Below are 144179 nucleotides of genomic sequence, written 5' to 3' on the forward strand. Positions count from 1 at the left end.
GAAGTACCCTTGTGCATGTGTGTATTACTAGTAACTATAAGCTAGTAATTATGTTGCTTCTACTGCTGTTTAAACTACTGTTATGTTGTTTAACTGCTGATAGTTTACCTTGTGAACAAAAAGGACAAATATATGTTTTAGCCAAAATTTGCCAAAGGGGGAGTTTGTTGATTCTTATTATTGGCAGCAATTTTGGTAAAACAAAGAGTGTTCACAAGATGTTATGTGTGATGTCTTAACATAAGATATCCTATGTACCTGCTGGAGTTCAAGAACATGTTCATGCAGGATTGTTTCAGAATGTCATACACAAGGTCAAGGCATCTGATATGGGATGTACCTGCTGGAGCTTAAATGAGAGACATGTTCATGCATGATTGTTTCAAGATGTCATACACAAGGTCATGGAATCTGATATGGTTGTACCTGCTGGAAGTTATAAAAGGAATTATTGAATTATGCAGGATTTTTCCAGGATGTCAGACCCGATGTCATGACATCCTGTACACAGATCATTCAGTGTGAATGTCAGGTGTTTTGTGATTGCACAATTAATGGCAATCTATGTTTGATTGAAGATCTGATTAGCTGGCGCATTCAATCATGGATTACAACCTGATTTACTTATTTTCCAAGGAGATCTAACCAGCTGTTATAAAAAGATTTGATCGGAAAATAGATTTAGGGTTTTCAAGATGTCCAAGCCCAGCTGAAAGCTTTTATAAAAAGGGACATAGAAAACCTGTTTGAACACACAAACAATACTGAGCGAAATATAATGAGAGAGCTAGGGTTTGTGTCTATATAGTCGTAAGACTTGTAAGCCATTCAAGTCATCTTTTGATGATTGAATTAGACTGATTTGTGGTTGTAATTTGTCACTCTAAAGCTGTTAAGCAAGAGTGTGTGTCTACTTGATCAAAGCTGTGAAGCAAGATCAAGTGTGTGTCTTCTTGATCAAAGCTGTGAAGCAAGATCAAGAGTGTGTCTTCTTGATTGAAACTGTGAAGTAAAATCAAGAGTGTGTTATTGAAAAGTGTTTTCTTTTCTCAAGTGATTGTTGTTTAAGATCACAGGTGTGATTGTAGGGAAGTGAGTGGGTTCTCATATCTAAGAGTGCTTAGGTAGAAATTGCACGGGTAGAGATTAGGTGAGAAAGACTGTAACTTGTTGAAGTGTACGGAGAGTCTTTGAACTGATTCTATTTTAGTGAATTTCCTTCCTGGCTTGGTAGCCCCCAGATGTAGGTGAGTTGGACCGAACTGGGTTAACAATTGCTTGTGTATCTTCTGCATTACTTTTCTATATCTTTCTTCTGTTAGTGTAATTCAGATATTAGTGTCGTGACATTACATTCGACATCTCATATCTGATACCAGAATTTCAGAAGTCATCTTTGGGAATTGTTCTGTTCAAATCTATGTAATCTATGCACATGCGTACTTTATCGTCCTTTTTGGGCACGATAACGATGTTGGCGATCCACTAAGGGTAATTGGAAACTGCTAGGAAACATACGATGAGTTATTTCTGTACTTCCTCCTTTATCTTCATAGCCATGTCAAGGCGGGTCCTTCTTAGCTTTTGCTTCATAGGAGGACAGTCTTCCTTGTGGGGTAGATGATGGACCATGATGTCGGTGTCGAGCCAGGGCATGTCTTGGTAAGAACATGCAAACACATCCATGTAGTCTTGCAGAAGTTTGACCAACTTTGTCTTTACTTCTTGTTGTAGAGTTGAGTCTACTCTAACCTCTTTAGCTTCTTCTTCCTTTCTGAGATTGACCAATTCTACTAACTCTTCGTGTGGTTGAATAACCTTAGGATCTTGCTTGAGTAGTCCTTATAACTCTTCTAGGAGCTCGCAATCTTCCTCACCGTCTTCGTCGGCATGATTGATTGGATTCTCAAAGTCATATGGGACCATAGTGCAGTCGTTATTGGTGGAATTCAGGGGGAATCGACATGATTCATGATTCATACTTTTTATTTTGTGAAGTAAAAATGAATGAAAATTTAAAAAGAAGAAAACATTTCCATTTTCATTTAAGTGAGAAAGTAAATAAATGAAAGACAATGAGAAGAATTTGAATGGAATGAGTGGTTTTTTCATTGATTTATAAAAATAGAAAATTTGAAGGGGGCTCTATAAATGGTTCCCCCATGCCTTGGGAATAACATGGGTTCTTTTGTTTATTAAAGGGAAAACATTAAACAGGGAAATTACTTTTCTAACATTGTAACCTCTAGTAATTCAAAAACAGTCCAATTCGTTAATTCTTGGTCTCAGCCTTCCGATAAACCAATCCTCCTTTCTCAGCTGCTATATCTTCCTCCATAACACAAATTTGGCCATCCACGAGGTGTCTATCACTTTAGAAGAATTCTGACAATGGGAATATTTTCCCTTTTACAGCATTGGGTGCTTTCTTCTTCAAGTTTTGAGAGTTGTATCCCAATCCAACACGATCCTTGTTGAGAGGTATCTCTAAGATCCTACCCTAAACTTCTGGGTGTCCATTCTTTATAACGGCCTGAGTGTATTTTAGATAGCCCATCAGAAATTCAACTAGTTTAACTTCCCCTATAGAGCCAACCATATCAACATTGACCACTTCAAATGATTGAAATGGGATTTCCTGTACCTCTCTTCCGCCTTAGACATACCGAAAGGATACTAGATGGCTAACTTTAATGTCTTCCTCTCCTTCGATCACCACAAGCTTATTGCTAACTAAACACTTCAAACTTTGATGGAGCATTAATGTGACAACTCTGGATGAATGTATCCACGATCGTCCAAGCAAACAACTGTAAGTGGGGTGTATATCCATCATAAAGGAAGTGATGAATAAAGTATGATGGCTGATCTTTATAAGGAGGTCCACTTCACCAATCACAGTTTGTATAGAACCATCAAACGCTCTCACCACTAGCTCACTAGGCTTCATAACGAGTCCCTCAATAGTCAATTTAGATAGAGAACTCTTTGGAAGTACATCGAGAGAGGAGCCTGTGTTCACTAAAACCCTTGACAAAATAGTGTCTACACATTCGATGGAGATGTGCAAGGCCTTATTATGGTTTCTCTATTCAGAGGGAAGCTCTTCATTATTGAAGCCCAGATTGATGCTAGCTGAAATATTGTTAACCACACCTTCAAACTAACAAACTGATATCTCTTGCGGTACATGAGCGGCCTTCAGGAACTTGACTAAGGCATCACAATGAGCCTCAGAGCACATAAGCAAAGACATCATTAAGATTTTGGACGGGGTTTGGTTGAGTTGGTCAACCACCCTATGAAAGGTTGCCTTTTTTGTTGGACGGGCGCTACGATAGCCACGTGTTGATAAGGGACACGGTATGTTAGGGCTCTTGCATTGACTACTACGGTTTCATTAGTCTCTCCTTCCCTTTTCTTTCCATACGCGACAAAGGGTTTCCTTTCAGCACCGAAGGTGCTTGCAGAACTCTGGATCTTCCCCAATTTTATCATATTTTCTATTCTCTCTCCAGCCAATACCAAGTCAGAGAAACCCGAGGATGTACTCCTGACCATCCTATCCAGATATGGACCTTGCCGATTGCCCATGAACATATCCACCAATTCACATTCTAGCAAAGGAGGTTTTACCCTAGCTACGAGCTCTCTCTATCTTTAAGTGTATTCCTTAAAAGTCTCCTCGGACTTTTACGCCAGCTTCTGAAGCTGCGTGTGATTGGGCACCATGTTTGTATTATACTGTTAATGCTTAAAGAACGCTTCTACCATTTCCATCCACATCCTAATGTGGGTACCTTCTAGTTGCATATACCAGTCCAAAGATGCTCTGCTCAGTGAATCTTGGAAGAAATGCATGAGGAGTCGGTCGTCATCAAAATAAGCATCCATTTTGCGACAGTAGGCCCGAACATGGGTTCTCGGATCACTAGCTCCTTTATATTTTTCAAAGTCAGATACTTTGAATTTTGCTATGATAACCACTTCGAGGACTAAGCACATCTCTGCATCATTAAGACCTAAGGCGTCAAATCCTTGCATTCCCCAACTTTTCCTCAATGGATTTAACCTTCTTCTCCACCTCGTTGGTCGGAGGACCAAAGGCATCATATGCGGAGGCAACTCTGGGACTGAAAAAAGCGTCTTGTTATTCGTCTATTTTAATAACAAGAGGATTGAGGATGACTGGAGAGACACCGTTTGGTGCACCTACTGGGATATGAACTGGAATATTACCCTGAGGAAGCATTGGATTTTCATGACATGAGGGTTGACATTAAGGATAGGAGTAGCGGCGTGAGCCCGTTGGTTCATCTCTTCATGCATTTTGGCCATCATTTCCTAACCTCGAGTGACTGCTTGGATCGTTTCCATTAACTATCGCATTTGGGGTCTTACTTGAGATACTTCCTCATGGAGGATGGCTTAATTCTGTTCCAGCTGGTCCATTACTGCTTGTTGATTGCGACGAGTATTACAATGGTGTCGGGATGTCAGCTTGTACCGTCGGTTTCTGATCAAGAAAGGGATGGATGATGAGTTTTTTGTTTTTTGTTTGAAAATGCAAATGATGCATGAATGTGTTTTCTTTTGTTTTAATAATTCAAAGCTCTTTTTTTATTTGCGTTTATTTTATTGCAAGAAATAATTAACGATTTATGGTTGCAATCAAGAATAAAGGAAAACACACATAATGAAATCAACAAAGCTTCATTCATCCTTTGAAGGGAAATATTACGAGTACAAGTACAAATGGAAATTGCAAAGATAAAAGTTGTTGAAACAAATAAAGCAAACTAAATGTCAACCCTAAAGGTGACCCCTTGAGACTTGCAGAGAGCCTCAATTTCGGTGATAAGATATGCCATTGTCTTCCTGAAGAATTTGATAAAATGGTATACTTATATGGAGGTGTTCTCCCGACATATGATCAAGTCAGCCTCTTTCAACTTATCAGGAAAGTATTTGAGGGCATAATTAGTTAGTACTGCCATGTTTACATATTTGTCTCTCCACTCGTTGTATAGAGTCTGGAGGTTATAGATGATTTCATCCCTTTGAGCTATTGCAGCTTTTGCCCCATGGCACCTTTCATTCCAGTATCTATAGTTGTTTTACAATTCCACGCATGTTTGGTCGTATATTACTATCTTCAGATTCTTGATTTGCTAGTAAGCTCTACCGAGGTTGAACTGGTTGCATAAGAGGCTCCGACAAATCTTCTCCCTCTCTAGTTATTCCTTAGCTAAGAGATCCTTGAAATCCTTGAGAGTGGTCCCAAGCTCTAGAATTTGGGCTTCATAGTCTTCCCTAGCTTATTTCTTTATTGCATTATACCTCTCAACGGTCTCCTCAAGGTCCCTGATGGTTCAGTATGCTTGATCCAAGTTCTCGTTGCAAGCATCTAGCTCGGAATTAGCTCCTAGTAGAGCACCACCAACCCAGATTCTTTGGCACTCTACTTCCTTCAACCTCTTCTTGTTGGTTGCGAACTCCTCATATACTTGCTTACCCTTGTCTTCCAAGGCATAATTGTGTTCCTTGGTGCGGCCGAGTTGGACTCGTGGTTTAGCACTTTCCAAATTAAGCTCTCGTATCTGGTCGGTAAGCTTGTCCATGTCTTCTTGCATAATGGGCTCAGGTTCGAGCTCCAATGATGAATAGTAAAAAAGGAAAGGCATCTTGGAAATCCTAGCCCTCTCTTTTACCCACACAAAGTAGGGTTCCTTAGCTAGGATGTTCTTCTTGCCCCACTCTTGGTTGATCCAGATTATGCTTGTCCAAGATCTTCTCACTCTCTTCACAACTGAATTGAATGGATCCATAGTGTTGATAACGAAAGGTATAAGGTACTGGTCTTCTGGAGGACTCGGCACGGCATACCCCGACTGTCTTTTGAGTGTTTGCGCCATCGGGGTTAACGGGTAATGAGTGAACTAGATGGACTAAACAAAAGATTAGTAGAGTCGCCACCGAATTTTATTTATATGCCTCCATCGGAGAGGCGGGGGGAAATAACCGATAAAACCCTCAAAAGATAAGCACATAGGAAGGGCTATAACCGAATTTTATTTATATGCCTGCCATTGTTTTATTTTTCAAAACAATGTGTGAAAGAGGGGGTGTTTTTGATATTATAGTGCTCGCCAAGGATTGTGGACCTTGTGCCTACGTATCACTCATTCGGGGATGAGGAATTAGAGTTCCATAGTTCGGAGTAGAAAATGTTTGTGTGTTGGATGATTTTACCTTTGAGAAAAAGGGTTTTCGGTGTGGTCCCTAAGGCACAAAAATAAGGTTTGATGGGTTGTGTTGATTTTACCTTATACATGGGTTTATGAAAAGACTTTGTGATTAGATTACACTGAAGTCTATTGATGGAGGTTATTATTCTAGATAACAAGCCAAGCGTCTTGCATCCAAAATAATCATAGTAAGGGTAAGAATGCTTCACTCTCATTCATTCTTCACCACTTAAGGCTCGTGGTGTACAACACTAATCGTAGTTATTAAGTATTTTAAGTCTTATTAAGAAAAAGCCGCTATTTGATTGATAATTGTAGCTTCTGCAACATGAATGCAAGGTAACTGACAAGGAAATAAAAGGGTCTCATTGTAAGGTAGCCCAAGAGAAATCCTTGTGTGTGCAAAAGTGTGACCTATGCTAAACAAAGAGTAATGGTCTTACAAACATGTCCCCCTGAGGTGGTTGTAGCGGTGTATTTGTCACTTTATGATTTATTGATTAACCAAAAGCAAAGCATACAAAGAATCGAGTCGCCACCGCACTTTTATTTATCCAAAGGATTGGCTAAAAAGCGAACAAAAGCCTAAGAAGTTTTACACATAGAAAACTAATGAAAAGATCAGAGAATCTGGGTAAGGGGTTAATTACGCAATGGGAAGGTGTTAGGCACCCAAAACATCCTAGGTACTCCTAGGGAGCCCTTTTCACACTTGTTGTATAAAAAAAGTTTATTTGTTTATGACATATTGTGCAAACATGGTTGGGAAGATGAGAAAAGAATATACAAGTTATTATTTTTGTGTTTGAACGGATGAACCCGTTGCCTACGTACCTTTCCATGGAAGGTAAGGATCAAAACGCCGTAGTTCGGCTAAAAAATTTCCAAAATATGAGTGGGTTCATTTTAAACAAAAGCCCTAAGGTCTTTCGTTATCCACGGGAGAAAACTCAACCTTATACAAACAACAGGTCCACCATGTGAGAAACAACTTCAACATGCTAGTGAGGGGTTAACCCTATAATAAGCAAGGAAGTCTTACAATTCAATCACTAAGGACAAGAAGGTGAGATTAATATCAATCAACTAGGATAAATCAAACCTATGACTAATGTAAGAAAACTTAACAAGAATGGACAAAGCCACAAAACAATTGAATGAGTTGGATTAACCAATTAAGATTTATTCATAAAAAGATGGTCAAAGTATGATTAGAATTCGATTCAAAGAAGTATTATGAAATGGAGTTTGAAAAATCAAAGGCCTAAGGCCTAGATTTCTAATTTGAAAAGACATGATAATGTTTGCACAATAGTTTTCAAGTTGGAGGTTAACATGCAAATGGAGGTTTAAGAAATAAAAGGATAGAGGGTGAGGGAGTGTAAAACTTCTCAGATGTTCACCTCTTGAAATCATATGGAGGATGATTCAAGTGTGTCCTTTGGAATAAGCAATGAGCAATAACAAATAAGCAAGACAAATGATACCGGCTGCCAATTGTTGGACTTACACCAATCTCACAAACAAAGGTGGATACCGGATACCAATCAATGGATTTACACCAATCTCCTAAAACAAACATGGATATCAGATGCCAATAAATGGACTTATACCAACCTCCTAAAGCAAAACAAAACATGGATATCAGATGCCAATCTATCTGGACTTATACTAATCTCCTAAAACAAAACAATGATACCAGATGCCAATCAATGGACTTATACTAGTCTCACAAACAAAGGTGGATACCGGATACCAGTCAATGGATTTACACCAATCTCCTAAAACAAACATGGATATCATATGCCAATAAATGGACTTATACTAGTCTCACACCATATCATTGGAACAACTGCCAAGTAATGGACTTATGCTTGTGTCCTCCATGGACAAAGCAAAAATGCTATAAAGCAAAGTTTATGAAATGATATACAAATGATGATGATAAATGCACTAAGGCACACTCAAGCAAATATGCACAGATGAATCAAGTAAGCAGACAACCAAGTCAGTTAGCACACACTATATACAAGCAATTAGGCTCAAGCAAGGTTAGACTTTACAGTCAACTGGAATGGGGTAAGTTGTGCTCTTAACCTTAACATTGAGAGTTAAGGTGAAGCAGATGAAAAGGAGATGAGGGGTGTGCCTCATAGCTCTTATCCCTGGCCTGGGAGAGCTTTGAATATTAGAAAGTGTGGGAGTTCAGAAAGTTGGAACTCTCTCCACAAGTGAATGACTCTATAGATCTTGGGTTAGTATCCACAATGCATCAACATGTAATGTGAGCAAAGGGATGACACACTGAATAGTAGGAGATGGACTACACATCTCTTTTATCTACCAATTGCCTTATCAAAGGACTTTTCCTGCTTGGCACAAAGAGTAAACAATCACAAGCATTGCCTCTTAAGAAGGACTTCAGACAGGTGCTTGACCACATAACAGGCCAGGTCTTCCAGACTACATGAAGAAGAGAGGTTATACCTAAGTGGTTAAGTAACCAAGCAAAAGCAAGTTCAAAGTGAACTTAAGCAGCTAATGTACCTGTTGAAACATCAAACAAATCAGTATACTATACAGACCAACAACCAACAGTTAATGCAACAGACAACCAATATAGGCAAAGGCATAAGCCACAAGTCAATCTCAATTGAGTCAACATCAACCTACAAAACACACATTAGTAATCAAAAGCAAATATCAAATGCTCTCAAGATGAGGCATCATCAATTGTGTAACTTGCATGTGTAACCTGAAACAAAGCTTCAAACATGAGCAACCAACCACTAGGTCAAAGATAAGGAAAAAATCCAAAACAGAAGCTCAAATTTGACATGAATCAACTTAAATCAATTAAGATCACAATCCAAAAGGTCTCATATCAATAGCATTTACCAAATTCATTTCACAAACCAATCATGGCAAGGCATGCAAGTTGAAAGCACATTGAAGCAACAGAATAAACAAATGCACATTAATTCAAAAATGGTTCAATAAATCTCAAGAAAAATCATGGCTAAACAGAACACATCACATGATCAACACACCAAAAATCAAGGCATTTGAACAAGTTTAAGCATGGTAATTAAATTCATCAAATCAAGGAAATCAAAAACAAGCTCAATTGAGACACAATTTGATACATCAACTTAGCACAAGCCTAAAACAGAATTGGCAAATGATAAAGACCTCAAACCAAAGCCACAATAAACTTCAAAGTGTCTAGAAACCATGTACAAAATTTTACATCCATAGGATAAACAACCATCATTTCAAATCAGAAATCAATCCAAACATTCCACAAAAATTCATGAGCAATCCTAACACCCAGAAGAAGCATCATGCAAAAAATCACATCATTTGGCATTTATTTGGCATGGCAAAGAAATTCATTAAATTGGACAAGCAATGGTGTGACACACATTGTCGCACCTACATTCAAAGGGTCATAACTCAGTAACCAAAAATGCTAAAAATGCAAACTCAACACCAAAATGTCCAGCAAGATGTCTAGTTTAAGCATACCAAATTTAACAAGCATTGGATTAAAATTCATCATTTCACAAAACATATAGCAAGCAAGGTACAAGATAGCACATGTATACACAAACCCTAAGCCAAAATATTTTTCAACCGTGCACAATTTCTGGAAAAATAGCCAAAAAATACTAGACATGATGAGGAGAATAATGCAAAAATTCCCAGGTCATTTGGATCATTATTTATGGAGTTATGAATTTTCAAAGTGAATGAAAAATTAAAAATCATGAAATAGCATACATGAACATGGATGAGTAAAATGAACTAAAATGCAAATGGCAATATTTGGAAATGTCTCAGCGGGGAATCGAAGTGAAGCCATATTTGAAAGCCAAGCGCGCCAACGACCAAAACACGGTCGTTTTGCCTCAAACCCTAGCCACATGCATGCACGCTGGGAAATGGCAAGGGAAATCCGCAGGAAACCACGAAGAACTCGTAGGAAAATTCGCAGCAAGGCTATGAAGGTGATAACAAATTCCGCAGGTAAAACGCAGCAAGTATGAACGCGATGAAGATCTTCATGATCTTCATCTACAATTTTTCCAGAAATTTCCAAACTCTCCAGAAATGAAAAACACGTATAGCATTGTGAAGATCCAACATCAAGCAACAAGAATCAACAGCAATTCCATCAAAAACACATCATATATGCATGGATCGAGTGAGACAAAAATCAACAACCAAACTTTGAACAACAACATCTCACTCAATTTGGCATGGATTCACACGATTTAAAGCTTAATCTACTCAGCAATCAAAGATCTATAACATTAGCATAATGAAAAGCAAGATTTCGAGAATTAATTTGTGACCTCTTGTAGCAACAAAACTGGATTCAGCTGGAATTATGCCTTGCAATGTTCAAAGTCTTCTTCTACAATGCTTATGAAGTGGATTGGAGGAGTTCTTGATGTCCAATTGAGCATGATTTAACAGATTGAAGAATCCACCATTGTTGATGTTCTTGCTTTGAGCAGCTTGAATTTGCACGAATCCACTTGAACCTTGCTTGAATAATGATCAGTGATGAGGCTAGATGATGAATTGAGCAAGGATTATGCAATTGCTTTGAAGAAATGAGAGAAAAATTTGAGAGAAATTTGAGAGAAAAATTCTAGATCTGAGTTTTGTGAATTGTGGTTACAGAATTCTGTTAAGCTTAGGGTTATATACTCCCTCTTAATCCAATCCTTAATCATGTTTAACCAAAATGCTAATGAATGCTTAACTTTGGAGGTGTTTTGCACATTTTGGTATTTTCACCTTTACATGAGCATGGCATGAACAGTGCACGTGGCTGAGCTTGATTTCACTTAAATTTATATTTTGGAGCTAAATGCATTGGTGTATCATTCAAATAATGTACCAAATTCAAATTATAGTTTTTCCCTCCAAAAATTCAAGTGAAATGCAAGTAATCATGTGATGAGAATTAATGAAATGTAATGCATGATTTGGATAGTAAAGTTCAAGAGAGGAATTTAGCAAAAAGAACCACTCCATTTGGCCATTTGGTTAAGAAGTTATGCACTTTTGAATCTCCATGTACATCTTGCCATGTTTTGATCATATCTCTTCAACCACAAATGAGAGATTCATGTTCTTTGACATTTTGGAAATGGGAGAGAAATATCTACAAGTTTCATGTTTAACAAAATTTCATTTGAAGCACTTTTGGTCATGTAATCTTGAGGAGAAAACCTTTCCATTTTTGGCAATTCCAAATTATAGGTCACTTACTATTTTTGGAAAGTTTTGACCTGACTTTATTTTCTTCAATGTTGATGTTTGAAATGTCAAATGAGACTTGTTTGAACATGAATGAAGTATTTCCCATCACTTCCCACCTCTAAATCCAACAGTTGACTGGCTAGGGTTTCAGTTGACTAAAGAATGCCTTGATGAGATTCAAGCCTCTACCACTTGGGATTCTGATTCAAAATGATACCATGGCTCATATAAGCTCTTATGAATGATCATGGTGCCCAAATTCTCAAGAATGACCACCATCTATTGCTCAATGGCTACCTTTGACTGTCTTTGACTGTTGATTGCTTCATCTGCAAGACAAAGGTTAGATGACATATTTTTGTACTTTTGGTTAGTGGTAAAAATGAAAAACAATGATATACAAATGCAAAACATGCTTGGTGATCAAGAACCACTCTCAAAAAGGTAACCCACCCACAAGGAGGCAAGCAAGGTGCACAATGATCCTTGAGGCAATGCAATGATATGATATGATGCCATGAGGGATCTTAGGGACAAAATTGGGGTCCTACAGATGCCCCTATTTAAGGCCATTCTAGCCGGAGAAGTGAAGTTTAGAAATCTTCATCTCGACGCGGTAGAATGGGCTTAAATAACAGTAATGAGACAAATTTTTGGTCCCTAAGAGACCTCATGATGCAGATGTATGCATGTAAAACAAACAAAACTCTGTGGGGAATATGGATCCACAAAGAAGAAAAGATGATCCGTCGGAGTGATACACTCACCAGGAACAGAGACTCTAACAAGACTCTCATGGGGATAAGAAAAAGAAAAAGAAATGCGCGAGCAGGACACGACTCTGAATTGGGGGACAAAACTGACACTGCATGAACAAAACACGACTGGACTAGAGACCTTACTGGGGAGAAAGGACTCAGACTGGGGAAAGAAAGAATTCCAAAGGAAGACACATCCATTGGAAAGACTCAAACTGACTCACAAAATGCGTGTACTGGGGAGAACGCCAATACAACAACACGAAGAGAAACACAACTCCGCTGGGGAAATCTAACAAAGATTTTCCAGGGGAAGCCAAAGGATGAGATGTTACCGGTTAGTGAGTAACATGCTCGGGAAGAAAGAATATCTAAGACCTGTGTACGGGTGAGAGATATCAATCGACCAAATCATCTGAGGAAAACCTGAAAAAGGTATACTTCAACTCAGGGAAATCTGACTCCACAAGGGACCAAGGTCATAATAGGGAGCAGACAGGAGGGAACACCAAGGATACCGGGTTGTAGGTATGTAACAGGTGACCGACCAAGCGTGATTTGGTGTGTGTTCCAAAACACTCATCATCCTGAAGAAAGCTAGAAAAACAGACTTGTTTATAGGATGGACATTTGATTCTGTAAAGAATACAAATCTTACTCAGTTGGGGGAAACAAACAAAGGATTCAACCAAAGAGTGCATGAGATATATTATCTATAGCCGTCAAAAACGTAGACAATATACTCGCATGGAAGATTATCCATAACCGGGTTGTAGGTTGTTTATAGGATAAAATCCGAAATCGTGAATTGGTTTGTGTTCCAAAACACTCATCACCCTGAAGAAAGCTAGAACAGCAGACTTGTTTATAGGATGGATATTCGATTCCACAAGGAATACGAATCTTACTCTGCGGAGAAAACAATCAAAAGATTGACCCAAGAGCGCATGAGATATAATATCCATTACCGTCAGAACGTGGATAGTATACTCGAAAAGGAAGAGACACCAGAGATACCGGTTACTGGGTATATAATAGGTGACTTACCAAAGCGTGAATTGGTATATATGCCAAAACACTCATCATCCGAAAGGAGGGCTTGAAAAAGCAAATCGACTTACAGGATGGACATTCGAATCCACAACGGGAAAAATAATCTTACTCAGCTGGGGACACAAACCCAAAGAGCGCATGAGATATAATATCCATTACCGTCAGAACGTGGATAGAATACTCGCATGAGATATATTATCTATTACCGTCAGAACGTAGATAATACACTCGCATGGAAGGAAACACCAGGGATACCAGGGTATATAATAGGTGACCTACCGAAAACGTGAATTGGTATATATGCCAAAACACTCATCATCCAAAACACAAACTTGTTAAAGGATGGATATTCGATTCTACAAAGAATACGAATCTTACTCCGCTGGGGGAAAATCATCAAAGGATTCCAACCAAAGAGCGAAAGAGATATATTATTCATTACCGTCAGAACGTGAATAATACACTCGAAAGGAAGAGACACCAGAGATACCGGTTACTGGGTATATAATAGGTGACCAACCAAAAAGAGAGACGATCGATACCACAACAACAGGGTAAACGAAAGACAACTCACAGGGGATAAATTGCAAGCATCCGACAATTATCCAAGAAACAAAGAATATTCGATTCCATAAAGGAATAACGAACCTTACTCGACTAGGGAAACGCAACAGGCTTCGACTGAAGAGTGCATGAGATATATTATCCATTACCGTCAGAACGTGGATAACATACTCGCATGGAAGATTATCCACAACCGGTTACTGGGTTAATAAAGGATAAATCGACCGAAGAGAAAGGCATCGGGATACCAAAACTAGGTATATAATGATGACCAATCAAAAGGGAGTAACAATCATTACAATGAAAGAAGACTCGCCGGGGATGAATTGCATAAACAATAATTATCCACAAGGACTTGCTGGCGACTTCAAAGGGGATAACATTGCAAGCATACGGCAATGATCCAGAAGACTGCTGGGGATACAATTGCTAGCAACCGACAATTATCCAGAAGCAAGGGAGGAATATCAACATCGAATATCGAATGAAGATAACCACAAAGAGTAACCATCATCGGTTAGGATGAACAACAAGGTTAACTCTGCAAAGGGGAGAAATTAGGGTTTACATCTATCGAATACGGGGTAGAATACCAAAACTCTGGCTGGGATAAAATTGCTAGCAACCGGCAATTATCCACAAGCAAGCACAGACTCCATTGGGGATAAAACCACAACAGCATAGGATTTACAACTACCGAATACTGGGTAGAAGACCACAAAATCCACCATCAACCAGAACGAACCACAAAGGTTACCTCTGCTAGGGGAAAAGAGATAGGACTTACGACTACCGAATACGGGGTAGTAGCCAAAAACTCTGATGAGGATAAAAGAATTAGGGTTTACATCTACCGAATACGGGGTAGAAGACCACAACTCCGCGTGGGAATGAAGGAAATCACAAATCCGCACGGGAACAAAATAGGGTTTACAACAAACCACCAACTGCTGAAGAGCAGAAAAATTAGGATTTACGACTACCGAATATTGGGTAGAAAACCAAATAACTCTTGTTGAGGAATAAAAGGTATATAACCACAAATTCCACCAAGAATAGGGAACGTAGCACTTACAACTACCGGTATGAGGGTAGAGGCCCAAAAAGATTCCGCTGGGGATAAAAAGAATTATTGCCGGTTACTGGGCAATTCATTCATTTATTCCACAGGGAAGCACAAGAAACAACTGACAAATAGCCAATTCGGGATCGATCCGAAAAGACAGACTGAATCAAAACTCGTCCTATGAGGATATAACTCGATAGGAACATCCATCCCAATATATGTGTTGGGAGGAAACGGAAGAAACCGTCATCCACGAGGATATATCTCGGTGGGGAACTGCAGAAGGAAAGACAGACACTTTCTGCTTATGGGGCTGACTCTATATGGAGAGATTTAAACGCCCGACATCTGCTTGGGGAGATCTATTAGAGAGATCTATATCACCATAGCAGGAGACGACAAAAAAGAGATATATGGCAAAAAATGCAACATGAATATCTAAATGTTTATGAATATGCATGAATATGCGTAATTTATGTTTGATGAATGCTGACAAAACAGACATATCTAACACAAACAGGGTCCAGGAATCAAACGCCCGGTACTACACTCCCAGGGGCAAAAATCCAACTGGAAAGCCAATCTGCTGGAGATCTTCAATGCTGAAAAGCAAAGATCTGCGAGGAGGCAAAACAACTCCAAAGATATCACAAAATCTCTGAGTAATGGATCAACAATCAACCCAACTGGGATGCAGAAAGTCACAACAGGAAACAACGGCCACAAAGACAAATCTGTTGGGGAAATGGAGAAATCCCAAAATATCTGCAGGGGAACAAGAGTTCACTGTACAGGCGAGAATTGCCACGAAAGCAACTCCAAATAACTCCACTAGGGAACAACCCACAAAGGGAGAACAGATCATCCATGTAGAATTTAACTGCACAAGCAAATCTACTGGGAATAATGTCAGCCATTCCATCGGGGATACACCCATTGAGGAAGGATAGATCACACAAGTAGATTCTGCAACAAGCCACTCTATTGGGGATCAAAAGCATCAGGGAATCAACCAAATCTTTGGATGATAGATCATCAACCAACCCTACTGGGGAAACAACTCATGGCGGGGATCCTGAGGGGATACCAACTCTTGGGGATTTTGTCAAATCATACAGATAAAATCCACCATACCACAAATCTACTGGCTGTTAGGGAATCCACTGAGGAATCCACTGGGGATATGGAGGAGAGCTGGGGATCAACCACTGAATGCTACACCTTCCAAAAACAACAACTTCTGAGGGGAAAATAATCACTGCCCTGCTGCAGGTAGAATGCTCTGATGGAGAGATATAGCATAAAAATGCATTATATCATATCAACAAACTCTGCAGGCGACTGCGCTGAGGAAAGCGGTAAAGTACCGGGATATCAATCCACCAATTACCGAACCTTCAAAAAGAAAGCAACCATGCTGAGGAGAGAAACAACAACTCCACTAGCAACTGCACTAGGGAGAGACGGGGTACCAGGGTCTCAAACCACCAACTACCGAATCTTCCAAAAGGAACACACCCATGCTGGGGAGAATACTGCTGGAGAAGAAAATGAAGTCTTCAACAAGCACTCTGCTTAGGGAACAACCCCAACAACAAATCTTCTTGGGGAACAACCCCTAACAACAAAGAAGGAGAAAGAGGATACAACCAAGCCAGGAATATGAACAAATGTCTTACCTGTCGGAAATCATGCCACCCTTGGGAGAGCACTGAGAGATTCTTAAGTATCCTTTCATCATTGTGAATGTTCACTTTGTTTAAAACAACAATTTGAAAAATTTTATTTGTTTAAAACAATGACATTTTATCAATTAAAACATGCAAAACATTTGTTGAATTGAAACAAATAAGAGTGCAAATAATTGGATAAAAGCTCAAATTGATTTGATGGGATGGTAGCCTGCAAATGGCAAGACTCCATAGATCTGTACAAATTTGAAATCAGTGATATATATTGGAAGAGGGCTACATTGAACATAATGATCCTTTCTCTACCAATTTGAATCTCGATGTATGCGAAGCTTCAGTCGACGACGAATCGAGAACTTCCAACGAAAAGACAGTTGCGGAACAGAAAGTCTTGTCAGGATGCAGTTACTTGCCAAAATCCCTAATTTTTTGCCTAGATTGCCCCAGGGTGAGGTACTCAATCTAGCGGGATGCAAATATACTTTTTTTTTTTAAGTCTCTAACTTTTGCCTGGATTACCCTTGCGGGTTCTCCACCGAGACGCTCATTTTTGCCTAAGTCGCCCTTTCGGGTTTTCAACTTAGCGAGCTATTCTGTTTTTCTTTTATATACCCCTTTTTTTAGGCAGAGTATTTCTTGACCGCATCTGAATTCACAGGACGAGTGAAATCCTCCCCATCCATTGTTGTAAGCATCAAAGCTCCGCCTGAAAAGGCTCTCTTAACAACATATGGACCTTCATAGTTTGGAGTCCACTTGCCCCTGGAATCGGGCGCGAAAGACAAAACTTTCTTGAGCACGAGGTCACCTTCTCGGAACACACGAGGCTTGACCTTCTTATCGAATGCTTTCTTCATTCTCTGCTGATATAACTGACCATGGCACATGGCAGTCAATCGCTTCTCTTCAATCAAATTCAACTGGTCATAACGACTCTGAATCCATTCAGCATCAGTCAACTAGGGATTTGAGGGTATACTTTTCTTTATTTTTTTTATAAAAAAATTCTGATTTTCTGACTTTTTTTTTTTGATTTTGTTTTTCACCCTCTTTTTTTTTTTTTTTTTGATTGCATTTGCAATGCCCTAGTTTGACTGTTTTGCTGATTCTTAAGATACAGCTGAATGATCTTCTTTTCTTGCTCAAGAAGTCGGGTAATCTCGTCAGGAATCCCCTTCAACATCATTTTCCTCTGCTTCGAATACAAGGAATTCAAAATTGGGAGATGGCGTTGGATCATTATGTTCAATGGGTTTAGAAATCCCTACATAATGATTTTGAATAATAAAAAACTTTAGAATTTAAACAAGCAAATCATTTATGCAGATGAAAAGATTGCTTTTATTCTTGTTTTCTTTTGGTTTTTTGTGATCACTGATTTCATGCAAAAGCAAAAAGTGAAAACAAATGGAAAAACAAATATCTAACAATGCATTAATTGAATGAAATATCATTGCATAAATGCTGCCAACAATGTCATCACTTCTCCTTTTGGCATGGGAGAAGGGTTTTGAACAAAGTGAACCATTACTCTGATCTATGAATGACTGTAGGAACATCTACAGCGACCCAATTGTGGCAGACACCACCAGGTATGATGAAGTTTCTCAAGTCCTCTGTATCCTCTTCCAAGATAGCAGCAGCCTCTTCAGTTTGATCAGCATGGATGAAACCTCCACTCCTGAACAAGCCTTGCTCGTTGAATGCCCAAGAAGAATAGCCAATGCCAGCCCGGGATTTATTGTCTTCAAGCTCAATCATCTTCCCCAAACCAGCAACTGCACCACATTCAATGGCCAGTTTCACATCACGATAGGAAGAAAATGAAGGAGACTTCTTCACAATCGGCTCAGCAATAGATAAAGCTTGGAAAGGCGTTCCAACTTCATCCTCAGCATCAATATATGAGAAAGAAGACAAGTGGCTAACCAGGAATAAATCCATCAAAAGCACCTAGTCTGGAAAATTCCTACTCGAGTTCACAGCTTTCTTGCTCAACATGATCCATCAATCTTGCAGAGATGGCTCTGGTGCAGTACCGGCGAGTCAGTGCATCTTCAAAATAAATGAAGAGCACGGGGATCAGACCACAAGACGGGAAGCTGAGAATAACACCCGCTTATGCAAATGATGCATGAAGTGTTTGTGCATATGCTTTGTTTTTATTTCAAAGGAACTCGAGGGTTTTATTTGCAAACTTTGAAAATATTAAGCACTTATTGCATCTGGAAATATCTCATTGGATAATTCTTTGTCTTTCCATATCTGAAAATTTTGCAAAGAAACCCCTTAAGTTCCTTGAAAAAAATTCTCATTTTTTGATGATATGGATGCAGATGAATGCATGAGTGCATGAATGCAACAATCACACTCAAGGATCAAGCAAATCACACCAGACAAAGGTCATGGGAAAGCTCATTGTATCCCTAATATCAATCATCCATTTTGGTGGACTATGGTTTTCACCTTATCAACACCCAAGTTCCATTGATATTAAGGATGTCTGAACGACTCAACCACGAATCACGGGTTTGCTGAGAGTCACGAGCATGGAGTCCTGGTTAAGAACCACCCAAAGGGAGTGTTCTAGGGTTTAAACCTGCCGAGCATGTTCTACCAGAGGTTCCCATAGTCATCATCCCATCTATCGGATATTATCGGAGGAACGAATACTCGTATTCCAAAAATATTCTCAAGAGAGACTCTTATGAGTGTAGTATCGCGTAACAATCGCATCAGATCTGACATCTGAACGACCTCCGCACTACGTCCTAAAAATAGGCCAAGATGGGCTTGGTAAACTAAGGTCCTTGGCTTCTAAGGCACATGATTGAAAGAATAATGCCTAACCACAAATAACCTGTGTGACATTATTAATCCAACATGACCTCCACCAAGTGAATGGACTCGCAAGTCAACTGGCTAAGGAATACTCCACACCAGTCAACAAGACTACGCCATTCTCCTATCCTAAGGTGCACTCGAGTTCGGGTATAGAACTCATCTCACAGAGATCACCAAAGCAGACAACAATTGTATATCAAGCAATTCAAACATTACAATCAATACAGTTATCCCAAATTGTACAAGAATATGTCAAATAACAAATAAACAATATCATACAACAAGGGTGAAAAGTAGGCAAAACCACCAAGGAAGGTCTAATGTTGTCCCCAGCAGAGTCGCCACTTTTCTGTAGCGGTGTATTCGTCACTTTATGATTTATTGATTAAACCAAAAGCAAAGCATACAAAGAATCGAGTCGCCACCGCACTTTTATTTATCCAAAGGATTGGCTAAAAAGCGAACAAAAGCCTAAGAAGTTTTACACATAGAAAACTAATGAAAAGATCAGAGAATCTGGGTAAGGGGTTAATTACACAGTGGGAAGGTGTTAGGCACCCAAAACGTCCTAGGTACTCCTAGGGAGCCCTTTTCACACTTGTTGTATAAAAAAAGTTTATTTGTTTATGACATATTGTGCAAACATGATTGGGAAGATGAGAAAAGAATATACAAGTTATTATTTTTGTGTTTGAACGGATGAACCCGTTGCCTACGTACCTTTCCATGGAAGGTAAGGATCAAAACGCCGTAGTTCGGCTAAAAAATTTCCAAAATATGAGTGGGTTCATTTTAAACAAAAGCCCTAAGGTCTTTCGTTATCCACGGGAGAAAACTCAACCTTATACAAACAACAGGTCCACCATGTGAGAAACAGCTTCAACATGCTAGTGAGGGGTTAACCCTATAATAAGCAAGGAAGTCTTACAATTCAATCACTAAGGACAAGAAGGTGAGGTTAATATCAACCAACTAGGATAAATCAAACCTATGACTAATGTAAGAAAACTTAACAAGAATGGACAAAGCCACAAAACAATTGAATGAGTTGGATTAACCAATTAAGATTTATTCATAAAAAGATGGTCAAAGTATGATTAGAATTCGATTCAAAGAAGTATTATGAAATGGAGTTTGAAAAATCAAAGGCCTAAGGCCTAGGTTTCTAATTTGAAAAGACATGAGAATGTTTGCACAATAGTTTTCAAGTTGGAGGTTAACATGCAAATGGAGGTTTAAGAAATAAAAGGATGGAGGGTGAGGGAGTGTAAAACTTCTCAGATGTTCACCTCTTGAAATCATATGGAAGATGATTCAAGTGTGTCCTTTGGAATAAGCAATGAGCAATAACAAATAAGCAAGACAAATGATATCGGCTGCCAATTGCTGGACTTACACCAATCTCACAAACAAAGGTGGATACCGGATACCAATCAATGGATTTACACCAATCTCCTAAAACAAACATGGATATCAGATGCCAATAAATGGACTTATACCAACCTCCTAAAGCAAAACAAAACATGGATATCAGATGCCAATTTATCTGGACTTATACCAATCTCCTAAAACAAAACAATGATACCAGATGCCAATCAATGGACTTATACTAGTCTCACAAACAAAGGTGGATACCGGATACCAGTCAATGGATTTACACCAATCTCCTAAAACAAACATGGATATCAAATGCCAATAAATGGACTTATACTAGTCTCACACCATATCATTGGAACAACTGCCAAGTAATGGACTTATGCTTGTCTCCTCCATGGACAAAGAAAAAATTCTATAAAGCAAAGTTTATGAAATGATATACAAATGATGATGATAAATGCACTAAGGCACACTCAAGCAAATATGCACAGATGAATCAAGTAAGCAGACAACCAAGTCAGTTAGCACACACTATATACAAGCAATTAGGCTCAAGCAAGGTTAGACTTTACAGTCAACTGGAATGGGGTAAGTTGTGCTCTTAACCTTAACATTGAGAGTTAAGGTGAAGCAGATGAAAAGGAGATGAGGGGTGTGCCTCATAGCTCTTATCCCTGGCCTGGGAGAGCTTTGAATATTAGAAAGTGTGGGAGTTCAGAAAGTTGGAACTCTCTCCACAAGTGAATGACTCTATAGATCTTGGGTTAGTATCCGCAATACATCAACATGTAATGTGAGCAAAGGGATGACACACTGAATAGTAGGAGATGAACTACACATCTCTTTTATCTACCAATTGCCTTATCAAAGGACTTTTCCTGCTTGGCACAAAGAGTAAACAATCACAAGCATTGCCTCTTAAGGAGGACTTCAGACAGGTGCCTGACCACATAACAGGCCAAGTCTTCCAGACTACATGAAGAAGAGAGGTTATACCTAAGTGGTTAAGCAACCATGTAAAAGCAAGTTCAAAGTGAACTTAAGCAGCTAATGTACCTGTTGAAACATCAAACAAATCAGTATACTATACAGACCAACAACCAACAGTTAATGCAACAGATAACCAATATAGGCAAAGGCATAAGCCACAAGTCAATCTCAATTGAGTCAACATCAACCTACAAAACACACATTAGTAATCAAAAGCAAATATCAAATGCTCTCAAGATGAGGCATCATCAATTGTGTAACTTGCATGTGTAACCTGAAACAAAGCTTCAAACATGAGCAACCAACCACTAGGTCAAAGATAAGGAAAAAATCCAAAACAGAAGCTCAAATTTGACAAGAATCAACTTAAATCAATTAAGATCACAATCCAAAAGGTCTCATATCAATATCATTTACCAAATTCATTTCACAAACCAATCATGGCAAGGCATGCAAGTTGAAAGCACATTGAAGCAACAAAATGAACAAATGCACATTAATTCAAAAATGGTTCAATAAATCTCAATAAAAATCATGGATAAACAGAACACATCATATGATCAACACACCAAAAATCAAGGCATTTGAACAAGTTTAAGCATGGTAATTAAATTCATCAAGTCAAGGAAAACAAAAACAAGCTCAATTGAGACACAATTTGATACATCAACTTAGCACAAGCCTAAAACAGAATTGGCAAATGATAAAGACCTCAAACCAAAGTCACAATAAACTTCAAAGTGTCTAGAAACCATGTACAAACTTTTACATCCATAGGATAAACAACCATCATTTCACAAATCATTGAAGTTCATGACTACTCAAAAGTTCACAAATGGAAATCCAGGAAGAAAAATATCAAACAAATCAGAAATCAATTCAAACATTCCACAAAAATTCATGAGCAATCCTAACATCCAGAAGAAGCATCATGCAAAAAATCACATCATTTGGCATTTATTTGGCATGGCAAAGAAATTCATTAAATTGGACAAGCAATGGTGTGACACACATTGTCGCACCTACATTCAAAGGGTCATAACTCAGCAACCAAAAATGCTAAAAATGCAAACTCAACACCAAAATGTCCAGCAAGATGTCTAGTTTAAGCATACCATATTTAACAAGCATTGGATTAAAATTCATCATTTCACAAAACATATAGCAAGCAAGGTACAAGATAGCACATGTATACACAAACCCTAAGCCAAAATATTTTTCAACCGTGCACAATTTCTGGAAAAATAGCCAAAAAATACTAGACATGATGAGGAGAACAATGCAAAAATTCCCAGGTCATTTGGATCATTATTTATGGAGTTATGAAATTTCAAAGTGAATGAAAAATTAAAAATCATGAAATAGCATACATGAACATGGATGAGTAAAATGAACTAAAATGCAAATGGCAATATTTGGAAATGTCTCAGCGGGGAATCGAAGTGAAGCCATATTTGAAAGCCAAGCGCGCCAACGACCAAAACACGGTTGTTTTGCCTCAAACCCTAGCCACATGCATGCACGCTGGGAAATGGCAAGGGAAATCCGCAGGAAACCACGAAGAACTCGTAGGAAAATTCGCAGCAAGGCTATGAAGGTGATAACAAATTCCGCAGGTAAAACGCAGCAAGTATGAACCCGATGAAGATCTTCATGATCTTCATCAACAATTTTTCCAGAAATTTCCAAACTCTCCAGAAATGAAAAACACGTATAGCATTGTGAAGATCCAACATCAAGCAACAAGAATCAACAGCAATTCCATCAAAAACACATCATATATGCATGGATCGAGTGAAACAAAAATCAACAACCAAACTTTGAACAACAACATCTCACTCAATTTGGCATGGATTCACACGATTTAAAGCTTAATCTACTCAGCAATCAAAGATCTATAACATTAGCATAATGAAAAGCAAGATTTCGAGAATTAATTTGTGACCTCTTGTAGCAACAGAACCGGATTCAGCTGGAATTATGCCTTGCAATGTTCAAAGTCTTCTTCTACAATGCTTATGAAGTGGATTGGAGGAGTTCTTGATGTCCAATTGAGCACGATTCAACAGATTGAAGAATCCACCATTGTTGATGTTCTTGCTTTGAGCAGCTTGAATTTGCACGAATCCACTTGAACCTTGCTTGAATAATGATCAGTGATGATGCTAGATGATGAATTGAGCAAGGATTATGCAATTGCTTTGAAGAAATGAGAGAAAAATTTGAGAGAAATTTGAGAGAAAAATTCTAGATCTGAGTTTTGTGAATTGTGGTTACAGAATTCTGTTATGCTTAGGGTTATATACTCCCTCTTAATCCAATCCTTAATCATGTTTAACCAAAATGCTAATGAATGCTTAACTTTGGAGGTGTTTTGCACATTTTGGTATTTTCACCTTTGCATGAGCAGGGCATGAACAGTGCACGTGGCTGAGCTTGATTTCACTTAAATTTTCATTTTGGAGCTAAATGCATTGGTGTATCATTCAAATAATGTACCAAATTCAAATTATAATTTTTCCCTCCAAAAATTCAAGTGAAATGCAAGTAATCATGTGATGAGAATTAATGAAATGTAATGCATGATTTGGATAGTAAAGTTCAAGAGAGGAATTTAGCAAAAAGAACCACTCCATTTGGCCATTTGGTTAAGAAGTTATGCACTTTTGAATCTCCATGTACATCTTGCCATGTTTTGATCATATCTCTTCAACCACAGATGAGAGATTCATGTTCTTTGACATTTTGGAAATGGGAGAGAAAGATCTACAAGTTTCATGTTCAACAAAATTTCATTTGAAGCATTTTTCGTCATGTAATCTTGAGGAGAAAACCTTTCCATTTTTGGCAATTCCAAATTATAGGTCACTTACTATTTTTGGAAAGTTTTGACCTGACTTTACTTTCTTCAATGTTGATGTTTGAAATGTCAAATGAGACTTGTTTGAACATGAATGAAGTATTTCCCATCACTTCCCACCTCCAAATCCAACAGTTGACTTGGCAGTTGACTGGCTAGGGTTTCAGTTGACTGAAGAATGCCTTGATGAGATTCAAGCCTCTACCACTTGGGATTCTGATTCAAAATGATACCATGGCTCATATAAGCTCTTACGAATGATCATGGTGCCCAAATTCTCAAGAATGGCCACCATCTATTGCTCAATGGTTGCCTTTGACTGTCTTTGGCTGTTGATTGCTTCATCTGCAAGACAAAGGTTAGATGACATATTTTTGTACTTTTGGTTAGTGGTAAAAATGAAAAACAATGATATACAAATGCAAAACATGCTTGGTGATCAAGAACCACTCTCAAAAAGGTAACCCACCCACAAGGAGGCAAGCAAGGTGCACAATGATCCTTGAGGCAATGCTATGATATGATATGATGCCATGAGGGATCTTAGGGACAAAATTGGGGTCCTACAGTGGTGTCATGATACCATTCTTACAACCGGAATGCAAGTTAGAGATGAAACCCAAGTGTTTACAAAGCTTCACAGAAAGAGTAAAGAAAGGCCTCAAAGCAAAGGTCCTAAATGGGATCCTCTAAGTCCAAGTGGTTAAGTGTTTTTGGTCTTTTAATTTTATCATGTTTTGGTTATTTTCAAGATGACAATAATACAGAACAATAGTAAGACGTGTATGATGAATTTGTACAATGATGATGATGAATACTTATATGTAAATGACATAATAAGTAAAGAGCAATAGTAACAATGATAATAAAAATAATAAAAGGTTAGTAATAATCAAAGTTAAAAAGTCAAATTTAGGGTTATGGACAACTTTTGGGGATTATCTATTTTTAGGTCAATAGATTCAAAATATGGCGCATCGAGGGGTAACTTATCACTGATGCAAAGTAAGGAAGATGATCAATGGGTCAACTTACCCTAGATTTGTGTAGCGGTAAATTCATGACCATCGAGCTATGGACAAGCTTGACATCAATTAAACCAAAGTCGCCACCGCACTTTTATTGTTTCCAAGGGAAAAGGGAAAAGTACGAACAAAACCCAAAGATAAGAAGTTTTCAAATCAAAACTAATAAAATGCCAGAGATTATAGGTAAGGGGGTTGGTTACATATAGGGAAGGTGTTAGCACCCAAAGTGTCTTAGGTACTCCTAGGGAGCCCTTATTTGTGTGTACATGTGTTTTGGTATAAAGATGTTTGCAATAAATAGAGTGTGGGGATGAGAAAAGAATTCATTAATTTATATTTTTTGTGTTTGACAAGACCTTCAGACTTGTGCATACGTACCAACATAGAAATGAGGGATAAAAACCTCGTAGTTCGTGGTATCAATTTCAAAGTGAATGAGTTTCTTTTAAACAAAATTTTAAGTTTAAAAGAGGCACAAAAGGCCTAAAAGAGTTTGAATGAGTGTTAGTTCTTTTTGTACTTTTAAATTTTAAGTCAAGTATGGTTAAGTTCATTTACAAGTTTGATTAAGAAAAAGAAGTTTAAAAATGCAATGGCATAAGGCCAAAGTTTCTAATTTGCAATAAAGTCTAAGTTTAAAAATCAAAAGCAAAGAAGATTTTAAAAGGAGGGAGAGATTTGAAATTAAAGAAGTGGGAGGAGATGAAGAGACTAACCCTAAGCAAAAATTAAAAGTTAAGAGTTGAAAAGATCTGACCAATGGGATGCAATCTAATAGACAAGAATGTCATATAGAAATCCAATTTTCCCTTTGGACTTTAGAATCAAGCAATATCAATACACACAATAGCAAGGTGAAGAACAGGGCATCAAATAAAGATAGCCACATCCAAGCTAGAAACTCCATAGTCCTCTTCAAAAGCTTCCCCATGTATCAGATGACATACTCCTTGAATGGCTCAAAATAAGGCATTGGACACAGCTTCAAAGTAACAATTGCATCAATACCATGTAGCAGATGAATTCAAAAGGGATCTCAATACTTGCTTTAGATGAAAGTTCAATTCACAATGACTGGCTTCAAGAAGAAAATTGGCATTGGCCAGGTCCTTTTTTCATAGGGAATGTTGCCTAATTCTAAGTCCAATGTCTCAGACCAAATCCAACAGTCCACACAAATCCTTTTTAGGGTTTTTGTTGTTATTATGTACATTAAGGTCAAAAAGACCACAGACACAAACAAAATACACAAACAAGTATATACAATCACAATATAATCACAAGATATGTCTCAAGTGAGCAAAGTGAAAATGGAATTAAAGTAAACAAGTTAGATGGTATGAATAATGGCAAAATGATAAAGACTTGAATTTAAAGTGCATAAAGTAAATGACTTGAAATTAACAGTTAGTCAAATGTTAGTTGATTAGAAGTTAGTATTGCTTTTGCTTTTCAATTGTTTAAGTCATTCTTTGGAGAACACTCAATCCTCTATTCACAAGCATGAATCCTTGAACCAAGACATCTTCCGAAGGAAGGAAAAAATGCCAAGTTTTCACATAATACCATGAAAGGGGGGAGACTTACAATCTCACTTACTAGAATGCTATGCTTTTGGGTCAAAATTTAATGCTATGTTAAGCAATCGTAATTGGACTTATGTAGAAGTCACAACTATTTGAAGTTGGGCAATAGAAATTTTAGTGTTAATGCATGTTAGAGATATGGTATTATGAACCATACTCCTAAAACATACTAGACTTAAAAGAAAATGGCAAAAGGGGGGACCTAATCTCATCCATACTTATGTTGATTTTGCAATCAACTAGCCTTAGGATGTAGAGATATCATAGGTCAAATGAAATGGATGAGATAGAATGGGATTGAAGATGAAGAGGGAGGGGAAATGAGACAAACACAAATTGGTCATGGGAGGACTTTTATCAAATTAGAATCATTCATTCACTTTGGGAGATGAAATGTACATTTCATGAATCCCTTAAATCCAATGGTTTCAATCCAACAAAGTCAAATCAACCTTGATCAAGGCCCAACAACAAAATTCAAACTCAATAAGTCAATAAAAATAGCTCAACACAATTTATTCACAATTAAACAACTAAAAATCAATTAAAAAATGCATTAAATTAAATTATGGTTGATCAAAATCCTAAAACCTCTTCAAAACACCAAACAAATGGCCAAGAGATCTATCATAGGTCAAACAAGGTCAAAGGACCTTGGAGGAAAAATTTCATAATTTTTAGAAACTTAAAAGTATTTTTAAACAATTAAAAATATGCACAAAAACAATTAAATCATGAAAAATATTAATATTGATCCAAAAAATAATTTAATTCAGAAAATGAAAGATAAATATATTTGAAACTTTTTGGTGAAAGTCCCATATGTTTTTTGATCAATATTAAAATTAATATAAATTAAGGAAAATAAAGAAATTAAAATGAAAATCAGAAAATACAAAAAACCGTGGACCACTTGACCTCCCTCATTAATTGAGTTGGTAGATCAAGTGGATCAAAGCGCGCTATCCATGGTGAACCTTAGTCAATGTTCCACACGCTTGGTAATCAATTTGGACGCTCAAGATTAAAACAAAATAGAAGGATCATGTGGTCTGGAGACATGTCAACACATCGTCGGAGCCAGAGCTCCGGTCTTCTTCCCTGGTGGACCTCACCGGACTGGTCCACCTTCAACCATCACCAAAATGAAAAAGGAGGACACGAATTTAAAGTAAAAATGCTCAGAAGCTCGAATTTGGCCTCAATTTCACCTAACTCCAAGAATATAGAAAGATATAGGGAGTTGAATTTTGAGGATCATGATATGAGTTGCCTCGATTTGACCTTTAAGCAACTCAATCTTGTTGCCTACATTGGTAAGACTTCAGACAACCAAAAATCAACAAGAATAGTGGAGAATTGAGTGAGAATCGAAGAGATGAAAAATTCAGAAATTCACCTTTATTGCAGGTTCAGATGGACACAATCTTGCTCTCAATTGTGCTTGGCCTTACTTCAGATGCTTAATGGAGTGGAAATGGATCAAGGAAGAAGAAGGACTCTTGGAGTTTGAATCTCAAAATAGTGGGAGATTTCAAACTCGATTTTCAATGAAAATCACCAAGCTAATCCTTTGAATGAGAGGGTTTAGGGTTGCTGAATCAAAGCTTGCATGCCAGGTTCCATAATTTTGAGTGAGAGGGCTTCTATTTATAGCCAAGGTCATTGATAATTGCACACCTCTTCAAAATTTTAAAAATAGAAAATCTCCTTTTCATGGATGCATGCGCGTGTGATAGGCCCAAGTAATGATGCATTCAGGTACAAAAATGAGTGTAAGCAATGCTGAACTCATGTGGAAAGGCCATGCAATCATGTGTGAGAAATGGAACTTAAAATCTTCCAAATGATCCTTCATCTTTAAGCCATGCGCAATTCATTCATTCATTTTCTAAATGAGATGAATTTGGAATTTTAGAAAGGTTAGATCAAGGGGAACAACTTTCGTGTTGAATACTTTTCTATTTGAAGCTTGGATCATGATGAATTTTGAGGTGGAAGTTTGGAAAATCAAACATATCAAAAAAAAATTCTAAGTACCAAGCCATATGTTCACTTCTTCCACCTTGGGTAACTTTTTTTATGGACTTCAAATGAGAAAAGTTCCTTTATCAAAGTTGTATCTATCTCAAAGTCCTTAAAATTGGTCACAAATTTGACCTCATTTGGATTTAGCATCAAGGAGTTATGCATTTTAGAAGTTGAGGAAAATCACTTGTTCAATGGTATTGGCCCAAAATGACCTATAATGTTTCCTCATATAACATGAATTTAAAAGTTGAATTTGCACTTCCTCCAAACATCAAAGTTGAAGTATACTTCTTGAATTTCATCATGAAACTTGAATAGTTTTCATCTCATAAAAATTGAGCAAGGTATGGTCTTGGGAAGGTGACCTCCAAATTAGGGTTTAGACAAAATGACATATAATCTTTCACCATAAAAAATGACTTTCCAAGCAAAACTAGCTCTAGACCTCAACAACAAAGTTGTTTGGAATGTCATTTAGAGTAACTTTTCGCTCATAATAATTTTCATATACCAAAAATTGTAGAAGATAGGGTCTAGGGAACCCCAGTTTTGACTAGTTGAATTCCTCTGGTCAACCACCATGAACCAACTTGCTAGCTTGATGTTCTCTGGACTTTTGGGACTCATGGAGGATCATATATGCATAAGATAATGTAATATGAAGTATCCCTTGAAGTATTTGATCAATTCATGAAGAAACTTGTTGAAGAAGTCACACAAGATACCCAGATGAATTAGGGTTTCCAAGGCAAACCAACTACAAACTCTTGTTGATTTCTTGATCAAAATAACATGTGAAGATCATGGGGATTCATATATGATACTTAGAGACATAGTAAACTAATTCTTGATTGAGCTTCTTGCGAGGAGGGTCTTAAACCCTATATGTGAGCTTGATAGAGCATAGGTGAGCATGTTCACTACCTATAAAAGAGTTAAACTATATAATGACATATTTTTGGTATTTTGGTTAGTAAACAAAGAAAAATGAAGTATGATACAAGAAAATGTGCTTGGTGATCTCTCCCAATGCAAACCCAGTGAATGAGGGGTAAGGAGGATGCCAAGGTGTGATCCCAATGCTAATGCATATGATGAGAAAAGCATGAGGGATCTTAGGGTCAAAATTAGGGTCTTACAGCTGCCCCTATTTAAGGGCGTCCTAGCTGAGGAGATGAAGGTTAAAATCATCGTATGGACTCGGTAGAACGAACTTAAATAATAACATATAGAAACAAATTTTTCTTCCTAAGAGACCGCACGATGCATATGATATGAAAGCAAAAATAACCTCTGTGGGGAGAAGCGTTGCCACAAAAGAAAAGAATCCAAAGAGACTGAAAGTCTGCAGGAGCGTAATGCATTCCATAAGGAAAACTCACTGGGGAGACAGAGACTCCGGGGGATAAATAGGTTATGCGTAGGCCAAGCTACGACTTAAAATTATTGGGGGACACGAGGGATTCCATGAAAATAAATCAATGGAAGGACTCGGTCGGGGAATAAAAGGAACATCTGCAGGGGAAACGGGTAGATCAACATAAAACTAAAATACTCGACCCAAGCAGGAAACATCGATTTCACTGAGGAAATATGAACTCAAACTCAACTTGGGAAGAAATGATCTCTAACACAAGAGTAACAGAAGTATATTATCCATTACCGTTTACTAGGTAAGGGTGTAACAAATTCTTACAGGGAGGACATCCGTTACCGGTTAGGGTAAACATATCAAGGATGACTCTCCGAGGGAAAATAACCTGCTTGGGAAAAGCCAAATAGGATTTACAACTACCGGTTACTGGGTAGAAGACCGCAAAGAAAGAGAATACCCGTCATTGATTAAAGTGAACATATCAAGGATAGACTCAAAGGGGAAGAATATCTGTCACCGGTTAAGATGAACATATCAAGGATAAACTACCTGGAAAAGGTATTATATCTCTCGGATACTGGATAGAATACCAAAAAGAGAATATTTGTCACTGGTTAAGATGAGCATATCAAGGATAAACTCTGAGGGGAGAAAATGAGATTACATATATCAGTTACTGGATAGAATACCGGAAAGAGAATATTCGTCACCGGTTAAGATGAACATATCAAGGATAAACTTTGCAAAAGGGGAAGAAGGATTTACAACTACCGGTTACTGGGCAGAAGACCGCAAGGATGAGGAAATTCGTCATTGATTAAGATGAACATATCAAGGATTAACTCTATGGGGAACAAAATAGGGATTACAACTATCTTTTTACTAGGTAGAATACCAAAAAGAGAATATCCGTCACCGGTTAGGGTGAACATATCAAGGATAAACTCAGAAGGGAAAGAGTATCCTTCATCGGTTAAGATGGACATATCAAGAATACACTTTCTAGGAGACTTGAAAAACGAATCCGCCGGGGAGAAAAGGGGTACTTTTGTCGGGTATTGGGCAAAAAGTGAAATAGTCGCAAATTAAGAAGAATATTACCAGTTACTGGGTAGTAAACTCTTAGGGGATCAAAAGCATATATCTAGGTAAGATCTAGAAAGAAATGGTCAATCAAAGACTCAACCCAATGAGAATATAACTCAAGGGGAGTGGTTCCATCCAGACTATCAACTGGGGAGGAAACTGAAATAATAATCATCCACAAGGAAGTAACTCAGTTGGGAATGAGAAAGGTTAAATTCTTTCTGCTTAAGAGGCTGACACTCTACAATTGAAAGAGGACAGACAAACCAAATATGCGCGGGGGAAAAATTATACCACTGTAGCAGAGGATCAGAGAAACAATGAATCTCCAAGTGTATTATTAATGCAATAATGAAATAAATGTATATGTATATGTATCTGATGATTGTGCTGCCAAAACGATCATAAAGGATACAAATGCCACTGTATTGCATCATCGATACAGTACTCCGCCAATCCTCAAAGGAGGGAAATAACTGCTGGAGTGAATCGGCCACCTCAAAGGCTCAACCCTGGTTGGGGAAAATAGGAGAGGATCTCCCGAGGAAACCGCATTATCAATTCTACGGGGATCTTTAGGTCAACATCATATCAAATAGGAGACAATCTTGCAGAGGGTCAAAAATACTGCTCAAGAATCAGGGCTAATAGAGGTCAGGGACAACTCTGATGGCGACTTGCAGGGGAACATAATTTGTTGAATCTATGCAAACTGCTGCGATGACGCGCCTACAACTCGAGGGAGGTAATCACAAACTCAGTCGGGGAAACCAACAAAACCCGGATGGAGATGCTGAAATGTTGCTGCAGAACAAACAGAGATCACATGAACTGCTTGGGGAAAAACCAACAACGCTTCTCATTTAGGGCTTACCGTTTTCAAACCGCTGTTGATATTCCTTTAATTGCTTTTTAAAAGTAACTACTTTTATTATTTAAGAAAACATGCTTTTTTATTTTAAAACTTTAATTTCAAAATGATCACGATAAAATTTAATTCTATTTAGCTGAATAAATAAGAGTAGAAACAATTGGATAAAAAGCTCAACTTTATTTAATAGAATGGTAGTCTGTAAATGACAAGACTCCATAAATCTTTACGAAAGTTGAAAGATGGTAATTTACATGGAAAAGGGATACATTGAATATAATGATCACTAATCCTTATACCGGTTTTGATATCCACTGTGCTCTGGGCTTCGGCTGAAAACGAATCAGAACCAAACAGTATGCTCAAGAAAGTCTTCAAAATTGAAGACCAACCAACTTGCAGTTACTTGCCATAATCCCTAATTTTTGCATAAATTGCTCCAAGGTGGGGTACTCAATTTATCGGGATAAATTTTCTGTTTTATGTCTCTAATTTTTTCCTGGATCGCCCTTTCGGGTTTTCAATCCACCGAGACGCTCATTTTTTCCTAAGCCATTCTTTCAGGTTTTCAACTTAGCGAGTTGTTCTTTTCTTTTTAGGCGAAGTATTTCTTGACTGCATCGGCATTCACAGGACGAGTGAACTCTTCACCATCCATAGTTGTAAGAATCAAAACACCACCTGAAAAGGCTCTCTTAACAACTTATGGGCCTTCATAATTAGGAGTCTATTTTCCCCTAGAATCTGGTTTAAAATATAGAATCTTCTTGAGCACAAGGTCACCTTCTCTGAACACACGAAGCCTAACCTTCTTGTCAAAAGCTTTCTTCATTCTCTGCTGATATAATTGACCATGACACATGGCAATCAACCTCTTCTCTTCAATCAAATTCAGTTGGTCATACCAGGTCAGGCACCATTCAGCCTCAATTAACTCGGCTTCCATCAAAACACGTAGTGATGGGATCTGAACCTCTACCGGAAGCACAACCTCGATCCCATGAACAAGTGAGAAAGGGGTTGCCTATGTTGAAGTGAAGACGTATGTACGATACCCGTGAAAAGAAAAAGGGAGCATCTAATGCCAATCCTTGTACGTCACAACCATTTTATGAATAATCTTCTTGATGTTCTTGTTTGCAGCTTAAACAACCCCATTCATCTTAGATCTGTAGGGAGAAGAATTATGATGTGCAACCTTGAAGTCTATGCAAAGAGCTTTCACCATATTATTATTCAAGTTCGATCCATTGTCAGTAATGATCTTACTTGGCACACCATATCGGCATATAATCAGATTCTTGATAAACCTCACAATAACTTGTTTGGTTACATTTACATACGATGTCGCTTCAACCCACTTTGTGAAGTAGTCAATAGCCACCAGAATGAAATGATGTCCCTTTGAAGCTTTGGGCTCAATCATGCCAATCATATCAATCCCCCACATGGAGAAGGGCCATGGAGAGGAAATGACATTCAAAACTGTCAGAGGAATATGAATCTTATCTGCATATATTTGACATTTATGGCATTTCTTCACAAACTTGCAACAGTTAGATTCCATAGCCAATAGTAACCTGCAATAAACATCTTCTTAGCCATAGCATGTCCATTGGAATGAGTACCAAAGAAACCTTCATGGACTTCAATCATCAATAAGTCTGCTCCGTGTCTATCCACGCATATGAGTAGAACCATATCGAAGTTTCTCTTGTAAAGTACATCACCATTCAGGTAGAAATTGCCGGCTAATCTCCTCAAAGTCTTCTTATCTTTCAAAGATGCCCCATGCGGGTAAATATGACTTTGGAGAAAACACTTGATATCAAAAACCACGGCTTCTCATCCTTGATCTCTTCAATAGAAAACACATGAGCTGGCCTATCAAGATGCATCACAGTCAGATTAGGAACTTCATTCCAATATTTCACCATGATCGTTGAAGCCAACGTTGCAATAGCATCTGCCATCCGGTTTTCATCTCGAGGGATATGATGAAACTCAACCTTTGTAAATAAAGTTGAAATCCTCCTCGCATAATCTCTGTATGGTATCAAACCGTGTTGATTTGTCTCCAATTCACCTTTGATCTGATTCACAACCAAAGATGAATCTCCATAGACGTCTAAATATTTGATTTTGAGATCAATGGCCTCTTCAAGCCCCATAATGCAAGCTTCATACTCAGCCATGTTATTTGTATACTTGAAAGTCAATATAGCTGTAAACGGAAAATGAGTGCCTTGAGGAGTAATAACTAATGCCCCAATGTCTTTACCATACTGATTAACAGCTCCATCAAATACCATGCCCCAATGAGAACCAGGTTCTGGCCCTTCCTCAAGCAATGGTTCATCACAATCTTTCATTTTCGAGTACAAGATCTCTTCGTCAGGGAAATCATACTACACTGATTGGTAATCTTCAATTGGTTGGTGAGCCAAATGGTAAGCCAAAACACTACCCTTGATCACTTTCTGAGATCGGTATTCAATATCATACTCGGATAACAACATCTGCCAACGAGCAATCCTCCCAGTTAAAGCAGGCTTCTCAAAAGTATACTTGGATATCAACCAAGTGGTATGATTCAACATATACTGCCGCAGACGCTTAGTAGCCCAAGCCAATGCGCAACAAGTCTTCTCTAGCATAGAATACTTAGTCTCATAGTTGGTGAATTTCTTATTGAGGTAGTAAATAGAATATTCTTTCTTTCCAGTTTCATCTTGCTGACCAAGAACACAACCCATACTTTCTTCAAGCACAGTCAAATACATGATCAACGATCTTCCTTCAACAGGCGAAGACAAAATCAGAGGCTCAAGCAGATACTCTTTGATATTGTCAAAAGCTTTCTGGAAGTCTTCGGTCCAATCACAAGACTGATCTTTCTGAAGAAGCTTGAATATAGGTGCACATGTGGCAGTCATGTGCGAAATGAATCTTGAGATATAATTCAAGCGGCCGAGAAAACCTTTGATTTGCTTCTCAGTTTTGGGCGCAGGCATCTCTCGCATTGCTTTGACCTTGGCGGGATCAACTTCAATACCCTTCTCACTGACAATAAAGCCCAACAACTTACCATAACGAACACCAAATGTACATTTATTGGGATTCAAGCGGAGTTTGTATTTCCCCAAACACTGGAATAACTTCAACAAATGCTCGACATGTCCTTCTTCGTCACTTGATTTAGCGATCATATCATCAACATAGACTTCGATCTCTTTATGCATCATATCATGAAAAAGAATGGTCATTGCTCTCTAGTACGTAGCACCAGCATTCATTAAACCGAAAGGCATCACTCTATAACAGAATTTTCCCTAGGGCGTAATGAATGTGGTCTTCTCCATATCTTCGGGTGCCATTTTGATCTGATTATAACCACAAAATCCGTCCATAAATGAAAAGACTTTGAATTTAGTTGTATTGTCTACCAACATATCAATGTGTGGCAGAGGAAAACCATCTTTCGGATTAGCTTTGTTCAAATCTCTATAGTCAACACACATACGGACTTTTCCATCCTTCTTCGGAACAGGCACAATGTTGGCCACCCATTACAGATACTCAGTGGTAATAAGGAAACCAGTATCGATCTTCTTTTACACTTCTTCTTTGATCTTCACTGCCATATCAGGATGAGTCCTCCTCAACTTCTGCTTGACTAGCGGACATTCTGGCTTCAACGATAATCTATGCTCCACAATCTCAGAATCCAAACCAGGCATGTCTTGATAGGACCTGTAAGACCCTAATTTTGACCCTAAGATCCCTCATGGCATCATGTTATTGCACAAGTGCATTGCCTCAAGGGTTATAGTATGTTTGGCTCATTAACCCTAGGGTTGGGACTTGTTTGAGTGTTTTTAGACCACCAAGCATGCTTGTGTTATATATTATTGCTAACCAAAAGCACAAAAATATGTCACTAACTCTTTTTGTTTTGAAGCTCAAGTGATCATGTGCTCCACAATGCTCCTAGGAGGCTCATAAGCCCAATGTAATGGCTAGATGAAGATGAGAAAAATCATGACAATGGTCCACAAAGTTCCTAATCATCATGTATATCTCCCAAGTATCTCAATTAGGAAATTTGATCAAGATAACCCAAAGGGTTTGAAGATTGTATCCCAAGGAAACCCTAATTCCACTGTGTTTTGACTATGCCTTGCCCATGAAGCAATCTCAACCTATGATAAAATTTAATCAAGGGAAGTTATTTCATTTATCATTTTATATATATATATATATGATCCTATTTGAGTCCCTTCAATCATTTGTTCATCAAGATTGGAAGTTTGGCCTTGAAAAGTTGACCAGTCAAGTCATCTGACTAAGCTGAGGTTCAATGTGATATAATTCTTGATGTGTTTGAAAAATGAAGATGATCCAAAAAACACAAATGTTCCTAAGAACTATATGAACAACTTTTATGTTTGTAAGACCCCAATTTTGTCCCTAAGATCCCTCATGGCATCATAACATTGCATTTACATTGCCTCAAGGATCATAAGCATCTTGGTTCCCTTTACCTTTGGGTGGGATCCCTTGTGAGTGGTTTGAGATCACCAAGCATGCTTGAATATTATATCATTGTTTTTCTCATTTTTTTTACTAACCAAAAGCACAAAAATATGTCACTAACATCTTTTGTTTGTAGCTTGAGCAATCACAAGGTCAAAAGCTTCAAGGAGATCCTTTGTGCAAAGATATGGCCAAGTGAAGATGATAGCAAGCATGGTAATGGTTCCCAAAGCTCTCATCCATCAAATATTCCTCCCTAGCATCTCAATTCATCATTTTGATCAAAGCAAGTCAAATGGTTTGGGGTTTGTTCCCCAAGGAAACCCTAGTTCATCCGATCATCCACAATGCCTTGCTCTTGAAGCAACCTCAGCCCATGATCAATTACAATCAATGGAAGTTCTTTAATTCATCATTTCATGCATATTGGAACTTATTTGAGTATCCTCAATCATCAATGCATCAAGATATGGGTTGTGGATTTGAGAAGTTGGTCAATCAATTCATCTGACTATTTTGAAATGCACTGAGACCTAACTTTTTATGTGTTGGTCAAATGGAGATGATTCTAAAAGAAAATATGTTCTTAAGGACAATATGAACACCTTTAATTTTCATCAAAAATTTATTTGAAGCTTGGAAGGTCATCTCCCACTCCAATACATTATAGGTCATTTTGACTGAAACCCTAGTTTTGGGTCAACATCCCAAGGACATAACTCATTCATTTTTTATGATTTTGAGGTGGTATCAAATGAATTGGAAAGCCTAAGATGTCTAATTCAAATGTTATGTTGAACAAAATTTCAAAATCTCAAAGGAAATACATGTGATAATGCAAGACATTATAGGTCCTTTTGGACCAAATGCATTAAAAGGCAAAAAAGTCCAACTTCAAGTGCCCATAACTCTTTCATCAAAAATCCAAATGATGCAAAATGTAAGTCCATTTTTATTTTCTTGAAAATATCTACAACTTTGATGTTGGAGGTTTTTTCATTTGGGGCTTACATCATCAAAACAGAGGGGCTTGAACATTGGCCAAATTTAGAAACCTTGCCTTTACATGTTTTGCACCTTGCACTTTAAACTCAAATTTCACCAATTTCCACACTTCAAATGGATTTTTTCCCAACATAACAATTGTTCCTTGCATCAAAACCTTTCCAACCATTACTCACATGATCATGTTTGGATTTGGCAAATGGTATTTTCAAAGAGGAGAAGTTTTTGGTTCAATTATGCATAACACATCAAAACTCCATGCACAAGCCAATTCACTCCAAGTTGCATGTCCAAATCATCTCACATTCATTTCAGATTGCATTTGGCATTGAATTTGGGCCTTTTGCATGATCATGCAAGCCCATGCAATGAATGTCCAATTCCATGCACACGGATTGAATCACACTTGCCTTGCCATTCCATCTATAAATAGAAGCCTCACTCCATTCAAATTCCATCCATGAATCAACCTGAAATGCTGAAGAACTGAAAACTTAACCTCTCTGTCGCATTACGCGAAAAACCGGCGGGAAAACGAAACAATAGAGCCGCCACCGTGCGTTATTTATCCCAAAAGAGGGAAAGGAAACGCTCGAAGTAAACCTGGAAAGGACATGGTCTCGCGACCAGAGATTGATGGGATCGGGAGTCGGTTATGCGAAGGGAAGGTATTAGCACCCCTACGCATCCATCGTACTCGACGGGATCCACGCACAAAAGAATAGAAAGAAGGTTGCTAAAAACTGTTCACATACTGCACAAGGCTGGAAACAAACACAGATGAACGACGGAAGAAATGGACTCGGCAGGATATCGCATCCTGGGCCTACGTAGTTTGTCACACAAACATCAGAGTCGACGTAGTTCGGGACAGGGGAAACGTGCTCGCTAGGATGTCGCATCCTATGCATACGTATCTTCTCTAACCAGAGTAAGAATCAGAGCACTCGTAGCTCGGCTAACGCACGCCAAACAAAACACAAACAGGAAACCGACTGCCAATCGCTGGACTTACGTCAGACTCCACATAAACAGGAAAACATGGAAACCGAATGCCAATCGCTGGACTTACATCAGACTCCAACAAACAAACACACACAGGAAACCGACTGCCAATCGCTGGACTTATGTCAGACTCCAAACACACACAAAGGGGTTGAAAAAGAAAAAAGGGCGCCCGGAGAGATCAGCTCATCTCCTGCCTACGTACCTCATCTGGTATGAGGATCAGGGCGACGTAGTTCCCCTTAACAGGGAAAGAACTTCTAACCTAACCAGAGACAAAGGGAGATAACAAGCTACTAGGGAGACTACGACTCGAGCCTAGAAGTTGTCATGCATAAGATCCCTATGCTGAGGTCTCTATCCTAACTTGCACAGGAAGCAAGCTAGCCTAAACAGCACAATCAAGCAAATACAAGCACAATAAAGCAAGCACACACACTATATGCAAACAAATGGCTCATACAAGGCTAGGCTGTAGAAACAAGCCACTAGAATGGGGTGTTTTTAGCTCTTAACCCTAACATTGAGAGTTAGGGTGAAGCAGATGAAATGGAAATGAGGGCTATGCCTCATAGCTCTTATCCCTGGCCTGGGAGAGCTTGAATCAGATAGAAAGTGTGGGAGTTCAGAATGCAGGAACTCTTCTCCACAAATGACTGACTCTATGGACAAGATTTTGGGTTCTTATTCACAATGCATCAACACATGGTGTGAGCAAAGTGAATGACACAATTGAATAGCAGGGGATAGATTGCACATCCCTTTTATCTGCCAATTGCCTCTTAAGTGGACTTTACCTGCTTGGCACAAAATTAAACATCCACAAGCATTGCCTCTTAAGGAGGGCTTCAGACAGGTGCCTGCCAAAGTAACATGACAGGTCTTCCAGACTACATGAAGATCAAGCAATTATACCTCAGTGGTATGCCAACCACAAGCAAGCAAAGCAAAGTTCAAATGAACTTAAAGCAACTTAGGTACCTGTGGAAACATCTAAACCAATCAGTACAAAATCCAGACAAATAGTCAACAGTCAATATCAAACAGACAGACAAATCCAATGTGCACAATGAGCAAACACAAGTGAACCCTCATCAAGGCCTACAAAACAGCAAGTGTTAGCCAACAATAAAAAACATCAACATCCAAATGATGAAGCATCATCAACCATGGAACTTGGATGCTTAAACCTGAACTTCAAAGCTCACATGTAAGCAACAAACCACTAGGTCAAAGCCTAGGGTCAAAGGTGAAGAAAAAATTCAAAACAGGAGCTGAAATTCAACACATTGCAACTTGAAACACATATTAACATTTCCTAAAAAGGCTCACATCAAAATCATCAAGCAAGGACATGTATCAAGCAAGAGAAGCCAAAGATAATTTCAAAGCTCATATATGATCATCATGAATGAAAATTCCAAAACAAAACAGAAATGATTCAAATAAATCTGGAAAAATTCATGAACATTCAACACATCTAACATGAGCATCATACAAAAAATCAGAAGCATCCAATATCATTTGGCATGGAAATTAAATGGCACAAGTTGAACAATCAAATGTGTGACATACATTGTCACACCATGTTAACACAAGCATAAAACAGAAATGGTACATGAGAAAAATACCAAACCAAGCCTCAAACATCCAACAATGTGTCTAGAATCAGCATGTAAAATTTCAAGTCCATTGGATTAAGAACAAGCATTTCATGATAGAAAGAGTAAGGCAAGGTCATACATGCACATGTGTTCAATCAACCTAGAGCCAATAAAATTGGGAGTGATTTGGTGCATTTTTCAATTTGTTATGGATTTTACAAGTTGGAAGAAAAAAAATTCAAACATGTGAAGCATATATGGAAAATAGGAGGGAAAGCAAAAAATTATGAAGCCATTTGAAAAAGTGCATGCGGCCAGAATCGAACCGTGTGTGAAATCAAATGTGAGCGCGCTACATGAAAACGCATGCGTTTTGGTCAAGAACCCTAGCGCGCATATTAGGACGATTCAAACCGTCGCTATTTCCAGAAAACTGACGCAATTTTCCAGAAATCCAGAAATGCATGCATCTTCATCTTCTTCATGATGAAGATGATGAAGTTCATATGAACTTCATCCAAATTTTCCAGAAATTTCCAGAAACGTCCAGAATCACAATTTTTATATCAAAATGAAGTTCATGCAACGAGTAACACATATCAATCCTTATTTCATGCTAAATCATCATCAATCATGTAAAACGAATCAAATAAAGTTTGACATGTGAAACTTCAATCAAGCATATCTCTCTCAATTTTTATCCAAATCGCACAAAATTTATATCAAAACGATCAACAAAGCAAGATCTACAAGAATATCTACATGGATTGTGAAATTATGAAGCTCGAAAAACTCACCTCTTGAAGAACAGTTCCTTGTTTTGTGCGATTCAAAGCTCCAGATGCTTCGAATTCACTCCAGAATACTTGATATGATGTTTGATGATGAATTGGAAGCTTGGACACTTGTAGATCTAGCTTAAACTTGAATTTCCATTTTCAACTTCATGAGCTTGCTTCACTTGGTTCTTGCTCGAATTTCACAATCTAATGCTTGATCTGGATAGAATCAAAGCCAAGGAACAAGAATATGGCCAGAAAAAGCAATGTTATGAAGAGAAAATCTGAATTATGAATGGAAGAAAATTTTGGAGGGAGAGAGAATTTGGATCTTGAAATGGTGAATTGTGATTAACCTCCTCAATTCTGTTATGATTATGGTATTTATATGTTGTACTAATCACACTGAAAATGTTAATTAGCAATGGTTAATGGTGATTAGCAAAAATAAGGTGCTTTGGCAAAATTTGAAAATTGGTGGTGCATGGAGTAATCCAACGTGAACAGTGCCAATGCATGATCAAAACAGAATTATGTATTGATACAAAGGATTATGCCTCGATACATATTGTAGCTTTGATTAATTTTAGAGAATTAATACCAACATGGATCGATACAAAAGTCGTATGTATCAATACATGGAACATTTTGCCTTGCATGGATCGATACAAAACTCGTATGTATCAATACATAGAACATTTTGCCTTGCATTGATCATATCTCCTCAACCGTTCATCAGATTCTCATGATCTTGGACGTTTTGGAAATGGGAGAGAAAGTTCTTCAACTTTCATGTTGGACAAAAATTCATTTGAAGCTTCTTTGATGTTGGAAAGTTGAGTTGAAGTTGGTTAAAAACTTGCCATTTTTGGAAACTTTTTATCTGGCTTCAAAATCTTCAAGGTAGATGTTTGACATGTTGAATAACCTTATTTGGGACATGAATGAAGTATCTCAAACCATTTCTCCATCTCCTAGCCCTTAGTTGACTTTCAGTTGACTTTTATGGGCCTCAGATGACTTGGTCATGCACTGTGGACTTTGAACCTTCAACACTTGGCCAAATTGCTTCAAAATGATCCTTGGGTCATGTAAGCTCTCTAAAACAACCATAGGGCCTTCATCTCATGGAAAAATCCTTGCTCTCTTGCATAGACGGATTCTCCTGATCAGTTCTGACTGATGAAATGCAACATGATATGCAATGTTTATGCAATGTTAGTGACCTAAAAATGAAATGAATGTACAGATGAGAGGTGCAAATTTGAGGTGCTACATCTGCCTCTATTCAATCAACTGGGAACCGGAACGGATGAGAGCAACGCCTGTCAGACCTTCAAGGTACACAGGTGTAGGTGTTTAATTGGCTGCATTATATGGTAAAACACTAGCTGGATTCTAATGTCTTGACTGATGTCATGACATGGTGTGTATGTGTGACTGCATTGTAGGTTAGAATATCTAACTGTACTCTGATGTCTTGACTGATGTCATGACACACTTGAGTAGTTACTGCAGGATTAGCTAATACAGGATTTATTGAATGTCAAACTGGATACTGTGACGTTCATCCCTGTCAGCAGATACTGAGGAATAGAACAGTTGGTGTTCTGTTAGAGCTCAGTATTCATTTGCAGTCTGGTTATCAAGGAAGAACCAGACCTGGCATAAGGCCTACTATATGAATGTCAAACTGGATGTTATGACATTCATCTTGGACAGTATATACTGAATAATAGACAGAGTGGTGTTCTGCTACACTTCAGTATGTTTCTTAGTCTGTTCTTCAAGAGGATAACAGAACTGACTTAAGGCCAAATGTGTAAATGTCAAATTGGATACTTAGACATTTATTATTGTAAGCTGTTACTGTAGTATGGTCATTTTGGTCATGTACAGGTCAGCAAAATTGTACAGTCTGTTTTCTGGAAAAACAGACTCAGCATATGATCCTTGATGTCAAGCTGAATGTCGTGACAGTCATTCCTGACAGCATATGCTATATTGTAGGTTGTTCAGTTTTCTGTTTCAGCTTTTTCTCAGGCTATTCTTCAGGGATTCAACAGCTTAGAGAAAATCCAGGAAATCAACAACCAAGTTACATTTAATGAACCTAACAAATAGCCTATTTGTTAGTAACCTAGATGTTGAATTTATGGGAACTCGCGTGACCTTAAATTCAGGAGAATACAAGTGCAAAAGCCCAGGTACTGCAATATAAAAGGAAGTCATTCCTTCATTCAGTTTCGGGGATTTTTGAGGCGTGAAGATTAAGTGTGTCCATCATACTTCACTGCTGTATTTTTGTGAGTGTTGTATTAGACATATCTTGTAAGCCAAGCCTTTATCACGTTGATGATTGCTTTGGCATAGGGTGTTCATTGAGTTGTAAGTGTTGTGTCGCTCAAAGCTTTTAAGCGTGAGTGCTGTGTATCTTGATTAAAGCTGTTAAGCACAATCAAGAGTTGTTTGAAGTGTGACTTCAAAGTTGTCTTTAATATTGATTAAAGGTAGTAATCACTGAGGTGATTGAGGGGGAGTGAGTAGGAACTCTGATCTTAGAGTAAGATTGAAATTGCATTGGGTAGGGATTAAGTGACAAGTTGTAAACGGGTGAGTTTAGCTTTGAATTAATACTACTGATAGTGGATTTCCTCCCTTGCTTGGTAGCCCCCAGATGTAGGTCATGTTGGACTGAACTGGGTAAACAATTACTTGTGTTATTTACTGCACTTACCTTTAAGTTCTGCATAATTCTTGTCTGTGCAGAATTGGATGTCATAACAACCCGTGTGACATCTAAAGTCTGATAACTAGAATTTCAATTGGCATCAGAGCAGGCACCCTGCCTGTGAATTTCTGGGTGAGATCTAGGGAAGTTACTTTCTAGTACCATGGACAAGGATATAGGACACTCAAATAGACCACCCATGTTGGATGGCTCTAATTATGATGACCGGAAGCCTCGTATGATAGCCTTCTTAAGGTCTCTAGATAGCAAAGTCTGGAGAGCTATCAATAGAGGAAGGGAGCATCCAACGAAGACAGGTGAAGATGGAATCAGTGTGTAGATTCCTGAAGAAGAGTGGGACAAAGAGCAAGAGGCATTAGCTCTTGGAAATTCCAAGGCCTTGAATGCATTGTTCAATGGAATCAGTAAGAACATCTTCAGGCTGGTGCACCACTGTGAACTAGCTAAGGAAGTTTGGGATACCCTCATGGTAACTCATGAAGGTACTTCCAAGGTGAAGATGTCCAAACTTCAGATGCTGACCACCAAGTTTGAAAATCTGAGGATGAAAGAGGATGAGACTATTCATGACTTTCACATGAATATTCTTGAAATTGCAAACACCTCTGGTGGACTAGGTGAGAAAATGGCTGAAGAGAAACTTGTAAGAAAGATTCTCAGGTCCTTGCCTAAGAGATTTGCTATGAAGGTCACAACCATAGAGGAGGCGCAGGACATCTGCAATATGAAGGTGGATGAGCTCATTGGTTCTCTCCAAACCTTTGAAATGGGCTTGTGTGAGAATGCTGAAAAGAAGAACAAAAGCGTAGCTTTTGTATCTAATGCTGAAGAGGAGTCAGAAGCAGGATATACTGAAGGTGATGAAAGTATATCAGAAGCCTTAGCCATGCTTGGGAGACAGTTCAACAAGCTCATAAAGAAATTTGATCAACAGGGTAGACCTAATGTCAAGAACATCCCGTCTGACATAAGGAAAAGATCAATTTCTGAAGAAAAGTTCAACCAAGGCAAGGGAATCCAGTGCCATGGATGTGAAGGATATGGTCATATTAAGGCTGACTGCCCTACCTTTCTCATGATGCAAAGGAAAGGGCTATCTGTCACCTGGTCAGAAGAAGACACTGAGAGTGAATCTGAAGGAGAATCTGCCAAACATGTCACTACTATGACCAGTGTATGTGCCTCAGAGGATAACTCAAGTGGAGATGAGCTCACCTTGGATGAACTTGCTGCCTCATATAAAGAACTATGTGTTAAAAGTGCAGAAGTTTGTATCCAAGGAGAAAAGCAGAAGAAACTCATCAAAGAGCTAGAAGCTGAGAAACTAGAGCAGCTGAAAGTCATAGAGGGTCTGAAGGGTGAGATTTCCTTGCTGACCTCTAAGCTTGACCAAATGACCAAATCCATCAAAATGTTGAATAAAGGATCTGACACCTTGGAAGAAATCCTAAAGGTGGGACAGAAGTCAGGACTCATGTCTGACTTAGGAAGCACTAAGCACTCTTCATCTGAACTCAAAAAGCCTAAGGTTGTATTTCAGAAATTCAAGCAGAAGTCACATCCAATGTCTCAACATCGGAGAACTAGAATGAGCAATCATCAGAAGAAGAAATTTAAGAGATGGAGATGTCATTACTGTGGTAGATTCGGTCACATAAAACCCTTCTGCTATAGGCTGCATGGTTACCCAAACCAGACCTCGCAAGGTAGGCCTAAGAAGAAGGTGTCTAAGCTTAATGTCCCCATTAAGAAACAAACATGGGCGGCTAAGCAGACATCTCAGGTCAATCCTAAGCAGCAGGCATCTAAGCTTCACTCCTATCCTGAGAATCAACAATGTGTTGCTAACCTTGCTCACACATCTTCAAGGGCTCATATCAGACAAGATTGGTACCTTGATAGTGGCTGCTCAAGGCATATGACTGGGATGAGCAACCTAGTGGTGAATCTACATCCTCCTACCACCAAGTTTGTGACATTTGGTGATGGAACTAAAAGAGAAGTTGAGGTTGTTGGTAAGCTGGACTGTCCTGAAGCTCCAAAATTGAGTGGTGTATTGTTAGTAAAAGGACTAACTGTGAACCTCATAAGCATAAGCCAGCTATGTGACCAAGGATGCAAGGTGGAATTTACTAAGGGAGGATGTGTGGTGTTGAATGGGTGCAATCAAGAAGTGATGAGAGGAGACAGATCTAAAGATAATTGCTATCTATGGAAATCTAAAGACTCTCTCAACTTTCCCAAGTGTCCTTTAGCCAAGGGAGATCAGGAAGGGAAGCTGGGACATGGAAGACTTGACCACCTTCAGGTAAAAGGAATGAAGAAGAGCAGTTCCAAGAGAACTATGAGAAGAGTCTCATATCTGTCTTTAGATAAAAGGACAGACTGTGGAAAATGTCTGATTGAAAGTAATGAGCCATTGGCACCTATTGGTCATCATACAAATGATATGACAGCAAGGGATAGACAGAGGTGTGTATTATTGTCGTCTGCAGAAACTCAATACCTAGCGTGTGGTAGTAGGTGGTCAACCCTAGTATGGAGGAACCTGATGCAGACAGAGTACAATGTCACCCGGAATGTCATGACATTGTACGCTGCTAAGTGTGACAATAGTAAGGGCAAAGAGGGAATGCGTACGTCTGAAAATTTATAGCAACTAATGAAGTTAGTTAGCTACTGTTTAGTAAGGCAAATTATTAAACAACAAATAGTGAGCTCTGAGTGGTCAAAATCTAATAGACCTTACTCTTGCATAAAGCGTTTCACATTCCGTCGCTTCAAACCCCATTCGTGCAAACCCTCTTCCAAAGAAACGGTTCAACTTCCCTCTGAGATATTCAGCATGGCACACCAATCCGATACCACCTCCTACACTACCGTGTCCGATTCTCACAGCACGGAGTTTGGCAACCCCAACCGGGAGGAAGTTAGTGTCAACGCTGCAACGTCGTCCCATGCAAGAAGACCAAAAGAAACGGTCTCCAGAATCTCCTCAGCTATCGCTCTGGACAACCCTTCCAAGGAAGGATCGAGGTATGTGCACAATGCCATTGCCTCTATGGTCACTAAGATTCTGTCCGGTGACCAGAATGTTTCTGGGGTTTCCGTTCCCTTGAACACTATCGTACCCGATGATGTTGCATGTCGTGAAACCGCAATTGTGTTAAGGGAGAATGTGGCTGGATTACCTGAAGAGGGTCCTAAGAATGATAAACATGTAAGCAAGGTGAGAGGTGAGAAGGTAAGTGTCCCTCAAGATGTTGAGGCCAACCCTAGAGCTGACACAGTCAACCTGGAAGAGTTCTCTGATAACGAACTGTTGGCCTCAGTTATCCCTAGCATAGCCAAGAGGGTCAGGACTAGGAGAGGGAAAAAGACAGTGATGCAAAGGTCTCCATCCAAGGAAGTTGATGAGACAACTTCTCCCAAGAAAATAGTGACAGAAAGTGCACGCAAGAGAAAAGGACATGGACCTGCTAAATCTTGGAGCAAAGAGGTGCCCAAGAAAATGAAAACTAAGGCAGTTGTGGTGGAGTCTGATTCGGATGTTCCATGTGATGCCACAACATCCCTGTCCAAGAAGAAGCCAACCTCTAGCAAGTTGGCTGCTAGTGTTCCAGAGGTTCCCATTGACAATGTGTCCTTCCACTTTGCCTCGAGTGTGAACAGGTGGAAGTATGTCTACCACAAAAGACTGGCCTTGGAGAGGGAACTAGCTCAGAATGCCTTGGAATGTAAGGAAATTATGGAGCTGATTAAAGAAGCAGGGCTAATGAGGACTGTGACTCAACTCCCAAAGTGTTATGAGACCTTGGTGAAGGAGTTCATTGTCAATCTATCTGTGGAATGTGCAGATGGAAAGTCCCATGAATTTAGAAAGGTCTATGTGCGTGGCAAGTGTGTGACCTTTTCCCCCTCAGTAATCAATCTGTATTTGGGAAGAGCAGATGAGGTGCGCCCAGAGCTTGAAGTCACTGACAACAGAATCTATCAAGTCATCACTGCAAATCAGGTCAGGAAGTGGCCTCTTAAAGGGAAGCTGGTGGCTAGTCAACTCAGTGTGAAATATGCCATGTTACACAAAGTTGGAGCTGCAAACTGGGTCCCTACTAATCACAAGTCAACTGTGTCTGTGATGTTAGGAAAGTTCATCTATGTTGTTGGTACCAAGGCAAAGGTGGACTATGGTACTTACATCTTTGATCAGACCATGAAACATGCAGGAAGTTTCAGTGTGAAGGGACCTATAGCCTTCCCGTCCCTCATTTGTGGCATTGTGTTGAACCAATTCCCAAACATCTTGACAGAAAATGACTTTGTGCAAAGAAGAGAGAGTCCATTGGCCTTCAGCTACAAACTGTTTCTGGGTAAGCATGTTCCTGACATTGCCATGACATCTGGAGAAACATCCAATGTTGGCAACCATCCAGACAAGGCTGCTGTCATTGTTGTGCTCAGAGAGACATGCAAAGAACTGGAGGTTAGGAAGCTCACCTTGGAAAAGCTGATCCTTCAATTGGAGATGTCTGCTGAGGATACAGATGGAGCTGCAAGGCAAAGCTCAGAGGGTGAGGAGGAGGCTAGTTCTGAGGAGGAGGCTGATGATGAAGCTGAGGAGTAAATACTTGTCTTTTTGTGTTTTCTGTCGTTTCTGTGTAATTCTGCTTACTATTTGTGGATTTGTAAATTAAAGTGTTGCTTTGGCAACATTTTTGACAAAAAGGGGGAGTGACAAGTGATACCCCAGGACAACAGAATTTTATTATTTTGTTAAAACAGGTTCATGACAGATTCAAGTTTTCCTCTCCTGCAGCTGATGTGTGATGAAGTTTGTATTTAACTTCTGTTTATGTGCTGTTGTGTGTGTGAAGTTTTTATTTAACTTCCTCCCCTGCAGCTGATGTGTGTTGAAGTTTTGTATTTAACTTCTGCTCCTCTGTATGTGTGCTGCTTTGTAAAGTTTTTATTTAACTTCAATGTATGTGAGTGTGCTGCCACTCTGAGTGTATTAGCTAGGTTTATTTCCAGCTAGATGTGTGATTCCGCTGCTATGAACTCTGTTATGGGGATCAAAGTGTTTTAGCCAAAAATTTGCCAAAGGGGGAGTTTGTAGGTGTTTAATTGGCTGCATTATATGGTAAAACACTAGCTGGATTCTAATGTCTTGACTGATGTCATGACATGGTGTGTATGTGTGACTGCATTGTAGGTTAGAATATCTAACTGTACTCTGATGTCTTGACTGATGTCATGACACACTTGAGTAGTTACTGCAGGATTAGCTAATACAGGATTTATTGAATGTCAAACTGGATACTGTGACATTCATCCCTGTCAGCAGATACTGAGGAATAGAACAGTTGGTGTTCTGTTAGAGCTCAGTATTCATTTGTAGTCTGGTTATCAAGGAAGAACCAGACCTGGCATAAGGCCTACTATATGAATGTCAAACTGGATGTTATGACATTCATCATGGACAGTATATACTGAATAATAGACAGAGTTGTGTTCTGCTACACTTCAGTATGTTTCTTAGTCTGTTCTTCAAGAGGATAACAGAACTGACTTAAGGCCAAATGTGTAAATATCAAATTGGATACTTAGACATTTATTATTGTAAGCTGTTACTGTAGTATGGTCATTTTGGTCATGTACAGGTCAGCAAAATTGTACAGTGTGTTTTCTGGAAAAACAGACTCAGCATATGATCCTTGATGTCAAGCTGAATGTCGTGACATTCATTCCTGACAGCATATGCTATATTGTAGGTTGTTCAGTTTTCTGTTTCAGCTTTTTCTCAGGCTATTCTTCAGGGATTCAACAGCTTAGAGAAAATCCAGGAAATCAACAACCAAGCTACATTTAATGAACCTAACAAATAGCCTATTTGTTATTAACCTAGATGTTGAATTTATGGGAACTCGCGTGACCTTAAATTCAGGAGAATACAAGTGCAAAAGCCCAGGTACTGCAATATAAAAGGAAGTCGTTCCTTCATTCAGTTTCGGGGATTTTTGAGGCGTGAAGATTAAGTGTGTCCATCATACTTCACTGCTGTATTTTTGTGAGTCTTGTATTAGACATATCTTGTAAGCCAAGCCTTTATCACGTTGATGATTGCTTTGGCATAGGGTGTTCATTGAGTTGTAAGTGTTGTGTCGCTCAAAGCTTTTAAGCGTGAGTGCTGTGTATCTTGATTAAAGCTGTTAAGCACAATCAAGAGTTGTCTTTAATATTGATTAAAGGTAGTAATCACTGAGGTGATTGAGGGGGAGTGAGTAGGAACTCTGATCTTAGAGTAAGATTGAAATTGCATTGGGTAGGGATTAAGTGACAAGTTGTAAATGGGTGAGTTTAGCTTTGAATTAATACTACTGATAGTGAATTTCCTCCCTGGCTTGGTAGCCCCCAGATGTAGGTCATGTTGGACTGAACTGGGTAAACAATTACTTGTGTTATTTACTGCACTTACCTTTAAGTTATGCATAATTCTTGTCTGTGCAGAATTGGATGTCATAACAACCCGTGTGACATCTAAAGTCTGATAACTAGAATTTCAACAGGGATTGAATACCAAAGAACCGTAGAAATTTGCACTCTGCGGGGATCCAAGAAAAGAAAGTTCACCAACGGCAACCTCCACTAGGATCTGATATTTGTCAATGGACCAGACAAGACGTTTATCAACGACTCCACTAGGGATTTTGATTTTTATCAAAGGAAGGAACCCCGTCCAGACATCGAAAGATGAATGGAAAAGGATACATCCAGACGTCAACGGACGAATGGGAAAAACTCGACGTTTATCGATACCAACGGAGAGGTGACCAGACATCAACGGATGAATGGGAAGAAACTCGACCAGACGTCAACGGACGAACGGGAGAAGCTCGACGTTTATCGACACCAACGGAGAGGTGACTAGACATCAACAGATGAATGGGAGAAAGAGATACAACCAGACGTCAACGGACGAATGGGAAAAACTCAACGTTTTCCAATACCAACGGAGAGGTGACCAGACATCAACGGATGAATAATGAGAAAGAGATACAACCATATGTCAACGGACGAAATGGGAAAAACTCAACGTTTACCAATACCAACGGAGAGGTGACCAAACATCAACGGATGAATGGGAAGATTCGACCAAACGTCAACGGACGAACGGGAGAAGCTCGACGTTTATCGACACCAACGGAGAAGGTGACCAGACATCAACGGATGAATGGGAAAAAGAGATACAACTAGACGTCAACGAACGAATAGGAAAAACTCAACGTTTATCGATACCAACGGAGAGGTGACCAGACATCAAAGGATGAACTGGGAAGAAAGAGATACAACCAGACGTCAACGGACGAATGGGAAAAACTCAACGTTTATCAATACCAAAGGAGAGGTGACCAGACATCAACAGATGAATGGGAAGACTCGACCAGACGTCAACGGACGAATGGGAGAAGCTCGACGTTTATCGACACCAATAGAGAGGTGACCAGACATCAACGGATGACCTGGGGAAAGAGATACAACCATACGTCAACGGACGAAATGGGAAAAAGTCAACGTTTACCAATACCAACGGAGAGGTGACCAGACATCAACGGATGAATGGGAAGCACGACCAGACGTCAACGGACGAACGGGAGAAGCTCGACGTTTATCGACACCAACGGAGAGGTGACCAGACATCAACGGATGAATGGGAAAAAGAGATACAACTAGACGTCAACGGACGAATAGGAAAAACTCAACGTTTATCGATACCAACGGAGAGGTGACCAGACATCAAAGGATGAACTGGGAAGAAAGAGATACAACCAGACGTCAACGGACGAATGGGAAAAACTCAACGTTTATCAATACCAAAAGAGAGGTGACCAGACATCAACAGATGAATGGGAAGACTCGACCAGACGTCAACGGACGAACGGGAGAAGCTCGACGTTTATCGATACCAACGGAGAGGTGACCCGACATCAACAGATGAATGGGAAGACTCGACCAGACATCAACGGATGAATGGGAAAAAGAGATACAACTAGACGTCAACGGACGAATAGGAAAAACTCAACGTTTATCGATACCAACGGAGAGGTGACCAGACATCAACGAATGAACTGGGAAGAAAGAGATACAACTAGACGTCAACGGACGAATGGGAAAAACTCAACGTTTACCAATACCAACGGAGAGGTGACCAGACATAAACGGATGAATGGAAAAGGAGATACCACCAGATGTCAACGGACGAATAGGATAAACTCAACGTTTATCGATACCAACGGAGAGGTGACCAGACATCAACGGATGAATGGGAAGAAACTCGACCAGACGTCAACGGACGAACGGGAAAAACTCAACGTTTACCAAAACCAACGGAGAGGTGACCAAACATCGACGGATGAATGGGAAAAAGAGATACAACCATACGTCAACGGACGAATGGGAAAAACTCAACGTTTACCGATACCAATGGAGAGGTGACCAGACATCAATGGATGAATGGAAAAGGAGATACCACCAGACGTCAACGGACGAATAGGAAAAACTCAACGTTTATCGATACCAACGGAGAGGTGACCATACATCAACGGATGACCCGGGACGACTCAACCAAACGTCAACGGACGAATGGGAGAAGCTCGACGTTTATCGACACCAACGGAGAGGTGACCAGACATCAACGGATGAATGGGAAGACTCAAACCATACGTCAACGGACGAACGGGAGAAGCTCGACGTTTACCGAAACCAACTGAGAGGTGACCAAACATCGACAGATGAATGGGAAAAGGAGATACAACCATACGTCAACGGACGAATGGGAAAAACTCAACGTTTACCAATACCAACGGAGAGGTGACCAGACATCAACGGATGACCTAGAAGAAAGAAATACAACCAGACGTCAACGGACGAATGGGAAAAAGAGAAAGGGGTGAGGTGTTACCGGTTAGTAGGTAACAAGCTCGGGAAGAAGGAATATCTAAGACCGGTGCACGGGTGAGAGATATCAATCAACCAAAAACATATGAGGAAAACCTGAATAGGCATATTTCGACTCAGGAAAATCTGACTCCACTGGGGACCAAGGTCGCAAAAGGGAGCAGGAAGGCAGGAACACCAAGGATACCGGGTTGTAGGCATAAAACAGGTGACCGACCAAGGCGTGAATTGGTTTGTGTTCCAAAACACTCATCATCCTGAAGAGAGCGAAAGCAATCTTGTTAAAGGATGGACACTGGACTCCACAAGGAATACGAATCTTACTTAGTTGGGGAAACAAACAAAGGGTTCAACCAAAGAGTGCATGAGATATATTATCTATAGCCGTCGAAACGTAGATAATATACTCGCATGGAAGATTATCCATAACCGGGTTGTAGGTTGACAAAGGATAAATCAACCGAAAAGAAAGGCATCGGGATACCAGACTAAGTATGCAAAGATGACCAATCAAAAGGGGAAACCACAAACATTACCGGCAAACGGTGAATGGAAGAGGACCCACTGAGGATAAAAATGGCTTACTCAGAGCAATTATTCAAAAGGAAAGGGAAGACCCGCTGGGGATAAGATTTCTTAATCAAAGCAAATATCCAAAGGGGAAAAGGACTATCAATAGCGCAAACTAGATAATGATAACCGCAAAGAGGGGATTACATCTACCGGTTCATAGGTAGAAAACCACGGAAAAGTAACCGTCATCGACTAGGATAAGCACAAGGGTTGACTCCACAACGGGGAGAAAAGAGGATTCACATCTACCGGTTAGTAGGTAGAAGACCACAAAGATAGGACTTACAACTACCGGTTAGTGGGTAGAAGCCAACAACTTCCGCTGAGGATAAGATGAATGAGTGCCGGTTAGTGAGCAACTATTCATTTATACCACAGGAAGGCACAAGAGACAGCCAATAGGAAGCCAATTTAGGATTGATCCAAAAAGGCAGACTGAATCAAGACTTATCCTAATGAGGAAAGAACTCAATAGGGAAAACCCATCCCGTTATGTGTGTAGGGAGGGAACGGAAACAACCGTCATCCACGAGGATATAACTCAGTGTGGATTGCAGAAGGAAATGGTAGACACTTTCTGCTTAAGGGGCTGACTCTATATGGAGAGATCAGACACACCCACATCTGCTTGGGGAATTGATCCTAGCTTGCAAGATGCTACCAATTTTGTGGGGAGTAGCATTGCTGGGGATACCCACTCAACTAAGGAGTCACTTGTTGGGAAAACACCAACCTCTCTACCCTGCTGGGGAACCCAGTTCTGAAATCGATCCAATGGCGCGATGCTCAAATCTTCCGACAACCCATTCTCGGATGGTCACCACGGCCTAGGGCTAGTCTATGTTTGCAATGCTGACGCATGAGTTTTTTTTAGTGCAATGCTCCATGATCATGGAAATGCTACGCACTAATGATGCAATATGCTATGCTTATCTAAATGATGAATGCATAAAAACACGTCTCCTTCAGAGACAACACCGGGGAGCTCAAGGAACTTTGCTGAGGATTTCAATTCCACGTCAATTTCCACCCTGTGGGGAAAGATAACCCTTGCTGGGGATGATCTCCACCGAACCCGATCTGCTTGGGGACTACCCTGCTAAGGGAAGCAAACAATGCTTATCTCTACTGGGGATAATTTTCACCGAACCTGATCCGCTTGGGGACTTCACTGGGGGAAAACCATCAACACAAACCTCCTCTAGGAAGACTACCCATCTCAGCCTTGGAAAACAAACACAACTCTGCTGGGGAAAGGCGCTTAGAACCTGCTGGGGATCACGGTACTTCAGACCCGACTGCTGAGAAACAAACCACCCACAGACAACTCCGCTGGGGACATAGTAAACTTTCAAGCTCGTTGGGGAGACACCGATCTCGAATCTGCTGTGGAGATAACACTCCTAAATCCACTGGGGAGATACGGTCTATTTGACACGGAACACCCTTCGATTCGATGAACACTGGCCTTCATCATCCGACCGTAATGTCAACTTTCCACTTTTGAGGACTCCCAGACTCGTCCGGTCTTTTCTGATTCATCACCTAGTATTCTTGTCTTTTCTTTGCTTTGAGACAATCGATCTCCTCAGGTTCGGGCCAACTCTCTAATCTTTAGACTTTGAAGAGTCTTTTTGATTACCCTCTAGGATCGTCGTCCTTCTTTCGCCGTCTTTTCACCGTTCTTTTATCCCTTGCCCCTGATTGGACTCTGCAGGGATCTTTTGTCAAAAGGTTATCCATCACAAACTGCAAGTGAATGAAGATATCTAACAGCACCTGCACAAGAGATCGTTAGATAAAAGCGTGCCCCAGGTGTGCCAACATTTCAACACCTAGGTCACTCAAACTTCCGAATAAGATTTCCAGATTCCAATTTTATAAGCATGCATCGGAAGGGACCTCTATGTTTCAAAATGCAAATATTCTTATAAAAAATAAACGGATGTTTTCGTAATCAAAGCGGTAATGAAGACAAAAACAAGATTATTTGACTGAACATGCATTTATTGACTGGAAAAAAAAAGTGGCTCAGAACCGAGCAACACTCTGGAAGCAATCCCTGAAAAGAGGTGATCGCGCACAAAAGGAAAAATCTATCCTAATGGCAATGTGAAACCGTGATCTCATCGGGTTTCAACTCGGTTACACCCCATATGTCCTCAAGACTTTCCGCACTTTCTGTCTTCTGAATAAGACGCTTCCGATCGATCTCTGTCGGGGATTATCCAAGTCATATCCAAAGCACAAACGACCATGCTAGACGCAGTTGTTCGTTTCATTCCCTCTTTTTCCTGGACCGCCCTTTCGGGTTTTCAGTCCCCCGGGATACCCTTTTTAGCCCAAGTCGCCCTTGTGGGGTTTTCGACTTACCGGGTGTACAGTTTTTTCTCTTTTTTATCCCTAATTTTTGCCCGAACCTTTTCCTTTTCTTTTGGTTCGCCGGGATGCCCATTTTTGCCTGGACTCTTTTATTCTTTTCGTCCAGCGGGTCTGTTTTACGAAGTATTTTTTAACTGCGTCCGCATTCACAGGGGATGGAAAATCCTCACCATCCATGGTCGTCAACAACAAGGCTCTACCAGAGAACGCCTTCTTGACCACGAATGGGATCCATAATTGTGTGTCCACTTGCCCCTACGATCGTTGAGGAGGAAGGATCCTTTTCAATACCAGCTCTCCAACGTGGTACGCACGAGGTCGCACTTTTCGGTCAACAACACGCTTCATTCACTGGGTACAACTGCCCCATGACAAGTAACTGCCAGCCTCTTTTCCTCAGTCATGCTCAACGCGTCATACCGAGTCCTTATCCACTCAGCCTTTTCTAATTTCTCGTCCATCAGGACTCTCCACAATGGGATCTAGACCTCAGTAAGTAATATCACTTCTATCCCATACACGAGCGAGCGCGGCGTTACCCTAGTAGACGTACGCACCAAAGATCGATACCCAGGATACAAGCTTCATACTCAGCCACCATTGTTGGTGCATTCAAATGTTATCCGGGCAACAAAAGGAATGTGGGATCTTTTTGGCGTAACCAAAACGGCACTAACTCATCCACATTAACCTCCCCCCATCAGACATCAGAATCCGTTCGGATTTAGGGTCAGGCCCCTCCTCCGGGATCGGTTCCTCACAATCTTTCGATTTGAGCACCTCGAGATGTCCTCATCAGGGAACTCAAACTTCCTTGGTTGATAATCCTCAATGGGTTGCGGGGCGAGGTAATCGGATAATACACTCCCCCTGATTGCCTTCTGAGAGGTATAATGAATATTCACATCCGTCGAAATTATTTACCATCTCGCAACCCGTCCGGTCAATGCTAGCTTTTCACTTGTTTACTTGATCAGGTCCATCTTGGAAATCTACAAAGTGGTATGAACCAGCATAAACTGTCTCAGTCGGCGAGCAGCCTATGCCAAAGTACAACAAGTTTTCTCGAGCAGTGAATGTATTGTTTCACAGTCGATAAACTTTTTGCTAAGGTAAATTGCATGCTCTTTTCGACCAGACTCGTCATGCTGACCCAATACACCTCATAGATCCCTCGAGGGCTGTCAAGTACCAGATTAACAATTGTTCCTTCCATGAGAGGCATCAGAATCAGAGGTTCCTGCAACTTATTCTTTTATCTTTCAATGCCCCTTGGCAATCATTATCCACCTGACCGTTTGATCTCTCTTTTTTCAACAGTTTGAATGGGTTCCCACGCGACTGCCAGATGAGATATGAACCGTGAAATGCAGTTCAATCTATCTAAGAAACCACGAACCTTCTTTTCTGTTATCGGTTCAGGCATTTCTTGTATCGCTTTTTTCCTTTTTTTTTAGCAGGATCGACCTCGATTCCTCTTTCGTTCACAATAAGTCTCAGCGTTTTACCGGACAACACTCCACAAGTGCACTGATTCGGACTCAACCTCATTCTGAGTTGTCTTGATCCGGTCAAACAACTTGCCCCGGTCTACCGGATGCCCTTTTTCTGTTTGGGACTTTACTATCATGTCCTCAACATAGCATTTGATTCCACGATGAATCATATCATGAAACAAAGTCACTCTGATACGTGGCACCGGCGTTCTGCTTCACTAGAGGACAGTCTTCTCTCAATGGTAGCTTGTGCACAACGACATCGGTATCCGACCCTGGCATATTCTGATACGACCAGGCGAAGGTATCCACATGCTCTTTTAACAGTGCTACCATTCTGCTCTTGACATTTGCCTCTGAAGCGGCCCCTAACTTTCACTTCCTTTTTGACCTCGGCGGTGCCTGGAATAACAATCTCGACTCACTCCTCGTGCGGTTGAATCACCTTCTCCTCTTGTTTCAACAACCTGGCTAATTCCAGCAGATCACAATCCTCTTCGCCTTATTCTTCGGCATGATAGATCGGATTGTCGAAGTCATACAAAGGTGTAACCGAATTGTTACCAATGAGATCAAGAGGATAGTCACTTTTGAGGTCGGAACAAGACGAATCAAAAGGAAAGAAAATGAAAACAAACGTTGCCATTTTTATTATTTTTTAAACTGCAAAAATAAATGAAAAACAGGGAACACCGCTTTTAATCACAAAAACATCCATTTATTACTGATGCAAACTGTTGCAAAATGAAACACATGAGATGGCCCTTACAATGGACCATTACGTTTCGGGCAAAACGTATGGCTTTCATGCAAACAGAATTGAAAAACAGAAATACTACTCTTCATGATGAGTGACAGTGGTGATCTTTGAGGTCTTCCAGTTCCCTGGTACGCACGACTTTATCCACGACTCAAGCTCGCGGTCACAGTCAATCTCTTCACCCACTGTACAGGCGTGACCTGGATCCAGCATTCCGGCACTGACGAATGTGAACGGTGGACAACGTCCTCTGTTTTGTCTAGACGACTCTTGGTCTGGCTGGTAGCCCATCCCGAACATATCCGCTTTCACCATAATGTTTATGATCTTTCCCCAGCCTAGGGCTTCTCCGCTCTTCACCACTTCCATGGCCTGTTTGTAAGAAGAAATGGGCAGCTTCTTCTCTTTCTCAGCTAGAATGGCATCCTCTACCTTGACGGTTTCAACTGCCTGACTTGGTGTTTCAAATTTTTCACCGTCCATTTCTACTTCCATCATTCTCCAGATCGTTTCCCCCATCACTACACACCCATTTGTGGCGACGGCCGCACAACAGTTATCAATACTAGGGAAAGCTCCTCTCTTCATCAGATGTTTTGGGACCACAGACACTAAAGTTTTTAACTGATCCCCCTCAGTCACCTCTGTTCCTCTCTTGTCCTTTGACATCACCTTCACCCCCACGGGACCTAGCACGGGGTTAGCGTTAACATTCAGTGTTGGCGCCAAACTGATGGCCTTAGAATCCATCATGTCCTGGACGGCGTGCTTGAAAGCTCTACAACCCTCAATGTTATGTCCGGGTGCCCCAGAATGGAACTCGCACCTGGCATTCTCATCGTAGTTTGCAGGCCTCCGGTGCAGTTCTACAGGAACCAATATCCTTGGCCGAACTAACCCAAGATCCCTTAACCTTTTGAACAGAAGGGTATAAGTCACGGACGGCTTATCAAACTGACGATCCGTCGTCCCCTTCTTCATTTTGCCCTTATCTTTCTGTGCTTTTTGTTGAGGTAGCGGTTGTTGCTGTTGTACAGGTGGATTACCAACAGGAGTGGTTACAGTGGCAGCATAAGGGTGGTAACGATCCTTACCGCGTTCTTCTTTGGCCTGCATACCACCTAATTCAACCTCCTTCTTGGGCAGGCCACTGTCAGAGGACTTCTTTACTACGGATGACGGAGCCCTTCCCTGAACTTTCTCCGTTATCAGTCATCCTTCAATCCTTTCCAACCTCTCAGCCATTGCCTTCTGCCCCAAGGCGAGCCCTTGCACAACTTTGAACAACTCTCTCATCATCTCTTTCAATTCGAGAATGTCGGCGTTGGGTGGATCCATCAACTTGGATTTGTTGAGCCTGGCAGGATCTCTGAATGAAAGAGCTATGTGCACCGGTTAGATACTGACACCTACAAAACAGAAAACAGGTTAATATGACTCACACATGCAATGTCTATCCGTATGAGGAATATTCTGTCCTTTGATTCTGGTTTCATTGAGATGGATAATATTTCAACAATAACATTGACATCTGGATGTCTCTCAACCGGAATCTCAATCAAAAAATGGACCCTGAGTATGGATAGACATGGGTTAAATGCAGATGGATGCGAAATGGGAATGATGCAAATGCATGCAGGCAGGTCACTGTGCCATCTTCCAAGTCAACTGAGGATCAACTGTACTGGACCGGTCTCTGAACTGATTACAGTCATCTGAGGGCCCGAGTAACCATAAATCCAACTTGGGGAGTTCCGAAATAAACGGAACCGGGGGATATATCACTATCATCACAAGAGAGTCCTCTGAACAGATGACAACCAGATCCTTTGAACAAGTACCTCAAATTCAACCCGGGGATCCGAAATAAACGGAACCCGCTGATAGATATCACGGACAGAATTCCGGCGTGTCAGAGATAGATATCCATAGGTCCATCTGAACCATAGTCACCATCTGTACCTGCAAATGATTCAATCCCTCCCCAATCAAGGGTGTCATCTAGGCCAGGGTAAGGTCAAGAGAAACGCAGGATAAATAACCCTTTCAAGAATATCGTCCTGTACACACCCGATGTATGCACCGATAATACCCCATCGGAGTCTGAACTGCTCGTGATATCATGTTCCGCTAAGTGGCGCAATACCACCCGCTTCCCATGAATCACTCTATTCCTAGGTGTCCTAGAGTTCACTCATAGCCTGGGTATTGGGCCTTTTACCTCTTGTGATCCCCACCCAACAGAGAAACAGATACACAGCCAGCACAATGATAATATGATGCATGCAAACACATAATGCATATATACAATCACATCATAATCATAAATGCAATAAATAAAGCAGTAAAAGCAACCAACACTATCCTAAAGAGCGCTAGGATTGACTCGCTTAGGGAAGATGGACCAGCAAGAGGTCAACTTCTCTTTATCCCCAGCAGAGTCGCCAGCTGTCGCATTACGCGAAAAACCGGCGGGAAAACGAAACAACAGAGCCGCCACCGTGCGTTATTTATCCCAAAAGAGGGAAAGGAAACGCTCGAAGTAAACCTGGAAAGGACATGGTCTCGCGACTAGAGATTGATGGGATCGGGAGTCAGTTATGCGAAGGGAAGGTATTAGCACCCCTACGCATCCGTCGTACTCGACGGGATCCACGCGCAAAAGAATAGAAAGAAGGTTGCTAAAAACTGCTCACAAATTGCACAAGGCTGGAAACAAATACAGATGAACGACGGAAGAAACGGACTCGGTAGGATATCGCATCCTGGGCCTACGTAGTTTGTCACACAAACATCATAGTCGACGTAGTTCGGGACAGGGGAAACGTGCTCGCTAGGATGTCGCATCCTATGCATATGTATCTTCTCTAACCAGAGTAAGAATCAGAGCACTCGTAGCTCGGCTAACGCACGCCAAACAAAACACAAATAGGAAACCGACTGCCAATCGCTGGACTTACGTCAGACTCCACACAAACAGGCAAACATGGAAACCGATTGCCAATGGCTGGACTTACATCAGACTCCAACAAACAAACACACACAGGAAACCGACTGCCAATTGTAACACCCCGATAAAATATGATAATTATTTAAATTAAGTTAATAGTATATTTATTAATTTAATTAAATAATTGGAATATTATTGGATTATTATTATTGGAATAATAAAAGTTAAAATCAGTAAAAAGGTCCCATTTGGTAAAAAGGGTTTTCACGTGAAAGCAGAGAACACGTAACATTGAGAGAAAGAGAAGAAACTGAGAAAGGGAGAAGAAGAGGCTAGGGCTCAAGAGGAGAATTCACGATTGTTGAAGGTCAAAGAATCAATTGCCGGATTAACTCAGGTAAGGGGGGTTTATCGTCGTTTAATGGGTATTATGGGTTAACATGTAATGGGTAGTAATAAGCCATTGAATTGACCCTAATCAGGATGATGAATGCTGAAAATGGTGATGAATAAATTAAGTTAAAACCTTGAATGAATCTATATTTGGATGAGTCGAAATTTTCTGGACGTGTAGCTTTTTACGGAATCGAAATCGGAGGTCCGGAAGTCCTCCAACGGCGAAAAATGCGGGCAATTCTGCATTCTGTTCGTTGTTAGCGCAGGGACAGCTTTCTGTCTTGCGTTAACCGGTTAACCAAGGGCGTTAACCGGTTAACACTGTTATGATAATTAAAAAAAATAATTTCTGTTTTGCGTTAACGGGTTAACCCAGGGCGTTAACAGGTTAACACTGTTATAATTTGCCAAAAACGTATTCTGTCTTGCGTTAACGGGTTAACCAAATGCGTTAACAGGTTAACGCTGTTGAAATCCTGTTAGAATTGCATTCTGTCTTGCGTTAACAGGTTAACCCAGGGCGTTAACCGGTTAACACTGTTAAAATCCTGTTAGAATTGCATTCTGTCTTGCGTTAACAGGTTAACCCAGGGTGTTAACCGGTTAACACTGTTGAAAAACTGTTAAATTTGTATTCTGTCTTGCGTTAACGGGTTAACCCAGGGCGTTAACCGGTTAACACTGTTATGATAATTAAAAAAAATTAATTTCTGTTTTGCGTTAACGGGTTAACCCAGGGCGTTAACGGGTTAACGCTGTTGGAAAAGTGAAAATTTGATATTTGAATATTGTGTACGTTTTGGAATGGAATTATGTGTACATATTTGATGATTGGTCTATATTGGTGAATGATATATTGCATGTATGATATAGTAGGGATCATTTCCCGTTGTTTTGAGCAGTATAGGTATTAGTAGAGTGTGCTAATACTGTGATTTATTATTTGGCATGATATGAATATGATTCTGTGATAAATATGCTGATGATGTATGATGGTATGCATAATGCTGTGAATGTATCTGTTATGTATGCAATTGTGAATGGACTGTTTATGGCTTAGAGTGTGAGCATATGTCTATCTTGGATTGTTGTTGATGTTTGCATGCTAGGTGATTTAGCGTGTATAACATGGCCTTTATGGTGGTAGCTAATTCCCATGGTGAGGAATTAGTGAGTGAGTTGTTGTGGATTGTTGTTGATGTTTGCATGCTAGGTGATTTAGCGTGCATAGCATGGCCTTTATGGTGGTAGCTAATTCCCATGGTGAGGAATTAGTGAGTGAGTCACTAGGTCTCAAATGAGTGGGACTAGTGAGCTTGGTAGCCGTATCTGGGTTTGATCGGTGAGGTTGAACTATGTGTTCACGAATAGTCGGTACCGCATGCATAGAGTCTCATTGCATAATGTATGTATGGCGTATAATATGAATGGATGTATTCCAATATTATACGTGTGTTTTGTGTTGGGTTGAGTATGATTATGATTTTGAGTTGATGTTGCCGTTGCTGAATGTGTGATCTGATTTGGGTGATGAAATGTGTTAAATTACTTAGCATTACATGATATTTTATAATGCTTATTATATCGATTGAGGAACTCACCCTTACAACTATGTTTCAGGTAACGAGCAGTGATTGAGTAGAAGCTAGTGCTTGAAGTCTAGTGTAGTTCCTTAGTGGGTCATGCTCTGGTATATGTAACATCGGGACGGGATGTTTTACCTTGTTTTCATTTGGTTGTTGAATAATTTTACATGTAATGTGTTACATGGTTTGCATATCCGCTGCGAATTGTGCAATATTTTATTTTGATTATTAAATGAGCATGACAAACTATTTTGGTGAATGGTGTGAAGTGTCAAGTGTGACACCCTGAAATTGCATATCTACTCTGATTTATATTTGTTGTTTTAATTATTATTGGGGTATTTTAGAAGGGTGTTACATTAGTGGTATCAGAGCATAGTCGGTCGAGTCGAGTCGTAATTATTTTGTTTCCCTGTATGTGATAGGTGTTGTGTAACCCTATCAATACTTATTGTTTTAGCTTGTTGGGTTTTCAGAATAGAGATGGCTGGAAGAGGTAGAGACGATGCTGCGATTGCTGAGGCTCTGGGTATGCTAGCTGGAGTACTTGGAGGGAATCTGAATGTTGTGGGAATGGGAGCTGCTCGTCAACTGAGTGAGTTCCAGAAGAACAATCCTCCAATGTTCAAGGGAGCATACGATCCAGATGGTGCTCAGAAGTGGTTGAAGGAGATCGAGAGGATCTTCCGAGTGACTGAGTGTGCCGATAACCAGAAGGTCAGGTTCGGTACGCATATGCTGTCAGAGGAAGCAGATGATTGGTGGGTTGCTGCCCGCACTGAGTTGGAAGCTGCTGAGAGTGCTGAGATCACTTGGGCGGTGTTCAGAGAGAGATTCCTGAGGAAGTACTTTCCAGAGGATGTCAGAGGAAAGAAAGAGATAGAGTTCTTAGAATTGAAGCAGGGCAACCGGTCTGTTACTGAGTATGCTGCTAAGTTCACAGAACTGTCGAAGTATTACACTCCCTATGATGAGGCAGTAGCAGATGGGGCAAAGTTGTTTATGCTGTTAGCGACTTTGGAGGCTAAAGATAAACTGGTGATTTGCGATCTAGCCGTGGTGTGTGATTTTCCTGATGTGTTTCCTGAAGAAGTGAATGAATTACCACCAGAGCGTGAAGTTGAGTTCTCGATTGTTTTGGTACCTGGTACTAGGCCGATATCGATGGCTCCGTACCGTATGTCTGCTGTTGAGTTAACTGAATTGAAGAGTCAGCTGGAAGATCGGTTGGATAAGAAATTTATTCGTCTGAGTGTGTCACCGTGGGGCGCACCAGTGTTATTGGTTAAGAAGAAAGAAGGTACTATGAGGTTGTGTGTGGACTACAGGCAACTGAATAAAGTGACGATCAAGAATCGGTATCCTTTGCCGAGGATTGATGATTTGATGGATCAGTTGGTTGGTGCGAGTGTGTTCAGCAAAATAGATTTGAGATCGGGGTATCATCAGATACGTGTGAAAACTGAGGATATTCAGAAGGCTGCTTTCAGAACAAGGTATGGACATTATGAGTATTCTGTAATGCCTTTTGGTGTGACTAATGCGCCTGGGGTATTTATGGAGTATATGAATAGGATTTTCCATCCGTACCTAGACAAGTTTGTTGTGGTGTTTATTGACGATATTTTGGTGTATTCGAAATCTGAAGAAGAGCATGCTGAACATTTGAGAGTGGTTTTAGGAGTTCTACGAGAAAAGAAGTTATTTGCTAAACTGTCTAAGTGTGAATTTTGGTTAGAAGAGGTTAGCTTTCTTGGTCATGTGGTTTCAAGAGGTGGTTGCTGTTGATCCTTCTAAGATAGAAGCGGTATCTAAGTGGGAAGCTCCGAAGTCAGTTTCTGAGATAAGGAGTTTTCTTGGACTTGCAGGTTATTATGGGAAATTCATTGAGGGATTTTCTAAGTTGGCGTTACCGTTGACGATGTTGACTAGAAAGGGGCAAGCGTTTGTTTGGGACTTAAAATGTGAAGAAGGTTTCTAAGAGTTAAAGAGAAGGTTAACTACTGCTCCTATTCTGATATTACCAAGTCCGTCAGAACCATTTGAGGTCTACTGTGATGCTTCATTGTTGGGTTTGGGTGGTGTTTTGATGCAGAGTAAGCAGGTTGTAGCTTATGCTTCGAGACAACTGAAGGTTCATGAGAGGAACTATCCGACACACGATTTAGAGTTAACAGCTGTGGTATTTGTTCTGAAGTTATGGAGGCATTACTTGTACGGGTCAAGATTTGAGGTTTTCAGTGACCATAAAAGTTTAAAGTATTTGTTTGATCAGAAAGAGCTGAATATGAGACAGAGGAGATGGTTAGAGTTTCTGAAGGATTATGACTTTGGTTTGAATTACCATCCGGGTAAAGCAAACGTAGTGGCTGATGCATTGAGTCGGAAATCATTGCATATGTCTATGTTAATGGTTAAGGAATTGGATTTAATTGAGCAGTTTAGAGACTTGAGTTTGGTGTGTGAGAGTACTCACAATAGTGTTAAATTGGGAGTGTTGAAGTTAACGAGTGGTATTCTGGATGAGATTAGAGAGGGTCAGAAATCCGATGTGCTTTTGGTTGATAAGTTGACTCTAGTGAATCAAGGTCAAGGTGGTGAATTCAGAGTTGATGAGAATGGTGTTTTGAAATTTGGTAATCGGGTGTGTATTCCGGATGTTACCGAACTTAAGAAGAGTATTCTTGAGGAAGGACATCGTAGTGGCCTGAGTATTCACCCTGGGGCTACGAAGATGTATCATGATTTGAAAAAGTTATTTTGGTGGCCGGGAATGAAAAGAGAAATTGCGAGTTTTGTTTATTCTTGTTTGACTTGTCAGAAGTCAAAGATTGAGCATCAGAAGCCGTCTGGGCTAATGCAACTGTTGGCTATTCCAGAGTGGAAGTGGGATAGTATCAGTATGGATTTTGTTTCTGGTTTACCGTGGACAATTAAGAATTTTGAAGCTATTTGGGTGATTGTTGATAGATTGACAAAATCGGCTCATTTCATTCCGATCAGAATGGATTATCCATTAGAGAGATTAGCGGAGTTGTATATTGAAAAAATTGTAAGTTTGCATGGTATTCCGTCGAGTATTGTTTCGGACAGAGATCCTAGATTTACATTGAAGTTCTGGGAAGGTTTGCAGAGGGCTTTGGGAACTAAGCTGAGATTGAGTTCTGCATATCATCCGCAGACTGATGGTCAGACTGAGAGGACGATTCAGTCACTGGAGGATCTTTTGAGGGCTTGTGTTTTGGAAAAGGGAGGTGCTTGGGATTGTTATTTACCTTTGATTGAGTTTACCTACAACAATAGTTTTCATTCAAGCATTGGTATGGCACCGTTTGAAGCTTTGTATGGTAGGAGATGTCGGACACCTTTATGTTGTTGTTGATGTTTGCATGCTAGGTGATTTAGCGTGTATAGCATGACCTTTATGGTGGTAGCTAATTCTCATTGCATAATGTATGTATGGCGTATAATATGAATGGATGTATTCCAATATTATACGTGTGTTTTGTGTTGGGTTGAGTATGATTATGATTTTGAGTTGATGTTGCCGTTGCTGAATGTGTGATCTGACTTGGGTGATGAAATGTGTTAAATTACTTAGCATTACATGATATTTTATAATGCTTATTATATCGATTGAGGAACTCACCCTTACAACTATGTTTCAGGTAACGAGCAGTGATTGAGTAGAAGCTAGTGCTTGAAGTCTAGTGTAGTTCCTTAGTGGGTCATGCTCTGGTATATGTAACATCGGGACGGGATGTTTTACCTTGTTTTCATTTGGTTGTTGAATAATTTTACATGTAATGTGTTACATGGTTTGCATATCCGCTGCGAATTGTGCAATATTTTATTTTGATTATTAAATGAGCATGACAAACTATTTTGGTGAATGGTGTGAAGTGTCAAGTGTGACACCCTGAAATTGCATATCTACTCTGATTTATATTTGTTGTTTTAATTATTATTGGGGTATTTTAGAAGGGTGTTACACCAATCGCTGGACTTATGTCAGACTCCAAACACACACAAAGGGGTTGAAAAAGAAAAAAGGGCGCCCGGAGAGATCAGCTCATCTCCTGCCTACGTACCTCATCTGGTATGAGGATCAGGGCGACGTAGTTCCCCTTAACAGGGAAAGAACTTCTAACCTAACCAGAGACAAAGGGAGATAACAAGCTACTAGGGAGACTACCACTCGAGCCTAGAAGTTGTCATGCATAAGATCCCTATGCTGAGGTCTCTATCCTAACTTGCACAGGAAGCAAGCTAGCCTAAACAGCACAATCAAGCAAATACAAGCACAATAAAGCAAGCACACACACTATATGCAAACAAATGGCTCATACAAGGCTAGGTTGTAGAAACAAGCCAACTGGAATGGGGTGTTTTTAGCTCTTAACCCTAACATTGAGAGTTAGGGTGAAGTAGATGAAATGGAAATGAGGGTTATGCCTCATAGCTCTTATCCCTGGCCTGGGAGAGCTTGAATCAGATAGAAAGTGTGGGAGTTCAGAATGCAGGAACTCTTCTCCACAAATGACTGACTCTATGGACAAGATTTTGGGTTCTTATTCACAATGCGTCAACACATGGTGTGAGCAAAGTGAATGACACAACTGAATAGCAGGGGATAGATTGCACATCCCTTTTATCTTCCAATTGCCTCTTAAGAGGACTTTACCTGCTTGGCACAAAAATTAAACATCCACAAGCATTGCCTCTTAAGGAGGGCTTTAGACAGGTGCCTGCCAAAGTAACATGACAGGTCTTCCAGACTACATGAAGATCAAGGAATTATACCTAAGTGGTATGCCAACCACAAGCAAGCAAAGCAAAGTTCAAATGAACTTAAAACAACTTAGGTACCTGTGGAAACATCTAAACCAATCAGTACAAAATGCAGACAAACAGTCAATAGTCACTATCAAACAGACAGACAAATCCAATGTGCACAATGAGCAAACACAAGTGAACCCTCATAAAGGCCTACAAAACAGCAAGTGTTATCCAACAATAAAAATATCAACATCCAAATGATGAAGCATCATCAACCATGGAACTTAGATGCTTAAACCTGAAATTCAAAGCTCACATGTAAGCAACAAACCACTAGGTCAAAGCCTAGGGTCAAAGGTGAAGAAAAAATTCAAAACAGGAGCTGAAATTCAACAAATTGCAACTTCAAACACATATTAACATGTCCTAAAAAGGCTCACATCAAAATCATCAAGCAAGGCCATGTATCAAGCAAGAGAAGCCAAAGACAATTTCAAAGCTCATATATGATCATCATGAATGAAAATTCCAAAACAAAACAGAAATGATTCAAATAAATCTGGAAAAATTCATGAACATTCAATACATCTATCATGACCATCATACAAAAAATCATAAGCATCCAATATCATTTGGCATGGAAATTAAATGGCACAAGTTGAACAATCAAATGTGTGACATACATTGTCACACCATGTTAACACAAGCATAAAACAGAAATGGTACGTGAGAAAAATATCAAACCAAGCCTAAAACATCCAGCAATGTGTCTAGAATCACCATGTAAAATTTCAAGTCCATTGGATTAAGAACAAGCATTTCATGATAGAAAGAGTAAGGCAAGGTCATACATGCACATGTGTTCAATCAACCTAGAGCCAATAAAATTCCAGCCATACACAACTTTTGAAATCATGATCATAAACAACTAGACAGAACAAGGAACATTTTGCAAAAAATTGGGAGTGATTTGGTGCATTTTTCAATTTGTTATGGATTTTACGAGTTGGAAGAAAAAAAGAAATTCAAACATGTGAAGCATATATGGAAAATAGGAGGGAAAGCAAAAAATTATGAAGCCATTTGAAAAAGTGCATGCGGCCAGAATCGAACCGTGTGTGAAATCAAATGTGAGCGCGCTACATGAAAACGCATGCGTTTTGGTCAAGAACCCTAGCGCGCAGATTAGGACGGTTCAAACCGTCGCTATTTCCAGAAAACTGACGCAATTTTCCAGAAATCCAGAAATGCATGCATCTTCATCTTCTTCATGATGAAGATGATGAAGTTCATATGAACTTCATCCAAATTTTCCAGAAATTTCCAGAAACGTCCAGAATCACAAATTTTTTATATCAAAATGAAGTTCATGCAATGAGTAACACGGATCAATCCTTATTTCATGCTAAATCATCATCAATCATGTAAAACGAATCAAATAAAGTTTGACATGTGAAACTTCAATCAAGCATATCTCTCTCAATTTTTATCCAAATCGCACGAAATTTATATCAAAATGATCAGCAAAGCAAGATCTATAAGAATATCTACATGAATTGTGAAATTGTGAAGCTCGAAAAACTCACCTCTTGAAGAACAGTTCCTTGTTTTGCGCGATTCAAAGCTCCAGATGCTTCTAATCCACTCCAGAATAATTGATATGATGTTTGATGATGAATTGGAAGCTTGGAAACTTGTAGATCTAGCTTAAACTTGAATTTCCATTTTCAACTTCATGAGCTTGCTTCACTTGGTTCTTGCTCGAATTTCACAATCTAATGCTTGATCTGTACAGAATCAAAGCCAAGGAACAAGAATATGGCCAGAAAAAGCAATGTTATGAAGAGAAAATCTGAATTATGAATGGAAGAAAATTTTGGAGGGAGAGAGAATTTGGATCTTGAAATGGTGAATTGTGATTAACCTCCTCAAGTCTGTTATGATTATGGTATTTATATGTTGTACTAATCACACTGAAAATGTTAATTAGCAATGGTTAATGGTGATTAGTAAAAATAAGGTGCTTTGGCAAAATTTGAAAATTGGTGGTGCATGGAGTAATCCAACGTGAATAGTGCCATTGCATGATCAAAACAGAATTATGTATTGATACAAAGGATTATGCCTCAATACATACTGTAGCTTTGATTAATTTTAGAGAATTAATACCAACATGGATCGATACAAAACTCGTATGTATCAATACATGGCACATTTTGCCTTGCATTGATCGATACAAAACTCGTATGTATCAATACATAGAACATTTTGCCTTGCATGGATCGATACAAAACTCGTATGTATCAATACATGGAACATTTTGGCCATGCATGGATCGATACAAAACTCATATGTATCAATACATAGAACATTTTGCCTTGCATGGATCGATACAAAACTCGTATGTATCAATACATGGAACATTTTGCCTTGCATGGATCGATACAAAACTCGTATGTATCAATACATGGAACATTTTGGCCATGCACACTTGGTGATGATTTTATCATATCTCCTCAACCGTTCATCAGATTCTCATGATATTGGACTTTTTGGAAATGGGAGAGAAAGACCTTCAACTTTCATGTTGGACAAAAATTCATTTGAAGCTTCTTTGTTGTTGGAAAGTTGAGTTGAAGTTGGTCAAAAACTTGCCATTTTTGGAAACTTTTTATCTGGCTTCAAAATCTTCAAGGTAGATGTTTGACATGTTGAATAACCTTATTTGGGACATGAATGAAGTATCTCAAACCATTTCTCCATCTCCTAGCCCTCAGTTGACTTTCAGTTGACTTTTATGGGCCTCAGATGACTTGGTCATGCACTGTGGACTTTGAACCTTCAACACTTGGCCAAATTGCTTCAAAATGATCCTTGGGTCATGTAAGCTCTCTAAAACAACCATAGGGCCTTCATCTCATGGAAAAACCCTTGCTCTCTTGCACAGATGGATTCTCCTGATCAGTTCTGACTGATGAAATGCAACATGATATGCAATGTTTATGCAATGTTAGTGACCTAAAAATGAAATGAATGTACAGATGGGAGGTGCAAATTTGAGGTGCTACACTCTCACCAAAGGAGCTATTTCACTTTTCTTCATTTTTTTTCAGATCTAAAATTCAACTACATTTGGTTGAATCTTTGGATCTAAAGCTCCTAGACCTTTCTCTCATACTCCATTGATCTTCTGTTCGGCCAAAGGAAGCAAGGAAGTAAGCTCAAATCTCCAGAATCCAAGGTTGTTCTTCAACTGGTTTTTTCTTCGAAACTCACCAATTATTGATCTATTTGCTTGGATATTGTGTTTTCTGAAGTCCTCACTTGAGAAGCAAGCTAGTGGTAGCTTCAATTTCATGATTTATTGAACTACATTTTTTATACCTGAATCTTCCAGCTCAGATTTCTTACTCTATAGGAATCTTGAGTGTGATTCAAGGTTACAAGGGTGATGTACATCACCCTAGCTTCATTTTGATATATGGATCGCGGATTTTGGTGGAGGTTTATAAACCTGCAACTCTGGTCGGAGTTCATGTACTCGCCGGAGAAGACGGTGGTGTACACCATCGTCCGTTCACCAGTTTAAAGCTAGACCGTTTGATCATGTTTCCAGATTGAATCGTGTCCTTTGGATCTTATGACTTTCAATAATGCTGGATGTTTCTCAGTTGACTCATGCCTTCCGTGCGCGCGCATCTCACATCCGTCTGATCAGCCACGTCAATTAATGAGGCTTGATCAGACGCTTGTGGTTTTTTCTGATTTTCTGAATTTTCATTTAATTTATTTTATTTCCATTATTTTCAAAAATTCATATCTTCTTCATTTTAAATCCAAAAAATATGGGACCAATTGCATTCTTCCCCAAATAAATTCTAGTTTCTGATTTTGATTTTTAATATTTTTTATTTTGTTATTTGATATTTTTTATGAATTTTCTCTTTCCTGGTTATTTTTAATTCATTTTAAATAGTTTTTGATATTTAAAAAATACAAAAATATTTTCCTAACCTTTTTGAATGATGATGGATCTATGAAAAATATTCTCATCAATTTTTTAATTGATTTGAGATTTATTTGAGATTTTAGTTCAATTAGGTTATTTTTGTCCATTTTTAATTGATTAAAAATAGTTTCTGATTTTTAAAAATGCTGAAATTTTTTGTCAGACTTTGTTTGACCTTATTGAACTTAGGATAAATCACTTGGACCTTTCAAGGTTGATTTGAAGTGATTTTGAAGTTTGACCTTTCTTTTATTTTTAATTCAAGTTTATTTTAATATTAAAAATGCCAAAAATATTTTGCTTAATGTTTGACCTCCAATCTTCATCTCACTTTTGGTTTCTCATTGTTTGACTTTGACCTTCAACGTCATTTGGTCAACACACATGGATTGGTACATTTTATTTCACCTTATGCACTTTATTCTTTCCTTTTTTCCTTTTCCATTATTCATCTCTTTCTTCGTCTTCTTTTTTTTTTTCTTTTTTTGATCAATGAGTTGAAGGTTGATAAGTTAGCATTGATTAGGGAGACTTAACCTTCCTTGATTCAAATCTAATTCATCTTGATCAATTGATCAAGTGAATGGCTTTGCATTAAGGATAGGTTGTTTCCTAAATTATGCAAAAGACTTAAACCAATACAAGATCAATTCTCTTCTTCTTTTTGGCATGACAAGTTGTTGGAACTTGGTTCACTAATCAAGACTTCTAACTTGTGTTATTGCTTACATTATTATTGACCGGCCTCAGATAGTTGTGACTTCTACATAAGTCCAATTACGATTGCTTAACATAGCGCTAAATTTGCCTTATGGCACACTAACTACTAACACTAACCATTAACAATTAACATTTACTTTTTGCTATTTACTTTTATGCAATTTACTATTCTTGTATATATTATCCATTTGCTTTTCCCTTTGCTCACTTGAGCACATGTTTATGTTAATTCCATTTGCCTTTTGCTCACTTGAGCACATAATTGTGTATATACTTTTGTGCTTGTGTTTTGTTTTGATTGTTGTGAACCAAATGCAAAGAATTGGACAAAATGGACTTAGATTTTAGGACCTTACCCAAGCAAATGGAGTTTGAAGAGCAACTAGGCCTCATGCCTTTAGAGTGCTTAAATGTCAAAGAGCAACTAGGCCTCATGCCTTTAGAATGCTTAAAACTTGAAGATGAACATTGAAAGGACCATATTCTAAACTCTCTCTTGTCCATCCTTTGATTGTATTATAGAACCTTTTGATGTGTGTTTTCTTTGTGCTAGGAGTTCCCACTTGAGCTTAATTGAGGAACCATTACCATGAGCTTCCAAGAGAGAGAGATCCAAGATACATTGAGGAGTCTTTCCAAGAGTTCATTTGATTGTTGATTGCTTGAGTTTATGCTTACTTGCTTGTTTATTCCAAAGGATGGGAGCTACTTGGATCATCAATATGATCTCAAGAGAGGAACTCCATTGTGGTTTTGCTTCTTATCCCTCACCTTTTTGCTTTACTTAGGACTTTAGCCCTTCTTATTCTTCTCTCCACTCTAACCCAAGCCAAAACTTTTTGTGCAAACATTTAAAATTTGTTTTCAACATTAGAAACCTAAGGCTTATGCTTTTGATTTTCAAGCTTTCTTTTCATAACACTTATTTTGAATTGAATCTTTAAGTAAACTTTGACCATTTTGTAAATACTTTTCATTGGTAAATATAACCCATTCAAATGTCTTTTTATGGTTTCAATGGCCACTTCCTTAATCAACTTTTTCATAACCTCTAGCTATTAGGTTTGAGTTATCTTTGTGGTAGATGTAATACTCTCCTATATCCTTAGTGATGGACAATGAGTCTTCCATGCTTATTATAGGGTTAACCCCTCACTAGCATGTTGAAGCTATCCTCACATGGTGGATTTGTGGTTTTAGATTGAGTTTTCTCCCTTGGATAAGAAAAGACCTTAAGGCTTTTGGACCAATCAATCCACTCACTCATTTTGAGATTTTTACCCCAAACTACGAGGTTTTGATCCTAATCTTTTTTAAAATGGTACGTAGGCAATGGGTTTATCCATTCAAACACAAAATGTAAATAAACTTGTATATTCTTTTCTTATCTCTTCAATCATGTTTGCACAAATAAACTTTCACAAAACAACAACCTTACAACAAGTATGAAAAGGGCTCCCTAGGAGTACCTAGGATGTTTTGGGTGCCTAACACCTTCCCATTGCATAACCAACCCCCTTACCCAGATCTCTGACTCTCTTTTACTAGTTTTTGATTTGATAAAACTTTTAGGTTTTTGTTCGCTTTCTAACCATTCCTTTGGATAAATAAAAGTGCGGTGGCGACTCGACTTGTATGGTTTACCTTAGATTTAGTCAATATCTCTAATGGTAACGAATACCTCGCTACAGAAAAGTGGCGACTCTTCTGGGGATATATTTGCCTAGTGGGTCTTGCCTACTTTTCATATTTTGTTGTATTGTATGGTATATTGCTTCGTGGCATATTTTTGTGCAATTTGGGATTATTGTATTGTATGTAATGATTGAGTTGCTTGATATTAATTCCTTGTATGCTTGGTGATCTTTGTGAGATGAGTTCTATACCCGGACTCGAGTGCACTTAGGATAGGAGAATGACGTAGTCTTATTGACTTGTGTGGAGTTATTCCTTAGTAAGTTGACTTGCAAGTCCATTCACTTGGTGGAGGTCATGTTGGGATCAATAATGTCACACAAGTAGTTGTGGTTAGACATTACTCTTTCCAATATAGACCTTAGAAGCCAAGGACCTTAGTTTACCAAGCCCATCTTGGCCTATTCTTAGGACGTAGTGCAAAAGTCGTTCAAATGTAAGATTTGATACGATTGTTACGTGATACTACACTCATAAGAGTCTCTCTTGAGAATATTTTTTAGAATACGAGTAGTCGTTTCTCCGATAATATCCGAAAGATGGGATGATGACTATGGGAACCTTTTGTAGAACATGTTTAGCAGGTTTAAACCCTAGTACACTCCCTTTGGGTGGTTCTTAACCGAGACTCCATGCTCGTGACTTGCAACAAACCCTTGATTCGTGGTTGATCCGTTCATATGTCCTTAATATCAATGGAACTTGGGTGTTGATAAGGTGTAAACCATAATCCACCAAAATGGATGATTGATATTAAGGATGATATGATCCATCCCATGACCTTTGTTTGGTGTGCTTTGCTTGATACTTGAGTGTGATTGTCACATTCATGCATTCGTGCACCCATTTGCATCCATATCATCAATAATGAAGAAAATTTTCAAGGAACTTAAGGGGTTTATTTGCAAATTTTCAGACATGGAAAGACAAAGAAGGAATACAAAGAAGTACAGTTTCAGACAATCAGATTTGAAAGAGTTAAGGAATTTGACATCCTATGTATTAGATCCTTTGGGTTTCAAGGCTCGTTTTGGGAAGCTTCTTCCTCTTCTGACTACTCAGGTGGACGAAGGATTGATAAGTGTATTGGTGCAGTTTTATGATCCCTTGTACCGTTGCTTCGCGTTTCCGGATTTCCAGCTTTTACCTACACTTGAGGAGTATGCCTACCTTGTAGGTATACCGATTCTAGACCAATTGCCCTTCAGTGGCTTGGAGAGTATTCCTACTTCTCAAGAGATAGCTGATCTGTTGCATATAGATGAATCTCTGGTTGGTGCTCATATGACTACCAAAGGTGGAATTCAAGGTCTCCCTCCTGAGTTCCTCATTGCTCAAGCTACTATGTATGGGAAGGCCATGAGTGAGGACGCCTTTGAGGCCATATTTGTACTTCTCATCTATGGGTTAGTGTTGTTCCCCAACATCGACAAATTTGTGGATATGAATGCTATTAGGATCCTCTCTACTCTTAATCCCGTTCTGACCCTGTTGGGTGACACTTATTTTCCTTTGCATATGAGGAATGCAAAGGGCGGTGGTGCCATTGTGTGTTGTTTGCCTCTGTTGTATAAGTGGTTTATTTCTCACTTACCGCAGACGGTCGCCTTCAAGGAGAATAAGGGATGTCTACGGTGGTCCACGAGACTTATGTCACTCACTAATGATGATATCTCTTGGTACAACCGTGCGTATGATGGTGTGCAGATTATCGACTCTTGTGGCGAATTCTCCAATGTAACTCTTCTTGGTACATGTGGTGGGATTAACTACAACCCTGTTTTGGCACGTCGTCAGCTTGGGTTTCCCCTAAAGGATAAACCTAATAACATTCTGTTAGAGGGTGTGTTCTTTTAGGAGGGTAAAGATCCCCAAGGCTTGAAAGCTAGGATGGTCCGTGCTTGGCGCAAGATTAATAGGAAAGGAAGGAAATAGTTGGGTCCTAAGAATTGTGTTGTTATGGAGCCCTACACTGCGTGGGTTAGGAAGAGAGCGTCTGAGTATCTCATGCCTTACGAGTATCCGAGACCTACACCTATGATTATGGCTGGGCCTTCAACCCTCCCTAATCAAGGAGTAGAGGAGTTGAGAGACGAAGACCGTTCACGTGCTTGGATCCGTGAACGAGAGGAGTTGCTTTAGCAGATCAAGGAGAAGGATGCTTTGATTGAGTTTCTCGAGCATCAGGTTATTGATGATCCTGACGATGCATGGACTTCTCTACTTCCTCAGTCTTCTAGGTTCTGGAAAAGGAAGTACGACCGACTCGCCAAGAAGAAGGCGGATATGGAGGCAGCCTACGAGAGGGAGGTGAAGAGGCTTCGTGCATCTTATCTTCCTGTGTCCAAAGCTTTGGAAGATTGCTTCTAGGGATCCATAAGATGTTTATTTCCCTTCTCTCTTGTATTATATTTGGTTACCAAAACTATACTTCTTTAGTGTAAAAATGTTTCCAGATATTATTTGATGAGATATTTCCATATGTGATAAATGTTTAATACTTCCAAACTTTGCAAATAGAACCCTAAAGTTCCTTTGAAATAAAAGAAAAAAATCATATGCACGAGCATTGCATGCATCATATGCATAAGCAGGTTTTGTTCTCGGCTTCTTGTCCTGTGGTCTAACTCTGTGTTCTTCATTTATTTTGAAGACAAGCTGACTCACTGGTACTACACCAGAGCCAACATTTCAAGACTGATGGATCATTTGGAACAAGAGAACCGCGAGCTGAAAGAGGAAGTGGCCAAATTAAGTGCTCTGATGGAGTCATTCTTGGCTGCCCAGAGCCAGTCTTCTCCGACACCTTCAACTCCTCCCCAGAGGACAGTCATCTCTGAGATTGTCTCCTCGACTGTGCCTGCAGCCAGTGCACAATTTTCTCCAACGGCCATGCCTACCGGGTTCCTGTGGGGGATGCCTCCCAATTTCATGCCCGAGGGTCCTACTCTCACTTTTGCTTCTATGCCGGCATCTAGCCCGATCCTTTCTTTTCCTCCTCCTGTCGTGCATACTCTACCTAGAGTAGACGACACCATCTATCATTCTGAGCCGTCTGAGGGCCCAGATGTCTATGAGAAAATGGACGCTATGAACGATCAATTTCTTGAGCATCGCAAGAAATTGAAAATTCTCAGAGGAAAGGATCTTTTTGGCAAGTATGATGCCGAACTCTGCTTGGTTCCTAATGTGAAGATCCCTGTGAAATTCAAGGTCCCTGACTTTGAAAAATACAAAGGAAATACTTGTCCTCTCAGTCACCTGGTCATGTATGCCAGGAAAATGTCGACTCAGACCGACAATGACCAATTGCTCATCCACTACATTCAGGACAGTTTATCCGGTGCTGCTCTGCGTTGGTACATGGGTTTTGACAGTGCGAACATCCGATCCTTCAACGATCTTGGCGAGGCCTTCGTCAAGCAATACAAGTACAATATGGATATGGCTCCCGATAGGGATCAATTGAGGGCCATGTCCCAGAAGGACAAGGAAACATTCAAAGAATACGCCCAGAGGTGGCGAGAGGTAGCAGCACAGATCGTGCCCCCGCTAGAAGAGAAAGAGATGACTAAGATCTTTTTGAAGACCTTGAGTTCTTTTTATTATGAGCGGATGATTGCTAGCGCTCCTTCTGACTTCACCGAGATGGTGAATATGGGGATGCGTCTAGAAGAAGGGGTTAGAGAAGGACGTCTGACGAGAGAAGAAGGCTCTTCTGCCAAACGTTATGGGGCGTTTGCGAAAAAGAAAGATGGAGAGGCACATGCTGTGACCTCCCATGTGAAACCAAGAAGACCCTCTGTGAGGGGGAAGACCGTGCGTCCCGCTGGTAACCAGCACCAGGTGGCTCATATAGCACCTATCTTCAGAGATAATCAGCAGTACCAGCAACATAACAACAATCAGCAACCACCTCCGCAATATCAACAACAACACCGTCCACAACAGCAGGCCTACCAGCCTCGAAATAATAATCAAACCAGCACGCGTTACGAGAGAAAAAGGGTCACCTTCGATCCTATTCCGATGACGTATGCAGAGTTATATCCCTCTTTGATAGAAAGGAAGTTGATTACTCCGCGAGACCCACCGGCTATACCTACTAACCCCCAGTGGTGGTATAAGCCCGAATTACACTGTGTTTACCATTCTGGTGCTCCCGGCCACGACGTGGAGAATTGCTACCCACTGAAGACCAAGGTTCAAGACCTTGTGAGATGTGGTATTCCGTGTTTCGAGGATGTAAGTCCTAACGTGAAGAAGAACCCATTGCCCGAGCATGGGAAATCTGTCAACATGGTCCAGGGCTGCCCTGGCAAGTACAAAGTCAAATACGTCAGTCATATTTGACAATCTCTGGTCGAGATGCATCGTTTGCTATGTGATTATAGTCATTATGAGCATGACCACGATAGATGCCGAGTCTGTTCTTTTAATCAAAGAGGTTGTCGCCAGGTGCGCAAAGATGTTCAAGAAATGCTGGATGAAGGAGTCATTGAGATCCTTCAGAACAGAAATGTTGATGAAGATGAGCCTGAAGTTAATGTGATTTCCCCGGTGTTCCGGATACCCGAGCCTCTTATCATCAAATATGATGGTAGCAAGCAGAAGGCTTCTCCTGCTCTCATCATCAAGCCTGCCGGACCAGTACCATACTCTTCTGAAAAAGCTGTTCCCTATCGCTACAATGCTGTAGAAGTGGAAAATGGGAAAGAGGTGTCCTTGCCTTCTTCGTATGTTGTAAATATTGCTGATGTTAGCGGTTTGACTCGTAGTGGTCGTATATTTTCAGCACCGTCAAAGCCTCAGGCTAATGCTCAAGGAAGTGTTGATGCTGATTTTGTTGAACACCCGATTGGGAATGCTGTGGGCACTCCGAATCCAGCACTTGTTGTTAAGCCCTCCTCTGTATTGAAAACTCCTGCTTCTGTTGGCCCAAGCGGCAATATGAAAGAAGACTGCGATGAGATGCTGAAGCTCATCAAAAGGAGCGAGTACAATGTTGTAGACCAACTTCTACAAACGCCATCCAAGATATCTCTGTTATCATTGCTTTTAAACTCAGAATCACACCGAGAGGCTCTGCAGAAGGTGTTGGATGTGGCATATGTGGATCACGATGTCACGATAGAACAATTTTAGCATTGTTGCAAACATTACTGCTTGTAACAACTTGAGTTTTTGTGACTCTGATCTCCCCGAGGAGGGAAGAGACCACAACTTGGAATTACACATATCTATGAGCTGCTTGGAAGACGCCATGTCCAATGTGATGTTGGACACTGGGTCATCATTGAACGTATTGCCAAAATCCACTCTCACTAAGCTATCATATCAAGGGCCTCCCATGAGGCAGAGTGGAGTAGTTGTGAAGGCTTTCGATGGGTCTCGCAAAATTGTGATTGGTGAGGTTGATCTCCTAGTCAAAATTGGACCAAGTGATTTCCAGATTACCTTCCAGGTTATGGATATTCACCCATCGTATAGTTGTCTCATAGGCAGACCATGGATTCACGAGGCAGGCGCCGTGATATCCACCCTACACCAGAAACTGAAATTTGTGAAGAACAAAAAGCTGGTGGTGGTAGGGGGAGAAAGGGTTCTCCTGGTTAGCCATTTTTCTTCCTTCTCATATATAGATGCTGAGGATGAAGTTGGAACTCCTTTCCAAGCTTTATCTATTGTTGAACCTGTTGAGAAGAGAACTCCTTCATTTGCTTCCTACAAAGATGCAAAGTTGGCCATTGAGCGTGGTGGAACGCTGGATTCGGGAAAATGATTGAGCTAGAAGACAACAAGTCCCGAGCTGGCATAGGTTATTCATCTGGGGTTTCTAATACGCAAGGGCTATTCAAGAGTGGAGGTTTCATCCACACTAGTCAAGACGAGGAGGCTGCTGCCATTCTGGAAGAGGACGAAGAGGATTCTGGCAATTTCGTCATCCCTGGAGGGGTCTGCAATAATTGGGTCGCTTTGGATATTCCTACAGTTATCCATAAGTCAACGTAATGTTCATTTTGTTTAAAAAACCCTTCTCCCATGCCAAAAGGAGGAGTGACGACATTGTTGGCGCATAAATACAATGATATTTTCATTCAATAGATTCATCTTAAATGTTTGTTTTTCCAATTATTTTCCCTTTTCGCTTTTTTTGCATGAAATTGGTGATCACATAAAACCTAAAAATAGAATAAAATCAATCTTTTCATCTGTATAATGATTTTCCTTGTTTGAATTCTAAAGCTTTTCATATCCAAAATCATTATGCAGGTTAATCAAACACATTGAACATAATGACCCAACACCATCTCCCAACTTTGAATTCCCTGTATTTGAGGCAGAAGAAGATGATGTTGAAGATATTCCTGACGAGATTACCCGTCTACTTGAGCATGAAGAGAAGATCATTTAGCCACATCTCGAGAATCTGGAAACAGTCAACTTGGGGTCTGAAGATCGTGTGTGTGAAGTAAAGATTGGGGCACTCTTGGAAGAATCTGTTAAGAAGGGGTTGATTGAATTGCTACGAGAATATGTTGATGTCTTTGCCTGGTCATATGAAGACATGCCCGGTCTAGATACAAATATTGTGCAACATTTCCTACCTTTGAAACCTGAGTGCGTGCCTGTTGTAGCACCTCAAATTTGCACCTATCATTGTACATACATTTTCATATTAGGTCATAGCATATCATGGTCCATTGCATAGCATAGCATTGCCTCTTTTGCCTCAAGTGCAAGCCAATCAAGAAATTAGGTCAAACTGATCAGGAGATCAGTCAATCAAGCAAGCAAGCACAATTTTCATTGAGCCAAGGCCTTAGGGTTTGTACAACAAGTTCACATGACTTGGGGGTCCATTTGAAGTGTTTTGGTCAAAGATTGGATGTTCAGAAGTCATCAGTTCATGCACAGTTAGGCAAAGAACCCTAGACAGTCAACAGTCAGTCAAAGCAGTGGATGGTGGCCATTCTTGTGGAATTTGGGCACCATACTCATTAATCAAGAGTTCATATGTCTTGGGACATCATTTGGAGTCAAGTTCTCAAGGAATTAGGGTTTGGAATTCACCAGAAGAGGTTCAGTCAGCCAGAAACCCTAAAAGTCAACTATTGGTCAACTGTTCATTTAATCAGTAATTTGATGATGGGATTGGGTTTGAGAGAGTTATTTCATGTCCAAATAGGCCTCATATATCATGTCAAACACCACCATGGAAGAATTTGAAGCCAGATCAAAAGTTTCCAAAAATGGAAACTGGACCTGTAACTGAAACTTACCAAAAATGGAAAGTCTTGATCCTCAAACTTACATCATGATACAAGCTTCAAATGAATTTTTGCCCAACATGAAAGTTGAAGATCTTGTTCTCCCATTTCCAAAAAGTCCAAGAACTCTCAATTCCCATGTGTGGTTGGCAAGTTATGATCGAATCGATTTCAGAAAATCTTGAACTTCAAAAGGCCATATCTCTCAAACCATTTGGCCAATTTTGGTGGGGTTTTTTCCTACAAGTCACATTTGATCCCCTCTTTCCAAAAATATAAATTTCATGAGCCAAAACCTTGCCAATCAAAATGGCATTTTTTGACTTGTCTCATTTAAATTCAAGTTTGACCAAGGGTTGACTTTTTGATTTAATCATTTTTTTACCACTTGGCCATTGGAATATGTTCAGAAATGTTATTTAAAATATGTTTGCAAGCCCATTCCCATGAAGTACATAGCCCATGCCAACTTGCTTGAAACTTGGAAAGAAAAGTACAATTTTCACCAAATCTATCCCACATATCCATGAACCATACTTTGCACCATCAAACAGCAGATTTTGTGTTGATTTTCTGTCAAGTGAAATGAGGAATAGCAGCCCCAAGCCACATTTGACAGCAGACAAACCAACTTCACTCATTCTCAAGAACTTTTTTTTTGGCATTTTTCCAAAATCTGTCAAAAACTCTCAAAGAACTGAACATTACCTTGCCTAAAACAACATCCATACAACATTGTGGACCTGTTTCAACCATCATTTTGCAGCTGTAAAGCCATGTTCATGGACTATTTTGGAAGAGCTTCATTAATGGCAGAAGCTATTTAGAGCCATTTCAAGCTATCTCAAGCCAAGCTTCCTTCACCATTCACCTTGTGGAAGTTTGTTGAGCATCTGTTTTGAGCAAATATAGCCAAACAACAACTGCATCACAACTTTGCTTCAGATTTGGTAAGAAATCAAACTTAACCATTTGCTAAATCATGCTATGCTTTGTATAGGTCTTGCCATGCTGATTCTATTAAGCTTTAAATCACTGAAAATGGTTGAGTAATTAGGAAGAAATGTTGATTTGAAATTTGATGTTCATTTATGTTTTTATGTGATTTGTCCATGATAGCATGATTCCATGAAAATGGTTGTTGGATTGTGAATGTGTGATGAAAGATGCACGTATTGATATATTTGTTTTTGAATTTGGAAAAAAAAAATTTTGAGTTAGGTTTGAATTGATGAACACATTAATACTGGAACTGTTTTTTTTCTTTCTGCTATTCAAACAATGAGTTTTGTTTTTTTTCAGCAAAGCAGTACTGTTATTCTTTTAAAATTCCAAAATCATTTATTTCCAGAAATTGCTACTGCTTGTTTTTACTGCCATAAATTGCCTTGCCTTGTTTCCAAATAAATGCCAAAAGGCCTGGGGCGAGGGGGATTTGAACCCCAGACCTTTGCCTTAAAGCTTCAGATACCAAGTGTTTTACCACTGGGGCGCAATGCCAATTCATTTATTTAACGCCTTCTATGAAATATATATTAAAAAGGAGCGCTGACCTCCCCATTTAAATGAAACGCTGAGTTTCAACACTCAGCAAGGGGCGTTTTGGTCTTTTGGCATTTCATTACATATTTATTCCAATTAAAATCAATTCATCTCAATGTTTATTTCACTTTGTGACACCAACTTACAAAAATCATTGCGCCTCCAATTTTAGTCCAAAAATCATGGGAAATTTTGCATTGTCTTCCTCATGACCTCTAGTATTTTATCATATTTTTTCCAGATTTTTTTGATCAATGTTTTTTAAATGGTGCTAGGGTTTGTGACATGTGACCAAATATTATACACTTTGCCAAAACATTTGTGAAATGATGAGAATGTATCCAATGGCTCCCAAATTTTTTGTGCTTAAACTAGACACACTCATGGTAATTTTGGTGTAGAGTTTGTGAATTTATCATTGCTGGTTTGTGAGTTATGTATTTTTGAATTAGGGTGTGACAATTTGTGTCACACCATTGATGCCCAACTTCATGATTTTCATTACCATGCTTCTTGACCTCCAATTGATCTGATTTTTTGCATGAACCTACTCTTGTATGTCTAGTTTACACGTGATTTTTTGTGGATTTATTTGTGGCATTTCCTAATTTTTTGAGATTTTCTCCCCTGGTTAGTCATATGTTGACCTTGTGTGACACTTGTTCCCATTTCATTTGTGAAATTCTCATACTTTATTGGATGGACATGAAATTTTACATGAGACAACTAGACATCCTCATCTTTGCCATGGTTTTGATCCCATTCATTTATCATATGCCATCTCTGATTTATGAATTTTCTAAGTTGATACATGTTTGGTTGACTTCTTTGAGCATGTTCAAAATTGCTTTGACTTTCTGATTTTCATTGACTGCCTTCCACTTGTCCAAATGAGATGAAATTTGACATGCTTACCATGCTGTGGATTGTGATTGACCATGATTTATTTGGTGATTTTTGGAAATGTTTGAGTTGACTTTTGAGTTAAGTCTTGCTGTTGACTCCTATGAGCTTCTGTTTGCTATACTTTGACCTAAATTGTTCATGAAATGATGATAGTGATTGATATGCATGTGAACCCAATTGGTTGTGTTTCTTGAATGTTTAAACTTGACTTTGATTGGATATCCCTTGCTGTTTTGGCTTTCTCATTCATTTTTGACCCTAGGCTTGCCCTAGTGGTCCTGTTACTCACTTTTGAGCTTGTGTTTTCAGGTTGGCCAACAAATGACCAATGAGACCAATTCTTTTTGTTTGAGCTTGCCTAAATACCATGACTAACTTGTGTGTTTTGTAGGTGGCTTGGCTCACATGCCTAGAGCCTTGTGCCTTGCACATTCACTTGCTTGTGTTGACCGGTTGATGTCTGTTTCATTTTGATTTAACTCTGACTTGTATACTAACTGTGCTTGACTGATTTCAGGTACTTTAGTTGCTTGTGAACTTTTGCTTTGCTTTGCTTGTATAAGCAATTTGCATTGAGGTATGCTTCTTGTAACACCCCGATAATAATAAGTATTTATTTAAATTAAATTAATAATATGTTTATTAATTTAATTAGAATATTTGAATTATTATTATTATTTTGGAATAATAATTATTGGGATAATTATTTAGTGGAATAATATTATTGGATATATAAGTTGGATTAATAAAAAGTCCCAATTTTTGGAAAAAGGTTTTCACGTGAAAAGGGAAAAGAGGCAGAAAGGGCAAAAAGCCAGAGAACGAAGGTTGAAGGAAGGAGAAGCTTGGAGCTCGGAAGCTGCCGGATTAACTCAGGTAAGGGGGGTTTATCATCAATTAACGGGTATTATGGGATGATATGTACTGGGTAGTAATAGACCATTTGTTTACCTCTGATTGGATGATATATGATGAAATTGTGAAATATTGAGATGAACGAAAATTGGAATATAATTGAAGAATTCGTAGGAATATGGTGTGGAAATGTTAGACCTTGTGGAATCGAATAGGATCTGTTTTGAGTTAGACAATAGGAAGGAATTTTGTGTGAAAATTGGAGTGTAGAAGGTGGAATTGGGTAGATCTCGTAGCAGAGAAAGCCATTGCAGATCTGAGAATTCTGATCTCTGGTCATACGCGTATGGCACTAGGCAATACGCGTATGAGATGTTGGTACGTGTATGGGGGGAGGCCTTACGCGTATGGGAGAGAAAGATGACATTTTGAACGTAAATTGGTCTCTGGTGGTACGCGTAATGGGATATTGTTACGCGTAGCATACGCGTATGAGACAGGTGATACGCGTATGAGTTGAGCGAGGAAAGGCGCAATACGCGTATGAGAGTGGGCATTACGCGTATGGAGTTGGCCAGGTTTGGGCAATACGCGTATGGCATGGGCAGTACGCGTATGGGCAGAGTTGGGATTTTCCTGAACTGTTGTTGTGCAGTTTTTGGTTGTTTAGGCTGAGTGATGTACTTAGCTGAGATATGATGTTGTAGGGATCAATTCCCGTTGTTTTGAGTGGTGTAGGTATTAGTAGAGTGTGCTAATACTGTGTTTGACTATGTGGCATGATATGATATGCTTTTGTGATTAATTATGTTGATAATGTGTGATGGTATACATGATGATGTGAATGTACATGTGTGAATAGACTGTATTATGGCTTAGAGTGTGAGCATGTGTCTATTCTTGATTATTGTTGATGTTGCATTGCTAGGTGATTAGCATGCATGTTGTGGCCCATTTGGGGTGGTAGCTAATTCCCATGGTGAGGAATTAGTGAGTAAATCATGTTGATTGTTGTTGTTGTTTGCATGCTAGGTGATTAGCGTGCATATCATGGCCCATTTGGGGTGGTAGCTAATTCCCATGGTGAGGAATTAGTGAGTGAGTCACTATGTCTCAAATGAGTGGGACTAGTGAGCTTGGTAGCCGTGCCTGGATTTGGACGGTGAGGTTGAACTATATGTTCATAATTAGTCGGTACCGCATGCATGGAGTCTCATTGCATAATGAATGTATGGCATATGATATGAATGGATGTATTCCAGTATCATATGTGTGTTGTGTGTTGTGTTGTTAATGATTGAATATGATGGAGAATTGTACTGTTGATTATGATGTTTGAATGGATATTACTGTTGCTGAATGCGTAGTCTAATTAGGGTGAATTAATGTGTTAATTACTTGGCATTACATGTTGTTCTATAATGCTTATTATATTGATTGAGGAACTCACCCTTACGCCTATTTTTCAGGTAACGAGAAATGAGTTGAGTAGAAGCTTATGCTTGGAGTCTAGAGTAGTTCTTATGGGTCATGCTCTGATAGATGTAACATCGGGAGGGAATGTTTTAATTAATTTGATATTGGTTGTTGGATGATTTACATGTATAGTGTTACATGTTTTACATTGATATTGAATTTGATTCCGCTGCGAATTATGCAAAAGACCTTATTTTGATTTAAATAAATGAGCATGACAGGATATTTGATGAATGTAGTGAAATGATTGTGTGACACCCTTCGGGGCATAATTACTCTGATGAATATATGTGTATTTTAATTATAATACTTGGGGTATTTAGAAGGGTGTTACATTAGTGGTATCAGAGCATAGTCGGTCGTGTCGAGTCGTAGTTTTTCTGTTTTCCCTGTACGGGATAGGTGTTGTGTAACCCTATCAGTACTTATTGTTTTAGCTTGTTGGGTTTTCAGAATAGAGATGGCTGGAAGAGGTAGAGATGATGCTGCAATTGCTGAGGCTCTGGGTATGCTAGCTGGAGTACTTGGAGGAAATCCGAATGTTGTGGGAATGGGAGCTGCTCGTCAGTTGAGTGAGTTCCAGAAGAACAATCCTCCAATGTTCAAAGGGGCATACGATCCAGATGGTGCTCAGAAGTGGTTGAAGGAGATAGAGAGGATCTTTAGAGTAACTGAGTGTGCTGAGAATCAGAAGGTCAGGTTCGGTACACATATGCTGTCAGAAGAAGCTGATGATTGGTGGGTTGCTACCCGCACTGAGTTGGAAACTGCTGGAAATGCTGAGATTTCTTGGGCGGTGTTCAGAGAGAGATTCCTGAGGAAGTATTTCCCTGAGGATGTCAGAGGAAAGAAGGAGATAGAGTTTTTGGAATTGAAACAGGGTAACAGGTCTGTAACTGAGTATGCTGCCAAATTCACAGAGCTGTCAAAGTATTATACTCCCTATAGTGAGGCTACTGGGGAATTTTCGAAATGTGTGAAGTTTGAGAACGGGTTGCGTCCCGAGATCAAGCAGGCGATTGGATATCAGCGAATCAGGGTGTTTTCTGATTTGGTTGACTGTTGCAGGATTTTTGAACAGGATTCCAAGGCTAGAGCAGAGAGCTATCAGCAAAGGGTTGATAGGAGGGGCAAGAATCAGATTGATCATGGGAAACCGTATGCAGCTGGCAAAGGTTTCCAGCGGCAGAGTGGGATGAAGAGGCCTAGTGGGGGAGATTCTAGTGCTCCTGCTAAGTGTTACAGGTGTGGTCAGGCTGGACATCGTATCCATGAGTGTACCAGTAATGAGAAGAAGTGTTTCAAATGTGGGAAAGGTGGTCATTTGGCTGCAGATTGCCGGTTGAAGACTGTGACTTGCTTCAACTGTGGAGAGTTGGGTCATATCAGTCCATAGTGTCCTAAGCCGAAGAAAGAGAATCAGTCAGGAGGCAAGGTTTTTGCTTTATCAGGTTCTGAGACTTCTGCAGATGATCGTTTGATCCGAGGTACGTGTTATATTAATGGCTTTCCTCTTATAGCTATTATTGACACAGGTGCGACTCATTCTTTTATATCCTTGGATTGTGCTGTGAAACTTAAGTTAGAGATATCTGAGATGTTGGGTAGTATGGTGATTGATACTCCTGCGAAGGGTTCAGTGACTACTACTTCTGTTTGTCTGAGTTGTCCTTTGAATATTTTTGGTAGAGCCTTTGGGATAGATCTTGTGTGTCTTCCATTAGTGCAGATTGACGTTATTCTGGGTATGAACTGGTTGGTGTTCAACCGAGTTTCTATCAACTGCTTTGATAAGACTGTGATATTTCCTGAGATCGAAGAAGGAAAGAGTTTGTTTCTATCAGCCAGGCAGGTGAATGAGGAAGTGGCAGATGGGGCAGAGTTGTTTATGCTGTTAGCGACTTTGGAGGCTAAAGATAAACTGGTGATTGGCAATCTCGCTGTAGTGTGTGATTTTCCTGATGTGTTTCCGGAAGAAGTGAATGAATTGCCGCCAGAGCGTGAAGTTGAGTTCTCGATTGATTTGGTACCTGGTACTAGACCGATATCGATGGCTCCTTATCGTATGTCTGCTGTTGAGTTAACTGAATTGAAGAGTCAGTTGGAAGATCTGTTGGATAAGAAGTTTATTCGTCCGAGTGTGTCACCGTGGGGTGCACCAGTGTTGTTGGTTAAGAAGAAAGAAGGTACTATGAGGTTGTGTGTGGATTACAGACAACTGAATAAAGTGACGATCAAGAATCGGTATCCTTTACCGAGGATTGATGATTTGATGGATCAATTGGTTGGTGCTAGTGTGTTCAGCAAGATAGATTTGAGATCTGGGTATCATCAGATACGTGTGAAAACTGAAGATATTCAGAAGACTGCTTTCAGAACAAGGTATGGACATTATGAGTATTCTGTAATGCCTTTTGGTGTGACTAATGCGCCTGGAGTATTCATGGAGTATATGAATAGGATTTTTCATCCGTATCTAGATCAGTTTGTTGTGGTATTTATTGATGACATTTTGGTGTATTCGAAATCTGAAGAAGAGCATGCTGAGCATTTGAGAGTGGTTTTAGAAGTCCTCCGAGAAAAGAAGTTATTTGCTAAACTGTCTAAGTGTGAATTTTGGTTAGAAGAAGTTAGTTTTCTTGGGCATGTGATTTCAAGAGGTGGTGTTGCTGTTGATCCTTCTAAGATAGAAGCGGTGTCTAAGTGGGAAGCTCCGAAGTCAGTTTCTGAGATAAGAAGTTTTCTTGGACTTGCAGGTTATTATAGGAAGTTCATTGAGGGATTTTCTAAGTTGGCGTTACCGTTGACAATGTTGACTAGAAAGGGACAAGCGTTTGTTTGGGATTCAAAATGTGAAGAAGGTTTCCAAGAGTTAAAGAAAAGGTTGACTACTGCTCCTATTCTGATATTACCGAGTTCGTCGGAACTATTTGAGGTTTATTGTGATGCTTCATTGTTGGGCTTAGGTGGTGTGTTGATGCAGAATAAGCAGGTTATAGCTTATGCTTCGAGACAACTGAGGGTTCATGAGAGGAACTATCCGACACATGATTTAGAGTTGGCAGCTGTGGTATTTGTTCTGAAGTTGTGGAGGCATTATTTGTATGGGTCAAGATTTGAAGTTTTCAGTGACCATAAGAGTTTAAAGTATTTGTTTGATCAGAAAGAGCTGAATATGAGACAGAGGAGATGGTTAGAATTTTTGAAGGATTACGATTTTGGTTTGAATTACCATCCGGGTAAAGCAAACGTAGTGGCTGATGCGTTGAGTCGGAAATCATTGCATATGTCTATGTTAATGGTTAGGGAATTGGATCTGATTGAGCAGTTTAGAGACTTGAGTTTGGTGTGTGAGAGTACTCACAATAGTGTTAAATTGGGGATGTTGAAGTTAACAAGTGGTATTTTGGACGAGATCAGAGAGGGTCAGAAATCCGATATGCTTTTGGTTGATAAGTTGACTTTAGTGAATCAAGGTCAAGGTGGTGAATTCAGAGTTGATGAGAATGGTGTTTTGAGATTTGGTGACCGGGTGTGTATTCCGGATGTTGCTGAGCTTAAGAAGAGTATTCTGGAAGAAGGACATCGTAGTGGCTTGAGTATTCATCCTGGAGCTACGAAGATGTATCATGATTTGAAAAGGTTATTTTGGTGGCCGGGAATGAAAAGAGAAATTGCAAGTTTTGTGTATTCCTGTTTGACTTGTCAGAAGTCGAAGATTGAGCATCAGAAGCCGTCTGGGCTAATGCAACCGTTGGCTATTCCAGAGTGGAAGTGGGACAGTATCAGTATGGATTTTGTTTCGGGTTTACCGAGAACAGTTAAGAATTTTGAGGCTATTTGGGTGATTGTGGATAGATTGACGAAGTCTGCTCATTTCATTCCGATCAGAATGGATTATCCGTTAGAGAGATTAGCCGAGTTGTATATTGAGAAGATTGTGAGTTTGCATGGTATTTCGTCTAGTATTGTTTCGGACAGAGATCCTAGATTTACATCAAAGTTTTGGGAAGGTTTGCAGAAGGCTTTGGGAACTAAGCTGAGATTGAGTTCTGCATATCATCCGCAGACTGATGGTCAGACGGAGAGGACGATTCAGTCACTAGAGGATCTTTTGAGAGCTTGTGTTTTGGAAAAAGGAGGTGCTTGGGATTGTTACTTGCCTTTGATTGAGTTTACCTACAACAATAGTTTTCATTCGAGTATTGGTATGGCACCGTTTGAAGCTTTGTATGGTAGGAGATGTCGGACACCTTTGTGTTGGTATGAGTCCGGTGAGAGTGCTGTGGTTGGACCGGAGATTGTTCAACAAACTACAGAAAAGATTAAGATGATTCAGGAGAAGATGAGAATTGCTCAGAGTCGTCAGAAAAGTTATCATGACAAGAGAAGGAAGTCACTTGAGTTTCAAGAGGGAGACCATGTGTTTCTTCGTGTTACTCCGATAACTGGTGTTGGTCGAGCTTTGAAGTCGAAGAAGTTGACACCTCGATTTATTGGTCCTTATCAGATTTTGGAGAGGATAGGAGAGGTAGCCTATCGTATCGCTTTACCGCCGTCACTTGCGAATTTGCATGATGTTTTTCATGTGTCTCAGTTGAGGAGATACATTCATGATCCGTCGCATGTTGTCCAAGTAGATGATGTACAGGTGAGAGATAACCTGACTGTTGAAACGTCACCTATGAGGATCGAGGATCGAGAGTTGAAGCAGTTGCGGGGTAAAGAGATTGCCTTAGTGAAGGTAGCTTGGGGAGGACCAGCAGGTGGCAATGTGACTTGGGAACTCGAGAGTCAGATGAAGGAGTCTTATCCGGAGTTGTTCGCTTGAGGTATGTTTTCGAGGACGAAAACTCTTTTAGTGGGGGAGAGTTGTAACACCCCGATAATAATAAGTATTTATTTAAATTAAATTAATAATATGTTTATTAATTTAATTAGAATATTTGAATTATTATTATTATTTTGGAATAATAATTATTGGGATAATTATTTAGTGGAATAATATTATTGGATATATAAGTTGGATTAATAAAAAGTCCCAATTTTTGGAAAAAGGTTTTCACGTGAAAAGGGAAAAGAGGCAGAAAGGGCAAAAAGCCAGAGAACGAAGGTTGAAGGAAGGAGAAGCTTGGAGCTCGGAAGCTGCCGGATTAACTCAGGTAAGGGGGGTTTATCATCAATTAACGGGTATTATGGGATGATATGTACTGGGTAGTAATAGACCATTTGTTTACCTCTGATTGGATGATATATGATGAAATTGTGAAATATTGAGATGAACGAAAATTGGAATATAATTGAAGAATTCGTAGGAATATGGTGTGGAAATGTTAGACCTTGTGGAATCGAATAGGATCTGTTTTGAGTTAGACAATAGGAAGGAATTTTGTGTGAAAATTGGAGTGTAGAAGGTGGAATTGGGTAGATCTCGTAGCAGAGAAAGCCATTGCAGATCTGAGAATTCTGATCTCTGGTCATACGCGTATGGCACTAGGCAATACGCGTATGAGATGTTGGTACGCGTATGGGGGGAGGCCTTACGCGTATGGGAGAGAAAGATGACATTTTGAACGTAAATTGGTCTCTGGTGGTACGCGTAATGGGATATTGTTACGCGTAGCATACGCGTATGAGACAGGTGATACGCGTATGAGTTGAGCGAGGAAAGGCGCAATACGCGTATGAGAGTGGGCATTACGCGTATGGAGTTGGCCAGGTTTGGGCAATACGCGTATGGCATGGGCAGTACGCGTATGGGCAGAGTTGGGATTTTCCTGAACTGTTGTTGTGCAGTTTTTGGTTGTTTAGGCTGAGTGATGTACTTAGCTGAGATATGATGTTGTAGGGATCAATTCCCGTTGTTTTGAGTGGTGTAGGTATTAGTAGAGTGTGCTAATACTGTGTTTGACTATGTGGCATGATATGATATGCTTTTGTGATTAATTATGTTGATAATGTGTGATGGTATACATGATGATGTGAATGTACATGTGTGAATAGACTGTATTATGGCTTAGAGTGTGAGCATGTGTCTATTCTTGATTATTGTTGATGTTGCATTGCTAGGTGATTAGCATGCATGTTGTGGCCCATTTGGGGTGGTAGCTAATTCCCATGGTGAGGAATTAGTGAGTAAATCATGTTGATTGTTGTTGTTGTTTGCATGCTAGGTGATTAGCGTGCATATCATGGCCCATTTGGGGTGGTAGCTAATTCCCATGGTGAGGAATTAGTGAGTGAGTCACTATGTCTCAAATGAGTGGGACTAGTGAGCTTGGTAGCCGTGCCTGGATTTGGACGGTGAGGTTGAACTATATGTTCACAATTAGTCGGTACCGCATGCATGGAGTCTCATTGCATAATGAATGTATGGCATATGATATGAATGGATGTATTCCAGTATCATATGTGTGTTGTGTGTTGTGTTGTTAATGATTGAATATGATGGAGAATTGTACTGTTGATTATGATGTTTGAATGGATATTACTGTTGCTGAATGCGTAGTCTAATTAGGGTGAATTAATGTGTTAATTACTTGGCATTACATGTTGTTCTATAATGCTTATTATATTGATTGAGGAACTCACCCTTACGCCTATTTTTCAGGTAACGAGAAATGAGTTGAGTAGAAGCTTATGCTTGGAGTCTAGAGTAGTTCTTATGGGTCATGCTCTGATAGATGTAACATCGGGAGGGAATGTTTTAATTAATTTGATATTGGTTGTTGGATGATTTACATGTATAGTGTTACATGTTTTACATTGATATTGAATTTGATTCCGCTGCGAATTATGCAAAAGACCTTATTTTGATTTAAATAAATGAGCATGACAGGATATTTGATGAATGTAGTGAAATGATTGTGTGACACCCTTCGGGGCATAATTACTCTGATGAATATATGTGTATTTTAATTATAATACTTGGGGTATTTAGAAGGGTGTTACACTTCTAATCTTCATGTAGTCTGGAAGACCTGGCCTGTTACTTGGCCAGGCAATTGTCTGAAGTCCTCCTTAAGAGGCAATGTTTGTGGATGTTTAATTTTGTCCTTGCATAGAGTCAAAGTCCTCCTAAGTGAAGAGGCAATTGGTGGAAGGTAGGGATATGCAATCTATCCCCCACTATTCAGTGTGTCATCTGCTTTGCTCACACCACTGTGTTGATGCATTGCGGATACAAACCCAAGATCTTGTACAATTGTATAGTTGAGTCAGTTTTAAATGTGTAGAAGGGTTCCCACTTTCTGAACCCACACATTCTTGTCAAATGCTCTCCCAGGCCAGGGATAGAAGCAATGAGGCACACCCCTCATCTCCTTTCATCTGCTTCACCTTAGCCCCGCAATGGCAAGGTTAAGAGCAACATTCACCCAGTTCCAGAGGTTTGTTTGTTGAGGTTGATATGACCCCTCGACTAAAACCTAACCCTTGTTTGAGCCACTTGCTTGTGTATAGTGTGTGCTATCTGTGCTTGTAGGATTGTTTGACTTGCTTCCTGTGCAAGTTAGGATTGTTTGACTTGCTTCCTGTGCAAGTTAGGGTTGTTTGACTTGCTTCCTGTGCAAGTTAGGGTTAGTTTAGACTTGCTTCCTGTGCAAGTTAGGTTTTGCTTGGCTTGCTTCCTGTGCAAGTTAAGTGTGTGTGTGGCTTGCTTCCTGTGCAAGCCATGCTTAGGATAGGCTGGCTCCCTGTGCCAGTTAGCTAGAAACCTTACCTTAGGGATGATTTTGCATGATAACATCTAGGCTCGAGTCGTAGTCTCCCTAGTGTTGTGTCTCCCTCTGTTATCTGGTTAGGCTAATCCTTTATCCCTCCGTAGGGGAACTACATCGCCCTGATCTTCATACCAGATGAAGTATGTAGGCAGGAGATTGAGCTGATCTCTCCGGGCGCCCCTTTTTTCTTTTTGTGTGTGTTGTTTGACAGTTGCTAGGCTCGAGTGCCTGACTCCTTAGCAATTTGTTGTCTGTTTGTTTGAGTGTGTGCTTGACAGTTATAGGCTCGAGTCCCCGACTCCCTATTAACTTGTTGTGTTGTTGTGTGCTTGGAAGCTGATGTAAGTCCATCGAGTGGCATTTGGGTTCCAGTGTGTGTGTGTTTAGGTTTGGAAGCTGATGTAAGTCCATCGAGTGGCGTTCGGGTTCCAGTGTGGGTCTGTTGGTTCGGATGCTGATGTAAGCCCAGTGATTGGCATTCAGGCTCCACGTTTGCCTTTTTGTGTGTGTTTTGGTTCGGATGCTGATGTAAGCCCAGTGATTGGCATTCAGGCTCCATGTTTGCCTCTGCCTGTGTTTGTTTGTGTGCGTGTCAGCCGAGCTACGAATGCTCTGATTCTTCTCCCGTCCGAGAAGATACGTATGCATAGGATGCGATATCCTAGCGAGCATGTGTCGTTTCCCCAGTCCGAACTACTTCGACTCTGATGTCTATGCCTGATAGACTAAGTAGGCCCAGGATGCGACATCCTGCCGAGTCAGTTTCAGTCAGTTTCTTGTGTCTCTTTCAGCCAGTGTGTGTGAGTATTTGAGCAGTGTTTAGCAACCAATTTATCCTTCCTTTTGTGCGTGGATCCCGTAGAGTACTACGGATGCGTAGGGGTGCTAATACCTTCCCTTCGCATAACCGACTCCCGAACCCATTCTCTTTGGTCGCGAGACCATGTTCTTTCCTAGGTTTACTCTGAGCGTTTCCTTTCCCTCTTTTGGGATAAATAACGCACGGTGGCGGCTCTGTTGTTCTTTCTTTTCCCGCCGGTTTTTCGCGTGATGCGACAGCTGGCGACTCTGCTGGGGACATAGAGAAGTTGACCTATGCTGGTCCATCTTCCCTGAGCGAGTCTCTCCTAGCGCTCTCTAGGTTAGGGTTTTGGTTGCTTTGTGCTGTTATTTATTGCATTCATTGTATATATGTGCATTTATTGTCTGCATTTATGGTTTGCATTAATGTTTGCATTCATTCATATTCATTTGCTGGTTGTGCTGTGTTTCTCTGTTTGGGGTGGGAGTTACTCGAGGTAAAAGGCCCAATACCCAGGCTATGAGTGAAATCTAGGAAACCTAGGAATAGAGTGATTCATGGGAAGCGGGTGGTGTACGCCACTTAGCGGAACATTGATATCACGAGCAGTTCAGACCCTGGTAGGATATTATCGGTGCATACATCGGGTGTGCACAGGATGATATTCTGCGAAAGGTTATTTATGTTGCGTTTCTTTTCGACCTTACCCTGGCCTAGATGACACCCGTGAGTGGGGAAGGGTTTGATCATTTTAACAGGTACAGTTGGTGACTCTTGGTACTGATGGTGACTATGGATTATGGGCATTTATTTCTGGGACGCCAGAGTTCTGCCCGTGGTTTATCAGCGGGTTCCGTTTATTTCGGATCCCCGGGTTGAATTGAGAGCACTTGTTCAGAGGATCTGTTTGTCATCCGTTCAGTGATTGTTCCTGTGAAGATGGTGATGTAATCTCCGGTTTCGTTTATTTCGGAACCCCCCAAGTTGGATTTATGGTGACTTGGTCCCGCAAATTGACTGGTTCAGAAAAGCAGAGGGTCTACAGTTGACTTGGTGGCACAAAGGCCTGCATTCATGCATTTGCATCATATCATCTCGCATTCATCTGCATTCAACTCATGTCTGTCCGTACTCAGGGTCCATTATTTTTAAATTAAAAACCCCGGTTGAGAGACATCCAGATGTCAAAATGTTGTTGATGAAATTTTATCTGTCTCCATGAAACCAAAAAAAAAAAGAGGACTGAATATTCCTGGTACGGACAGACATTGCATGTGTGAGTCATACTAACCCATTTGCTGTTTTGTAGGTTCCAGTATTCAACCGGTACGCATAGCTCGTCTGTTCAGATAACCTGCTGGGGGTCAACAAATCCAAGCTGATGGATCTTCTCAACGCCGATATCCTTGAACTGAAAGGGATGATGAGGGAGTTGTTCAGTGTTGTGCAAGGGCTTGCCTTGGGACAGAAAGCCATGTCTGAAAGATTGGAAAGGATCGAGAAATGGCTGATAATGGAGAAAGTTCAGGAGAAGGCTCCGTCCTCCGAAGTGAATAAACCTTCCGGTACTGTAGCGAGGAAACCCTCCGACAGTGGTCCATCCAAGAAGAAGGTTGAGCCAGTAGGTGTGCCCGCAAAGAAAGAATGTGGTAAAGATCGTTATCACCCTTACGCTACCACTGTATCCACTCCTGTCAGCAAATCACCTGTTCAACAGCAACAACTGCCACCTCAACAGAAGACACCGAGAGCTGAAAGCCAGGTGAAGAAGAAGAAAGAGGATCGTCAGTTTGAGGAACCACCCGTGACTTACGCCCATCTGTTCCAAAGGTTGATGGATCTTGCTTTAGTACGGCCAAGGATATTGATTCCCATAGAACGGCAGAAGAGGCCACCAAACTATGATGAGAATGCCAAGTGCGAGTTTCACTCTGGGGCACCCAGACACAACATTGAGGGCTGTAGAGCTTTTAAGCATGTCGTCCAGGACATGGTGGACTCCGAGACCATTAACTTGGCCCAGATTATGAAGGGAGATGTCAACCCTGTGCCCAGAAAGGGTCCTGTAAAAGTCAAGATGGTGAAGAAGGCCAAGAAAGGATTGGAGATGACTGAGGAGGATCAGCTAAAGGTTCCGATGGTTGTGGTCCCAAAACCTCTGGAGCAGGATGGAGTTTTCCCTGTTAGTGATAATTCTTGTGCGGTCGTCACCATAGAGGGAAGTGTATTGATGAAAGACACGACCCAGAAGATGAAGGAAGTAGAAATGGACGATGTAAGGTGTGGAGCACCCCATCTGGCAGTTGAAACCGTCCAGGTAGAGAAGGCCTTTGTTGCTGAGAAAGAGAAGAAGTTGTCCATTTCTTCTTATAAACAAGCTCTGGAAGTGGTAAAAAACAAAGAGGCGCAAGGCTGGGGAAGGATCATTGACATCGTGATAAAAGCAGACATGTTTGGGGTCGGTTATCAACCGGGTCAAGAGTCGTCTAGACCAAATAGAGGATGTCGCCCACCATACACCTTCGTCAGGGCAGGGATGTTGGATCCTGGTCATGCCCGTTCAGTGGGTGAAGATGTTGACAGCAACCGCGAGCTTGAGGCGTGGATAAAGTCGTGCGTACCAGGCAACTGGAAGGCCTCCAAAAGCATCATTGCCACTCATCCAGGAGTGTAGTATTTCTGTGTTTTAATCTTGTTTGCATGAAAGCCATACGTTTTGCCCGAAGCGTACTGGTCCATTGTAAGGGCCACCTCATGTGTTTCATTTCGCAACATTTTGCATCAGTAATAAATGGATGTTTTTGTAATTAAAAGCAGTGTTCCCTGTCTTTCACTTATTTTGCAGTTTTAAAAATAAAAATACAAATAAAAATGGCAATGTTTTATTCTCTTTCCTTTTGATTCATTTGGTTCCGACCTTAAAAGTGACTCTCCTGATCTCATCGATAACAATTTGGTTACACCTCTATATGACTTCGACGATCCAAGCTATCATGCCAGAGAAAAAGGCGAAGAAGATTGTGATTTGCTGGAATTAGCCAGGTCATTGAAACAAGAGGAGAAGGTGATTCAACCACACGAGGAACGATTCAAGATTGTTACTCCAAGCTCCGCCGAGGTTAGAAAGCGAAAAGTTGAGGCCGCTTCAGAGGCAAGTCAAGAGCAGAATGGTAGCCCCTTTTGAAAGAGAAGGTCGATACATGTGTCTGGTTGTATCTAGATACACCAAGGTGGGACACCAGTGTTTTGGGGCATAAACTACCATCAGGAGGAGACTGTGCAAAAGCTGAGGCTGACAAAGGATGAGAAAGAGAGAAGGTGTGAATAGACTATCAAGATGCGAGCAGAGCCAATCTGAAAGATGGATTCCCGGTACATCGCAATGAGGTATTGGTTGATCATATGGCTCAGGTCTCAGTGTTTATCTTCGTGGATGGCTTCTTGGCCAAGACCAGATTGAATTGTTTCCAGATGATATGAAGTAAACCAGGTCCATCACACAAGGAGCACCTTCTTGTTCTAAGTTGATGTCGTTCCGTCACATGAGGCCGGTGCCACGTATCAGAGGTCTACGGTGACTTTGTTTCGTGATATGATTCATCGTGAAAGCAGATGCCATGTTGATAACATGATGGTGAAGTCCCAAGCAGAACAGGGGCATCCGGTAGACTTGGGGCAAGTTGTTTGACCAGTTGAGATAACTCATACTTTTGAGTCTGAATCAGTGCACTTATGGAGTGTTGTCCATCAAGCTACCGAGGCTTGTTGTGAGCGAATCAGAGGAATCGAGGTCGATCCTGCTAAAAAAAAAAAAAAAAAAAAAAAAAGAGGGTAAGTTGTAGGAACCTCTGATTCCGATACCTCAGCGAAAGAAATAACTGTTAATCCGGTACTTGATAACCCTCGAGGGGTCTACGAGGTGCGTATTGAGTCAGCATGACTAGTCTTGTCGAAAAGAGTATGCAATTTACCTAAGCAAAAAGTTTATCGACTGTGAAACAATACACTCACTGTTCGAAAAAACTTGATGTACTTCGGCATAGGCTGCTCGCCGACTGAGACAGTATATGTTGATTCATACCACTTTGTGGATGTCCAAAATGGATCTGATCAGATATGTGTTTGATAAGCTAGTAGCGACCCATGGAAAAGTTATCGACCAAGGAAGTTTGAGGTCCCTGATGAGGACATCTCGAGGTACTCAAATCGAAAGATTGAGAGTGACCGATCCCGGAGGAGGGGTCTGACCCCGAATCCGAACGGATTCCGATGTCTGAGGGGGAATGAGATGAGGTGAATAAGTTAGTGCTTCCCGGATCATAGTTGGTTGCACCAACAATGGTGGCTGAACATAAAGTCTGTATCCTGGATATTGAACCTTGGGATGTGCATCTACCTGGGGCAGTGTTTTCCTCACAGAAATATGAGAAATCAGAGAAGACTGAATGGATAAGGACTCGGAATGACACGTTGAGCCCAACTGAGGGAAAGGGCTGACAGTTACCTGGCATGGGGCAGTTGTACCCAGTGAACAAAGCATGTTGTTAACCAAGAAGTGTGACCTCGCGCGTACCACGTGGAAGAATTGGTTGAAAAGGATCCTTCCTCCTCAAGACGATTGCGGGGCAAATGGACAAACAGTTATGAATGTCCATTCGTGGTCAAGAGGGTCCCATCTGACAGAACCTTGTTGTTTACGACCACGGATGACGACGATTTTCCATTCCCTGTGAGTGCGGACGCAGTTAGAAAATACTTCGTGAAAGAAACCCGCTGGACAAAAAAAAAGAATAAAGAGTCCAGGCAAAAAATGGGCATCCCGACGAACCAAGAAAAAGAGAAAGGTTCGGGAAAAAGTTAGGGATAAAGATAAAAGAAAAGAACTGTACACCCGGCAAGTTGAAAACCCGCAAGGGCGACTTGGGCAAAAAAGGGTATCCCGGTGGACTGAAACCCGAAAGGGCGGTCCAGGCAAAAGAGGGAATGAAACGAACAACTGCGTCTAGCATGATCGTTTGTGCTCTTGATAACTTGGCTAATCTCCGACAGAGAGCGATTGGAAGCGTTTCGTTCAGAAGACAGAAAGTGCGGGAAGTCTTGAGGACATGTGAGGTGTAACCGAGTTGGAACCCGATGAGATCACGGTTCCGCATTGCCAATAGGGTAGAATTTTTCCTTTGTGCGCAATCACCTCTTTCCGGGGTTTGCTTCCTGTGTGTTGCTCAATTGTGAGCCATCTTTTATTCCAGTCAAATAAAGCGTGTGTTCGGTCAAATAAATTTTGTTTTTATGTCATTACTGTTTTTATTACGAAAACATCCATTCGTTTTGATAAGAATATTTGCATTTTAAAACATAGAGGTCCCTTCTGTAACACCCCAAATAAAGAAAAAAGAATTATTTAATTAAGTTGATAATATAATTATTAATTTAATTAAATAAATTGGATTATTGGATTATTATTATTATTATTATTATTATTATTATTTTGGAATAATAATAATTGGAATATATATATAAGTGGGAATAAAGAAAAGGGTTTCATTCTTAACAAAGAAATTTCACGTGAAACTCAGAGAAGCTGCAGAGAAGAGGAAAAAGGGCAAAGAGCCGAAAAGCACGGTTGAGGAACGGAAAAGCTAAAGCTTAGAGAATTGCCGGATTATCTCAGGTAAGGGGGGTTTATCGTCGGTTAATGGGTATTATAGATTAACATGTCATGGGTAGTGATAAGCCGTTGATTTAACCCTAATTGGGACTGTATATGCTGAAATTGACGTTGGATAAACCGTGTTAAAAACTGCAGATTGAATTGATAGTTGTGTGAGTCGTAAATGTTAGACTATAGCACGGATCACAATTAAAAACTTGATTCGGCACTACTAAATTAGAGACAAATTAGGTTTTCTGAGAAAGGGTTTAGATGCAGAAGCGGCCGGAAAACCTGATCTGCGTGAAGCTAACAGAACTTTGGGATAACTCAGAAAAACTGAGTCTGCGCGCGAGCGGTCGACCATAGGGTCGGCGTGCGCTGACCCGTGGGGCATGCGCCGACTGCATGCGTCGACGCAAGGCATTTTGGCGCCGACCCGTGAGTTAAGCGTCGACCCCATGCGTCGACGCAAGGGGCCTTTGCGCCGACTCCCTCCAGTTGAGCAGAGTCTTTGCAGTATGGAAAAATAGTTGATTTTATGTTGTGAATGCAATTGGTAGATGGCCTATCATAGTTAATTGTGATGAAGGAATTTATTAGGTTTATGGTTGTGAAACGTTGATGCAATTATGTTGAAAAGTTAAATTTTAAGTTGCTTTGTTGAAAAATACTGAGTTGTAGGCTGATGAGCCAAAGTTGATTTTAAGTTGCTTTGTTGAAAAATACTGAGTTGTAGGCTGATGAGCCAAAGTTGATTTAAGTTGTTTTGGTTGAAAAGCTGTTGTGTTGCTGTTGCTATTATGTTGTTAAAGTTTCAAGTCGTACGTGTCATATACATCCATATGCATTAAGTCGGAGCTTCGTCTCACACCACGTTGGCCTGGATTGGCAAAAATATGGGGCTTTTGCTCACACCACGTTGGCCTGGATTGGCAAAATTTTAAGTTGAAAGTTGAAGGCTTATGCCTTGATGCCCACTAAACTGGCAATGATTTAAGTTGGGAGTTTTACTCCAAATGGTACCACATGCATGAAGAGTCGAGTCTCATTGAGTTGCATTTTATGTTGTTATTGAGTTGCCTTTACGTTGTGTTTGAATAGGATAATTGAGTTGACTGTGCCGTTGCCTAATGTATGATATGATGCGGGTGATTAACGTGTAAAGTTACTTAACATAACATGATGATTTATAATATTTGTTATATCGATTGAGGAACTCACCCTTACAGCTATATTTTCAGGTAACGAGCAGTGAGTCGAATAGAAGCTAGTGCTTGAAGTCTAGTGTGGTTAGAGGGTCATGCTCTGATAGATGTAACATCGGGACGGGATGTTTGAATTGTTGAATAAATGTTAATTTTGATGAATTACAGATGTTGAAATATTTTATCCGCTGCGTATTGTTAAAGAAGTTTTTATGTTGAATAAAATTGAGTATGACTGCCTTTATGGTGAATTTTGTGAAGAAGTTGTTATGTGACACCCTTGAGTTGAAATATTTACTCTGATATGCATGATTTATTTGTTGTTATTTTAATTTAATATTTGGGGTATTTAGAAGGGTGTTACATTAGTGGTATCAGAGCAGGTCGGTCCGTCCGGCCAGTTGTCGTGTCGTTTTGTCTAACAATTGTGTAATTGTTACTAGTCTAACTTTTGAGTTGTGTTGTATTGTTAAGTTGAAATGGCTGGAAGGAATGACGCTGCAATGGCTGCCGCAATGCAAGCGATGGCACAAGCTGTGCAGAACTTGCCAAACGCTGGTGGAGATGCTGGATCACGTAGCTTGGCGACTTTTCAGAGAGAGAATCCGCCGGTGTTTAAAGGGAAGCATGATCCTGATGCAGCCTTGGGATGGTTGAAAGAGATTGAGAGAATCTTCCGTGTTATGGATTGCACTCCAGCTCAGAAGGTTCGGTATGGTACTCACATGCTAGCAGTCGAAGCTGATGACTGGTGGCTAGAGACTCACGAGAGGTTGACCGTGGCGGGTGAAGACGTTACTTGGGATGTATTCCGTAGGGAATTCCTGAGAAAGTATTATCCGGAAGATGTCCGTGGTAAGAAGGAAATTGAATTCCTTGAGCTGAAGCAAGGAAACATGTCTGTCACGGATTATGCTGCGAAATTTGTGGAGTTGTCCAAATTTTATCCTCATTACACTGGTGCTGGTGCTGAATTTTCAAAGTGCATCAAGTTTGAAAATGGATTGCGCTCTGAAATTAAGAAGGCTGTTGGGTATCAGAAGATACGCATTTTTACTGAATTGGTTGATAGCTGCAGAATATTTGAAGAGGACAATAATGCTCATTACAAGATTGTCAGTGATCGCAGAGGCAAGCAACATCAGAACCGTGGCAAGCCGTATGATGTTCCAGCTGGAAAAGGGAAGCAAAGAGCTGTTCCGGCTCAGAGAGCTAGTGGGGGAGGTGCTCCTACTGGTATAGTTTGCTTCAAATGTGGTCAGGCTGGTCATAAGAGTAATGTATGCACTGCTGAAGTGAAGAGGTGTTTTCGCTGTGGTAAGACTGGGCATGCAATAGCTGATTGCAAGCACAAGGAAGTGATTTGTTTTAATTGTGGCGAAGAAGGGCATATTGGAAGTCAGTGTCGGAAGCCGAAGAAAGGGAATCAGTCAGGAGGCAAGGTCTTTGCTTTATCGGGTTCTGAGACTTCTGCAGATGATCGTTTGATCCGAGGTACGTGTTATATTAATGGCTTTCCTCTTGTAGCTATTATTGACACAGGTGCGACCCATTCCTTTATATCTTTGGATTGTGCTGTGAACCTTAAGTTAGGGATATCTGAGATGTTCGGTAGTATGGTAATTGATACTCCTGCGAAGGGTTCAGTGACTACTACGTCGGTTTGCTTAAATTGTCCTTTGAGTATTTTTGGTAGAGACTTTGGGATGGACCTAGTGTGTCTTCCACTAGTGCAGATTGATGTTATTCTGGGTATGAACTGGTTGGTGTTCAACCGAGTTTCTATCAATTGTTTTGATAAAACGGTGATCTTTCCTGAGATTGAAGAAGGAAGGAGTTTGTTCCTATCAGCAAGGCAAGTGGATGAGGCAGTAGCTGAGGGAGCAGAGTTGTTCATGCTGTTAGCAACTTTGGAGGCCAAGGATAAGATGGTGATTTGTGGTCTAGCCGTGGTGTGTGATTTTCCTGATGTGTTTCCTGAAGAGGTGAACGAATTACCACCAGAACGCGAAGTCGAGTTCTCGATTGATTTGGTACCTGGTACTAGACCGATATCGATGGCTCCGTACCGTATGTCTGCTGTTGAGTTAACTGAATTGAAGAGTCAGTTGGAAGATCTATTGGATAAGAAATTTATTCGTCCGAGTGTGTCACCGTGGGGTGCACCAGTGCTATTGGTTAAGAAGAAAGAAGGTACTATGAGGTTGTGTGTGGACTACAGGCAACTGAATAAAGTGACGATCAAGAATCGGTATCCTTTGCCGAGGATTGATGATTTGATGGATCAGTTGGTTGGTGCGAGTGTGTTCAGCAAGATAGATTTGAGATCTGGGTATCATCAGATTCGTGTGAAGACTGAGGATATTCAGAAGACTGCTTTCAGGACAAGGTATGGACATTATGAGTATTCTGTGATGCCTTTTGGTGTGACTAATGCACCTGGAGTATTTATGGAGTATATGAATAGGATTTTCCATCCATACCTAGACAAGTTTGTTGTGGTATTTATTGATGATATTTTGGTGTATTCGAAATCGGAAGAAGAGCATGCTGAGCATTTGAGAGTGGTTTTGGAAGTTCTACGAGAAAAGAAATTATTTGCTAAATTGTCCAAGTGTGAATTTTGGTTAGAAGAGGTATGTTTTCTTGGTCATGTGATTTCAAGAGGTGGTGTTGCTGTTGATCCTTCTAAGATAGAAGCGGTATCTAAGTGGGAAGCCCCGAAGTCTGTTGCTGAGATTCGAAGTTTTCTTGGTTTGGCTGGTTATTATAGGAAGTTCATTGAAGGGTTTTCTAAGTTGGCGTTACCGTTGACGATGTTGACTAGAAAGGGGCAAGCATTTGTTTGGGACTCAAAATGTGAAGAAGGTTTCCAAGAGTTAAAGAGAAGGTTAACTACTGCTCCTATTCTGACATTACCGAGTTCGTCGGAACCATTTGAAGTTTACTGTGATGCTTCATTGTTGGGTTTGGGTGGCGTGTTGATGCAGAATAAGCAGGTTATAGCTTATGCTTCAAGACAGCTGAGGGTTCATGAGAGGAACTATCCGACGCACGATTTAGAGTTGGCAGCTGTGGTGTTTGTTCTGAAGTTATGGAGACATTACTTGTACGGGTCAAGATTTGAGGTTTTCAGTGACCATAAAAGTTTAAAGTATTTGTTTGATCAGAAAGAGCTGAATATGAGACAGAGAAGATGGTTAGAGTTTCTGAAGGATTATGACTTTGGTTTGAATTACCATCCGGGTAAAGCAAACGTAGTGGCTGATGCATTGAGTCGGAAATCATTACATATGTCTATGTTAATGGTTAAGGAATTGGATTTAATTGAACAGTTTAGAGACTTGAGTTTGGTGTGTGAGAGTACTCACAATAGTGTTAGATTGGGAATGTTGAAGTTAACAAGTGGTATTCTGGATGAGATCAGAGAGGGTCAGAAATCTGATGTGCTTTTGGTTGATAAGTTGACTCTAGTGAGTCAAGGTCAAGGTGGCGAATTCAGAATTGATGAGAATGGTATTTTGAAATTTGGTAGTCGGGTGTGTGTTCCGGATGTTACAGAACTTAAGAAGAGTATTCTTGAAGAAGGACATCGTAGTGGGTTGAGTATTCATCCTGGAGCTACGAAGATGTATCATGATTTAAAGAAGTTATTTTGGTGGCCGGGAATGAAAAGAGAAATTGCAAGTTTTGTCTATTCCTGTTTGACTTGTCAGAAGTCAAAGATTGAGCATCAGAAGCCGTCTGGGCTAATGCAACCGTTGGCGATTCCAGAGTGGAAATGGGATAGTATCAGTATGGATTTTGTTTCTGGTTTACCGAGGACAACTAAGAATTTTGAAGCCATTTGGGTGATTGTTGATAGATTGACGAAGTCGGCTCATTTTATTCCGATCAGAATGGATTATCCGTTAGAGAGATTAGCTGAGTTGTATATTGAGAAGATTGTAAGTCTGCATGGTATTCCGTCGAGTATTGTTTCGGACAGAGATCCTAGATTTACATCGAAGTTCTGGGAAGGTTTGCAGAAGGCCTTGGGAACTAAGCTGAGATTGAGTTCTGCATATCATCCGCAGACTGATGGTCAGACTGAGAGGACGATTCAGTCATTGGAGGATCTTTTGAGGGCTTGTGTTTTGGAAAAAGGAGGTGCTTGGGACTGTTATTTGCCTTTGATTGAGTTTACCTACAACAATAGTTTTCATTCGAGCATTGGTATGGCGCCGTTTGAAGCTTTGTATGGTAGGAGATGTCGGACACCGTTATGTTGGTATGAGTCCGGTGAGAGTGCTGTGATTGGACCGGAGATTATTCAACAAACTACGGAAAAGATTAAGATGATTCAGGAGAAGATGAGAATTGCTCAGAGTCGTCAGAAGAGTTATCATGATAAGAGGAGGAAGTCACTTGAGTTCCAAGAGGGGGATCATGTGTTTCTTCGTGTCACTCCGATAACTGGTGTTGGTCGAGCTTTGAAGTCGAAGAAGTTGACACCGCGATTTATTGGTCCTTATCAGATTTTGGAGAGGATAGGAGAAGTAGCCTATCGTATCGCTTTACCGCCGTCACTTGCGAATTTGCATGAGGTTTTTCATGTGTCTCAGTTGAGGAGGTATATTCATGATCCGTCGCATGTGATCCAAGTAGATGATGTACAGGTGAGAGATAACCTGACTGTTGAAACATCGCCTATGAGGATTGAGGACCGAGAGTTGAAGCAGTTGCGGGGTAAAGAGATTGCCTTAGTGAAGGTAGCTTGGGGAGGACCAGCAGGTGGCAATGTGACTTGGGAGCTGGAGAGTCAGATGAGAGAGTCCTATCCAGAGTTATTTGCTTGAGGTATGTTTTCGAGGACGAAAACTCTTTTAGTGGGGGAGAGTTGTAACACCCCAAATAAAGAAAAAAGAATTATTTAATTAAGTTGATAATATAATTATTAATTTAATTAAATAAATTGGATTATTGGATTATTATTATTATTATTATTATTATTATTATTATTTTGGAATAATAATAATTGGAATATATATATAAGTGGGAATAAAGAAAAGGGTTTCATTCTTAACAAAGAAATTTCACGTGAAACTCAGAGAAGCTGCAGAGAAGAGGAAAAAGGGCAAAGAGCCGAAAAGCACGGTTGAGGAACGGAAAAGCTAAAGCTTAGAGAATTGCCGGATTATCTCAGGTAAGGGGGGTTTATCGTCGGTTAATGGGTATTATAGATTAACATGTCATGGGTAGTGATAAGCCGTTGATTTAACCCTAATTGGGACTGTATATGCTGAAATTGACGTTGGATAAACCGTGTTAAAAACTGCAGATTGAATTGATAGTTGTGTGAGTCGTAAATGTTAGACTATAGCACGGATCACAATTAAAAACTTGATTCGGCACTACTAAATTAGAGACAAATTAGGTTTTCTGAGAAAGGGTTTAGATGCAGAAGCGGCCGGAAAACCTGATCTGCGTGAAGCTAACAGAACTTTGGGATAACTCAGAAAAACTGAGTCTGCGCGCGAGCGGTCGACCATAGGGTCGGCGTGCGCTGACCCGTGGGGCATGCGCCGACTGCATGCGTCGACGCAAGGCATTTTGGCGCCGACCCGTGAGTTAAGCGTCGACCCCATGCGTCGACGCAAGGGGCCTTTGCGCCGACTCCCTCCAGTTGAGCAGAGTCTTTGCAGTATGGAAAAATAGTTGATTTTATGTTGTGAATGCAATTGGTAGATGGCCTATCATAGTTAATTGTGATGAAGGAATTTATTAGGTTTATGGTTGTGAAACGTTGATGCAATTATGTTGAAAAGTTAAATTTTAAGTTGCTTTGTTGAAAAATACTGAGTTGTAGGCTGATGAGCCAAAGTTGATTTTAAGTTGCTTTGTTGAAAAATACTGAGTTGTAGGCTGATGAGCCAAAGTTGATTTAAGTTGTTTTGGTTGAAAAGCTGTTGTGTTGCTGTTGCTATTATGTTGTTAAAGTTTCAAGTCGTACGTGTCATATACATCCATATGCATTAAGTCGGAGCTTCGTCTCACACCACGTTGGCCTGGATTGGCAAAAATATGGGGCTTTTGCTCACACCACGTTGGCCTGGATTGGCAAAATTTTAAGTTGAAAGTTGAAGGCTTATGCCTTGATGCCCACTAAACTGGCAATGATTTAAGTTGGGAGTTTTACTCCAAATGGTACCACATGCATGAAGAGTCGAGTCTCATTGAGTTGCATTTTATGTTGTTATTGAGTTGCCTTTACGTTGTGTTTGAATAGGATAATTGAGTTGACTGTGCCGTTGCCTAATGTATGATATGATGCGGGTGATTAACGTGTAAAGTTACTTAACATAACATGATGATTTATAATATTTGTTATATCGATTGAGGAACTCACCCTTACAGCTATATTTTCAGGTAACGAGCAGTGAGTCGAATAGAAGCTAGTGCTTGAAGTCTAGTGTGGTTAGAGGGTCATGCTCTGATAGATGTAACATCGGGACGGGATGTTTGAATTGTTGAATAAATGTTAATTTTGATGAATTACAGATGTTGAAATATTTTATCCGCTGCGTATTGTTAAAGAAGTTTTTATGTTGAATAAAATTGAGTATGACTGCCTTTATGGTGAATTTTGTGAAGAAGTTGTTATGTGACACCCTTGAGTTGAAATATTTACTCTGATATGCATGATTTATTTGTTGTTATTTTAATTTAATATTTGGGGTATTTAGAAGGGTGTTACACCTTCGATGCAAGCTTATGAGGTTGAAATCTGGAAATATTACTCGGAAGTTTGAGTGACCTAAGTGTTGAAATATCAGAACACCTGGGACATACCTGGGGCACGTTTTTATCTGACGATCTCTTGTGCAAGTACTGTTGGATATATTCATTCACTTGTCAGTGGTGATGTGAAGCCTTTATGACAAGAGATCCCTGCAGAGCCAAATCAGGGGCAAGGGATAGTTGAACGGTGAAAAGACAGTGAAGGATTACGACGACGGTCCTGGAAAATTAATCAAGAAGACTCTTCAAAGTCTGATGATTGGAAAGTATGTATAAATCCCAAGAGTTCAACCTCCGTGGAGTACGGACGAGATTGGGAATACAAGATGATGGAGCAGAAAAGTCCAGAAGCGTCTGGAAGTTCGTAAAAGAGGAGAGCCGACACTATGGGTGGACAATGGATGCCGCTGTTCGGCGACTCGACAGGTGTTCCGTGTCTAATAAGTTGTATTTCCCCAGTAGGTGTGAGAGCGTTACCTCCATAACAGATTCGAGATCAGTGTCTCCTCAGCAAGCCTGAAGGTTGCCGTATCCCCAGCGGATTTGTGATTGTTTTCCAAGTCTGAAGCTGTCTTCCCAGCAGAGGTTGTGTTGATGGTTTTTCCCCAGCAAGGTTTGTCTTTCCCCAGCAGGATGGAAGTTGACATGGTTATAGGATCCCCAGCACAGTTCCTGGAGTTCCCCGGTGTTGTCTCTGAAGGAGACGTGTGTTTATGCATTCATCATTTAGATAAGCACAGCATATTGCATCATTAGTGCATAGCATTTCCATGATCATGGGGCATTGTGTAAAACAAGAAAAACTCATGCATCAACATAGCAAGCATATCCATTAGCCCTAGGCCGTGGCGACCAGCCGAGGTTGGGTTGTTGGAAAGAGTTTAGCATCGCGCCATTGGATCGGCTTCAGGATTGGGTTCATCAGCATGGTTGAGAGGTTGGTGTTTTCCCAACAAGTGATTCCTCAGTCGAGTGGGTATCCCCAGCAGTGTTACTCCCCAATTGTTAGCGTCTTGCCAACTTGGGTCTTTTTTCCTTAAGCAGATATGGGTGTGTCTGATCTCTCCCTGTAGAGTCTACCCCTTAAGCATAAAGTGTCAATCTTTTCCTGCCATTTCCCCACTGAGATACATCCTCGTGGATGACGGTTGCTTCCGTTCCCTCCCTAATGGGATGGGTTTTCCCTATTGAGTTCTTTCCTCATTAGGATGAGTCTTGATTCAGTCTGCCTTTTTGGATCGATCCTAAATTGGCTTCTTGTTGACTATCTCTTGTGCTGCCCTGGGGCATAAATGAATAGTCGCTCACTAACCGGCACTCATTCATTTCATCCTCAGCGGAATTTGTTGTTGGCTTCTACCTACGAACCGGTAGTTGTAAGTCCTATCTTTGTGGTTTTCTACCTACAAGCTGGTAGTTGTTAAAATCCCACTTTCATCCCCTTGTTGGAGTTGACCGTTTGTGCTCATCCCGATGATGACTGGTTACTTTTCCATTGGCCTCTACTTACAACCCGGTAGTTGTAAGTCCTATCTTTGTGGTTTTCTACCTACTAGCTGGTAGTTGTAAAATCCCACTTTCACCCCCTTGGTGGAGTTAACCCTGTGTGTTCATCCTATGCGTGACTGGTTACTTTTCCGTGGTTTTCTGCCTACTAACCGGTAGATGTAATCCCCTCTTTGCAGTTATCAGTATCCGGTTTGTGATATTGATATTCTTTCCCCTCTGGATACTTGCCTTGATCAAGCAGTATTGTCCCCATTAGGTCTTCCCCTTCTTTTTGGATATTTGCTCCGAGTAAGCAGCTTTATCCCCTTTTGATTGGTCATCTTTTGCATACCTAGTCTGGTACCCAGATGCCTTTCTTTTCGGTCGATTATTCATTTAACAACCTACAACCCGGTTATGGATAATCTTCCATGCGAGTGTATTATCTGCGTTTTGACGGCTATAGATAATATGTCTTATGTTTTTCCCGGTATTCAGACCGAAGAAGTTTCCGACGATCAGGTCGATGTACTTATGTCTTTCCGGTATTCAGACCGAAGGAGTTTCCGACGATCAGGTCGATGTACTCATGGCACAAGGCCAATTTTCCGGTATTCAGACCGAAGAAGTTTCCGACGATCAGGTCGATGTACTTATGTCTTTCCGGTATTCAGACCGAAGGAGTTTCCGACGATCAGGTCGATGTACTCATGGCACAAGGCCAATTTTCCGGTATTCAGACCGAAGGAGTTTCCGACGATCAGGTCGATGTACTCATGGCACAAGGCCAATTTTCCGGTATTCAGACCGAAGGAGTTTCCGACGATCAGGTCGATGTACTCATGGCACAAGGCCAATTTTCCGGTATTCAGACCGAAGGAGTTTCCGACGATCAGGTCGATGTACTCATGGCACAAGGCCAATTTTCCGGTATTCAGACCGAAGGAGTTTCCGACGATCAGGTCGATGTACTCATGGCACAAGGCCAATTTCCCGGTATTCAGACCGAAGTGGCACTCAGGCCAATTTTCCGGTATTCAGACCGAAGTGGCGTTCAGGCCAATCCGATTTTCAAATCGAAGTAGAGTTTCCTCCTCTCCGTTGGTGTCGATAAACGTCGAGTTTTTCCCGATCATCCGTTGATGATTTGGTTGTGTCCTTCTTCCCTAGTGAAGTATTCCTCCTCTCCGTTGGTGTCGATAAACGTCGAGTTTTTCCTATGCGTCCGTTGGCGTATAGTTGATGTCTTTCCCCGCAGGGCCGTCCCCAGTTAATTCCTCCTCTCCGTTGGTGTCGATAAACGTCGAGTTTTTCCTATTCGTCCTATGACGTCTAGTTGTACCTGTCCCCATGTGGATTTACCTCTCCGTTGGTCTTGGTAAACGTTGAGTTTTTCCCATTTCGTCCGTTGACGTATGGTTGTATATCTCTTCCCAGTTATTCAATAACGTCTGGTTACCTCTCCGTTGGTCCCGATAAACGTCGAGTTTTTCCTAGTTGTCCGTTGGCATCTAGTTGTGATTGTTGTTCCCATTCACCGTCGTTGTGATGTCTGGATGTGGCCGTACCCTTTGAAAACAAAACCAAAAAATATATACCCAGCGATAAATATCAAATCCCAGTGGACGTTTCCATTGGTGGATCCCTGTATTGTGCAAATTCTACGGTTCTTGGTATTCAATCCCTGTTTACCCTGAAAGTCTGACAGCCGTTGCTCTCATCCATTCGGGTCTCCAGCTGATTGAATAGGGGCAGCTGTAGCACCTCAAATTTGCACCTATCATTGTACATACATTTTCATATTAGGTCATAGCATATCATGTTCCATTGCATAGCATAGCATTGCCTCTTTTGCCTCAAGTGCAAGCCAATCAAGAAATTAGGTCAAACTGATCAGGAGATCAGTCAATCAAGCAAGCAAGCACAATTTTCATTGAGCCAAGGCCTTAGGGTTTGTACAACAAGTTCACATGACTTGGGGGTCCATTTGAAGTGTTTTGGTCAAAGATTGGATGTTCAGAAGTCATCAGTTCATGCACAGTCAGGCAAAGAACCCTAGACAGTCAACAGTCAGTCAAAGCAGTGGATGGTGGCCATTCTTGTGGAATTTGGGCACCATACTCATTAATCAAGAGTTCATATGTCTTGGGACATCATTTGGAGTCAAGTTCTCAAGGAATTAGGGTTTGGAATTCACCAGAAGAGGTTCAGTCAGCCAGAAACCCTAAAAGTCAACTATTGGTCAACTGTTCATTTAATCAGTAATTTGATGATGGGATTGGGTTTGAGAGAGTTATTTCATGTCCAAATAGGCCTCATATATCATGTCAAACACCACCATGGAAGAATTTGAAGCCAGATCAAAAGTTTCCAAAAATGGAAACTGGACCTGTAACTGAAACTTACCAAAAATGGAAAGTCTTGATCCTCAAACTTACATCATGATACAAGCTTCAAATGAATTTTTGCCCAACATGAAAGTTGAAGATCTTGTTCTCCCATTTCCAAAAAGTCCAAGAACTCTCAATTCCCATGTGTGGTTGGCAAGTTATGATCGAATCGATTTCAGAAAATCTTGAACTTCAAAAGGCCATATCTCTCAAACCATTTGGCCAATTTTGGTGGGGTTTTTTCCTACAAGTCACATTTGATCCCCTCTTTCCAAAAATATAAATTTAATGAGCCAAAACCTTGCCAATCAAAATGGCATTTTTTGACTTGTCTCATTTAAATTCAAGTTTGACCAAGGGTTGACTTTTTGATTTAATCATTTTTTTACCACTTGGCCATTGGAATATGTTCAGAAATGTTATTTAAAATATGTTTGCAAGCCCATTCCCATGAAGTACATAGCCCATGCCAACTTGCTTGAAACTTGGAAAGAAAAGTACAATTTTCACCAAATCTATCCCACATATCCATGAACCATACTTTGCACCATCAAACAGCAGATTTTGTGTTGATTTTCTGTCAAGTGAAATGAGGAATAGCAGCCCCAAGCCACATTTGACAGCAGACAAACCAACTTCACTCATTCTCAAGAACTTTTTTTTTGGCATTTTTCCAAAATCTGTCAAAAACTCTCAAAGAACTGAACATTACCTTGCCTAAAACAACATCCATACAACATTGTGGACCTGTTTCAACCATCATTTTGCAGCTGTAAAGCCATGTTCATGGACTATTTTGGAAGAGCTTCATTAATGGCAGAAGCTATTTAGAGCCATTTCAAGCTATCTCAAGCCAAGCTTCCTTCACCATTCACCTTGTGGAAGTTTGTTGAGCATCTGTTTTGAGCAAATATAGCCAAACAACAACTGCATCACAACTTTGCTTCAGATTTGGTAAGAAATCAAACTTAACCATTTGCTAAATCATGCTATGCTTTGTATAGGTCTTGCCATGCTGATTCTATTAAGCTTTAAATCACTGAAAATGGTTGAGTAATTAGGAAGAAATGTTGATTTGAAATTTGATGTTCATTTATGTTTTTATGTGATTTGTCCATGATAGCATGATTCCATGAAAATGGTTGTTGGATTGTGAATGTGTGATGAAAGATGCACGTATTGATATATTTGTTTTTGAATTTGGAAAAAAAAATTTTTGAGTTAGGTTTGAATTGATGAACACATTAATACTGGAACTGTTTTTTTTCTTTCTGCTATTCAAACAATGAGTTTTGTTTTTTTTCAGCAAAGCAGTACTGTTATTCTTTTAAAATTCCAAAATCATTTATTTCCAGAAATTGCTACTGCTTGTTTTTACTGCCATAAATTGCCTTGCCTTGTTTCCAAATAAATGCCAAAAGGCCTGGGGCGAGGGGGATTCGAACCCCAGACCTTTGCCTTAAAGCTTCAGATACCAAGTGTTTTACCACTGGGGCGCAATGCCAATTCATTTATTTAACGCCTTCTATGAAATATATATTAAAAAGGAGCGCTGACCTCCCCATTTAAATGAAACGCTGAGTTTCAACACTCAGCAAGGGGCGTTTTGGTCTTTTGGCATTTCATTACATATTTATTCCAATTAAAATCAATTCATCTCAATGTTTATTTCACTTTGTGACACCAACTTACAAAAATCATTGCGCCTCCAATTTTAGTCCAAAAATCATGGGAAATTTTGCATTGTCTTCCTCATGACCTCTAGTATTTTATCATATTTTTTCCAGATTTTTTTGATCAATGTTTTTTAAATGGTGCTAGGGTTTGTGACATGTGACCAAATATTATACACTTTGCCAAAACATTTGTGAAATGATGAGAATGTATCCAATGGCTCCCAAATTTTTTGTGCTTAAACTAGACACACTCATGGTAATTTTGGTGTAGAGTTTGTGAATTTATCATTGCTGGTTTGTGAGTTATGAATTTTTGAATTAGGGTGTGACAATTTGTGTCACACCATTGATGCCCAACTTCATGATTTTCATTACCATGCTTCTTGACCTCCAATTGATCTGATTTTTTGCATGAACCTACTCTTGTATGTCTAGTTTACACGTGATTTTTTGTGGATTTATTTGTGGCATTTCCTAATTGTTTGAGATTTTCTCCCCTGGTTAGTCATATGTTGACCTTGTGTGACACTTGTTCCCATTTCATTTGTGAAATTCTCATACTTTATTGGATGGACATGAAATTTTACATGAGACAACTAGACATCCTCATCTTTGCCATGGTTTTGATCCCATTCATTTATCATATGCCATCTCTGATTTATGAATTTTCTAAGTTGATACATGTTTGGTTGACTTCTTTGAGCATGTTCAAAATTGCTTTGACTTTCTGATTTTCATTGACTGCCTTCCACTTGTCCAAATGAGATGAAATTTGACATGCTTACCATGCTGTGGATTGTGATTGACCATGATTTATTTGGTGATTTTTGGAAATGTTTGAGTTGACTTTTGAGTTAAGTCTTGCTGTTGACTCCTATGAGCTTCTGTTTGCTATACTTTGACCTAAATTGTTCATGAAATGATGATAGTGATTGATATGCATGTGAACCCAATTGGTTGTGTTTCTTGAATGTTTAAACTTGACTTTGATTGGATATCCCTTGCTGTTTTGGCTTTCTCATTCATTTTTGACCCTAGGCTTGCCCTAGTGGTCCTGTTACTCACTTTTGAGCTTGTGTTTTCAGGTTGGCCAACAAATGACCAATGAGACCAATTCTTTTTGTTTGAGCTTGCCTAAATACCATGACTAACTTGTGTGTTTTGTAGGTGGCTTGGCTCACATGCCTAGAGCCTTGTGCCTTGCACATTCACTTGCTTGTGTTGACCGGTTGATGTCTGTTTCATTTTGATTTAACTCTGACTTGTATACTAACTGTGCTTGACTGATTTCAGGTACTTTAGTTGCTTGTGAACTTTTGCTTTGCTTTGCTTGTATAAGCAATTTGCATTGAGGTATGCTTCTAATCTTCATGTAGTCTGGAAGACCTGGCCTGTTACTTGGCCAGGCAATTGTCTGAAGTCCTCCTTAAGAGGCAATGTTTGTGGATGTTTAATTTTGTCCTTGCATAGAGTCAAAGTCCTCCTAAGTGAAGAGGCAATTGGTGGAAGGTAGGGATATGCAATCTATCCCCCACTATTCAGTGTGTCATCTGCTTTGCTCACACCACTGTGTTGATGCATTGCGGATACAAACCCAAGATCTTGTACAATTGTACAGTTGAGTCAGTTTTAAATGTGTAGAAGGGTTCCCACTTTCTGAACCCACACATTCTTGTCAAATGCTCTCCCAGGCCAGGGATAGAAGCAATGAGGCACACCCCTCATCTCCTTTCATCTGCTTCACCTTAGCCCCGCAATGGCAAGGTTAAGAGCAACATTCACCCAGTTCCAGAGGTTTGTTTGTTGAGGTTGATATGACCCCTCGACTAAAACCTAACCCTTGTTTGAGCCACTTGCTTGTGTATAGTGTGTGCTATCTGTGCTTGTAGGATTGTTTGACTTGCTTCCTGTGCAAGTTAGGATTGTTTGACTTGCTTCCTGTGCAAGTTAGGGTTGTTTGACTTGCTTCCTGTGCAAGTTAGGGTTAGTTTAGACTTGCTTCCTGTGCAAGTTAGGTTTTGCTTGGCTTGCTTCCTGTGCAAGTTAAGTGTGTGTGTGGCTTGCTTCCTGTGCAAGCCATGCTTAGGATAGGCTGGCTCCCTGTGCCAGTTAGCTAGAAACCTTAACTTAGGGATGATTTTGCATGATAACATCTAGGCTCGAGTCGTAGTCTCCCTAGTGTTGTGTCTCCCTCTGTTATCTGGTTAGGCTAATCCTTTATCCCTCCGTAGGGGAACTACATCGCCCTGATCTTCATACCAGATGAAGTATGTAGGCAGGAGATTGAGCTGATCTCTCCGGGCGCCCCTTTTTTCTTTTTGTGTGTGTTGTTTGACAGTTGCTAGGCTCGAGTGCCTGACTCCTTAGCAATTTGTTGTCTGTTTGTTTGAGTGTGTGCTTGACAGTTATAGGCTCGAGTCCCCGACTCCCTATTAACTTGTTGTGTTGTTGTGTGCTTGGAAGCTGATGTAAGTCCATCGAGTGGCATTTGGGTTCCAGTGTGTGTGTGTTTAGGTTTGGAAGCTGATGTAAGTCCATCGAGTGGCGTTCGGGTTCCAGTGTGGGTCTGTTGGTTCGGATGCTGATGTAAGCCCAGTGATTGGCATTCAGGCTCCACGTTTGCCTTTTTGTGTGTGTTTTGGTTCGGATGCTGATGTAAGCCCAGTGATTGGCATTCAGGCTCCATGTTTGCCTCTGCCTGTGTTTGTTTGTGTGCGTGTCAGCCGAGCTACGAATGCTCTGATTCTTCTCTCGTCCGAGAAGATACGTATGCATAGGATGTGATATCCTAGCGAGCATGTGTCGTTTCCCCAGTCCGAACTACTTCGACTCTGATGTCTATGCCTGATAGACTAAGTAGGCCCAGGATGCGACATCCTGCCGAGTCAGTTTCAGTCAGTTTCTTGTGTCTCTTTCAGCCAGTGTGTGTGAGTATTTGAGCAGTGTTTAGCAACCAATTTATCCTTCCTTTTGTGCGTGGATCCCGTAGAGTACTACGGATGCGTAGGGGTGCTAATACCTTCCCTTCGCATAACCGACTCCCGAACCCATTCTCTTTGGTCGCGAGACCATGTTCTTTCCTAGGTTTACTCTGAGCGTTTCCTTTCCCTCTTTTGGGATAAATAACGCACGGTGGCGGCTCTGTTGTTCTTTCTTTTCCCGCCGGTTTTTCGCGTGATGCGACACCTGTGAAGCAGAAGCTCAGAAGAACTCATCCCGATATGGCAGTGAAGATCAAAGAGGAAGTTCAGAAGCAAATTGATGCGGGGTTTCTGGTGACTTCTACATATCCTCAATGGGTGGCCAATTTGTGCCCGTGCCTAAGAAAGACGGAAAAGTCCGGATGTGTGTGGACTATAGAGACTTGAATAGAGCTAGTCCGAAAGATGATTTTCCTCTACCACATATTGATATGTTGGTAGACAATACAACTAAATTCAATGTCTTCTCATTTATGGACGGATTTTCCGGATATAATCAGATTAAGATGGCACCCGAGGATATGGAGAAGACAACATTCATCACACCTTGGGGAACATTTTGTTATCGAGTGATGCCCTTCGGTTTGAAGAACGTCGGAGCCACGTATCAACGAGCTATGACCACCTTGTTTCATGACATGATGCACAAGGAGATTGAGGTATATGTTGACGATATGATCGCTAAGTCAAGAACGGAGGTTGAACATGTATAGCACCTGTTGAAGCTTTTTCAATGTTTGAGGAAGTATAAGCTCCGTCTGAATCCCAACAAGTGTACATTTGGAGTCCGTTCTGGAAAGTTATTGGGCTTTATTGTTAGTGAAAGAGGTATTGAGGTTGATCCTGCAAAGGTCAAAGCAATACAAGAGATGCCCGCGCCCAAGACTGAGAAGCAAGTCCGAGGTTTTCTTGGCCACTTGAATTATATTTCCGAATTCATATCCCACATGACTGCCACATGTGCGCCGATATTCAAGCTCCTCCGGAAAGATCAGTCCCATGATTGGACCGAGGATTTCCAGAAAGCTTTCGACAGTATTAAAGAGTATCTGTCCGAACCTCCGATTCTGTCTCCGCCCGTGGGAGGGAGACCCTTGATTATGTATCTGACTGTTCTTGAAGACTCAATGGGTTGTGTCCTTGGTCAGCAAGACGAATCAGGAAAGAAAGAATATGCCATTTACTACTTGAGCAAGAAGTTCACCGATTGTGAGTCTCGATATTCAATGCTTGAGAAAACATGTTGTGCCTTGGCTTGGGCTGCTAAGTGCTTACGCCAATATATGTTAAATCATACGACTTAGTTGATATCCAGAATGGATCCAATCAAGTATATCTTCGAGAAGCCTGCTTTAACAGGGAGGATTTCCCGTTGGCAGATGTTGTTATCCGAGTATGATATTGAGTATCAAGCTCAGAAGGCTATTAAAGGTAGTATCTTGGCTGACCACTTGGCACATCAGCCGATTGAGGATTATCAGTCAGTTCAGTATGACATCCCAGATGAGGAGATTCTGTATTTGAAGATGAAAGATTGCGATGAGCCTACGCTCGATGAAGGGCCAGAGCCTGGTTCCAGATGGAGCATGGTATTTGATGGCGCTGTAAATCAATATGGAAATGGTATTGGGGCAGTGATTATTACCCCTCAGGGCACACACATTCCTTTTACAGCAAGGATAACTTTCAAATGCACGAATAATATGGCTGAGTATGAAGCTTGTATTATGGAATTGGAGGAGTGCATTTATCTAAGGATCAAGCATCTTGATGTATATGGTGATTCGGCCCTCGTTTTTAATCAGATTAAGGGTAAATGGGAAACGAATCAGCCTAGCCTCATTCCATATAGGGATTATGCGAGGAGGATGTCAACATTCTTTACTGAGGTTGACTTCCATCATATTCCTCGAGATGAGAATCGGATGGCAGATGCTCTTGCTACACTTGCTTCAATGATTGTGGTTAAACTTTGGAATGAAGTCCCCAATATCACTGTGATGCGCTTGGACAGACCAGCTCATGTATTTGCAACAGAAGAGGTGAAAGATGATAAGAAGTGGTATTATGATATCAAGTGTTTCCTATAGAACCAATCTTACCCGCCTGGGGCATCTGTGAAAGACAGGAAGACTCTGAGGAGATTATCAGGAAGTTTCTACCTCAATGGTGATGTGCTTTATAAGAGAAATTTTGACATGGTTCTGCTCAGATGCGTGGATAGACACGAAGCAGACCTGTTGATGACTGAGGTCCATGAAGGTTCATTTGGTACTCATTCCAATGGACATGCCATGGCTAGAAAGATGTTGAGAGCAGGCTACTATTGGCTGACAATGGAGTCTGACTGCTGCAAGTATGTGAAGAAATGCCATAAGTGTCAAATTTATGCGGATAAGATTCATATTCCCCCGACACTTCTGAATGTGATTTCATCACCATGGCCTTTCTCCATGTGGGGAATTGACATGATTGGCATGATAGAGCCAAAAGCGTCTAATGGACACAGATTTATTCTCATAGCAATTGATTACTTCACCAAGTAGGTTGAAGCGGCGTCATATGCAAATGTGACCAGGCAGGTGGTTGTGAAGTTTATCAAGAATCAACTCATATGTCGTTATGGTGTGCCGGATAAAATCATTACTGATAATGGATCTAACTTGAACAACAAAATGATGAAAGAGTTATGTGGTGAGTTGAAGATTGCACATCATAACTCTTCTCCCTATAGACCCAAGAATATCAAGAAAATTATCCAAAAGATGGTTGTTACATACAAAGATTGGCATGAGATGCCGCCATTTGCTTTACACGGATATCATACATTTGTCCGCACTTCAACAGGGGCAACCCCTTTCTCTCTTGTTTATGGCATGGAGGTCGTGCTCCCAGTAGAGGTGGAGATCCCATCAATGAGAATCTTGATGGAAGCCAAGTTGACTGATGCTGAATAGGTTCAGAGTCGTTATGACCGGCTGAATTTGATAGAAGAGAAGAGATTGACTGCCATGTGCCATGGTCAGTTATATCAGCAAAGGATGAAGAAAGCTTTTGATAAGAAGGTCAAGACTCGTGTTTTCCGAGAAGGTGACCTTGTGCTCAAGAAAGTCTTGTCTTTCGCGCCCGATTCCAGGGGCAAGTGGACTCCAAACTGTGAAGGTCCATATGTTGTTAAGAGAGCCTTTTCAGGTGGTGCCTTAATACTTACAACTATGGATGGGGAGGATTTCACTCGTCCTGTGAATTCAGATGCAGTCAAGAAATACTTCGCCTATAAAATAAAAATAGAATAGCTCGCTAAGTTGAAAACCCGAAAGGGCGGCTTAGCCAAAAATGAGCGTCTCGGTGGATTGAAAACCCGAAAGGGCGATCCAAGTAAAAGATAGAGGCATAAAAAATGAATATATGTATCCCGCTAGATTGAGTACCTCATCCTGGGGCAATCTAGGCAAAAATTAGGGATTTGGCAAGTAACTACATCCTGATAGGACTTTGTTCTACGACTGTCATCCGTTAGAAATTCTTGCTCATTCGTCATCAACCAAAGCTACAAATACATCGGATTCAGAATTGGTGGAGAAATGGTCATTATGTTCAATGTAGCCCTTTTCCAATATATATCACCAATTTCAAATTTGTAAAGATCTATGGAGTCTTTCCATTTGCAGACTATCATTCCACCAAATAAATTTGAGCCTTTTATCCAATTATTTGCACTCTTATTTGTTTCTATTCAACAAATGTTTTACATGTTTTAATTGAAAAAATATCATTGTTTTGAATAATCGAATTTTTCATAACTTGTTTTTAAACAAAATGAACATTCACAATGACATAAGGATACTTAGGAGATCTTCAGTGCTCTCCCAAGGATGGTATGATCCCCAACAGGGTAAGACATTTGTTTATATTCCTGGCATGTTTGTATCCTCTTCCTGCCGGAGCCTTTTGAGGTTTTTCTACTAAGCAGGGTGTTTGGTAAGATATTCACCACTTTTCCCTTCAGTAGCGTAACAACCTTTCCTCCTCAGCAGATGTGACCTTTGGTAGTACGGTATTTGGTGGTTGTTCCCCAGATTCCCCCACCTCCTCGGATAGATTCTCCAGTAGAGTTGCTCATGCGACGGATTTTATCTGTGCAATAACTCCCTGTCCCCAACTGGAATGACTGATGTTTGTTCCCCTGCAGAGATATTTGCTTTCTGGTGTCACTTGCCCTCATCAGATTGGATACTCTCCGGTGAACCTGGCTTTCTCTCTTGAGATGTAGTACCGGATGTTTGTGTACTTATTCTTTGGAGTTGTTTGTGTTAGAAATGTCTGTTTGTCAGCATTCATCATACATAAACCATGCATGTGTGCATATAGTTTTCAAACATGAAGATATTCATGATTTCATTTTTGCCATATATCTTTGTTTGTTATCCCTTGCTAGTTGGTAATACATTTCCCAAGCAGATGTTGGTGCCTGATCCCTCAATATAGAGTCAGCCCCTTAAGCAGAAAGTGTTTATCTTTCCTTCCATATTCCCTACCGAGTTATATCCTCGTGGATGATGGTTGCTTCTGTTTCCTCCCAATACATATATTGGGGTGGACTTCCCTATTGAGTTATATCCTCACTGGGACGAGTCTGGATTCACTTTGCCTCTTTAGTTTGATCCTAGACTGGCTTCTTATGACTGTTTCCTGCACTCCCCTATGGTATAAATGAAAAATTGCTCAGTAATAAGTAATCATTCATCTTATCCCCGGCGGAGTCTGTGGTTTTCTACCCTTATACCGGTAGTTGTAAAACCTATTTCATCCCCTTGCGGAGTTAACCTTTTGTTCATACTAATCGATGACGGTTACCTCTCCGTGGTTTCCTACCCAGTATTCGGTAGATGTAATCCCCTCCTTGACGGTTATCTTTATCCAATATTCGGTGTCGATATTCCCTCATTTCTCTTGGATAATTGCTCTGCTTAAGCAGTTTATCCCCAGCAAGTCATCTCTCATATACCGGTTGCCGGTAATGTTTGTTGCTCCCCTTGAATGGTCATCATTGTATACCTAGTTTTGGTATCCCGATGCTTTTTTTTATCGGTCGATTTATCCTTTATTAACCCAGTAACTGGTTGTGGATAATCTTCCATGCGAGTATATTATCTATGTTCTGACGGTAATAGATAATATATCTCATGCACTCTTTGGTTGAAGTCCTCTGCTCTTCCCCAGTTGAGTAAGATTCGTATCCCTTTTGCGGAAATCGAATGTCCATCCCATAATCAAGTTTTCTTTTAGCCCTCTTTTGGATGATGAGTGTCTTGGGAGTATTCCCCAATTCATGCTTTGATTGGTCACCTATTATATGCCCAGTAACCGGCATCCCTGGTGTTCCCTCCTTCTGCTCCCTATTATGACTTTTTGTCCCCTGTGGAGTCAGAATCCCTGAGTTGAAATATACCTTTTAGGTCTTCCTCAGATGATTTGGTTGATTGATATCTCTCACCCTTATACCGGTCTTAGATATTCATTCTCCCAAAGCATGTTTTTCCCTCACCCTGATACCGATGGGATCACATGATCTCTTTTTGAGCTTATTACCCAGTAACCGGTAATACCTCATTTGATATTTCCTCAGCTGAGTCCTTAGTGGACATCCCCACCTGAGTCCGGATTTTTATCTGAGGTATCCGTTGTGGATAATCTTTGCTGTATTGGCATATTCCCCAATACATGCATCTTCGAGTCCCCTCGAGTCTTTCCATTGATTTATTCCATGGATTATCTCCGTGTCTCTCAGTATGTTTCAAGTCGTGACCTGCTCACGCGTTTTCATCCCTTTACTCCCCGGTAGAGTCTCTGCCCCATAGATTGAATTATTCATAGGAATCGTCGGTTTCCTCCCGATCTTTGCATTTGTGGACGCATATCCCCATAAAGTTTTATCATTTGCATGCATACATCTGCATCATGAGGTCTCTTAGGGACCAAAATTCGTCTCTTTGTTATTATTTAAGCCCATTCTACCCAGTCGAGACGAAGATTTTAACCTTCACTTCTCCGGCTAGAATGATCTTAAATAGGGGCATCTGTAAGACCCCAATTTTGTCCCTAAGATCCCTCATGGTATCATAACATTGCATTTGCATTGCCTCAAGGATCATAAGCATCTTGGTTCCCTTTACCTTTGGGTGGGATCCCTTGTGAGTGGTTTGAGATCACCAAGCATGCTTGAATTGTATATCATTGTTTTTCTCATTTTTGTTTACTAACCAAAAGCAGAAAAATATGTCACTAACATCTTTTGTTTGTAGCTTGAGCAATCACAAGGTCAAAAGCTTCAAGGAGATCCTTTGTGCAAAGATATGGCCAAGTGAAGATGATAGCGAGCATGGTAATGGTTCCCAAAGCTCTCATCCATCAAATATGCCTCCCTAGCATCTCAATTCATCATTTTGATCAAAGCAAGTCAAAGGGTTTGAGGTTTGTTCCCCAAGGAAACCCTAGTTCATCAGATCATCCATAATGCCTTGCTCTTGAAGCAACCTCAGCCCATGATCAAATACAATCAAGGGAAGTTCTTTAATTCATCATTTCATGCATATTGGAACTTATTTGAGTATCCTCAATCATCAATTCATCAAGATATGGGTTGTGGATTTGAGAAGTTGATCAGTCAATTCATCTGACTATTTTGAAATGCATTAAGACCTAACTTTTCATGTGTTGGTCAAATGGAGATGATTCCAAAAGAAACAATGTTCTTAAGGACAATATGAACAACTTTCATGTTCATAAAAAATTGATTTGAAGCTTGGAAGGTCATCTCCCACTCCAATACATTATAGGTCATTTTGACTGAAACCCTAATTTTGGGTCAACTTCCCAAGGACATAACTCATTAATTTTTTATGATTTTGAGGTGGGATCAAATTCATTGGAAATCTTAATATGTCTACTTCAAATGTTATGATGAACAAAATTTCAAAATATCAAAGGAAATACATGTGATAATGCAATACATTATAGGTCCTTTTGGACCAAATGCATTAAAAGGCAAAAAAGTCCAACTTCAAGTGCCCATAACTCTTTCATCAAAAATCCAAATGATGCAAAATTTAAGTCCATTTTGATTGTCTTGAAAATATATACAACTTTGATGTGAGAGGTTTTTTCATTTAGGGATTGCATCATCAAGACAGAGGGGCTTGAACATTGGCCAAATTTAGAAACCTTGCCTTTACATGTTTTGCACCTTGCACTTTAAACTCAAATTTCACCAATTTCCACACTTCAAATGGATTTTTGCCCAACATAACAATTTTTCCTTGCATCAAAACCTTTCCAACCATTACTCACATGATCATGTTTGGATTTGGCAAATGGTATTTTCGAAGAGGAGAAGTTTTTGGTTCAATTATGCATAACACATCAAAACTCCATGCACAAACCAATTCACTCCAAGCTGCGCGTCCAAATCATCTCACATTCATTTTAGATTGCATTTGGCGTTGAATTTGGGCATTTTGCATGACCATGCAAGCCGATGCAATGAATGTCCAATTCCATGCACACGGATTGAATCACACTTGCCTTGCCATTCCATCTATAAATAGAAGCCCCACTCCATTCAAATTCCATCCATGAATCAACCTGAAATGCTGCAGAACTGAAAACCTAACCTCTCACCAAAGGAGCTATTTCACTTTTCTTCATTTTTTTTCAGATCTAAAATTCAACTACATCTGGTTGAATCTTTGGATCTAAAGCTCCTAGACCTCTCTCTCATACTCCATTGATCTTCTGTTCGGCCAAAGGAAGCAAGGAAGTAAGCTTAAATCTCCAGAATCCAAGGTTGTTCTTCAACTGGTGTTTTCTTCGAAACTCACCAATTATTGATCTATTTGCTTGGATATTGTGTTTTCTGAAGTCCTCACTTGAGAGGCAAGCTAGTGGTAGCTTCAATTTCATGATTTATTGAACTGCATTTTTTATACCCGAATCTTCCTGCTCAGATTTCTTACTCTATAGGAATCTTGAGTTTGATTCAAGGTTACAGGGGTGATGTACATCACCCCAGCTTCATTTTGATATATGGATCGTGGATTTTGGTGGAGGTTTGTAAGCTTGCAACTCTGGCCGGAGTTCATGTATTCGCCGGAGAAGACGGTGGTGTATACCACCGTCCGTTCACCAGTTTAAATGTAGACCGTTTGATCTTGTTTCTAGATTGAATCGTGTCCTTTGGATCTTATGACTTTCAATAATGCTGGATGTTTCTCAGTTGACTCATGCCTTCCGTGCGCGCGCATCTCACTTCCGTTTGACCACCACATCAATTAATGAGGCTTGATCAGACGCTTGTGGTTTTTTCTGATTTTCTGAATTTTTATTTAATTTCTTTTATTTCCATTATTTTCAAAAATTCATATCTCATTCATTTTAAATCCAAAAAATATGGGACCAATTGCATTCTTCCCCAAATAAATTCTAGTTTCTAATTTTGATTTTTAATATTTTTTATTTTGTCATTTGATATTTTTTATGAATTTTCTCTTTTCTGGTTATTTTTAATTCATTTTAAATAGTTTTTGATATTCAAAAAATACAAAAATATTTTCCTAACCTATTTGAATGATGATGGATTTATGAAAAATATTCTCATCAATTTTTTAATTGATTTGAGATTTATTTGAGATTTTAGTTCAATTAGGTTATTTTTGTCCATTTTGAATTGATTAAAAATAGTTTCTGATTTTTAAAAATGCTGAAATTTTTTGTCAAACTTTGTTTGACCTTATTGAACTTAGGATAAATCACTTGGACCTTTCAAGGTTGATTTGAAGTGATTTTGAAGTTTGACCTTTCTTTTATTTTTAATTCAAGTTTATTTTAATATTAAAAATGCCAAAAATATTTTGCTTATTGTTTGACCTCCAATCTTCATCTCACTTCTGGTTTCTCATTGTTTGACTTTGACCTTCAATGTCATTTGGTCAACACACATGGATTGGTACATTTTATTTCATCTTATGCATTTTATTCTTTCCTTTTTTCCTTTTCCATTATTCATCTCTTTCTTCTTCTTCTTCTTTTTTTCTTTTTTTGATCAATGAGTTGAAGGTTGATAAGTTAGCATTGATTAGGGAGACTTAACCTTCCTTGATTCAAATCTAATTCATCTTGATCAATTGATCAAGTGAGTGGCTTTGCATTTAGGATAGGTTGTTTCCTAAATTATGCAAAAGACTTAAACCAATACAAGATCAATTCTCTTCTTCTTTTTGGCATGGCAAGTTGTTGGAACTTGGTTCACTAATCAAGACTTCTAACTTGTGTTATTGCTTACATTATTATTGACCGGCCTCAGATAGTTGTGACTTCTACATAAGTCCAATTACGATTGCTTAACATAGCGCTAAATTTGCCTTATGGCACACTAACTACTAACATTAACCATTAACAATTAACATTTACTTTTTGCTCTTTACTTTTATGCAATTTACTATTCTTGTACATATTATCCATTTGCTTTTCCCTTTGCTCACTTGAGCACATGTTTATGTTAATGCCATTTGCCTTTTGCTCACTTGAGCACATAATTGTGTATATACTTTTGTGCTTGTGTTTTGTTTTGATTGTTGTGAACCAAATGCAAAGAATTGGACAAAATGGACTTAGATTTTAGGACCTTACCCAAGAAAATGGAGTTTGAAGTGCAACTAGGCCTCATGCCTTTAGAGTGCTTAAATGTCAAAGAGCAACTAGGCCTCATGCCTTTAGAATGCTTAAAGCTTGAAGATGAACATTGAAAGGACCATATTCTAAACTCCCTCTTGTCCATCCTTTGATTGTATTATAAAACCTTTTGATGTGTGTTTTCTTTGTGCTAGGAGTTCCCACTTGAGATTAATTGAGGAACCATTACCATGAACTTCCAAGAGAGAGAGATCCAAGATACATTGAGGAGTCTTTCCAAGAGTTCATTTGATTGTTGATTGCTTGAGTTTAGGCTTACTTGCTTGTTTATTACAAAGGATGGGAGCTAATTGGATCATCAATATGATCTCAAGAGAGGAACTCCATTGTGGTTTTGCTTCTTATCCCTCACCTTTTTGCTTTACTTAGGACTTTAGCCCTTGTTCTTCTTCTCTCCACTCTAACCCAAGCCAACACTTTTTGTGCAAACATTTAACAATTAGTTTCAACATTAGAAACATAAGCCTTATGCTTATGATTTTCAAACTTTCTTTTCATAACACTTATTTTGAATTGAATCTTTAAGTCAACTTTGACCATTTTGTAAATACTTTTCATTGGTAAATATAATCCATTCAAATTTCTTTTTGTGGTTTCAATGGCCACTTCCTTAATCAACTTTTTCATAACCTCTAGCTATTAGGTTTGAGTTATCTTTGTGGTAGATGTAATACTCACCTATATCCTTAGTGATGGACAATGAGTCTTCCATGCTTATTATAGGGTTAATCCCTCACTAGCATGTTGAAGCTATCCTCACATGGTGGATTTGTGGTTTTAGGTTGAGTTTTCTCCCTTGGATAACAAAAGACCTTAAGGCTTTTGGACCAATCAATCCACTCACTCATTTTGAGATTTTTACCCCGGACTACGAGGTTTTGATCCTAATCTTTTTTAAGATGGTATGTAGGCAATTGGTTTATCCATTCAAACACAAAATGTAAATAAACTTGTATATTCTTTTCTCATCTCTTCAATCATGTTTGCACAAATAAACTTTCACAAAACAACAACCTTACAACAAGTATGAAAAGGGCTCCCTAGGAGTACCTAGGATGTTTTGGGTGCCTAACACCTTCCCATTGCATAACCAACCCCCTTACCCAAATCTCTGACTCTCTTTTACTAGTTTTTGATTTGATAAAACTTTTAGGTTTTTGTTCGCTTTCTAACCATTCCTTTGGATAAATAGAAGTGCGGTGGTGACTCGACTTGTATGGTTTACCTTGGATTTAGTCAATATCTCTAATGGTAACGAATACCCCGGTACAATGTTCATCAAAAATCTATTTGAAGCTTGTAAGGTCATCATTCATTTCAAAACATTATAGGTCATTTTGACTGAAACCCTAATTTTGGGTCAACTTACCAAGGGCATAACTTCCTCAATTTTTATGATTTTTGGTTGAGACCAAAGGAATTGGAAAACTAGAGATGTCTACTTCAAATTTTATGTTAGATAAAATTTCATAATCCTAAAAGAAATACATGTGATAATGCAAAACATTATAGGTCATCTTGGACCTAATTCATTGAATTTGAAAAAGTACCCAACTTAAAATGCCCATAACTTTGTCATAGAAAATGCAAATGATGCACACTTTGAGTCTAGATTGATCATATTGAAACTATTTACAACTTTTATATTGAAGGTTTTCTTATTTTAACTTTGTATCATGAGGACAGAGGGGTTTGATTAAGCTTACTTTTGGGTGACCTTTTCAAAATGATTTGAATATGTTTTGTACTTGGATTTTCCAAGCCAGTTTTGATCAATTTGCACATGCCAAATGATTTTTTGCCCAACATGACTTTTGTTCCTTATTTCAAGAGCTTTCAAACCATTACTCACAATACTCATTTGGATCTACCATTTGTGAGTTTCAAAATTCTTTTCATGTATATGCATTTTGGATATTTTATGTTATAACTTGGTATGCAAGCTGTTTCCATTTCATGTGCACGTCCAAATGCATTTCATGTGAACTTAGCAAGTTGCTTCAGCTATCATTGGGCCTTCCACACATCTACAAAGGTCCATGCAATCCAAAATTCAAATTCGATGCACATGAGTAAAGTGTGTGATCAGCCACATTCAACTATAAATAAACACCTCATGAGCTTCATTTCAAAACCTTTTGGAGATCCCAAGTGCTGCAGAACTGAAACCATAGCCCTCACTAAAGGAATCAATCACTTTCTTCCATATTTTCGAGCTTGAAATTCAGCAACATTAGCTGAGTTTCAAAGCCAGATTCCTTAGCCAATCATCTTCCATACACTCAAGGATCAAAGAGGAGAAAAGATCTTGGAGAATTCGTGGCCAAAAGTTCATCAATTCAAAGGTATAATCTCAAACTTTTTGGATCTGAAACTCCTAATTCAATGTAGATTTCTTGCGTTTCTGTGGTTCTCTGAAGTTCTCATACTTGAGATAAGCTGTTGATGCATTCAATTTATCATTTCATGAGAAATCCGTGTGGACACCATGATTTTATCCTTCGCCTTTCTCTTAATATAGGAAGAGTGAGAGAAATCCACTGGTACAATGATGATCTACATCACACGCGCTTCATTTCCATGGCCTTGTTTTTAATTTTCATTAAGTTTCATTTCTCTGCAAATGTGGTTGGAGTTTGTGTGTCTAGCCGGAGAAGATGGTGGTTTCCACCACCACCACCACCACGTGTTCTGACCAGGGTCCTTGGATCTCCTTCTCAGGATCTAATCGTGTTCATTCATTTTAATTACTTACTTTAATTCACCATGTGGCGCGTTTGACTTATGTGTAGCGTGTGCCATCAGATCTGAGCCATCCACAATTGCCACATCAATTAATAAAGTGCATCATGTGGCTCTCTATTTTTCGCTTATTTCATTTTTCTTTTTATTTTCTATTAATTCATTTTATTTTCATTAATTCATTAAAAATTCATTTGAAATCAGAAAAATATGAGACCAACTCCAAAAAAATTCTTGAAAAATCTAGTTTCATATTATGATTTTTAACTATTTTTGTGACTTCATTTGATATTTTTTTATGAATTACTTGGTTTTTATTGATTTTAATTCATTTTAAAATACTTTCTGACTTTTAAAAAATACAAAAATATTTTCATAGCATCTATGGATCATGATAAGTCAATAAAAAATAGTCTCAACAATTTCTTGTTTGTTTTGAGATTATTTGAGATTTTAATTCATATTATGCTATTTTTAGTTGTTTTTAATTGATTTTAATTTCTTTCTGACTTTAAAAATTTGTGAGAAAATTAGTCAAAGTTTGTTTGACTATGTTGAACCTATGAGAATTTAATTGGACTTTTTGAAGTTGCTTTGAATTGAATTTGAGGTTCCATTTGGTTTGTTTAGTTTTTTATTTGTATTTTCTTTTAATTCAAAAAATACCAAAAGAATATTATTGACTTCTTGACTTGTTATCTTCATTTATCTTCTGTTTGGTGTTGATCAAGATTGATTTGATTCAACTTTGATCAATTGGGATTGGTTGTTGTCTTCTTTTCCCCTTCCTTTCATCTTCATCCCTTTCTTTCAATCAATGGGCAATGAGTTAAAGTCTTGAGGTTGGTCTTGACAAATGAGAAGTTTAACCTTCTTTGATCCAAACCAAACTCAGCATGATCCATGATCAAGTGAGTTATTTTGTGTCCAAGATAGGTTACTTCTTGGTCAAGAAAATAACCAAAAGTCAATACAAGGCCCTTCCCCTTTTGTTTGGCATGACAAGTTTATGGAGCTTGACTTACTAGTCATGATCTCTAACTTGCTCTTTGCCTATATTCTTATTGACCGGCCTCAGATAGGTGTGTCTACTACATTAGTCCACTTACGATAGCTTAACATAGCACTACATTGTCTTATGACAAGCTAACATAACCTTACCAACTACTAACTTTAATTTGAGCTTTTAAATTCTTGTCATTTACTTTTAATGTCATTTATTTCTTGCTCATTATTCATCTTGATTTTCACCTTGCTGACTTGAGCACATATTTTATGTTTATGCCATTTTTCTTTTGCTCATTTGAGCCCATTATTGTATATAAATATATATTGCTATTTTGTGTTGTTTTGTGTTTGTTTGATGTGAACCAAATGCAAAAGGAGAAAGGACTTAGAATTAGGATTTACCCATGCTTAAAGAAGTACAAGAGCAACTAGGCCTCATGCCTTTAGAATGCAAAATTTGTTGAAGAGAAACTAGGCCTCATGCCTTTAGAATGCTAAAACTCAAAGTTGGCCTCAAAGAACTTCTTCTCAAACTTATTCTTTGTCCATTCCCTTTATTGTGTTGTGAGCTGTTTGATGTTATCTTTTGTGTGATAGGGATCCCATCTTAAGATTGTGAAAAGATGACCATTGTCATGAGTAGCCAAGTTAAGAGCCAAGCCAAATGGAGATCCTAGGAGCTTGAATTCAATTTGTTTGATTGCTTGTTTTTTGTGCTAATTCCAAAGGAAATGAGCATCTTGAGTCATCTCTATGACTTCAAGAAAAGGAACTCCAAGGGTTACCTCTCCCCTCTTATCTTTGCATGCTTTAGGACTAGCCTTTCTTTCTTCTCCCCACTCTAACCAAGCCAAAAATCATTTTCCAACCTATGACTTTATTTCAAATTAGAAACCTAGGCCTTAAGCCTTTGAATTTTCAAAACCATTTTCATAAATACTCATTGTAAATAAACTTTAATCCAACTTTACCTCATTTTGTCAATAAACTTAACTTGTAAATATAACCCATTTCAAGTTGTTTTATGGTTCCAATGGTCACTTGTTTCACTCTTTTCAAAAACATTAGTCATAGGTTTGAGTTATCATAGTGGTTGATGTAAATCTCACCTCATCCTTAGTGTTGGATTATAAGTCTTCCATGCTTATTATAGGGTTAACCCCTCACTAGCATGTTGACGCCTTCCTTACATGGTGGATTGTTGACGAACTACGAGGTTTTGATCCTCCCTTGTGATGGTACGTAGGCAATGGGTTCATCCATTCAAACAACAAACTTGTAAATATAATCTATTCTCTTCTCATCCCCCCAGTCTTTTGTACAAATCTTTTCACAAATACCAACCTATAACACATATTAGCAAAAAGGGTTCCCTTAGAGTACTAAAGATGTTTTGGGTGCGTAAAACCTTCCCATTTCATAACCAACCCCCTTACCCAGATCACTGACATTTTTATTAGTTTTTGATTTGAAAAACTTCTTACTTGGCTTTTGTTCCCTTTTTTAGCCTTTCCTTTGGACAAATAAAAGTGCGGTGGCGACTCGAATTGTATGTTGACTTTTGGTTTAGTCAATACACCTAAAGGTAACGAAAACCCCGCTACAGAAAAGTGGCGACTCTGCTAGGGGTTCTTACTCATGCTGGTGGGTTTAGCCTACTTTTTGCTTGTATGTATGTTTATATTTATTTGTGGCATATTTTTGTGCAAATTTGGGATGAATTTATTGTTTATAATGTATGAATTGCTTGATATATTAATTGCTTGTATGCTTGGTGGTTTCTTGTGAGATGAGTTCTATACCCGAACTCGAGTGCACTTATGATAGGAGAATGGCGTAATCTTGTTGACTTGTGTGGAGTTATTCCTTAACAAGTTAACTTGAAAGTCCATTCACTTGGTGGAGGTTTTATTGGGATCACTAATGTCACACGAGTAGTCGTGGTTAGGCATTACTCTTTCCAATATAAACCCTAGAAGCCAAGGACCTTAGATACCTAGCCCATCTTGGCCTATTCTAGGACGTAGTATGAAGGTCGTTCAAGTGTAAGACTTGATGCGATTGTTACGCGATACTACACTCATAAGAGTTTCTCTTAAGAATATTTTTGGAGGACGAGTAGTCGTTTTATCCGATAATATCCGAAAGATGGGATGATGACTATGGGAACCTTTTAGAACATGATTTTTAGGTTTAACCATAGTAAACTCCCATTGGGTGGTTCTTAACCGAGACTCCATGCTCGTGACTCACAACAAACCTGTGATTCGCGGTCGATCCGTTCTCGTATATCCTCAAAATCAATGGAACTTGAGTGTTGATAAGGTGTAAACCATAATCCACCAAAATGGATGATTGATATTGACGATGACTTGAGCCATCCCGTGAACTTTGTATGGTGTGACTTGCTTGATCCTTGAGTGTGTTTGTTGCATCATGGAATCCATGCATTCATTCGCATTCATGTCATCGACAATAAGATTTTACAAGGAACTTAAAAGGTCTATTTGCAAATTTTCAGACATGGATAAGCAAAAAAGGAATACGAAGAAGTACAGTTTCAGACAACCCGACCTGAGAGAGTTAAGGCGTCTGACATCTTATGTATTAGAGCCCTTGGAGTTCAAAGCTCGCCATGGGAAGCTTTTAGCTATTCTATATACCAAAGTGTATGAGGGTCTGATGAGTGTGTTGGTGCAGTTCTACGATCCTCTGTATCGGTGTTTCACTTTTCCGGATTTCCAGGTTTTGCCTAAATTAGAGGAGTATGCTTATCATGTGAGTATACCTTTTCTTGACCAGTTTCCGTTCAGTGGTTTGGAGAAGATTCCGTCTTCTCAAGAGATTGCTAACATGCTTCATGTGGAGGTATCCGACATTGTTGCCAATATGACTACCAAGGATGAAATTCAAGGTCTCCCGTCTGATTTTCTGATTGCCAAAGCTACCTTATTTGGGAAGGCCATGAGTAACGAAGCTTTTGAAGCCATATTTGTACTCCTCATCTATGGGCTAATGTTATTTCCCAACATCGATAACTTCGTGGATGTGAACGCTATTAGGATTTTCTCTTCTCTTAATCCCGTTCTGACTCTGTTGGGTGACACTTATTTCTCTTTGCATATGAGGAATCCAAAAAGGTGGTGGTTCCACTGTATGTTGTCTGCCTCTGTTGTACAAGTGGTTTATTTCGCACTTGCCTCAGACACTTGCCTTCAAGGAGAACAAGGGATGTGTACGGTGGTCCACGAGACTTATGTCTCTCACTAATGATGATATCTCTTGGTATAATCATGTTTATGATGGCGTTAAGATTATTGATTCTTGTGGTGAGTTCTCCATTGTACCTCTTCTTGGTACATGTGGTGGAATTAACTACAACCCTGCTTTGGCTCGCCGTCATCTTGGGTTCCCCTTAAAAGATAAACCTAATAACATTTTGTTCGAAGGCTTATTCTTTCAAGAGGGTAAAGATCCCCAAAACCTAAAGGATAGGATGGTCCGCGCCTGGTGCAAGGTTCATAGGAAAGGGAGGAATGAGCTTGGTCCGAAGAACTGTGTTACTTTGGAACCTTACACCTCTTAGGTAAGGAAGAGAGCCCTTGAGTACCGCATGTCGTACGAATATCCGAGACCTACCCCTATGGTTATGGTTGGGCCTTCAACCCTCCCTAATCAAGGAGTAGAGGAGTTGAGAGACGAAGATTGTTCGCGTGCTTGGGTTCGTGAGCGTGAGGCTTCTTTAGTAGCTCAAGGATAAGGATGCAATGATAGAATTTCTAGAGCATCAGGTTATTGATGAGCCCGATGACGTGGTTACTTCTCTCCTACCTCACTCATTTAGGGTTTGGAAGAAGAGATATGATCAGCTCTCCAAGGAGAACGCCGACATGGAAGCAACTTATGAGAGAGAGGTGAAGAGGCTTCGTGCGACGTATCTTCCGATATCGAAGGCTTTGGACGACTGTTTCTAGGGCTCCATATGATGTTTATTTTCCTTTTTCTCTTGTATTGTACTTGGTTACCGAGACTGTTCTACTTCTTTGGTGTAAAAATTTTTTTTCTTCCAAATATTATATTGGTATGAGTATTCCACATATGTCTCAAAAATTTCAATATTTTCAAAGCATTTGCAAATATATCTTTACAAAGTTCCTCTAATAAAAAAAATCATATGTACGAGCATTGCATGCATCATATGTATAAGCAGGTTTTGGTTCCGAGCTCTTGATACAGTGGTCTAACTCTTTCTTCTTCATTTCTTTCAAAGACAAGCTGACGCACCGGTACAACACTCGAGCAAATCGTCCGAAGATCATGGAACACCTAGAGCAAGAGAACTGAGATCTTAAAGAGAAAATTGCCCAACTGACTGCCATGATGGAGTCAGTTCTTGCCGCTCAGAGTCAAGCTTCTCCAACTCCTGCAACTCCTCCCGCGAGGACTGTCGTTTCTGAAGTGGTTACCTCTACAGTGCCTGCTGCCACCGCTCACTTCGCTCCGAATCTTCCTACTGGATTCCCTTGGGGAATGCCACCCAATTTTGTACCAGAGGGTTTTGCTCCCACTTTTGCTTCTATGCCGACATCTAGCCCGATCATGTCTGTGCCACCTCCCATTGTGCCCACTTTGCCGTGAGTAGAAGACACCACCTATCACTCTGAGCCATCTGAGGGCCCAGGCGTTTATGAGAAGATGGACGAGATGAAGGACCAATTCCTTGAGCTGCGCAAGGAACTAAAAATGCTCAGAGGCAAAGATTTGTTTGGGAAGAGTGCTGTTGAGCTGTGCTTAGTGCCCAACGTGAGAATCCCAGTCAAATTCAAAGCGCCTGACTTTGAGAAGTACAAGGGAAACTCGTGTCCACTCAGTCATCTTGTGATGCATGCTCGCAAGATGTCGACCCAACCATATAATGATCAACTACTGATTCACTACTTTCAAGATAGCCTGACAGGTATTGCGCTCCGTTGGTATATGGGGCTGGAGAGTGCAAGCATCCGCACTTTCAATGATCTCAGTGAGGCTTTTATAAAACAGTACAAATACAACGTGGACATGGCTCTAGACAGATATCAATTGAGGGCGATGTCCCAAAAAGACAAGGAAACCTTCAAGGAATACGCCCAGAGGTGGAGAGAATTGGCAGCTCAGAGTGCCACCCTTGGAGGAGAAGGAGATGACAAAGATCTTTTTGAAGACTTTGAGTTCTTTCTACTATGAGCGCATGATTGCTAGTGCTCCCTCGGACTTTACCGAAATGGTAAATATGGGGATGAGGCTAGAAGAGGGAGTCCGCGAAGGACGTCTGTCCCGTGATGACAATTCAGTAAAGAAATATGGAGGATTTTCCAGGAATAAGGAAGGGGAGACTCATGTTGTTTCTTCCCATAGAAAGAGAAGACCCTCTGTGAGGAGGAAGGAAGTGCGACCAACTGTCAACCAACACCAGGTGGCTCATATAGCACCCACTTTCAGAGAAGCTCAACAACCACAACAACAATCTCGTCAACAACAACCGACTTACCAGCCTCGCAACAATAACAACAACATCACCAACAATTATGAGAGGAAGAGGGTGACTTTTGACCCGATTCCTATGACCTACGCTGAATTGTATCATTCCTTGATTGATAAGAAGTTGATAACTCCACGTGATCCTCCTGCTGTGCCAGCCAATCCTCAATGGTGGTACAAGCCTGAACTTCATTGTGTGTATCATTCCGGTGCTCCCGGATATGATGTAGAAAATTGCTTTCCGTTGAAGACCAAGGTGCAAGACCTTATAAGGAGTGGGATACTATTCTTTGAGGATGTAGGCCCGAATGTTAAGAAAAACCAATTGCCCGAGCATGGGAAGGCGGTTGTCAACATGGTATAGGGTTATCATGGCAAGTATAAAGTCCTTTATGTGAATGATATAAGGAAGTTCCTAGTGGAAATGCATAGGCTGTTGTGTGAGCACAATCACTATGAGCACGACCATGATAGGTGCCATGTATGCACTGTCAATGAAAGAGGATGCCGCAAAGTAAGAAGGGACATCCAAGAGATGCTAGACCAAGGGATGATCGAGATACTTCAAAATCGTAATGAGGATGAAGTTGATGTTATCACCCCAGTATTCAATATTCCTGATCCTGTTGCCATCAAGTATGGTGGCAACAAAAAGAAGGTGGTGCCAACTCTTGTGATTAAGCCAGCGGGCCCTGTCCCGTATGTGTCAGATAGAGCGGTCCCGTACCGTTACAATGTTGTTATGCTGGAAGATGGGAAGGAGGTGATGTTTCCCTCAACCTCTGTTGTAAGCATATCCGATGTTAGTGGAGTGACCCGTAGTGGTCGTGTTTTCTCGGCTCAGCCGAAATCCCATGAAGACATCGTGAAGAGAGATGTTGTTAGTCCTGCCGGTCCCGTGGGGACTTCTTCTTCAAATCATTCTATTCCTGCTGTGAAGGGTGTTGACCCTGTTGTTGTCAAAACTGATAATGCTCCTATCCTGGTTGGCCAGTCTGGCATATTGAGAGAGGATGGTGATAAGATGCTGAGGCTCATCAAGAGGGGCGAGTACAACATTGTGGAGCAGTTGCTTCAAACTCCATCAAAGATATCTGTCTTATCTTTGTTGATGAATTCAAAGCCATACCGTGAAGCGTTACAAAGGGTGTTGGACGTGACATATGTGGATCACGATGTCACAATTGAACAGTTTGTTAGCATTGTTGCAAATATAACTTCCTGTAACAATTTGAGCTTCTGTGATGATGATCTTCCCGAGGAGGGAAAAAACCACAATTTGGCCTTACATATCTCTATGAACTGTAAAGATGATGCCTTGTCCAATGTGTTGGTGGACACAGGGTCATCACTTAATGTATTGCCAAAATCCACTCTCGCCAAACTTTCATATCAGGGACCTCCCATGAGGCAAAGTGGAGTGGTAGTAAAATCTTTTGATGGATCGTGCAAGACCGTGATCGGTGAATTAGACCTCCCGATCAAGATTGGACCTAGTGATTTCCAGATCACTATCCAAGTTATAGACATGCATTCGTCATACAGTTGTTTACTTGGTAGACCATGGATTCACGAGGCAGACGCCGTGACATTCACCCTACACCAAAAGTTGAAGTTCGTCAAGAACAAGAAGTTGGTGGTGATAGGGGGAGAGAAGGCTCTCTTGGTCAGCCATTTATATTCCTTTTCCTACATTGATGCTAAGGATGAGGTTGGGACGTCATTCTAAGCCTTGTCTTTTGGTGAGCCTTCTAGGAAAGGACTTTCTTCATTTGTCTCCTACAATGACGCGAAGTTGGCCATCGAGCATGGTGCAACTAATGGTTTGGGGAAAATGATAAAGATGGAAGTTAATAAATCCCGGGCTGGTATAGGGTATTCTTCCGGTGTTTCTAATGATCTTGGGCTGTTTCAGAGTGGAGGTTTCATCCACACCGATGAAGATCAAGAAGCTGCTGCCATCATTGAAGAGGATGAAGAGGAAGACCTCGTCAACTCTGTCATACCTGGAGGGATCTGCAATAATTGGGTCGTTGTTGATGTTCCAACAATTATCCATAAGTCAACGTAATGTGTTCATTTTGTTTAAAAAACCTTCTCCCATGCCAAAGGGAGAAGTGAAGACATTGTTGGCATAATCGATTAATACAATGATATTCATTCAATAATCGCATGTTAAATGTTTGTTTTCCAAATTATTTTTCATTTTTTGCTTTTCACATGAAATTGGTGATCACCATAAAACCCTAAAAAAGAGAATAAAATCAATCTTTTCATCTGCATAATGATTTGCCTTATTTGAATTCTGAAATGTCTTATATACTCAAAACCATTATGCACGTTGATCAAACCCATTGAACATAATGATCCAACACCATCTCCCAACTTTGAGTTCCCTGTATTTGAGGCAGAAAAAGATGATGTTGAAGAGATTCCTGATGAGATTACCCGTCTGCTTGAGTACGAGGAGAAGAGCATTCAGCCACATCTTGAGGATCTGGAAACAGTCAACTTGGGGTCTGAAGATTGCATTCGTGAAGTGAAGATTGGGGCACTCCTTGAAGAGTCTGTTAAGAAGGGGTTGATTGAGTTGCTACGAGAATATGTCGACGTCTTTGCCTGGTCGTATGAAGACATGCCTGGTCTTGTCGTTGAAGCCTGAGTGTGTGCCTATGAAGCAAAAGCTCAAAAGAACTCATCCTGATATGGCAGTGAAGATTAAAGAAGAAGTTCATAAGCAAATTGATGCGGGGTTTCTGGTGACTTCTACATATCCTCAATGGGTGGCCAATATTGTGCCTGTACCTAAAAAGATGGAAAAGTCCGAATGTGCGTGTATTACCGTGACTTGAATAAAGCTAGTCCAAAAGATGATTTTCCTCTACCACACATTGATATGTTGGTAGACAATACGGCTAAATTCAATATCTTTTCATTTACGGACGGATTTTCCGGTTATAATCAGATTAAAATGGCACCCGAGGATATGGAGAAGACAACATCCATCACACCTTGGGGAACATTTTGTTATCGAGTGATGCCCTTCGGTTTGAAGAACGTCGGAGCCACGTATCAACGTGCTATGACTACCTTGTTTCATGACATGATGCACAAGGAGATCGAGGTGTATGTCGATGATATGATTGCAAAGTCGAAAACGGAAGTTGAACATGTAGAACACTTGTTGAAGCTTTTCCAGCGTTTGAGGAAGTACAAACTCCGCTTGAATCCGAACAAGTGTACATTTGGAGTCCGTTCCGGCAAGCTATTGGGCTTTCTTGTCAACGAGAGAGGTATTGAGGTTGATCCTGCCAAGGTCAAAGCAATACAAGAGATGCCTGCGCCAAAAACGGAGAAGCAAGTCCGAGGTTTTCTTAGCCGCTTGAATTACATTTCGAGATTTATATCCCACATGACTGCTACATGTGTGCCTATATTCAAGCTCCTCTGGAAAGATCAGTGTCATGATTGGACCGAGGACTGTCAAAAGGCCTTTGATAGTATCAAAGAGTATCTGTACGAACCTCCGATTCTATCTCCGCCTGTTGAAGGAAGACCATTGATTATGTACTTGACTGTGCTTGATGATTCCATGGGTTGTGTTCTTGGTCAGCAAGATGAATCAGGAAAGAAAGAATATGCAATATACTACTTGAGTAAGAAGTTCACTGAATATGAGTCTCGATACTCAATGCTTAAGAAGACATGTTGTGATTTGGCTTGGGCTACTAAGCGTTTACGCTAGTATATGTTGAATCATACAACTTGGTTGATATCCAAAATGGATCCGATCAAGTATATCTTTGAGAAGCCTGCTTTAACTGGGAGAATTGCCCGTTAGCAGATGTTGTTGTCTGAGTATGATATTGAGTATCGAGCTCAAAAAGCTATTAAAGGTAGTATCTTGGCTGACCATTTGGCGGATCAACCAATTGAAGATTATCAGTCTGTGCAATACGACTTCCCTGATGAGGAGATTCTGTATTTGAAAATGAAAGATTGTGATGAGCCGACGCTCGATGAAGGGCCAGAGCCTGGTTCCCGATGGGGTATGGTGTTCGATGGCGCTGTAAATCAGTATGGAAATGGTATTGGGGCAGTGATTATTACTTCTCAGGGCACACATTTTCCTTTTACAGCAAGGCTAACTTTCAAATGCACAAATAATATGGCAGAGTATGAGGCTTGTATTATGGGTTTGGAAGAATGTATTGATCATAGGATCAAACATCTTGATGTTTATGGCGATTCGGCCCTTGTTGTTAATCAGATCAAGGGGGAATGGGAGACGAATCAGCCTGGCCTCATCCTATATAGAGATTATGCGAGGAGGATTTCAACTTTCTTTACTAAGGTTGACTTCCATCATATTCGTCGAGATGAGAATCGGATGGCGGATGCTCTTGCTACGCTTGCCTCAATGATTGCTGTCAATTATTGGAATAAAGTCCGAAATATTACCGTGATGCGCTTGGGTAGACCAGCTCACGTGTTTGCAGTTGAAGAGGTGAAAGATGATAAGCCATAGTATTATGATATCAAGTGTTTTCTCAAAAGTTAGACTTACCCGCCTGGGGCATCTGTTAAAGATAAGAAGACTTTGAGGAGATTATCTAGCAGTTTCTACCTTAATGGTGATGTGCTTTACAAGAGGAATTTTGACATGGTTCTGCTCAGATGCGTGGATAGACACGAAGCAGACCTGTTGATGACTGAAGTCCATGAGGTTTCATTTGGTACTCATTCCAATGGATATGCCATGGCAAAGAAGATGTTGAGAGCGGGCTACTATTGGCTGACAATGGAATCTGAGTGCTGCAAATTTGTGAAGAAATGCCACAAGTGTCAGATTTATGCGGATAAGATTCATATTCCCCGACACTTTTGAATGTTATTTCCTCACCATGGCCTTTCTCCATGTGGGAAATTTACATGATTGGTATGGTTGAGCCTAAGGCGTCAAACGGTCACCGTTTTATTCTCGTAGCCATTGATTACTGCACCAAGTGGGTTGAAGCGACATCGTATGCAAATGTGACCAGGCAGGTGGTTGTGAGTTTTATCAAGAACCAACTCATATGCCGATATGGTGTGCCATATAAGATCATTACAGATAATGGATCTAACTTGAACAATAGGATTATGAAAGAGCTGTGTAACGAGTTCAAGATTGCACATCAGAATTCTTCGCCCTATAGACCCAAGATGAATGGGGCTGTTGAAGCTGCTAACAAGAACATCAAGAAGATTATTCAAAAAATGGTTGTTACGTACAAAGATTGGCATGAGATGCTTCCATTTGCTTTGCATGGCTATCGTACATCTTTCCGCACTTCAACAGGGGCAACCCCTTTCTCTCTTATTATGGCAGTTGTGCTCCCCGTAGAGGTCGAGATCCCATCAATGAGAGTCTTGATGGAATCCAAGTTGACTGAGGCTGAATGGGTTCAGATTCGTTATGACCAACTGAATTTGATTGAAGAGAAGAGATTAACTTCCATGTGCCATGGTCAGTTATATCGACAAAGGATGAAAAAGTCCTTTGATAAGAAGGTTAAGCCTCGTGTGTTCCAAGAAGGTGACCTCGTACTCAAGAAAGTCATGTCTTTCGCGCCCGATTCCAAGGGCAAGTGGACTCCAAACTATGAAGGTCCATACGTTGTTAAGAGAGCCTTTTCAGGCGGTGCTTTGTTGCTCACAACTATGGATGGGGAGGATTTCACTCGTCTTGTGAATTTAGATGCAGTCAAGAAATACTTCGCCTAAAAATAAAAATAGAATAACTCGCTAAATTGAAAACCCGAAAAGGCGGCTTAGGCAAAAATGAGCGTCTCGGTGGATTGAAAACCCGAAAGGGTGATCCAGGCAAAAGTTAGAGACATGAAAAAAAATGAATATATATCATGCTAGATTGAGTACCTCACCCTGGGGCAATCTAGGCAAAAATTAGGGATTTGGCAAGTAACTCCATCCTGACAAGTCTTTGTTCTACAACTGTTGTCTATCAAAGATTCTCGCTCAGTCATCAATCAACTAAAGTTTCGAATACAGTGAATTCAGAGTTGGTGGAGAAACGGTCATTATGTTCAATGTAGCCCTTTTTCCATGTATATCAACAATTTCAAATTTGTAAAGATCCATGGAGTCTCGCCATTTGCGGACTACCATTCTTTTAAATAAATTTGAGACTTTATCCAATTCTTTGCACTCTTATTTGTTTCTGTTTAACAAATGTTTGCATGTTTTAATTGATGAATATCATTGTTTTAAACAAATAAAGTTTTCATAAATAAACTATTTTTAAACAAAGTAAACATTCACAATGACTGAAAGGATAAGTGGGATGTTCTCAGTGCTTTCCCAAGGATAGTACGATCATCAAAGGGTAAGACATTTGTTCATACTCTATCTTTCTTGCTCCTTATCTCCTCTTCATCAGCTTTCATTTGTCTCCCCAGCGAGCGCAGAAAGAATAATACATCATCATCTTCCCAGAGAGTCTGGTATGAGAAGTTCTCCTTGATGGCAGTGGATAGATCGGTCTTATGGATTGCTTTCCCCTAGTTGGATTTTCATCCAACGCATTCCCGGAAGTTTGTTTGTGTATACATACTTGTTTCTCCCACGGTGTTTTTGCAATTCATGTTTGGTATATGATTGATCTGTGAATGATCCCTTCTGTTTCAATTTGTTGCCTCGATCTTTTAGATGTGTATCCCTCTATATCAGGCACTAGCATTTGTGTTTTATCATTTGTATGGTTGTCATCCCTTGTGTGGTTTGACCTAAAATCCCTTATAGATTGATAAAAGTTGATATGCTATCTATTCACGAGGAAGGTTGTCTTTCCCCAACTTGGGTAGGAATCTCCATCAAAGTAGGCATGTGTTCCCTGCAGAGCTATCTTTCCAAATATTTGTCTCCTCAGTAGGAAGTTGCCTAGTGCAATCGGTGAAGGGCTTGTTTCCCTTATTTTGAAGAGGTATCCTCGGTATGTCGCTTGTTGATGAAGGATTCATTTCTAACTTCTCCAGCCAGGGTAGTTCCCTCGAGAGCATTTGCATTGAGAGCTGGTGGTGAAGATGTTTATTTCCTTCCCCAGTGGGACAAAATGCTATTATTCCCCTTTGCAGAGTTTCCTCTCCGACAGATAGAAGGGAGTGTTTTGATTAATGTACATATAATTGGTGTTTGTTCCCCACAGAGTTTCACATCATTCCTTGATAAGCTTCCCTAGTATAGTTTCTTCTCCGGAAGATCTTATTGTTATTTAACCACCTGTCCCCGAGAGAGTTGATGGAAACTCCCCGACAGATTTTCTGCATCTTCCTTATGTCAGGATTGTTTGCTCCTAGTAGACTTCTCCTGTGCAGAGTGTTATCTCTTGCAGTTGGAAGATTTGACTTGGCCTATCCCCATCTATGGTTAAAGTCTCCCCTTGTTTACTCTCATTCCAGAGATGATCCCCATCAAAGTTGAGTTCTCAGATTGATTCCTTTGTTTCGCTGCTCCTGAATACATCTTCTTTGTATCCTCAGCGAGTGTAGCTTTGGGATAGGGTTGATACCCCCAATGATTTATTTTCATCCTTCTCGGGTTATTCCTAAGCTGAGTTCTCCAGTAGGCTTTGCCCTTCTTGTCGAGACATTTGTCGAGACGTTTGTCGAGTGTCTGTTCGTGAGTCTTGGACTTGTTTGTGTTAGATATGTCTGTTTGTCAGCATTAATCA

The sequence above is a fragment of the Lathyrus oleraceus genome, chromosome 5, assembly GCF_024323335.1.
Source record: "Lathyrus oleraceus cultivar Zhongwan6 chromosome 5, CAAS_Psat_ZW6_1.0, whole genome shotgun sequence".
In the NCBI taxonomy this organism is placed as follows: domain Eukaryota; kingdom Viridiplantae; phylum Streptophyta; class Magnoliopsida; order Fabales; family Fabaceae; genus Lathyrus; species Lathyrus oleraceus.